The 144,179-nt window shown below is 41.0% G+C and overlaps 1 protein-coding gene across 4 annotated transcripts; it reads right to left on the reverse strand.

The window, feature by feature from the left end:
* Window positions 1-24,249: 24,249 nt before the first annotated feature.
* On the reverse strand, window positions 24,250-89,990 carry LOC120544707 (transmembrane gamma-carboxyglutamic acid protein 3). Of its 4 annotated transcripts, XM_039778652.1 has the most exons (6): window positions 89,930-89,962; window positions 70,328-70,376; window positions 69,712-69,813; window positions 63,831-63,933; window positions 62,849-63,009; window positions 24,250-25,103 (listed from the first exon to the last, which is right to left on the reverse strand). In XM_039778652.1, exons 4-6 carry the CDS (start codon window positions 63,916-63,918, stop codon window positions 24,570-24,572), a joined length of 783 nt encoding a protein of 260 aa, XP_039634586.1. In that variant the 5' UTR covers window positions 63,919-63,933; window positions 69,712-69,813; window positions 70,328-70,376; window positions 89,930-89,962; the 3' UTR covers window positions 24,250-24,569. The 4 variants fall into 4 exon arrangements, with proteins under 4 accessions (XP_039634586.1, XP_039634587.1, XP_039634588.1 ...); XM_039778653.1 differs by lacking the exon at window positions 69,712-69,813 and having other exon boundaries at window positions 89,930-89,990; XM_039778654.1 differs by lacking the exons at window positions 63,831-63,933; window positions 69,712-69,813 and having other exon boundaries at window positions 89,930-89,966.
* Between the last annotated feature and the right edge of the window lie 54,189 nt (window positions 89,991-144,179).

Below are 144,179 nucleotides of genomic sequence, written 5' to 3' on the forward strand. Positions count from 1 at the left end.
GCAAACATTAACTCAGCTGTGCAATAATCAAATAAAAAAACATATAGGATCAATAAACTAAAAATATATTTTAATGTGTGTGTTTTTTTTTGTTGTTCACTCCAGAGTCTTTGTTTTTCCAAAATTTGGAAAGGTAAGTGTTTTTTACCCACACAACTGGAAATACTGTTATTGCAGTATGTCATTTACGAATGTCAAACAATAAATATGACCACTAAAAACTTATTTTATTTTAGTCCAGAGCCATTTCCCTAACAGCCAAGGATATTGCTGTAGTCATTGAAAAGCTGCAGGCTGCATCTGAACTTAAAGGAATTAATGATGAAAGCACTTTCTGGGGTGAGGCCTGCCAGGATCTTGGAATTTCAAATAACACCCTTAATAGGAAAAGGCTAAAGCATGCCTATCATCGTCACAAAAAGGTTTGACTTTAACATTTCAATACATATTAATATTTGGTTAACTTCAAACGGAGAATACATCAATTACTATGTAAATATATTGTTTTTAATGTGATTTGCAAGTTACAACTCAGCCATTGAGCCCTGTGCATGTGCTGGATGAAGAAAATGACCCCACCCCCCAGATGCAAAGGCAGCCACACCTGCAGCCCCCTCAGCCAGATGCAGAAACCACAGCATCTGATGAACATTTTCCAGAATCACATTCAACACCACTGGATGAAAATCTGCCAGATTCCACAACACCTGAGGAAGATCTGCCACTTTCACATCCATCCACACCTGAGGAAGATCTTCCAGATTCAACAACATCTGAGGAACATCTTCCAGATTCACATCCATCCACACCTGAGGAACACCTTCCAGTTGCTGAAACAACAGCTGCTGATAAACAACTGCCTGATGTAGAAACAACAGCACCAGATGAACAGGCAGCCACACCTCCAGAGGAATCTCCACAGGTAAATATTGTGATGATATTAAATAAATAATATTCTATGTTAAAATAATGTTTATTGAAATAAGTCCAAAATACTTCTTAGTAAACACTAAGAGTTGGTAATGCTTAATACTCTGCTTTCCAATTGTGCAACTGGTTAAACATAGTCCTGGCCGTTTTCAATATGACCCTTCTATACCTAGAGCTGATGAGCGTTATCAGGTGTTCAGACAACCTCTTCTTTAAATATAACACCCTTTTTCTAAGCAGATGTTTTTACTTGAAAAAACAGGAAACTCTCATGTGTAAATCATAACATTGATGATGGCAATATTCCACTAGCTATGCCAGTAAACCACGTCATTGAGTGCATACTATGTGTATGCATTAATTGTACATTTCAGAAAAATAATGCCCTATTGCAGCTATGGTCAAAGTGAATATAGTTCAGTATGGTATTAGGCAAGTTCATGGACACTTTAAGACTTATTCTGATTAAATATTGTTGTGTTTTGCAGCTCAGTTATCCAACAACAAAAACATCATCATCATCATCATCATCCTCATCAGGTGAAGAGGAATATGAGGAACAATTCTTTACACATGAATTGCCCAAGCAACCCTGTTTTTTTTCATTCAAGAAAAGGAATGGAAAAAATTAAGAAGGACACAACTGAAACGGCGTTTTCAAACACTGAACTGGACAGTGGTTATGGCCAAAGGTATACGGAGTGTGCATCCTTATTGCAGTTTTGCATTTTGCATCACAATGTCCAGACAATTGGGTCCACAAGAAATGCCCCACTATTTGTATGTTCCGGCTATTGCCTTTTTGATGACTGCCCTGTCAAAGTTCAGGTAACCGTTAAAGACGAGTCACTTAAGGCAATAGTGTCCTTCAGTGGAGACAAAGTGTGGCACCACTGCGAGCAACTAAAAAGACGGCCTGTACGTGCCGATGAAAGGGATGCCATTGCTAAAGCCCTCACCACAACACTGCCTCGAAGTCTCCACCTCGAAAAATTAAATAAGCTGGAGGACAATGTTGTAGCATCTGGATGTCGGGATGAGGTGCCAACGACCGGTGTCATGAAAACACTGGCATATGATAGCAGGCAAAAAAAGAAGACACAAAAATGAAATGATTAGTCTTCAAATGATCCAAGAGGAAGAGCAGGGATCTGAGGATGCAGTTATCAACAAGATAATACTGCACCCCAAAGGCATAATGCTTTGGTCGGACAAAACTGTCAACATCTTCCATGAACGATGCAAGGATGACATTGTGTACATAGATGCAACAGGGAGTATCGTGCATAAAGACAAAGGAGAAACGGCACCCTTTTATGTGTACGAAATGGTTGTAAGACATCCATCCAAAGGATCCTCCCCTGTCCCTGTGGCCACATACTTGACATGTGACCATACCACAGCATCTGTGTCGTATTTCCTGGGGTCATTTGTTACACACGCAACTAAACTTCATGGAAAGAAAGTCAAGAAAAGGCCAGTTATGCTGATTTGTGATGGCTCCATCGTAATACTTCAGTCACTGTCCTATAACTTCTGCGGAATGAGCCTCCAGGAACTGCTCTGTAGATATTATAGGATTGTGACAGGACAAGGACAGGAGGATTGTATGGGGTACCAATTTTGCATCGCTGTTTAAGTCATGTGATGAAAAATGCCAAGGACCTCTGCTGCAAACAGTGAGTGATTGCTATCCATCAATATCTCATTATGTTATTATCATAACATGATAAATCGTTGTAATATTAATTTTAAGTGTTTTTTTGCAGTGCCTCAACACATTACCATCTGGCCATGCATGTGTTTGGTCGAATGACACAGGCCACAACACTTGAAGAGATGGATGAGCTGTTAATCAGTGCCACAATGGTTTTCTCCAGTTCCCACAGCGCTACTAATGTTGAGAAACATTTTTAAAATCTTCAAAAGAAGTTGACTGAAAAAGGGCAATGTTGCATTGATGACACAGCCATTTTGGAGCAAGACTTTGTGGTATGTAATCACTCTGCCAATTGAAAATGTTTGCCTTGCTCCAGATAAGGAGGTGTTGGCTTTGTCAGGACATTTATTGTAAAGGTTTACATGATTTTATAAGATCCATGACTAAAGAAATATTGCTTTTATTTTTTTGCTAGAATGAAGTTGGACCAACACCATTCCAACATCATTTTGAGGAGGTCATTAAGAGGGAAGAGCTTGAAAAAGAGGGGGATCCCAATGTGTACTTCAGCCCAACATTCATCCCTACCTTGCTCAAGTACTTTCTGCCTCAGGCTGCTCTGTGGTCTGGCATACTTCTGGGTGAGCACTCTTCTGTAGCATTTTATTTGAAATCTTTTTCTTTTAATAGCTATTAAGGTAATGAAAAATAATAATGTATGTCTTATGTTTTTTAAGGTGACCTTGGACGCCACGGGACGGGTCCACTGTATGACAAGCTGTCACAAAAGTTCAAAAGAGCTGCTTGTAAACCAACCCAGGTACAATAACCCAAAACATCAGTTAGTAAAATGGAATCATATTGTATTATGCCATCCTGGATATTATAGATTGAACGTATATGTTCATCTCCAGAATTACACTCTGGACAATAACACCCAAGGGATCATGGAGAAAAGTCAGTGGGACTTGAAAAAGATACGTTTCCAACGTCAACGACTGACCAGACTGGATGATTTTGTATCAACTTACAAGACCACCCTGGACACCCTTCTTAGGGAATACAGAGACTCTCTGAAGAAAAAGAAGGTCAGTCACACTTGATCCCAGCATTGTACATCTGTTGAGCAAGACTACTGTAATATTAGAATTAACTGACTCAGTAAATACTCTTTTGTTAATTGTAGACACATCGAGTGGATTTAGAGCGGTGGAAAGACAGAAAGCAAAAGAAGCGAGGAGTTTATGTCACACACATCACCAAGCCTTTTGTTTTCCAAAAGTCCAAAAAAAAGGTAATAAATATTAGAAATATTTTTTATCATTCCATATGTTTTGATAAAGCTTCAAATGTAATGGATTTGATGTGTGTCATAAAAATTTAATTTGTCTTTCTTAGAGTACAAAGAAGAAAATGTCACCTCAACCTACATCGACACAAAACATCACAGCTGTTCCTGACAAGGACATTACAGTGGTGACAACATGCTCCCCAGATCTTGCTCCATCACAGGTAATCCATTTTGTATTGTTTACATGAGAGAGGAAGCTAAACTAAAGAAAATTATTAATCTAAAACAACTTTTTTTAACAGGTTATTGTTTGTTATTTAATTTGTTGTATTGCCAGAAAATGCTATTAACAATAAATATTCTATCATGTTGGTGGTTTGAAAGCTTTTAATAAAGGTTACAATAATATTGCTATTTCTATATCCAGAAATCAAAAGACAAAGTCATACGTCAAAAGCAATCCACATCCTTGACAGACCATCATGAGGAAAATACACAGGAAAGCATCATTCAAAGTCCAGTTGATGCCCTATCACAGGTTCAGTAATGTTATGTACAAAATATGTTATCAATACAGTCAATGCAAGAAATGTATTTGTATTGTTAATTGTTCTAAAAAATTTTCAGTGCAAGTTATTTACACAGGATATGTTTTTCTCTAATTGACAAAACAATAACCATCTAAAAGTAAAAATAAGTGATACATTTAAATAAAGGAGGGAATAATTTAATAAAGAAAAGGAAGCAAATCAGTTTAAATGCATAAAGAAAGAATGATTTACATTATTAACTAAGATTTAAACCAGTGGTTCTCAACCTTTTTTGTGCCAGCGCCCCCCTATCCATTATCCAGGTCCCTAACGCCCCCCATCAAATATTATGTAGGCTAAATGCCCCAAATATTAATGATTATGCCCCAATATAGGCCTATTATTGTTGTTACTATTGTTATCAAAAATAATAAAAAAATCAAATCATTGAATGACAACACATGTATTAGTTTCCCAGGTATCAAAAAGCCATGTGAATAGAAATTATATATATTTACAGGTTTTAAAGAAAAATGCAACCATTTGACATTCAAATTAAATAACAGCAGCCAATCAGAACGACTAGATATGTAACATTCAAACTATAAATAGGTATTATCAAAAGGCTTGCTGCATGGTGTGAACCTCAGCACCTTTAGAAGATGACTATAATTTGAATGTCCTTTTTTGTTTGTGAAGTGACCTTGGGTGTCATGAAATGAGCTTTAAATAAAATGTATTATGCTTATTATTATTATTATTATTATTTACAAACACTAACAGTAGCCAATCAGAAACAGCTAGCAATTTAACAATCAAATCTATTTTTCATTCAAATCTAAAATCGAACTGTTCCAACGGGAAAACAAGCTGGCACTTATCAAGGGGTAAAAGCAGAAGGATCTCACACACACACACACGCACACACACGAGTATTTTGGTGATGACAAACGACTTGAAGAACGACACCTACTGCGAATGGAAATAAGTGTACACACCTTTGAAAGTTAGTGAGAGCCCTTTTTTAATACTTAGAAGAGTCTAGCTATGTTTCCTATCGCCTGTCTTGCGATTAAACGCAACCCCACATCGCGCTGTGTTTTATGGGGGTGTGAGAGTCCCGTATAGTAAACAGTGACATCACTGCCTCTATCTCTTTTCTTTTTCTCTTTCTCCGTGAAATTAAGCTGCTTTCAGGTACAGTAGGAAACGTTGTGTTTAATAAACCATCTGACGAAAAAGTGTTACGGTTAAATATAAAGTCTACTTGTGCTACATTGGGGGTTAGGGTTACAGAAAACAACAGGACGTCGGGCGATTGTTTTTTTTTTATCTGATCGCAGCTTCACGTAGTAGCTACGGAGCTCATTTAAGACGATGCTCTGACGTCCCGTTTCCATGAAGGCAGCACAGAGCTGCGCCAAACAAAGCTGACAGAAGCACAGAGAAGTTAGGATACCCGTCTGGTCCAGTCGCAGTGCTGTAAACTGGCAGCTTTTAATGTTGCAGACTACTTATTCTTTAGTAGTTTAAGTGTAAACATGTGTTGTTATTGTGAATCTTTGGTTTAAACTAGCTTTCAAACAAACGCCCCCCAAGGGCACCTCAACGCCCCCCTTTCCAAAATATTGCTTCCAACGCCCCCCATCATCTTCTGAACGCCCCCTGGGGGGCGGTACCGCCCCCGTTGAGAAACACTGATTTAAACTGTGCTTAAATAAGGAAAACATTGATTGAAACAAGGTAGTAATTGGTAAAAAGGACCAACACATAACACTATTTCATAATTGTCTATTTACATAACATACCCATGTTTACTGTTTTTAAAAAGGCTTTTCCTGCTTTCAAAATCCATAACAATATAAATTCCTTTACTTAAAAATGAGTGATAATCCTGATATTTTAACATATCAAATATAACACCTTATTGAAGCCCCCCCACAGATACGACTAGGGTTTAAGAGATTAACGTAGGAATGAGTGATAAAAGGGTAACAACATAAATTGGGCACTGGAATTGGCCATTACTCATCTCTAGTCTATCTTAGCTACTTCCACAAACAATAAAGCAGCGTGTTACTTCATGCAGGACACAAAAGTCATATGCACACTATTTGAATTATCATTCCCACGAGTCACAACCAATCACAGCCATTTTCACATCAGGTGGTCCATTTAAATGTCTCCATATTGGCTGATCCAGGGAGCATGGTTTAATCTATAACAATAGTTTTCCTGACTGAACAAACACTATATTTGTTTTCTGACTCTCAGCTCAAGGAATTCTGGAAAAGAAAAGACACAGAAGTGGTTGTGTCTGTGGTCCCCTCTCAAATAACAGGGAACAGCATCCTTATCCACCACAGTGAGCTACGGACACTTAGACCTCACTACTGGCTTACAGGCGAGGTATGTTGTCCTAATAGAACGGAACCAATTATCCTAAAAATAGATGAACAAACCAAATTAACTCTGCCACCACATGAAGACCACAGTGGTTGTTGTGTACTTGAAATTATTCACTATTTCAGAGTAGTTATTAAGTGCATCCACAATTAAATATCAACTTCAAAGGCTTTGCATGTAATTTGTACACTTGCGATCAAGTACACAAGTAAACTATTTTGACAATTACTGTATATCAGCTGCATGTGTGGTTGTAATTGTCATAAATGTAAATTCATTTCTTGTCGGTCTACATGTGAAATATCGCTCAAGATCATCGAGAGTCTCTTTCATCACACTGCCAACGACTTGAATTTGGGAAGTAGAATTTATATTCTCAATCACTATATAGCTGGTGTGATCCTCTTTGGGAAGAGAGAAGTGGTCAGAAGGAACAGTTTATACAGGGTAAGTAGTCTTTTTGTCGTGTCGATGTACAGATGTTTGATTGTTTCAATGTTAGCTGAAAAAACATGTTTGTGTGACTGTGCGTACAATATGAAAAATAAGATACAATTTAATAGTTTTTTTTTTTTTTAAATAAAAACATTTTAAAATGTTAATTTTTGGATGTGTTACAGACCAACTTTGACAACTATGAAGGAATAGTGTCTTTTGTGAACGTACACAATGTACACTGGAAGTTTCTGGTTAGTAGTGACTTTGTATTTATTATGAATTTCTTTCATGAGGTTGAGAATGACTTCTGAATAATACTATGTTTTTCCTGGTTTTTCAGTACATCAGTACAGCAACAAGCAGCTTGTATTTGGTTGATCCAGCACGCAGCTCCGCATAGCTGACAGACTCCAACCATGCTGCAAAAAGATTGAAGTATGCAATTACAGTTATTTTTTCTAGCTAGATTTAATCCATTCCCTCATTATGTCAGAATATTAGTCATCGTAGGAAAAGGAACATTAGTATAGAAATTATGGTCAGTAACAGACAAACAATAATTGGCTGCTGGTCATAAAACACAGTTAAGTAAGTTATTAAGAGTGTCATTATTTATTTTTGTGAGTATGACAATGATCAGACTGTATCATGTGCTATGGTCTTGACAGTGACTGGATGCCAACCTCAGGGAATATGTTGTTAACATGTCTTAACCGTTATGTGACACATAATGCTGTTGATTTTTCATACTTTATATACATTGTATGTGTGTGTCTAAGTGCATATAGAACATTATTAATCTCATAAATAATTATCACACAGTGAGTACTTCAAAATGAGGAGGACCTCCCCAAGACTGACTGGGTTGACATTAAATGGAAAGGAGGTGTTATGCAACACCCAGTGCAGCAGGATGGAAATAGCTGTGGGGTACTTGTCATCATGGTAAGATTAATATTGCAATATATTACCAGAATTTTGAATGATCTCCATTAATTCAGCATTTTGGATTCGATTCTGTTTTCCTGCATTTACAATCACAATTTTTTTATCAAAAGTATATCACATATTGTGTAATTGTTTAGATGGTAAAGGCAGTCATGGTGGCCTTTCCGAAAATTCCCAAAATTGAATTTGGTACATCAAAGAGAGAGATGGCACAGCAGCGTCAACATTTTGCTCTGGAAATACTTAAAGCCTCAGGTGGGTGAGACCTTTTCTTAGTTATTATGTGATATTGTAGTACAACAGATCTAAAATAATCTTTTGTATATTAGTGTTTGACACAGAGAGCAACTGTGCCATGTGCGCAACAACAAAACCACCCAGTCACGGACCTTCCATCACTGACTGGGTAAGTTATAGTATGAGTGTTATCATTTTTATTTTTTATTGTGCATTTCTTTTTGAAAATACAAAAGATAGATGACAACAGTCAAAGGTTAGAAAAATGGAGAATGACATGCAACAAAGGTCTATGGACACAATCATTTCAGGGATGTTGTAGTTCAACCATCACCCACCATGGCGTCCTCTGAAAGACAACATAATGGTATGTCTTTGTAAGTAAAAGTGTTTATATATTTAACTTTTACAGATTCAGTGTGACAGCTGTTGCCGGTGGTTCCATGCCCAGTGCCTACAGATGGACACAGCACAGCTTGATGCTGTGAAGACAGATGATTGGGATTGCTATCTGTGTCGGAAGTAATGCTACGTACAGTATGTGCTGTGTCATAAGCTAACAGTATTGTAAATACAGTGTGTGTCTGGATTATATAAATGAGTTAATGTAGTTTAAAAATTCTCAAAAATTGTACAGCAAAAATGATACATTTTCAATGTGTGTTGTCAGATTTGTCCTGTACTCAAATATGTCAGTCATTTCCAGGAACTATGGACCAAAGTCTTTTTATGGCACCTCCAATTTCATATTTTGACTCGTTTTACAGCACAAGTATGGGACTTTGCTTCCAAAAATCTCCAAAATTATACAGTAAAATTGTTTGATTTTCAGTGTGATAGTATTAAGTGATGCCCTGTACTCAAATATATCAGTCATTGCCTGGAACTGTGGACCGAAGTGTTTTTATGGCACCACAAATTTCATATTTTGACTCGTTATACAGCACAAGTATGTGACTTTGCTTCCAGATATCTCCAACATTATACAGTAGAAATGTTTCATTTTCAGTATGGGTGTAGTCAAAGATGTCCTCTACTCAAATATGTCAGTCATTACCTGGAACTATGGACCAAAGTCTTTTTATGGCACCTCCAATTTCATATGTTGACTCGTTTTACAACAGAAGTATGGGACTTTGCTGCCAAAAATCTCCAAAATTATACAATAAAATTTTTGATTTTCAGTATGATAGTATTAAGTGATGCCCTGTACTCAAATATATCAGTCATTGCCTGGACCTATGGATCAAAGTCTTTTTATGGCACCTCCAATTTCATATTTTGACTCGTTTTAAAACAGAAGTATGGGACATTTCTGCCAAAAATCTCCAGAATTATACAGTAGAATTGTTTGATTTTCAGTATGGGTGTAGTCAAAGATGTCCTCTACTCAAATATGTCAGTCATTACCAGGAACTATGGACCAAAGTCTTTTTATTGCACCTCCAATTTCATATGTTGACTCGTTTTACAACAGAAGTATGGGACTTTGCTTCCAAAAATCTCCAAAATTATACAGTAAAATTGTTTGATTTTCAGTATCATAGTATTAAGTGATGCCCTGTACTCAAATATATCAGTCATTGCCTGGAACTATGGACCAAAGTCTTTTTATGGCACCTCCAATTTCATATTTTGACTCGTTTTACAGCACAAGTATGGGACTTTGCTTCCAAAAATCTCCAAAATTATACAGTAAAATCTTTTGATTTTCAGTATGGGTGTAGTCAAAGATGTCCTCTACTCAAATATGTCAGTCATTTCAGGAACTATGGACCAAAGTCTTTTTATGGCACCTCCAATTTCATATTTTGACTCATTTTACAACAGAAGTATGGGACTTTGCTGCCAAAAATCTCCATATTTATACAGTAACATTGTATGATTTTCAGTATGATAGTATTAAGTGATGTCCCGTACTCAAATATACCAGTCATTGCCTGGAACTATGGACCAAAGTCTTTTTATGGCACCTCCAATTTCATATTTTGACTCGTTTTACAACAGAAGTATGGGACTTTGCTGCCAAAAATCTCCAAAATTATACAGTAAAAATGTTTCATTTTCAGTATGGGTGTAGTCAAAGATGTCCCCTACTCAAATATGTCAGTCATTACCAGGAACTATGGACCAAAGTCTTTTTATGGCACCTTAAGTTTCAGATTTGACGTCATTTTACCCTAGAAATATGGGACTTTTACTTCCTAAAATCTCCAAATTTATACCGTTTAATTGCTTGATTTTAAATATGGTTGCAGTCAGAGGTGTCCCCTAACAAAAATCATTGTCTGGAATTATTCCTTGTTAATGTTGTATTCTTGTAAAACTCAAAATATACATTCCTTTCACAATTTACTTATTTGTTTTGTATAAAGGGCAGGCACAGGTTACATATATTTTACTTAAGGTGAATATAATCCGTTAATCTAGTTTTTAAATGTACATTGTATTAACACCTTATTTTGAAAACCGGAAGTAGTGCCATGTGTATCATCTCCCTAACTTCGCTACTCGATCTGGGCCGTTTGAATGCATTTACCACGCGTACCGTTATAAGAGCGCATTACAAATTTAGTGTCGGCTGATTTGACCACGGAGATCCGAGTGTCGGCTGGCTTGACCGCAGTGCTACTAGTTAGATGGTGGATCGCCCAATACATACATGCTCAAATCACTTCTTTATTCTGAAATTATTAGACTAAAACATTACGAAATCAGCCAAATTAAGAGTTACAAGAATTAAAAGTAAGACTTACTCTGCTAAGAGCTCTTTTTCGGTGCATGGAATTTCTGCAAGTGCACTTGGTCCTCCAGTCCTGCCCACGCCAGATTCAGGTGAAAGCTTTGATGGTGGTGGACTTGATTCCATCGAGTGCACCGAGGGAACAGCTTCGGTCCTTACTCCAAAATCCCATCCGAGACTCCAACAAATCTCCAGGTCTATAACTCTCCGGAGTGAAATGAGCATCACAAATGACCGAGTGTGTGGTGACAGACGCGGCAGTGAAGTCTGCTCACTTCACCTGCAGAAAACGCACCCAAAAACGAAAAACCTTGCTTTTCCTACAAGGAAAATGATGTACACGATTTCCTGACAGACTGGACTTTGTGCAACCCGCACAAACACAATAAATTACGTATTAATTCAGTTATGAATTCAACCTGCACATTGCTATTTAAGCACCGCCCGACTCATTACCATAGATCAGTGTTTCTCAACGGGGGTTCAGAAGATGATGGGGGGCGTTGGAAGCAATATTTTGGAAAGGGGGGCATTGAGGTGCCCTTGGGGGGCGTTTGTTTGAAAGCTAGTTTAAACCAAAGATTCACAATAACAATACATGTTTACACTTAAACTACTAAAAAAATCAGTGGTCTACAACATTAAAAGCTGCCAGTTTACAGCACTGCGACTGGATGAGACGGTGGATCTGTGTATCATAACTCTTCTGTGCTTCTGTCAGCTTAGTTCATATAGCCCTGACTGCAGACCCGCAGACCTCAATGTGGGCGGAGTTAAACGTTGAACCCCGCCGTCACCGTGCCGCCGTCACCGCGTCACCGTAATGCTTCCTGTTTGGTGTATTCCTCCTGTCTCCTTCCACGCGTCGGACTGCCGCTTACATATCATAAATAATGGAAGTAAGTGTGACTTTTATAATATTGTTCATGTAATTTTAGGTGTATCGTTAAATGCACTACATATCATAAATAATGGAAGTAAGTGTGACTTTTATAATATTGTTCATGTAATTTTAGGTATATCGTTAAATGCACTGTAATTTAAACTAACGTAATACTAGCTAATATCAGAATGCATTCGGTGGTAAATTCACTGTAATTTAAACTAACGTAATACTAGCTAATATCAGAGTGCATTCGGCGGTAAATTCACTGTAATTTAAACTAACGTAATACTAGCTAGCTGATATCAGAGCATTTGGCGGTAAATTCACTGTAATTTAAACTAACGTAATACTAGCTAGCTAATATGAGAGGGCATTCGGCGGTAAATTCACTGTAGCTAAGTGCATTTGGCGGTATATGCACTGTAATGAGACTAATCAGAGTACTAGAAAAAAATTTAATGGATAGTCAGTATTTTGTGACTTTGTAATCATGTATTTTTTTATTTTTATGTATAGAGACACATTACAATCATACATGGGGATGACCTCCCCAAATCCAGCAGCGACCTGTCATGTCCGTTCTGCAGGTACAGGGCATCTTCCAAATATCAAGTGGACAACCACATTAAGGGTCATGCCTCAGTCAGGCACAAAGGTAATACTTTTGAAATGTAGTTATCGAATACACTGTAATTAATTAATTACTGACATTTTACCCTAAGTTATAGTGCAGTGTATTTCATTCAATTTTATAATTTTACTTTACTCTTATGCCTCTTTCAGAGTTCACAATCATCAAACGTGGATTGGGTTGTCGAAAGACAACTCACTTTCACTGCTTATATTGCCAAGCAACAATAATCAACAGGGCTCAATTGTTGAAGCCATGTTGCCATTGTTGGACCATGATCATGGACCTCAAGATTGTCCAGCGGCTCCTAATCAGCCCACCATAGCCCCTCCAGATCCTCCACAGGGCACTGGGGCCCCTCCTGATCCTCCACAGCAACCAGTAATCTCCACTGGCAAGCGGAGAACTGTAACTTGTCCACACTGTCAACTGAAATTAAACATGAAAATTTTAAAAAAGCATGTGTTACGGAAACATACAATTGGCTTTGAAACGGTTACTACGGACAGATTTTTGGCATGCGAGTGTGTGGATCCTGAAAATGGGGTGTTTGCTGTTGAGAAGTCATTTTGTGCGCCAGCAACACCAATCCATGTTGTAAAAAATACTTGGGGGCCCACACCAAAATTGATGTGCGAGGTGGAACAATGCTGTCGAATGCTGACTTTGCTGTGATGTCCAGGATGCTCCCTTTTGAATGTCAGCATATACAGTCCTTAATGTTCTGCCCACGCGCAGACAAACCAGCAGTGGATTTGACACAGGAGGCCTTTGGTTTAATGGTGGCAAATAAATGGTTTGGAGAGGATCGCAGAGCCAGTCTCCTTCAGCGTCAACAGGAGGCAGATGCTGCGGTGTGCCCCTGTCTGTTAAGCTTTCTGTTGGTGGCCCATCCACAAAATTTCACATTTCTGTTTACGAGCCTAAGGTGTCATACTATTCTAGGCTTGGAAGGGTTGTGGTAGCATACAACAGTAAGCAGAACAGCTGGCATTGCCCCTGTTCTGAAGCTAGGCATTCTTGTCTCCACAAATCAGTTGGAAAATGGCACCTTTTTGCCACACAAAGGGAGCTGTTTAAAAGGGTTAAATTCACAGAACAAGAAACCATTTCACCACAGCCCACCACAGACCAAACGGACACAAGTGAAATGAAGGAAGGGTCTTATCCACCTAATGACCAAGGGGTAGCAAAAATGCTAAATTATCTTGTTTCACATAAAATGTTACCTGCTGAACTCCCCAAGGCTGTCATCAAAAAGTCAAGAGATGGAAAGCAATTGGGTACCTTGCCGAAGCACCTGATACCAAAGGAGTCCAGATGCAAAGAGTGTGATGACATACTCACAGACCCTATACTCATCACTTCAAAAGGGAGGTTTCTAATGACCACAGACATAGTTGAAGGTGAGTGGTTTGATTGATTCTACATTTTTACATCTATATCATACAGTAAGGTCCCCCCCCCAATTTTCTTATTAGGCATTTCAACCTACAGCAAGTCATGCGTGAAGTGTGGCATGTTCTACAGATACCAGGAGTGGGATGAAGGTCTCCACAACTTTGACGACCACATAATCCTGTCTGTGCACTTATGCCTCACAATAAGGAATGCATTACAGGTGAGAACTTAAAAATGTGAAAATAGATTGTGCTTGATGAAATATTTGTCACACTACACGAGACACACACACACCAAACACACCCACACATTAACAAGCCTGTTCATATCCTTCTCAGACAAGATAGCGTAATTTTGACCAGCAAATAAATGTGAGAGAAAATGTGTGTATCGGATGAGATACTATGAAATATGCTTTGTCTGCACTTAATGCATAATTTCTGGAGTCCTTAAATGTAAAAATAGAGTTATTTTATATATATATATATATATATATATATATATATATATATATATATATATAGTTATTTCAGAATGTCAATCTATCAAAAGATGATGTATATTTAAATTAGTTTAATATTGCATTTCACCTGTCCCCTCATTTTTCCAGAGCCATACTGCTGTCAGCAGAGTTGTGGAAATAATTGAGGCAACTGAGGTAGTGTCCTTCCCAAACAAAGAAAGGGTTCTTCAAGGGTATCTCCATTTTGAGGCCCTTACTGAACATGACTACAAGTTTGCTTGTGTATCATGTGGATACAGTCCAGCTGTTGCTGTGATGGACCTACATAAGAAAGGTGTTTTCAATATGCCATGTAAGTTTGACAAGTTTTTGGTTCTTATAATTTATAGAATTAAATGCTTGTCTCATAACTCCTCTCTCTGAATTATTAAGCTGAACAGTCACGACTGTCAATATCCCTCGGACTGGGGCTCCATGCAAGATCTCACCTCGTGGGGTCTCAGTGATCCTAAGAAAGGGGAGAAATCAGCCCAGGACTACACGGGAGGAGCTGGTCAATGACCTGAAAAGAGCTGGGACCACCGTTTCCAAGGTTACTGTTGGTAATACACTAAGACGTCATGGTTTGAAATCATGCATGGCACGGAAGGTTCCCTTGCTTAAACCAGCACATGTCCAGGCCCGTCTTAAGTTTGCCAATGACCATTTGGATGATCCAGAGGAGTCATGGGAGAAAGTCATGTGGTCAGATGAGACCAAAATAGAACTTTTTTTTGGTCATAATTCCACTAACCGTGTTTGGAGGAAGAAGAATGATGAGTACCATCCCAAGAACACCATCCCTACTGTGAAGCATGGGGGTGGTAGCATCATGCTTTGGGGGTGTTTTTCTGCACATGGGACAGGGCGACTGCACTATATTAAGGAGAGGATGACCGGGGCCATGTATTGTGAGATTTTGGGGAACAACCTCCTTCCCTCAGTTAGAGCATTGAAGATGGGTCGAGGCTGGGTCTTCCAACATGACAATGACCCGAAGCACACAGCCAGGATAACCAAGGAGGGGCTCTGTAAGAAGCATATCAAGGTTCTGGCGTGGCCTAGCCAGTCTCCAGACCTAAACCCAATAGAGAATCTTTGGAGGGAGCTCAAACTCCGTGTGTCTCAGCGACAGCCCAGAAACCTGACTGATCTAGAGAAGATCTGTGTGGAGGAGTGGGCCAAAATCCGTCCTGCAGTGTGTGCAAACCTAGTGAAAAACTACAGAAAACGTTTGACCTCTGTAATTGCAAACAAAGGCTACTGTACCAAATATTAACATTGATTTTCTTAGGTGTTCAAATACTTATTTGCAGCTGTATCATACAAATAAATAGTTAAAAAATCATACATTGTGATTTTTTGGATTTTTTTTTTTAGCTTATGTCTCTCACAGTGGACATGCACCTACGATGACAATTTCAGACCCCTCCATGATTTCCAAGTGGGAAAACTTGCAAAATAACAGGGTGTTCAAATACTTATTTTCCTGTGTGTACCTCATGTAATTGATCACATTATTGTGCTTTCCAGCACATGGAAATGCACCCAAACACACACACACATGGACAACAAACATGCACATGTACACGTGTGTGCGTGCACAGCTCGTACACACACACACACACACACACACACACACACACACACACACACAGAGACACACACACACACAGTAGCTGAGACCTGCAAAATATTACACTATTGTGCTTTTCAGCACATGAACGCACGCACACAAACACAAACACACACACGCATACATACACACAAACACACACACACACACACATGCCCACACACACACACACACACACACACACACACACACTCACACACACCCGTTGCAGTGGATCACACTACTGTTCTTTTCAGCAGATGAACACGCACACACACAGACACACATGTACACATGCAGACGTGCACATGCACGCACGCACATGCGTGCCCACACACACACACACACACTCAGAAACAGCTGAGACCTGCAATATATCACACTATTGAGCTGTCCTAACATAAAAATGTACACAGACACACATGCACACACAGACATGTGCGCGTATGTACACACACACAAACACACACAAACACACGCACACACACACACGCACAAACACACACACACACACACAGACACACACACACACACACAAATACAAACATACAGACACAACTTCAAACTACAGTTTTGTAAACTTGTTGTTATAACACCTTTGATGTGTCTTTTCCTAAAAGGGGCCAAGTAAACTTTCCGTAAATTATCTTTTTCCTTTTTGGTAGCTTTCCTTTGTTTGTGAATACAATTGCATTCGTTAATTTTAACCTGGGAATATAATAATTGTCACATACCAGCCATTAATCCAAACACAACTTTCTCAATATCTCAGATCTCAACTGATTTACTCAGAAGGTAGGTATAATTTTATGTAAATGAGGTCTGTTGACCATAAATAGAACAGAATAAGCGTAAAACTAGTTGAGATGAATTGGAATGAAGGTGAATATATGTGCTAACACAGATTTGAGTGATTAATTATAATTGCCTATGCTTTATAAACACGCAAAGCAGATCAGGTCACTTTTTGCCCAGGAAGACACCAGGTGTGATTATTGGCTGCCATTCAAAATAATAAAATGGTTTCAAAACCATATCCTGACTAATCACTACCATATACCAGTCAGTGATTATCCACAAACATAGGTTCATCTGATCTTAACTATAATGAAAATAATTCATAAATTATGCTTATTTTACCCCTAAAATTAGGTATTATTTCATGTAAATGAAGTTTATTCACCATAAATTCCAAAAATAAGTGAACTTATAAGTTAAACTAGTGGTAATGAGTTGGAATTAAGTTGTTGAGAAGGTGTAAAATAGAATTGGGTGATAATTCATACTTTATGCTTTATTAATAGCCAAAACAGACCGGGTCAATTTTGACCCGGGAGGACAACAAGTGTGATTATTGGCTGCCATTAAAAAAATTGAAATAGTTTCAAAACAGTATTTTCACTAAACTTTGACTTATACCAGTCTGTGATAAACCATCAACATATGTTCCCATTGATCTCAACTGTTAGTCAAAATAATTCATAATTTCAGCTTTTTTTAACTCAGAAATTAGGTATAATTTGATATAAATGCGTTTTTTTAACCATATATAAAGAAAATAAGTGTAAAATTAGTGGTAATATGTTGGAAAGAAGTTGTTAAGAAGTTGTAACACAGAATTGGTTGATAATTTATACTTCATGCTTTATAAACTGGCAAAACAGACTGGGTCAATGACCCAGGAGGACAACTAGTGCACGGTCGACGGGAGGAAAACACAAGGGTTAAGATATTTATAAATCTGGTCATGCCAGATTTAATTATTCCACTCATTTTTTCAAGTGCATCTCGCTGCAGCCTGCAGGAAGACCAAGATCCAAGTCAGACATTTTTCTTTGCTTACGTCACTCCCCATACGCGCGAATAGACCAAAACAGCCTAGTATTTTTTACTATGAAGGAAATTTGGATAATGCATTGTTTTCATTTTGAATCTTTTAATTTTATTTGAAAATGTTATATCTATAAATGTAAATGATCTGAAAGAAAACCAAATATTCACCAATTTATAGATAACATGAAATTATATTTTGAATCTTTAAAAGGACTAACAAATAAGAAAGCCATCCGGACTCTGAACATTTACAATGCCTTACAACTTCTTTAATGTAAATTTCATGCGCAACTTTTTCATGTATGTATGTATGCATAATGTTTTCAATGTGTTTATGTATATGTACTTGAATAATAAAGTTTTTTGAAGACCAAAAAAAAACAGAGCCTGGTAGCGAAGCTGATATAGCCTCTTGATTCACATTAGATAGAAACTGATGATGTAGGCTAAACACAAACGACATTTCATGCAACAGTGAAGTTTTAATGTAGTTACTGTATTTGGTCCCGTGTACTTTTTCGTTCATTTGATTTCTGATTTTTGAAATGACGACATCCAAATTTGAAAAATGGGTCATTTTAAACCTTGTTAATATTGATGACAATGTGTTCAAATGGAAAACGAGCCATATTTCATTTAATTTAGCCCTTAAAAGTAGAATGGTGTGATGTTTCGTTATGGACTTTCATATTAACAGCAAGAATTCAGTCTCCATTACAACCAAATGTACAAAGGGGCAATTTTACTTTAACAATTAACAGGTGAACCAGAAGCATACAGGTGAAACTCGAAAAATTAGAATATCGTGCAAAAGTTAATTTACTTCAGTAATTCAACTTAAAAAAGGTAAAACTAATATATTATATAGACTTATTACATGCAAAGCGAGATATTTCAAGCCTGTATTTGTTATAATTTTGATGATTATGGCTTACAGTTTATGAAAACCATCAGAAAAATTAGAATATTGTGAAAAGGTTCAAAATTGTAGGCTTAAAGTGTCACACTCTAATCAGCTAATTAATCCAAAACACCTGCAAAGGGTTCCTGAGCCTTTAACTGGTCTCTCAGTCTGGTTCAGTAGAATTGACAATCATGCCAGATGCTCCTCGAATATTATCTGCACAGTAACACACCTAATCTAAGTATTTCAAAAGGTCGAACACACATACAGATGTCTATACAGTAAAAACTGCTACGTGATTACCGTTATATCCGAGGGTTGAAGTTGCATTTTAACGGGGCAGTGCAAGTTGCTGCTCTGGTTTAGCTAAAGCTAACGCAGCCTGAGCTTTCACATTACAATATAAAAGGTGTTGACTTAGCTAGCACGCAAACAGTTAATTTACATGTCTACGAGCATGTTAGCAAACTACACCAAGAGACAAATACCGAAGAATATTGATAGAAAGCAGGGGAAACTAGTACTTCCATACTTTTTAGCACTGGCTAATTAGCAACCTGCCTGCCATTAGATGTTAGCTTCCGAGCTAGTTAGCAGCTAGCCCCAGAAGCTCATGAAAACAAGGCTTTCACCGGAACAGTCTTATGTTATTTCCGAACCACTCTTTTCGTTTCAAAATCGGAAATCAAATGAACGAAAAAGTACACGGGCCCAATTACAGTTCACTGTTAAGCCTACATCAGTTTCTGTCAACTAATGTCAAATCAGAGGCTAGCTACCGTCTTGGTCCGTTCGAGCGTATGGGGAGTGACGTAGGCAAAAAAAACAACAAACTGACTTGGATGTGTGGTGCTTGATGTCAAGCCCCGCCTTCCCGCAGGCTGCAGCAAGATGCTCCTCCATTTTTTGAACAATGCAATTACCTGTTTCAGCCACCACGGGAACAGTGCTCCCCCTGCCCCACAGTGCTCCCTCTGCCCCACAGATGGGTCTGACCCCACTCATGGGTCAGACCCATCTGGTAGCGAAGGAAGGCCGAGACTGAGGGCTACATTGAAAAATATGCACCAAACAAGCTACTTTGAAATGTTGCTGTTTCTATGAATACAAAAGTTGGGTGACCCCCACCCCCCTCTGGACTAAAAAATGTTAGATGACCCTCCCCTCAACAAAGAATAAAAAGACATGACCTTCCCCTATTTTCCTCTGGTGGTCCATTCCATAAATACCGAACAGCCCCTTACTGAAGAACTTTGCACCTGCCATGTCATGTGTTATTTCATCTCTGGTAGGAATCTGGTAATGTTCTCTCTTCATGTTGCCATTGAAGTCTTTAGGATCCATGCACACACGTATGTCTCCAGATTGCTTTGTGACACACACCATCGAATTCACCAATTCTGTGGGCTCCTCCACCTTTTTTATGACTACCAGTGACTCCATTCGGTCGAGTTCTTGCTTCAGTTAGTCACGTAGCGGTGCTGGAACCCGACTGGAACCCGCCTGGGAGCATGGACAACTGGCTGTGCATTATCTTTTAGCTGTATCATGTAGGTGAAAGGTAAAACCAAACCCCTCAAATATATGTGGATATGTGTTGATGCAGTAGATCCTCTTGACCAAGCCCAGTTTTTCACATGCATCATCACCTAGTAGCGAGTCATGTCCACCTGGAGCAACTACAAACAGCCCGTCCTGAATTGCTCGTTTATCGAGGAACTCCACTGTACCGGGTTGTAGGTTATGTTTGAGTTTTAGTTTAGGGTGATGTGAGTATATTGAAAAAAGGAGAGCGTGACCGGGACCTGGAGGTTTTTTTATTTTATTAACAAATTCATAAGTGTCTTCGATGTAACTGGAGTGGAGTTTAGGAAGTGGATTAATGAAATGGTCTATGTATTCTGTAATTTGATAGGATTCTGAGCCACAGTCACTTACTATTGGGTGGCTGACTGGAACATCAAAAGGGACCGTCCATGTCACAGGAGGCTTGTGGATCTTCGGGAGGAGGAAGAAGAGGCGAGACCTGGGCTCATAGACCGTCCAGGTATTTTTTCTGTTTAGCGTTAATGTATTTATTTTGGTAAAGGTTATCTGTAATGTCCCTAATGAGTGTTTGTGTTTCTAATTATGAGTGTGTGAGTTGTCTATAATATGTGTGGTCATTTAACTGTCTGTTAGCTTCTAAATTGTAATTGTTTCTATCTTGGATGACTATTTGGCCCCCTTCGTCTGCAGGTTTTATGACTATGTGTTTGTTATTACCTAAAAATTTCATGATGTGTTTGTCTTCCTGACTAATGTTGGGTGTTCAGTGTGGAAAGGGTCGCCAATGTGTGAGTGTTTGGTTATTTTTATTAATGAATTGTGCTATTTGTGGTGAGATCGACTGGCCAATAACTTTTTAGATTTTGAAATGTTCTGCCTCCAGAATGTTTCTCGTCCCGGCTGAGCACAAATATCTCTGGTCAGTATCATCAAAAGGATAAATACAGCAGTGCACTTTACGGAGTTCGTCCTTCACCTAACTAGTTTGCACACGTTGTGCTCTCAGAGTCATGACATTATCGCACATATTGTTATTTGCTGCATCTAATATTGTGTAGTAAACAGTGGTAGACTCTCCAGAAGCATACTGCAAATATGTTGCATTAGCACATGTAGATTTCCAATTAAGTTCCTCTTAAGCTTATGGAGGATATAAACAGTTGGACTTTGCTGCTCGTACTGGAATCTGTACTAGATGAGGTGAAGCAGTGGCCACAGAGAGCACAAAGTCTGCAGTTTGTAAAGGTGGATGAAGTACAACATTTCTTCCACACAGCTTTGGCTGATAAAAATATCTATAAACATGCAAGTTTGATATTAATTTAAGTTTTAAAAAGGCAGAGTTGAAAGTTGTACAGCAGAGTGATACAATTGTATTTAAATATACAATACATCCATTTCAGTGGAAAGAATTTCTTTTTTACGTGACATACAGAATTAAATCCATCATTATTTTTCAAACAGTGGATTTTCTTTTGGAATGTGGTGAAACAAAGGCCCATGTGAAAGGGTTTCAGGCTGTAGGAAAGGCAGTGAATAACTTAGCGTACAATAGAATACAAAAATAAGCCACTGGCGGAAAGCTGTAAGTGCACCTTATCGGACGTGGTGAGGTAAAACTCCACTAATGCAACTAAAATATAAACATCACTCAAAAAATATATATAAAAAGAGGAGACACTCCTCATCACGGACTACATACAGCACAAACACAACTAATCTTGCTAAATAATATTTGTTTTTCAGTCACACACTTTACATTTTATATAAATCCTATTGTAAAGCTACACCAAAAGCATATTATATTTTACGTGTAAAAATAATTATCAAACCATACTCCTTTTAATATTTTAGGAATGAATCATGCATACTTTTCATCATATGTAACAACTTTGCAAACCATGTTGCTGTTTTAGATTTGTTGAAGTATTTTCTGTTGATTGAGAACAAACAGAAGTAGCCTACGTATACTGTGATGCTGTAGCGGCTGCATGGATGCCACAAATGGTTTTTGTATTCTGTAAACTGTACAGTTATTATACTGGAAAATAATACTCTGCAATTCTGATCCTCCTCTCTATATTTGAAAAGCCTTATTGATGCCTTATGTCCTTATTTGTACAATGGATAAAAAGTTCTTAAACAATCCTTAAATCTGGAAACAAAATAGTAAACATGGGTTTATTCTAAGTATCTGACAACATTATGGAAAGGAATTCTAAGGAGGTCGACCTTTCTGTTAAAGAGTAAGATCCTTTTTTTTAAAACATAAAAACATCGTGAAATTGCATTTTTACAGAGTAAATAAACAACAATTTTAGCATCGTAAAACACAATTCAGTCAAAGTCGACAGAAAAAAAAAATATATATAACTATGAAAAGCCTTTTTGGGTCGTCTTTCCACTTTTACAACCATCACAACTCTAGTTTTGGTTGAAATAAACACATAGTTTACCGATTTACATGTAAAAATATGTTGGCTCTATACACGCTAAAAGTATTGCTTTTTTAAATGGAGTCTGGTGGGCAAGCGACTTCAGAGCTGTTTCTGGTTAAACATGTCTCAAAGAGGTTTTAAAGGTCTATCTCTGTAGGGATCCTTTCCACAATGTTGTCAGACACTTAGAATATTAATCTGAGCCTGTCAGCGGTAAAACAAGCACTTTTGTGGAGGTAAATACAAGCTGGACAAAACTTACATTGTAGCTTGATTCGCAGATGTTGACTGCAGCGATCTCACTTAAAGTGATGGTTCGGAGTAATTTCACCCACGAGCCAAACACCCCCCCAGAATCTTTTTTCACCTGGGTCGAACATTGGGAGAGTTAGCGTAGAGTAGCGTTATCAGCTGAATAGCTTAGCTAATGGATCCACGTTTGTATCTCGTAAGTTACCCCACTAATAATGCCCGAAATGATACCAAACTTCTACACTAGTACAAATAGGTTATGTACTCATAAAACGATGGATTGGAAAGTTTGTAAGTACACCAGAAGTGTATGTAAATAACATTTGCCTGTTGGCTTCTCGTCTCTGCTGCTGCTGCTACCGCTTAGGGCCGTCTACAAATTACAGCACCGAAAAGAGATACAACAAAAATATTTATTAATTTAATGATTAAATAAGGTAATGTCTCCAAACTTATTTCAATTATAACTTGTCTCCTGCTAGTTATACTACAGCACTTACTTTAAAAAAAAAGTTAAATTAATAAATATTTTTGTTGTATCTCTTTTCGGTGTTGTAATTTGTAGACGGCCCTAAGCACTCTTACTGCCGGGTAGTATCAGCAGCAGCAGCAGAGACGAGAAGCCAACAGGCAAGTATTATTTACATACACTTCTGGTGTACTTACAAACTTTCCAATCCATCGTTTTATGAGTACATAACCTATTTGTACTAGTGTAGAAGTTTGGTATCATTTTTATTTACTACGTTGAGTTTAGGCAAAGTGCAGCAATTGTTACAAAATGGGGTTGTTATTACATAGTGAAGTGAAAATGTTTTACATTTATTTCTATTTTTATATAGATGTTTTTATATAGCGCTTTTCTAGTCTTAACGACTACTCAAAGCGCTTTACCATAGTACAGGAACCATTCACCATTCACACACATTGATACACTGTGGCCGAGGATGCCGTACAAGGTGCCACCTGGTCATCAGATAAACATTCACACACATTTATGTGTGATGTGTGATGGCGCAGCATCGGGGGCAACTCGGGGTTCAGTGTCTTGCCCAAGGACACCAACCACCAACCTTCCGATTGGCAGGCGACATCTCTACCACTTAGCCACAGCCGCCCCAATGCAGTGTTTTTACATAATGTGTTAAGCTAAACTGTATGTATTATCCTGGGTAGCACATGTAATCATGGGGGACTGGCTTTAGGTTGTACCCATGGGTGAATCAAAGGTATTGCTCAGTGCAGAAATATGGTAAATACAACATGAGTTTCAGTAACCAGCAGCACCAACTGAGGCAGTAACTGCTCTTATGCCAGCTTTGACCTCCTTCAGACACAGAAGCAGCAGCCATGGCAGAATTATTATTTCCTTTGTCTTATATCTTCTTTATGATCTCCTCATATTTGGGTGGAGGGTCGCTGTATGAAGGTGCTGAAGTCTCATCACCACTGCTTTCCAGGTGTCCTGTCACCTCTTCATAAGATGGAGGCGGTGTAGCACCGGACAGCTGTGAGGCCACAGACTGGGACGAGTCCTGGACATAGAGGGCACAAGTGTTCTGCTGGTGGAGGCCATGGGAGTCCGACTGGGAAACTCCTCTTCTCTCAGCACCACTCACTACCACAGTGGGCCGTAAGCTGGAGTCCTGCTGCAAGCTTTCAGTGTGCGCTTCCCGGTGAACCAGAATGCGTGGCATGCGGTTGTTGGCCAGGTAGCGGTTCTGGGTGTAGGCAGGGCGACGACGAGTAGCCTTCTGAAGCTGGCACCTCCAAAGGAGGAAGAGGCCAATGATTAGTAGCAGGGCAACGCCCAGCAGAGGAACCACCATGTAGACAGTGTCGGCACACTCAGAGCGCCCCTCGCTGTTGCTGCTCACTGTGTAAACGCTACGAGTTTTCCAAAACTCCATCTGGAAAGCACAAAGGAGATATTATACATTTTGACACGTAGGTTTAATTTCAAGCTATTTGTTTGAAACAAAGTCATACTAAAACTGAAAGTGACAATAAAGTCAGGGTAGTAGAGAAATGTGATTGCTGATGTATGCATGTATACACCGACTTTACAATAACCAGAGGTAGGTTTGGGCATCGTTTAGATTTTAACGATTCTGATTCCAATTCCGATTCTTCCTTTCGATTCCGGTTCTTATCGATTCTCGATTCCGGTTCTTAACGATTCTCGATTCCGGTTCTTTGAGTGGTGGAGTTGAAACGGGTCACATGCTTATTTCACAAATACGTTTTTATTTTGATTCAAAGGTGGGTTGCAGTTTGACGGGGCTTTTTCAATGTAAAATAAAGCCACACTAGAGCACTGCTTACTGTGCTCCGTGGCTGCAACACAACAAGCGCCTGGCCGCTACGGAAACCAAAACTTGCGCATGTTAAATTTGGAACCCATGATCAGATTTGAAACCAAATCCTCCAAACGATTCCAAACGATTGCAACAAATGGTTCTCGATGCTGTAAGAAATTAAAATAATCAGTCAAGCTGGCTGTGCTATATGAGGATACAAATTATAGTTGAATAGTATTGTGTGTTTAGTGTGTTTAGTGGAAGAGCACTGTGACAGCTTAGTCATGCAAAATGAGAAAAGGATACTGTGCAGAAAGCAGCACTGTATGACGGTGGTCAGAAAGCAACAAGAGTGCAGCAACGAAGTTAATATCAGTTTGATATCAGTTTGACCATGAAAGTAAGTTACTTCTCAATCTGGTGGCGCATTGTTCTTTCTGACCATCAGCATAGCTAAAGTCTGTCTAACAACTGATGAAGAGGGCGTGTGCCAAAAGACTGGGTCCAGTCTGTGCACCTACCAGGGGACGCCAAGTCTAAACCACGGTACTCCTCCAACTTTTAATAAACAAATCAAAATGCTCTTAGAGACTGATATAAGCCATGTATAAGCCAGAAAATTCAGTCTAATGAGAGAAGCCTGTGTGCGTGCTCAACTCGAACCCGTGTACATGTTTATGCTCTTATGATTTTACTTAAATACTTGTTAGGGCCCGAGTGCCGACAGCGGCGAAGGCCCTATTGAAACTGAAGGAATTATTTTCTGCAAAGTAATTGCCTTTTTGAGGGGCTTAACATACTCAAAAACTCACAAAATTTGGCGGTCGCATCAAGTCTGGTGAAATTTTTTTATTTTAAGGGTTTTGTGATTAGGCGCACAAAAATGGCTTGCTAGCGCCCCCTAGAAAGTTAGAAGAATTTAGCCCCTGCAGTGCGTTTAACGTTGACTCACGAAACTTGGTACACATATGTAACATGTCAGGACGTACAAAAAACATCATTAGAGTCATACCCTAAACCCAACAGGAAGTCCGCCATTTTGATTTCAAAGTTCGAAATTAGTAAGATTTTGGCCATTTCCACATGTCGTACTTTAACGAACTCCTCCTAGAGATTTCATCCGATCAACTTCAAACTCGGTCTGTGCCATCTTAAGATGTTAAAGATGAAAAGTTGTTAAAAGAAAAACTTTTCGTCATGGACGTGGCCATGGCGGGGCGGCCATTTTGTGCATTTCGCCGCCGAAACAGGAAGTGGGTGTAACTCGAGTGTACGTTGTCCAACTGGCTCGAAACTTTTCAGGATTCATAAGAGTCCAACCCTGAGGACAAATAAAGGCCGATATTTACTTAAAGTCATAGCGCCCTCTAGTGGCAACAGGAAGTAGGCCTAAAAGTCAAGGTGCTATACTTTAACGAACTCCTCCTAGAGATTTCATCCGATGGACTGCAAACTTGGTCTGTACCATCCCAACACCTTAACAATGAAAAGTTATTAAAAGAAAAACTTTTCGTCAGACGGTGTGGGCGTGGCATGTGATACTGAGCCGCCCCCTATAATATGACCACGCCCACTTACTCAGGCCACGCCCCCTTTCATAACATTTTAACCGTTTAAGGTAGAGTCTTGTGTGAGGTGTCATTGAACTCAGCAGAGACTTCGTTTTTAATTGGTCATGGTTTGACCCGCCCCCTATGTTGAAGCCACGCCCCCTTTATTAAAATTTGAACCGTTTAAGATAGACCCTTGTGTGAGGTATCAATGAACTCAGCAGAGACTTCCTTCTTCATTGGTGATGGTTTGGCCCGCCCCCTATGTTGAAGCCACGCCCCCTTTAATAAATGCTGACCCATCTAAGGTAGAGTCTTGTGTGAGGTATCATTGAGTTCAGCAGAGACTTCCTTCTTCATTGGTGATGGTTTGACCCGCCGGTAACCCCGACACGCGCCGAAGCGCGAGGGCCCGTCCATCGCTGCTCGCAGCTTTAATTAAACTTTTAAGTCCTCTCCTTTTAACACGCACAATGCCCAACCCTAACCAGAGGGGTGTTTAATAAAGCAGTACATGTCAAATCTACATTACACATTGACATTGGGATGCACTTACATTAATTACATAATTAAAATCTGAACTAGTATATTTTTCATTCTTAATATTTGCACAGTATTACAGTTAGCATGTGCGTTTAAATACACTGCAATATACAATACTACAAGTAGAATAAAGCTAATAAACAACCCTGAGCCATGGCTGTAGCTTCATAGTAAGAAAAATTTCACCATTCCTTCTCTCTTTAAATGTTAAAAAAAAATATTTATTAAAAATGCAGAAAGTGGCACAGTCAATCTGAAGTTATTTACACAAATACAAAAGTAACATCTAATGTGATACAAGTATATCCTAAACAACTTAAAATTGGCTCTTTCTCTACGTTCTCGGGGCACGTATTGAGTATGAGTATGAGTATGGTGACAAAGCCAGTCGCCTTTTGGCCCATCAGCTAAAACGTCAGGCAGCTGGCCGATCTATATCTCAAATTGAATGCCCATCTGGAACTCTTACAATTGACCCTATGGAGCTTAACTCTGTTTTTAAAACGTATTACTCCTCACTTTACACATCAGAGTCCCCAGATACTTCTGATGTGATGGTAGAATTTCTGGATAACTTGGTGATACCCACAATCGAATCCACACTGGCTGAGCAAATTGATGCCCCGGTAACATTAGATGAGATCATACGCTCTATTAAATCTTTACAGTCAGGGAAGGCCCCTGGCCCTGACGGCTTTCCCCCTGAATTTTACAAAAAGTTTCATGATAAACTGGCCCCACTACTATTGTCTGTGTTTGAGGTGTCCCTGAAGCATTGATTTTTATGATTTGATACTATAAATAAAATTTAATTGAATTGAATAACAGATGAGATAATACATTTATTACAGTGATTTTAGAAGACGCACTTCAAGATGCAAATCTCTCTCTCTCTCTCTGCATGCTTAATCTTGTGCTGCTGCATCCCTTATGTTAATCAGACAGCATTCAGTTCAGACTCGTGTTGTTTTGATTGTGATATAGAAATGTTTAGGTCCAACCTGTAAGATTGTTACACAGTTACATGAAGATGACTCGCGTTTATTCAGACCAGAGATCAACATGCTATATTACTAATCAGATTAACATAAAGGAGTACATGTCTGAAAGGAGCTTTTGATCCAGCACACAAATGACTTTGATGTATCAGTTAGGACCCCAGCCAATTATTCTCTCTGAAAAACAAAGTTACAGGTTTCAGTGGCTACAAGAACATGTGTTTACTTTGTCACTTTCAGCGTCTCCTTTTGTCATTTAAACATCCTGGGCAGCAAATAAAAGACTCTTAAGATTAACTGGAGGAAAAGTGCACAATAACTGAACATGGAGCGTAAAGGAGCATCATTCAAGCCAGCAGTGGTGGAAGAACTATTCAGATCCTTTACTTTAGTAAAAGTACTAATACCACACAGTAAAAATACTCTGTTACAAGTAAACGACCTGCATTGAAAAAATTTATCTTAAGTAATCATCAGAAAAATTTACTTAAAGTATTACAAGTAAATGTACTTAATACAGATAAATCCCCTATAATAACTTGGCTATAACTAATATTTTACACTAATAATGTATTAAATGACAATGTGTGATAGTAAAGTGATAAAAAGTTCTCGTCCTGATTACTTGACTTACTGTGTACTTCTACTTCAGAGGATAACATTGTACTACTACATTTACATGACAGAGAAATGTTAATGTTTACGGTGCAGATTTAGATTATAATTAAAATGTGGAGTAATTACAGTAACTTGCCTCATGGAAGTTTAGAAATTACTCTAAAATTATTAAAGTCAGAGGGGTGAAGGCTGGGTTTGGAGGTTGCACCACAGCATGCTTTTTAGCAGAAGGAAAAACACCATGGATTAAAGAGCTATTAACAATGGATAAAACACTGGGTCTGACTGTGTTAAAAACCTTTGTAAGTAACTTGGCGGGAATAAAATCAAGGCTGCACATGTTTGGTTTATGTCTGATCAAATTTCAGATATAAAGGACAGTGAAACAGGTTGAAAATGGCTAAGACAAGTACACATGTCTCTACTGGTGGATAAGATGCTATCTGGGGGGGGTGATCTGTTGCCTTATTTAATTGATCTTCTACGGTCTCTTTTAAGTTTGTGGGTAAAATCATTGCGCCAGGGCTGAGGATTTATATTTGTTTTATTTTTATTTAAAAGGGGCAACTAAATCCAGAACAGATTGGCATGTTTGGTTAAAATTGGAGACCAGCTCCTCTGTGTTAAAAGTTTAGTTAAGAGCAGTAAAAGAAGCAGAATTTAGAAAGCTTAATAGCAGACAAAGAGTTACAAACTTGGCGATGGACAGGTGTTTCCTGATCTGTGTGTAAAACAGATAAAACCACATTGAATAAAATTGCTTTGTGATCTGACACACATATCCTTATATTTGAAGTTCTTGGAGCTGAGACCACTGTTTAAAACAAAATCTAGAGTATGACCTTTAGAGTAGCTAAGTTTCCATCCACTTGTCAATCGAATTATCTGAAGTTTGGTAAAAAAACTCATGTGAATAAAGCTGGTGAAAGTGTGTTTCCATCAAACAGCTCTAAAGCGAATAAAAACCTGTGCGTAATGACGTCACATGCTGTTTTGCGATTAAATTGGTATATCGAATTGATTTGAGACATTTTATGGTGTTTCCATTCATTTTTGCACTGAATCGCACAACATTCAAGCGAACTTTTGCGAACAAAGTTTTGCTAGACAAAAGTAGTTGTTGTTGTTAATATTAGAAGCCAAGCTAAGCTACGATGGCCCTTTGGCTGAGGATCTGATCCAGCTCATCAAAAAGGTGGAACTTGCCTTTTATTTTCCCTCCGGCACCGCTGAGAGACAACTCTCTTTTTTGAGCCGTGTATCGCTGTTTGAGCGCCTTCCATTTACTCCGCAGGACATCCCACGGCTTGTCATAAGGGACATTCTAAAACGCTTAACGTGAAAAAGCTTAACGTGGTTTAATGTATCTAAACAACGATCAATCATCACCAGATGTATCATGGTCATATCTTGTCATTAACACTTAAGCCTGTCAAAAAAACATTTTAAACGATTATAGAAGTTACGTTAATGTTTTCGTCCATAATATTTGGACATTGGGTTAGATTTGACCGTTTTAAGTGGTTATGATGAGCAATATAGGAGAGGATTTTTTTGGTGATGATTGATCGTTGTTTAGATACATTAAACCACGTTAAGCTTTTTCACATTAGGACTTATAAAGCCAATGAGAACCATGGAGAGTCAACCCCCACCTGCTCCGCTGCCCTGCTGTGAAGCAGAAACACTTAATGTCAGATAATGTCCATAATAATTGGACTTTGGGTTCGAGTTTTTGACAGTGGTTATGAGGAGCAATATGAGAGAGAAATTAAGTAATCATTTATCATTGTTTAGGTAGGCTACATTAAACCAAAAAGCTTTTTCCTCGCAATGATGAAGAAAACATTAATGTGAGATAACTTCTATAATCGTTGGATTTCGTTTAGTTTTTTTGACAGGCTTAAGTGTTTATGACAAGATATGACCATGATAAATCTGGTGATGATTGATCGTTGTTTAGATACATTAAACCACATTAAGCTTTTTCACGTTAAGCGTTTTAGAATGTCCCTGTCGTAACCTTTGTTGGTCATTTCCTTTGCGAGCTCCTGATAAATGATGGCATTTCTTAGATTTTTGCTATCTAAAATAGCCGTTATATTTTTCTGGTAAATTAAATTAAAAAAGTATCTTGGCTCCTCGTCCGCTTATCTGTTTTTGTTGACAGCTGTCATGTGTGCAAACAGAGCGGAAATACTGGGCGGAAATTAACTGAAACTTCTTCTTCTTCGTTTTATTGCGGGTTGCAACCATAAAATGACCTAAAACTTAATCGCAATTCATTATTTATTCGGCAAATAACGTTTCCATCAGCGTTTATCGCATAAGCCGTATATCGATCAAGAGAAAATCCGATGAGACCGAACATATTTTCTTTGAGTCGATATTCATGAAATTCAGTCGGATTTTACTGTTTCCATATGGCATTTTTCATTCGATATCACTTAATTCGGATAAAAACGTGTGGATGGAAATATAGCTAGTGAGAAAAAGAAGAAGAAAAGGGAGGGGGAAAAAGAAAAAAAAAAAAAAAAAAAAAAAAAAAAAAAGAAAAGAAAAAAAAAAAAAAAAAAAATTTTTTTTTTTTTTTTTTATTGTAAGGGGGGGGGGGGGGGGGAAAAAAAAAAAAATAAGGGAAAAAAAAGGGAAAAAAAAATAAAAAAAAAAAGGGGCCCGGGGGCTTTGTTTTTTTTTTAAATCCCGTCCCCTGAATAGTTCTGCCCGGTTCCAGAACAAGTTAATTAGACCACAAAGCGATCCTCTCAGCTCTCTCTCTCTCTCTCTCTGATAGAAATAGACAGGATGAGTAGGAGAACATGTGGTAATTGTAGTCTATACTGTATGTGTGTGTCTCTCCCTGTCCGTCCGTCGGTCTCTCTCTCCGTGTGCCTGATCGCGCGTCTCGCTGTGAGAAGTCAAGACAGTCAAAATCACCATGAACCTGAGAGTTTTATTTTGAAATGTGTTTTATTTTTGTAAAGTATCTGGCAGCACTATGGTCTTCCTGTATGTGATTACCTGCCTGGCCTGACACATTCACTCGCGTCTCACGCAAGAAATAGTTGAATCCAGCCAACTTAATGCAAACGAGGAGCGGCCGGCTCGGCTGTTTTCTTTGCTTGTCAGTGGTCAGTGAAGAGAAACTGGTGGCAAGCTCACTAGCGTGCAATGCTGGGAAGCAGGGCGATCCCATCCGTGAAAACAACATGTATATGGACATGTACCATAACATGGGAGCCAAAATAAAAAAAGCTGCGCTATGTGCCCGGTGTGTTTTCGCTGTTAGCCTGAAAACTAACCTAACTGAAACCAGGCAAGTCTGGAGGGAAAAGTTTCCATGGTAACCTAGGTCAGACTTATTTAAACCTCCTTTATACAACAGAATTTACTGAATGTAAGCCTGATTTACTGACTTACTCACTGGATCGGTTCGCAACCGAGTGTGAAGCGGCTGGGATGAGGATCAGCACCTCTAAATCTGAGGCCATGGTTCTCAGCAGGAAACCAATGGAGTGCCTACTCCAGGTAGGGAATGAGTCTTTACCCCAAGTGAAGGAGTTCAAGTACCTTGGTGTTTTGTTTGCGAGTGAGGGGACAATGGAGCGGGAGATTGGTCGGAGAATCAGCGCAGCGGGTGCGGTATTACATTCAATTTATCACACCGTTGTGACGAAAAGAGAGCTGAGCCAGAAGGCAAAGCTCTCGATCTACCGGTCAGTTTTCGTTCCTACCTAGGGAGGTGTTCCAGGCACGTCCAGCTGGGAGGAGACCTCGGGGAAGACCCAGGACTAGGTGGAGGGATTATATCTCCAACCTGGCCTGGGAACGCCTCGGGATCCCCCAGTCGGAGCTGGTTGATGTGGCTCGGGAAAGGGAAGTTTGGGGTCCCCTGCTGGAGCTACTCCCCCCGCGACCCGACACCGGATAAGCGGATGAAGATGGATGGATGGATGGATAAGCCTGATTTACTGAAATAAGCCTTGTATAACTGGTAATGTGGTTTTATTTTCTTGTGTACATTAGGGCTGCGCAATTCTGGTCAAAATGAGATTCATGCTTCTCCCACAATTCATGGGGACAAAATTTTTTTTTATTTGAAAATGTATTTATTGCAATCCATATTGTCTTAAAGGACAATTCCGGCGCAAAATGAATTTAGGGGTTAATAACATATGTGTACCGAGTTGACCGTTCACTGGGACATGTTTCATGCTAATCGAATGTGTCTCTAGCTTGAAACAAGCTAGTGCAAACAGGTGATTAGCTGCTAACGCTACCTTTTGGGACATGTAAACCGAAACATTGAGAACTTTGTAAGTGTACAGACAGTTTATTAAAAAGATAGATTATAACCACGGAGCCCGGCCAGGCATAGCCCGAAGAAGCAACGTGGCACCTCCCTCTCCATCCCATAGGCCCACCACCTGTGGGACGAACCGCTGGGGGTGCGCTGCCTGGGTGGCAGTGAAGCTCAGGGGCCTCGACAGACCAGACCCGTGCGGCAGAGGCTAGCTCTGGGGACGTGGAACATCACCTCTCTGTGGGGGAAGGAGCCGGAACTTGTGCGGGAGGTGGAGCGCTACCAATTAGATCTGGTGAGGCTTACCTCTACGTCTCGGTTCTGGAACCATACTCCTGGATAGGGGTTGGACTATTTTTTTCTCTGGAGTTGCCCAGGGTGTAGGGATACTCACAAGCCCCCGGCTGAGCGCCGCTACGTTGGAGTACCCCGGTAAGGGTTCGTACACCTTTTCCAAGGTCAAATTCAAGCACTTTTCAAGCACTATCAAGGTCCATTTTAAAGCTTTTTCCAGCAACATATGTAGCAGGTATGGAAAAGTGTTTGTATTCCACCAAATATCCCTCATTTTACTGTGCATTCATTTTTGTTTATTTGCTGCTTATTCAATGAAGGGATTGTGTATGTATTTTGCATGGGTAAAGCGCCCCCTGCTGGTCGTTTTGTGAACGTACTGTTTGTTTTCCCGGCTCTCGTCAGACAATGTTGGATCTGGCCGAGAGTGGTAGGTACTTTGTGTAGCGCGAGATGGATATATAAAATACGATGTTTAATGTGTATTTAAGTGATTAGACTGATTGTGGTTAGTATAGGTTTTTAGCAGTTAGACTGCTTCATTCAGTTCCGTCTATTTTTGTTTATTATTCAGTTCTGAGTGTTTTAGTGAGCTAGCTTACATGCTATGTTTTCACATGTATCTGCGTTGGCATTCTCCATTTTGTGTCCTGCACTGCACTCATATAAGTATATGTATGTTCTCTTTATGTTGTTAGGCGTGTGTTGAGGGCATATTACCAATGCTGTGTTTCTCCTCTCTAAAACACTCAACAGGTATGTTATTACAGATATGCACAGGACTTATGGTGATTTAAAATGTATATTTTGTAATAATGTGAGGTTGCAGTTAAAGTGTGAGTGTGAGACATCTGAGAGCAATTTTATATAGGCTATATATTACAAAAGTATTTTTCTATTCTTATGTTGTATTTTTGCATTTATTGTTTCATATATTGAGATTTTATTTTATTGAGAAATTAAATTATTTCTCAGACGATGTTGGATCTGGCCGAGAGCGGCGTGTGTTGAGGGCATATTACCAACGCTGTGTTTCTCCTCTCTAAAACACTCAACAGCAATAAATGTCCTGTGCCAAAGCCTGAGTCTCCAGTCGTCTGCTTCACACGTTAGACACAACGCAGGTAACCAGTACTGAGGCCAGGCCGGTTACACATACACCACCGTAAAATATATGCCAATACATAGTCAAAATTATTATTTAGTGTTTTTGTCACATTAAAAGACATAATACTACAAAACAGCCAAAATTGTGTTTCATAATAGCAGAAGGATCAGATATCAGATAAGTTTTATTTTTCAAAATGTATCACTGTCTAAGTAGACTGTGCTTGCGATCTAACCTGCCTGAGTCAATGTAAAAACAATTACACCAAACAAAATCACTGACAGGGGGACTTCCGGTAATGGCGGCAGAGTGATCACACGTCTGGCGTTTGCTCCCTGACAATTTATAACTTTAACATATCTACACTCTGACTTTTTGAATTATATTCTCCTCAGCGTAACACTTTTGGAGCTGAAATGAGTAAATCCCACGGGTCCCGCGGCAAAGGCCAACCTCAGCTGACTCAACACTTCAGCCCGCACGACAAAGACGCTAGCAAGATAGATGCTAACACTGTAGCAACAGGAGGAGCCCAACCGCTAACACTGGACATGCTCATCGGTGAACTCGAGAAACTCCGCAGAGATGTAACAGGTGAACTCACCACCTCCCTGAATACTGCAATGGCTCCTATCCAAGCATCCCTCCAAAAGATCACGGATATTGTAGCCTCGCACACAGCTACCATCTCTGCAATGGAAACAGCCCTTACTTCCCACTCGGATGACCTGACGACTCTGCAGCGGGAAGTGGCCACACTAAAGTCCAAGGTGGAGTCCACCACCCACATGAATGAAAAGCTGCAGCTGGCTGTCGAGGACTTGGTTTCACGATCCAAACGGCAGAATCTCCGTGTGATCGGCATCCCCGAGGGAGCGGAGGGGGTCGACACTCGGCTCTTCATGACTGCGCTATTCAGGGAGGTGACCGGAGATGCTTTACTGGATACTAGCTTCGAACTGGACCGAGCTCACCGCAGTCTGGGGCCGAAGCCGGCGCAGGGTTCCCGGCCCATTCTTGTACGCTTTCACAGGTATATCCAGAAAGAGCGGGTGCTGCTATGGGCGAAGAAAACACGGAGCATCTCATACCAGGGTTATCCCATAAGGATCTTTGAGGATTTCAGCGCCTCACTCGCCAAGAAGCGGGCATCATTTAACAAAGTGAAGTCTCTCCTTTATAAGGACGGGATACGCTTTGGGCTGATCTACCCGGCGCGTTTACGGATCACTGTTAACGGACAGTCTCGCATATTTGACTCCGCGGATGAAGCTGAGCGTTTCTACCGCGATCCCAGCAGTAAGTGAAAACAAGTCCTCTCTTAATACATCTTCTTTAACCTTTTTGGTGCTCTACAAAAACTGGACTGGTGTTATGGGCAGACAACAGGTCCGCTTAGTGGGCCTTTGATGTCTCACTGTAACTTACCCTTGATGAGAACGCAGCTGATTTTTTGTTAAAGGGATATCTGTGTGAAGTTAAATGAATATTAAGAGGTACACAGGCGGAGCTGGGTGTTTATTTTTTTTAATCTTTTTTTTTTTTTTTTCTCTCTGCTAGGACTACCTACAAACTTACAACTATGCTCCATATGTAAGATTCAATTATTGTTATTACAGATTGGATTGTGCTGTTAAACTCTTGTTGAAAGATTTCCTATGTAGAGCACCCCCTTTTTTTTATTTATTATTATTTTATTTTATTATATAGGAAACCTGGCACACGTCAGGTTTTACGCTGTCATATGGTTTATATCAGAGGTGTGAACATTCTCTCAGTTGAAAGGGTAGCAAACTCCTATCATTCAACCGGTTGTGTAAAGTAGTAGTTCCTGCATGCTCATCGGAGTTAAAGATGAGGTTAGGACAAATATGTAAGTATCTTTTGAACTTGAAGGTGTCACTATGGACATCTGCTGTTGTTGTGTTTGGGACATTTTCTGTTTTTTTTATATTTGGTAGAGGAGAGTTCTTTTTTTCCTTAGACCCTCAAGTTGGCACTGTATATGTTGTTGCCACTTCGCTTTCTGTTACTAAGCTGATCCGGCTAAGGCACCATATCATCGGCGCACTTAAAGGTTTGATATTAAGACACTGATTCTATGACTGACATGAGCCAGAAGGATATGCTACGAACCGTCAGGCTCACAAGCTGGAACGTCAGGGGTCTTGGTGGTCCTATTAAAAGGACAAAAGTACTTTCACACCTTAAGAATGTGAATACAGACATTGCGTTTCTACAAGAAACCCATCTTCGTCTATGCGACCACACCAGACTACGAAAACCCTGGGTTGGAAAGGTTTTCCACTCTGACTTCAATAGTCGCTCAAGAGGCACAGCTATTTTACTGCACAAGCGAGTACAGTTCTCATCAGAACAGGTCATATCTGATCCCAATCGCTGTTATATCATTGTCGTTGGTGTGCTGTTCCAAACTCCTGTTATTATGGTCGGTGTCTATGCCCCCAACTGGGACTGCCCTAATTTTATGTCTTCCCTATTGTCATCCATTCCGTGCCTAGATTCACATCACCTCATCTTTGGAGGGGATCTTACTTGTCTGTCAATCCCATACTTGACAGATTGTGTTCAAAAAAAGTAACTCAATCCAAAGCAGCTAAATGTTTGTCTGTATTTATGGATCAAATTGGCAGTGTGGACGTGTGGCGTTTTTACCACCCAACAGCAAAAGAGTTTTCATTTTACTCCCAGGTTCATCAAACATACTCTCGAATAGACTACTTTTTTCTTGATAAGGCTTTATTACCCTCCGTGAAACAATGTGAATACTCATCGATAGTCATTTCAGACCATGCCCCCCTAGTATTAGATTTGGGACTAGTCCCTAAAACCAAAAGCCACTCGACCTGGAGATTAAACACTGGACTATAATCGTCTGACAAATTTTGTGAATTTATCTCTGACAGGATCTCACGTTTTCTCGAAAATAAAAAATCTGACTCTACATCACCTTCTCTCCTGTGGGAAACCTTCAAAGCAGTAATACGTGGAGAGATTATCGCATATAGCGCCAGGATACGAAAGGGTGAAAAACAAAGACAACTTGAGCTAATGGCGATTCTTCGAATTGACAGACAACACTCCACTCCAGCCAATTCCATTCTCCAGATGGAGCGACTTAAATTACAGACTGAATTTGACCTCATTTCCACAAACAAAGCAGAGTTTCTTTTAAAGGCATTACTAAGGGCACGTTATGATTATGAATATGGAAACAAGGCTAGCCGGTTACTAGCAAGGCAACTAAAACATCAATCTTCTTCCCAATTCATCGCACAAATTCGTAGGAACCCCCAAACTTTAGTTACAGACCCAACCGAGATAAATAATATTTTTGCTTCATTTTATTCTGACTTATATAAATCAGAAGCCCCTTCAGACACTACCTCAATGAACACATTTTTAGATAACTTAGCCTTCCCTTCAGTTGATATTAATTCCAAAAATACTTTAGATGATCCTTTCAGCCTGGAAGAGGTGAAAGCCAGCCTTAAATTAATGCAAACGGTAAAGCACCAGACCCAGAAGGCTTCCCCTCTGAATTTTACCAGAAATTTTCTGATCAACTCGCTCCCCTGTTATTGGATATGTTCAGTGACTCCTTTGAACTCGGCACCCTTCCCCTGTCCTTAACTCAAGCATCAATATCGCTCATCCCCAAGAAAAATAAAGACCTTGAAGATTGCAGCAGCTGGCGACCTGTCAGTTTGCTCAACAGCGATATTAAGCTGTTGGCTAAGATCCTCGCCGGTCGCCTCGACCCCTGTTTACTAAACATCATCTCAAAAGACCAGACTGGTTTTATTAGGGGCAGGCAGCTATCCTCAAATATACGTCTGCTCAACATCATACTGTCCAAACCAGAATCACAAGCCCCTGAATTGGTAATTACTATGGATGCAGAAAAGGCATTTGATAGAGTGGAGTGGAATTATTTATTTTCAGTTTTAAATAGGTTCGGTTTTGGTCAAAATTTTTATCTCGTGGATTAAATTGCTATACAACGCAACAAATTGCTAGTGTAAGGACTAACTCAACACAGTCCAATTTTTTTCCTTTAACACGTGGTTGCGCGCCAAGGATGTCCGCTATCCCCACTGCTGTTGCGGTGCGATTGAGCCGCTCTCCATTGCCCTTAGGGAGTTCTTCACTTTTTACCGGTGTCTATAGGAATGGGACAGAGCATAGAGTATCACTTTATGCCGATGACCTCTTACTCTATGTCTCTAACCCCACTGTCTGTATCGACATGATTCTGGATATCCTACGCACATTTGGTTCCTTTTCTGGTTATAAATTGAACATTAATAAAAGTGAATGCTTCCCTCTTAATGATGCAGCAAAACAGATCCCGGCCCAAACACTACCGTTCCGCTCAGCTTCTTCTAGTTTCCGATATTTAGGCATTAATATCTTTAATAGTCTCCCTTTACTGTATAAACATAACATGGTGGAACTGGTCAGAAAGGTCAAATCAGATCTTCTACGCTGGAATACCCTCCCATTGTCGCTTATAGGTAGAATCAATTCTATCAAAATGAATGTCTTACCAAAATTCTTATTTCTTTTCCAGTGTCTACCTATTTACCTGCCTAAAACTTTTTTCAAAGAATTGGATAAGATTATTTCGCATTTCATTTGGGCGGGAAAGACGCCAAGGGCTATGTACTCAATTTTGCAAAGATCCAAGGATGAGGGTAGTCTTGCTCTGCCAGATTTCAGGGCATACTATTGGGCAGCCAATATTCATCAAATCCATACCTGGTACAACTCCCCCAGCATAGACTGGTGTCAGATGGAAGCCTACTCGTGCAACTTCATCTCTTTATCAGCGTTAATATGTGCCCCTCTAAATGCACCCCTTACCAAAGTCACCTCCAACCCGATTGTTTTGACTACTCTAAAGATCCTGAAACAGTTTAAACAGCATTTCAAAATCACCTCTCCTTCCCTTCTAATGCCCTTCTGTGAAAACCTTTTATTTCCACCTGCGGCACTTGACTCAACTTACACTCTGTGGAAAGAGAAGGGGCTGGTGAATTTTGATCAACTCTTTGATAAGGACATTTTTATCTCTTCTTTAACTTCCGGACTAAATTTGCCCTTCCACAAGCTCATTTATTTAGATATTTTCAAGCCAGAGACTTTGTTCGTTGCAATTTCCCCAACTTCCCCCAAAAACCTTTTCGTACTCTCTTCGATGTAATTCTTTCTCTTCCTGCGGTCCGTGGATTCATTTCAATTGTGGTGAAGTTAATTATGTCATCATTATCATCCCCACTGGCAACTAAGAATTCATGGGAAAAGGAGTTAGGTTGTACCTTGTCAGATGAATGGTGGCAAAGAGCCCTTGGCAGGGTTAGCTCCACCTCATCCTGTGCCAGTCTGACTTTAATCCAGTTCAAGGTCCTGCACAGGGTACATCTTTCCAAAGCTAAACTTAATAAACTTTTTAATACTAGTGATACATGTGACAGATGTTCTCTGTCACCAGCCAGTCATACACATATGTTTTTTTCCTGCCCGAGATTAAAGTAATTCTGGTCCTCTTTCTATAATACTTTTTCAAAAGCCCTAAACAAACCAGTGCTTTGTAGTCCTTTAACCTCCATCTTTGGTGTGCCTGAGGAATTCACACACTTCACCAACAGGGAAATCAATTCTATCGTTTTCGCATCTCTGGTGGCCCGCAGACGTATTTTACTTCATTGGAAGGATAAGAATCCTCCCTCCCTTAACTCGTGGCTTAAGGATCTAATGTCATTTCTACACTTAGAAAAAATCAAGTACAATATTAGGGGGTGTTCCGACAAATTTTACAAAACTTGGAATCCCATTCTGTCCTTCATCAATTCCATTGCCTCCATAGATGATTGAGATAGATGGTTTTAATTAAGATAATCTGAATTATGGATTATATGGATTATGAAAGGGGTAAGAGCCAGTACTTGGTACTCTGGTGCGACGATATGGTGGCCGAACTTCAGGAACAACATGTAAATTCTTTACTTTTTTTTTCTAAGCACTCTGAATACCTCCTCTATATCGGTCCCTTTTTTTTTTTTTTTTTGGTGTAGTTATTCTTCACCCCTCCTGTTTTTGTTCTGGGGGTGGGGGTTGTTGGTGTTGTTAAAGGGGGAAAATGGGTGAAATGTATCATTACTGGTTGATCTTGTATTGTGTCTTCATAATCCAATAAAGATATGCATGGAAAAAAAAAAAATCACTGACAGGTTCACTTCACTAACCCTGAATTATCACCTTTAAAATGTTTAACCTCTTCATGGTTCATAACCTAACATACAGTAAGACAGCTATGGAGAGGAGCAATGAGTGGGAGGATCTGAGCCAAATGACATGCAGCTGGGTCATTCTGGGTCAAAATCCAGGAAAAAAGGTGGTGCACCCTCTTAGATTTTGCTCAAAGTTTATGCTACCCTTACTGTCCTTTCACACTTTTTTCCAAATCTAGGGCACGCGGTACAAACTTGTAATGGTTCAGTCATATTGACATGTTTGTCTTCCAACATACAAAGTTTGGGCTGCCTATGAATTAATGTCCAAATATTACTTCCCAGATAATGTGATTTTCAGGCTGTAAAACTGAAGTCATTTCAAGGGCTAAAAATATGAAGACATTGGATTTGAACAGAAATATTGTACAGGCCCTGGTTTTGGGACACATTCTTGATATAGACAAGGTTTGAACAAAATCTGAGACAGTGCAACAACAACAACCTGTAATTCCATTTTAACCCAGAAGACTCTGACAGTGCACAGGCACATGCCTGATAAATAGCCTATATTAATTGAAAAAAAATGTTTTACTTCATTGCCAAGACATAATTTATCTACTGGAATAGAGCAGTGCAAATAGTGCATAAGGCCATCCTCAACCTTACAGTAAGCTACTTGTATGACACTCCATCTGACACGATTTCTGTTGAGCAACCAACGATTGTTGTTAAGCACTGGGCTAATGTTTCAGGTTTTAATTGTGGGTAGTAACGTTACAGTTACCTAGTCTAGTAGATAACTTTATTGTCCCCGTGGGGCAGTTGGGTTTGCGGCACAATCGCAAGGCCCTTTATAACAAGACATCAGACATATGACACCAACTCCTTGCATCAGACACCGACAGACAAGACATGACAAATATACATCACACACTACAATACACTATACTATACACCCTTGTGTATGATCAGGCCAGCTGGACAACTAGCTTATTCTGACTGATTTAAAGCTTTTATGGCTTGTGGTACGAAAGAGAATTTGGATCTGTTCTTGGTCAGAAGGGGTAGGCAGAAACGACGCATAGATGGCAGTAGTTTAAAATGTGATGCCAAGGGGCGTGTGTGGTCACATACAATGTTATTGGCCTTTCTCACCAGTCTGTCTTTGTAAATGTGTTCAATGCTCGGATCAGTTTTTCTGATTGTCTTTTTCTGAGACTCAGTGGCATTTCCGAACCAGCAGATAATACAGCAAGTTAAAACACTTTCAATAAAAGCAGTATAAAACATTTGTAGCATTTTGTTATTGACATTAAAAACAAGCAGTTTCTTTAAAAAGTACATTCTTTGCTGTGTCTTAGTTTGCAAACGATCAGTCCAAGAGTCCCATTTAAGCTTGTTGTCCAGTACAATGCCAAGGTATTTGTAGTTTGTAACAACCTGAATGGCCCCACCATTGATAAAAGTGTCGGCGGATTGCTGTGACTTTCTAAAATCTATGGACATTTCTTTGGTCTTATTGGTATTTAAAATTAAGTGTGACTTATTGCACCATTCTAAAAAGGAGTCTAAAACTGGCCCATGATCTACCTTCCCATCCTGTAGCAGACTCACTAGAGCTGTATCATCAGCATATTTAATAAAGTGCCTGTTTTGTAAAGTGCTAGTGCATGAATTTGTGTATAGAATAAATAGTAAAGGAGATAGAACACATCCTTGTGGGGAGCCTGTGGATGTTATCATCGAATCAGACAGAGATGAGCCCACTCTGACCCGCTGGACTCTACTGGTAAGAAAGTCCATGATCCAATTAATAATACCTGTATCAATATAGAATTCACTTGCTAAAATGTCTGCAAGAATCTTAGGTTGCATAGTGTTAAAAGCAGATGAAAAGTCCACAAATAAAATCTTGGCATGAGTTTTTGGTTTCTCAAGATGAGTGTGCAAAAGGTGCATTAATATCAGAATTGCGTCATCCACCCCCCTGGAGGCTTGATAAGCGAATTGCAGGGGGTCCATAAGATGGTGGGTTTGGGATACAATGTATCTCTTTACCAGACGCTCCAGGCACTTCATGACCAATGATGTCAGCGCTATTGGTCGGAAGTCATTGGACTCTGTGGGTCTTGGCAGCTTTGGCACAGGTACAATTGTAGATGATTTCCACAGGTTAGGGACTTTACAGAGGTTAAGAGAGGAGTTAAAAATGTCAGTGAACACAGGGGCTAACTGTTCTGCACAGTGCTTAAGGGTATTACCACAAATTTTGTCAGGACCGCAGCTTTTCCGTGGATTGCAGTGACCAAAAAGGTGAAAGACATCTGATTGACTGATGTTTAGGACAGACGCAGAGGGTGGAGGGGGCAGCACGATGCCAGCCTCAGCATCGCTGTCGCTCTCAAAGCGACAAAAAAAGCTGTTTAGTTGGTTTGCCCTTACCAATCCCTCACCTCCAGGCAGGTACAGGGAGGGTTTCCCTCTGCCCTTGTGTGGGACATTGGTCATGGTCTTGATCCCCTGCCATGCCTCGCGGGAGTTGCCTGACACCAGGGTTGCCTCAATCTTCTGTCTGTAACTGTACTTATCCAGCTGTATTTGTCTTTTTATCTGTCTCTGTATGTCCCTTTTGGCTGTGTCATCTTGATTCCAGTATGCTTTTTTCTTTTCAATTATAAGATGCTTTAATTTATTGGAGATCCAGGGCTTGTCGTTTGGAAAGGTTTTAATGGTTTTTATGGGTATGACTGTGTCTACACAAAAAGTTATGTAGTCAGATATTGTTTCTACCTGTTCATTTATCTCAAAGCATTTGAAGATGTCCCAGTCTGTGCAATCGAAACAACCCTGCAGGGCCATAATGCTGTCATTGTTCCATATTTTAACTGAGCGTTCTTGGGGCTTCTCCCTCTGCAGGAGTTTCTGATATATAGGCCGGAGGTAAACCACATTGTGGTCAGATGCCCCTAATGGTGGAAGCAGTAATGAGGAGTAGGCGTCTTTGACAGTTCCGTAACATAGGTCTAAAAATTTATTTTTCCTGGAGGGACAGTCCACATACTGATAATATGTGCGTAAGCACTTTTTTTTCACTGGACAATTATTAAAATCTCCCAAAATAAACTTAGGGGCATCAGGACACAACAAATCAAGCTTGTGGGAGAGATTGAAAATAATGTTCAGTGCCCTGTCAAAGTTTGCCTTTGGGTGAATGTATACAACAGTAAAAAATATCTGTGGAAACTCTCTGGGCAGATAGGCAGGCCGAAGGGAGACGCACAGCAGTTCAATATCAGGGGTACACAAGCTCTCTCTCACCACCACTGTGCGACACCATTCGTCCCGGATGAGTAGACAGACCCCGCCCCCACGGGTCTTCCTGGTGATTGTAGGGTCCCGGTCAGTACTGAACACAGAGAAACCGAGGGGTTCCACCTCGCTGGACATGATGTTGTTGTCCAACCATGTCTCTGTAATAGCCATGACACAGGCATTCCGGTACTCGTGCAGGTGGCGGATATTTGCAGTCAGCTCATCGGTTTTCGCTTTTAGGGACTGGGAGTTGATGAGCAGCGTGACGGGCAGAGGAAGTTTGTTTTTTAGTCTCCTCAGTTGTCGGCGAATACCCCCTTTTGATCCTCGTTTGCGTTTTGTCCGGATAGTCCATTTCTTTGGGTAAGTCCTTAGATAGTCAGGTATGGAGTTTACTACGGCTGCATGATCCGTAGATAAACGATCGCGTATCAGAAGGAGAAATTCTCTGCTATATTGGATTTCACCCGCCACGCCAGTGACATGGTCATGATGGAGTCCATGGGCGAGACAGTCTTTTAAAATCACTATAAGCAGTCCGATTATACACCAATAAGCCAAGTCCATGGTTGCTTTTAGTGCAGTGCGGTGTTAGACGCATCCATACATATGAACAATATAACACTCACGGTAACGGACAAATAAACAAACAAGTACCAAACACAAGACACGAGAGCGAGAGGCAGCAGGGCAGCCACAGTGCAGCGCCCAGATAGATAGATAGACAGTTACTGTGATGTATCTTTGGCTATGTTCACTGCATATTCCACAAAGGAACGTGCCATAACGGACATGCAATACTAACATTAGCTACATTGTCACACCAAGTACTCTCAGTCACTTAGCCTGCGAATTCCTAGCTAGAAGTTACTAGCGTAAACAAATAGGCGCTAACTGGTGCTAACGTGTACTATTTCAGTTGGCTTACTTGAAACTTACTTCATGTGACTCAAGAGCACAGACTCGCCCATTGTGAAAAGCTGCACGTCTTTTTTGCAGACTTTACAAGAGGCAACTCGTAGGGTTTGTCCCCGTTTAATCCACAATTTGTATTTTTCATCTTCCAGCCAACGTTCATTGAAATGACAACCTGTCGGCAGCGTTATTACGAATCCCACTATGGCCACGCCAAGACCCGCCCTTCAATACCATTTATTGGCCAGGTGTCCATGATGCTTACGCAAGGTAGCGTAACCGTGACCAATCGGCTATCCTAACCTTAACCACTCGAGGTGAAATGCCTTACCCCAACCAATTAAGCTGCTTCGTAGGGCGGGTCTTGGCGTGGCGGCAGATCGCAGTCACACATGCACAAGCGAGCAGGTTTAATTTTAGGCTCTCCAACATTTTATTTCTCCATTTAATAAACAAACTATTCAGTAATTTAGTTTGTTGTCAAAGAAATACAGTTACAATTTCAAGCATTTTATCCAAAATTCAAGCATTTTCAAGGATTTTAAGCACCTGTACAAACCCTGCCCGGTGGACGAGAGGGTCGCCTCCCTACGCCTGCAGGTTGTGGGGGTAAAACTCTGACTGTTGTCATATGCACGAAACAAAAGCTCAGAGTATTCTGCCTTCTTGGAGACCTTGAATGGAGTCTCTAGTGGCTCTAGTGGGGGACTCCATAGTTCTGCTCGGGGACTTCAACGCGCACGTGGGCAATGATGATCATCTACTGTTTTGTGCTTCACAGAGACGTGGCTTTGTGGATTAATACCAGGCTCTGCGCTGCAGCTGGCAGGCTTACAGCTCTTCAGAGCGGACAGAAACACGGATCTCTCCGGCAAAACTAAAGGTGGAGGAATCTGTTTCTATATCAACAGCGGCTGGTGCCACGACGTGACAGTGACCCAGCAGCACTGTTCTCCTGACCTGGAATATTTCATCATAAACTGTAAGCCTTGTTATTCACCCCATGAGTTTGCTTCATTCATTCTGGTCGGTGTTTGTGTGTGGAGCGGACCAACCCGGACTCCTTAGTTATAGTCCTTGGTGACTTTAATAAAGGAAACCTCACTCATGAACTCCCTAAATACAGCATATTAAATGCCTGACCAGAGAGGAGAACATTCTGGATCATTGTTACACCACAGTCAGGGATGCTTATCACGCTGTCCCCCGTGCTGCACTGGGACACTCTGACCATGTCATGGTCCACCTGATCCCAGAAACTAAAGCTCTGCAAACCTGTAGTGAGGACATCAAAGAAGTGGACCAGTAAGGCTGTGGAGGATCTCCAGACGTGTTTGGACTCTACTGACTGGGATGTGTTCAGGACTGTTACCAACAGTCTGGATGAGTACACAGAGGCTGCGACATCATACATCAGCTTCTGTGAGGACTGTTGTGTGGGCTGAAAATTGCCTGAATGCTATTTTATGGGCCCATAACTACCCTGTGAATGTGGCCCTATTTGTAACAAGAGCTTTTCTTCCAAATATGGTATGAACATGAATATTTAGATGAGCACTGATTGGTTTGAGTGAACAACATAGAAACACATTGGAGACGAGAAAGCAGGTCTCATATTTCAGACACTGCAGCGTTTCGTTACTAAATTCACTTCTGAGACTTTTTTATGCGAGAAATCAACTATATCAACTATATAAAGCTCAAATATGCGCAGCTTTACGAAAATGTATGGTTAATTGCATATTTGGTAAGACGTGTCGGATTTCAGGAGTTCCACACAGTCTGACGAGAAGCAGCAGCCCCGCTGCGCTCCATACCCAGGAGAAAGTCACTGTTTCTGGGTTAGCTACTGGACAACCGGGGCTCGGGGCTCCGCGGAGCTGTCCGGTTGCCAGCATAACTATAATATATTTACAGTTTGAATTTCGTCACACCACTTATATAACAGCTACCCTAAGGTCATATAAAGCTAACGCTTGTGTCAGATTTAAATTTAATGCATTTTTGTGAATTTGAGGAGTTTCGTTAGCTGCTACTGTCCATTCAATCCTATGGGTAGCTAAAGATAGAGGCTAGCTAGCTAGCTAGCTACACTTTCGGCATAACTATAATATATTTACAGTTTGAATTTCGTCAAGCCACTTATATAACATCTACCCTAAGGTCTTACAAAGCTAACTTGTGTCCGATTTCAATTTAATGCATTTTTGTGAATTTTAGGGGTTTCGTTAGCTGCTGGTGTCCCTTCAGTCCTATGGGTAAAGATAGGCCCTGGAGCTCCGTCAGGGCCTCTGCATTTAGTAGTCCAGTAACCCAGAAACGGTGACTTTGCGCGGGTATGGAGCGCCGCGGGCTTCTGGTCGTGACGGAGATCCATTTAGCTCACAGCAAGCCGGGGTGGTGAGTTGGGTCAGACTTCTTGTTTAAACAAGAAGTCTTCTAGAGCATCTACATTCATGCTAAATAACAGACATGACCTAATCAATTCTTTAGAAGCTTGAAAAGGTGTGAGCCAGACTCTGGACAGACCTGGTAAGCCCAAACGGGTAGTGCTGGTATGTCTGGAGGAGGCCCCTGTCTGTAATTCAGGACTATTTCACAAAATACTGAAGGCTGTAACTGTGGCTGAAGTGCTCTCCTCAGAGTGGGTGTGTCGTTATGGAGCCCCATAGACGCTGCACTGAGTACGTCCAGCAGCTCCGAGAACATTCTGGTACTTGGGCGGAGTGATTTGCTTGCAGCACCTGAGAAGCCCCGTGGTGAGGAGCAGAGAGTAACAACGGTGCTTTTCAGGCATTTATTTCTGAGAATATAGTTCCCAGTATGTATACGGTTAGAAGATGGCTGTGTCTCATGTGACCTTGTTATTTGTACACGCTGTGACTATACAAATCACAACACAAATGTTGGCGTTATTTTGTCACTTATTGGGAGCAGTAGGCTAGATGGAGCCGGTTACCTCCAGGATCTGTGCTAAACTAGGCTAGCGGTGGGTGCGTCAGAGTTAAGACACACACAGAGATGAGAAGGGTATGTATGGACTTATCTAATTCTGGGGGATACGGTGAATAAACTAAAGTCCCAATAAGTCGGCGTGTTCCTTTAAGGGACAAGGTTGAAAAAAAAGAAGTCACTCACTGCCTTGCAATGTTTGTATTTTGCTAGTAGAGCATTTCAAAGAAGAAACAAGTAAGGTTTGATACAAAGCCAACTGTTACAGGCTGTTCCAGCTAATTGTTTATGTCTCTGCATGTTTATATATACAAAAATAATGGAAACAAATCTTGAGAGGTAGTAGTGGTATCCACTGTTGCTTAAACTACATTTGGTGTACTTTTCTGTCAAAATTTGGAGTATTCATAGAGAACTTCATAGCCTGAGTAATGCATATTGTAAATGCTGTTGTATACACATGGCCTGCCAAATTATTGCATTTTCACTGGAACGCTACACTTTGCTAAAATCACACTTAAAGTTAACACCTGCTAGTTATACTCAGGGACGAACTGACAATCTGTGCGTTCTGGAAAAGTCCAGACCGTCCAACCGACGGCCGTCGGCACAAAAAAAAGTCTATTAAAGCGATATTAACAGCCAACAGCAGGGGGCACAAATACAATCACTTATATTCTACGTGTAAAAATAAAACTGAAGAAGAAGAGTTGGCCTACATCATTAGACGTGAGTTAATTTCACATCAGCAATACTGGTAAGTGCCAGGAGCAGGAAACGTATACTTAATATTATTATATGCTGCCTTTATCCCTATCTTAGCGAATTGCATAGTCAGCTCAACATGAGTGTTGTTAAGAAAATCTAAAAGACGTGTTCGTTTGATTTCTGAGGAGGAAGGAGAGGCTTGGTCGAATTGAAAGATTAAGCAAAAGGTTTAATGAACAACACGATGAAACAAAACAAAAACAATCAAACATAAAACATGAGACACTGCCAGCAGTGGACTGAAATGACATGCCTCCTCTTCAGGAATTACATCAATCAGTCCTGAATCATTCTCAGGTTCGGAATTAACTTGAGATACGCATTTCCTTTGTTCTAATCAAGTCTGGCCCCGCAGGGAGTGGCTCCCCAAAAGTTGTTTAAACAAGAAGTCTTCTAGAGCATCTACATTCATGCTAAATAACAGACATGACCTAATCAATTCTTTAGAAGCTTGAGAAGGTGTGAGCCAGACAAATGCTAATTAAGTGTGGTGTGATGCAATCGGTTGATTCAGTGTTTTTTCTAGCTACAGTGTTCATTTAACTAAAAGTATATTGTTTAATCAGACATCACCAATGGTTTAACTTTTTACAACCTAACAGTGTGCATCATGATTATGAAAATGATCGTGCCATTTAGTGCTGTCAAACTTAACGTATTTAATAATTTCTGTTAGGTTAATTTGAAACATTAAACGCGTTAGAAATTAATTGCTCACTTGGTTGTATATGAGAGGTTGTAGTGAGCTCAGTTTTGCTGCTAGATGAAGACTATGGTATTAAATTAAACGGGAAAACATCAGGAATGCATTGGTACCACTCTAAACGTGCTAACAAACAGGGAAGGGGACTAAATAATTCACCAAATTTAACCAAAAGTTTAACCAAAAAATCCTAGCTTGCTCTTTCTGTCTGTTTTCCATCAGAGTGCAGTTTTTCCTTGTCTTTCATATATGTGTTTACTATTGTGGAACTGACAAAGACCTGGTGGTTGTCTGTGAAAGCTTCACAGACAACATTGATAGGGCCTAGTCATTTTCATAATTTATTTTATTTTTATTTTATTTTTTTATAGTATCAAATCATAACAGAGTTATCTCGAGACACTTTACAGATAGAGTAGGTCTAAACCACACTCTATAAATTCCAAAACCCCAACAATTACAGTAATTCCCTCAAGAGCAAGCATTAGCAGTGGCTATTGCGACAGTGGCGAGGAAAAACTCCCTTTTAGGAAGAAACCTCGGCAGACCCAGACTCTTGGTAGGCGGTGTCTGACGGGGCCGGTTGGGGGTGTGATGAACAGTGGCAAATAATAGTCACATTAAAGATGATGGAACAGTGACTTCGAAGGTCATCATTTCACAGCCTTAATATGAATCAAAAGTGTAATATGTCATTGAGAAAATATTAAATAGGTTATTCAATGCTAATTCTTTAACACAAAGCAACACATGTTATATACATTTATATTTGAATAGTTATAGTATATAGTAACTAACACTGTGTAGTTTGGGTATAGGCCTACAGAATATCTCTGTTCAGGTACAGCAAGTATCTCAGAAAGTGTTGTCAGTAATACTCTGTACTGTTTTATAATTACAAGTTTGTGTAATTTGGGGTTTCTGTAGCCAGTGACATTTCTTTATTTGTATTTTATTTTCAATGCAGATGTAATGGCATTGTACATTTTTAGTTTTATTTGAAGGCTGAGGCTTCATTAATAAACACAACCCCAATTCTCATCATTGGTTTTGAGATGTTACTTGCTGTGAATACCTTGTCTGATAGGCTATAGTATTGTGGCATAGTATCAGGACATCCTGGCTAGTGTCTGTCGCGCACAGCTATGGGCGAATAGCCGGATGATGGGCCTATTTGGGAGAAAGTCCAGGGCTGTTTTTTAGCCCCATGTTAATGTTAATGACATGTTAATGTATACTATTGTGCTGGAGTGAAATAATGTTTAATTGTCATCCAGAGTGGGGGTAGTGTTACGAGAGTAGCATAAGTTAGGGCGAGAATGCCAGGTGCGTTATATGAGTGAGTGGTTGAGCGAGAGAAACTACAGCGAGTGTGTTAAGTGAGCCTACAGTTAACAATAAACAACAAGCTTCTCAAGACACGGAGGCTTCATCTGCTCTTTATTCTGCCGTTAAAGTGAAGGGTGTTACCCCCGAAAGCATCCACCCTAGAGGGAACTTCTCCCCTGTGCTTCGCGACTACGGTCTGGGAGCCCGAAAAAGGAAAGGCATAACAATAGAAAACATTACACTTCATAACTTTTTGTATTTATAACACGTGTTGTAAATGTATCACTGTGCACCAAGAGTAATAGCAGTTACCTTATTAGCTGACTGAGCTGAGTGAATTCTCCAAAGGTCTGTCTGGATTTAGTGGGACACTGGTTGTACAATTACTATAAATGAAACTTGAAACTTGTACAGTTTAAATAATTAATTATTACATAAATATTAAATAAATACAGTTTGAAGCAGAAATAATCAAAAACCTTAGGCTACTAGTTTGTTTCAAATAAGTGAAATCCCTTTGCTTGTAAATGTCTCCTCGTATTCCTTTTGTGAAAGAAAAACACATTATTTTCATTGTGCACCTAGCGCATGTGCTCTTTGGGAAACAAGTTAGCATTGAGCCCTGTAAGGCACTTCAAATGAGGCGTGTGTTATTGTTTTCAGTGCATTTGGGCCTTAACATCAATGTCCTTCCCCCATCTTTCTGTGAAGAGACAAAACTGAATCGGTGGAAGCACCTACTCATGCCTTGTGGAAGACCCAACTCCCTCTGTTTGGCTGCTACGCTGCTAATGTTAGCCTAGCTATAAAGCAAACCGAGAGCGACTCAACGCAGCAGCTAACGTTTTTATTGATGAATCAGTGAATAATTGTAGGTCATATTTATGTAAAACTTAAAACAAAAAGTAAGAAAATTTGTGTTTGGTAGATTATTTCTCTGTGTTAACAATGCTTTTTGGCAATAAATGTTATACCGTTGGAAAGCCTGTTTAGTTCCCTTTCAAATGGTGCCCCATTTGTAAGGAACATGCATTTGTGGGATGAGCAGCAGTGCATAGTATGTGGTTTGCGCTCATGAAAAATTTGCCAAATCTTCTCTTCCAATGCCAAACAGCTTATTCTGCCATTGACTCGTTTGGTGTTTGGTGGATTGGATGATTGAAGTTTGAAGAAACAAGACATATTGGCAATTTAACAATTTATTAATTTCACAAACAGGAGCCTCAGTAGCGTGCGGAAGAACCATACACAGCCACAACAGCCTGGCACCTCCTCCTCATGCTGGTCACCAGCCTGGTCACACACTGCTGTGGGATGCAGGGCTGGACTGGGACAAAAAATTGGCCCTGGCATTTTTTGGCCCACCGTGATTGGTCAGATACATTCCCTGCAGACAGTCCTCTTAAAATTTGCGTGCATTCTATGATATGAGTTGCCTAGTGTTCAGCGTTCATGTGATCGTTTTGGATCCTTCAAGAGGGTTCTCAAGACTTATCTGTTGCTCTTACACTTAAATAATTAATTCATTCTTAGAGTTATGATTTGTATATTTATGGTGTATTTATTATTTTTTATTATTGATATTTGATATTGTATTGCTATTATTGTTATTATTACTAGTATGCTTAATATTGGCTTAGCAACTTTAAAAACAGTTTACTGTTAATTTTAACTATTGTAAGCTTTGGACACAAGTGTCTGCTAAATACTATAACCATAACTATAACCCTTCCCAAAAGCTACAATAAAGCTGAGAGTAGTATATGCCCTGGAAAAGAGCACCAATACAAGAGAAGCTAATTAAGCCATTCAAGGAACACTGATGCTTGTATCATCACTGATTATATAGATCACACAGACTTTTCAGCTACCCAACAGGCCAACTGCTAGCATTTTCAATGTAAGCTTAAGCAGTTAGGTTACTTGACAACCACTAACTTTGATGTTACAGCCAAACTATTTGTTATCGTTATGACATGACACACACACACACACACACACACACAGCCTCCCTCCCTTCCTGAGAGTCCCTGTTAATTTGCTCCTTACCACATCGTCAACTACTCTCTCCTTCCATCTTTTCCTCAGTCACTCCCATGGCCCTGTCATGGTCACTCGGCTTCTTCTCTGACATGATGTTGTTTCTGCTTCTCTGTATAGCCAGCCACCTCTCCTCCTCCTCGGCTTCAGGTAATGCTGATGTTGAAGCAACTACTACAGCCCCAAACATGTCAGAAATTTTGTCAAAAAAAGAGGCCTATTTATATCGGCGATTCGGCCCAAAAGTGCGTCGGCCCACCGGGAAAATGCCCGGTATGCCAGATGGCCAGTCCAGCCCTGGTGGGATGGCATCCTATTCTTCAACCAGACAAATGGTTCCACATATTTTTATTCAGTTAGTTAAAAGCAAAAATATTAAGGTCATTTAATTTAACTAACTTATGTTACAGTAACACAATGATTGTAAATTCAGCTAATTAAAATCTTTTACTTCTGATCAACAAGAGATATTTAAGCTCAACCAAATTAAGTCAGTTATGTTATATTAACCTAAATAATATATGTACAGGCTACATATTTTACATTTGTCAATTCAGCATATATCTTATTTGTAGTCATTAAATAATACATTTAAGTTCAGTTAATGAAAACATTAGGTTTTCATCTACTATAAGTTTTACTATTTACTTTGACATAATTCTAGTTTGTCAACCGGTTCCACACAAATGAATTTGGTACACCCAACATAGTTTTCTTATTTCCTTTATTCACCAAAACAGCAGTGATTCAGTAACATTTTGGTGCAATTCTATACACTACAGTAACATTGTATACAATAAAGTAACACATGGAATAACAGCTGCAAATATTAGTTGATTGATTGATAGCAAATTAAATAAGTCACACTTTTTAATAAATAACTCTACTTTCTATACTTTTTACGGTTTAATAAATAATACTTTTTAAAACTTTTTATTTGTTCACAACAAAATAATAGTCTCTCCATCTAACAGCCTTGCCAATGGAAACTTTATTTTAGATGTTAACACTTTAACAAACATATACTCTATTAAAGTAGTATTTCTTTAACGGGTATATGCAGGCCAGCTGACAGTCTTGCCTGGGCCCGGGACAAGATAAGCTTAGATGGGCCCCCCGCGCCCAGATCTCTCCTTTTTCCTTGCTCTTCCTCTCCCCTGCTCTTCCTCTCCTGTTCCTCTCCACTCCTGTTCATCTCCTGTACCTCTCCTCTGCTCTTCCTCTCCTGGTCCTCTCCTCTCCTCTTCCTCTCCTGCTCCTCTCCTATGCTCTTCCTCTCCTATGCTCTTCCTCTCCTCTGATCTTCCTCTAATCTGATCTTCCTCTAATCTGATCTTCCTCTCCTCTCCTCACATCTCTCACTGAAATTAATGTGATCAGTCTCTGATCCATCCTGCTCAGACTCTCCAACAGGGCAGTGGGCCCCTCCCGCATCTCTCTCTCTCTCTCTCTCTCTCTCTCTCTCTCTCTCTCTCTCTCACCGGTAGCCTGACTCTGTCCCTCCGTTGCGAGGCAGTGGGCCCCTCCCGCATCACTCTCTCTGTCACCTGACAGCAGCTGGATCTCTCTCCTCTCTGTCTCATCCTCTCTGACGGAGCTACCAAACTCAACTCTTTCTGTCAGAGAGAACGTGTTGTCTCAGGCTTTTATACAAGCTAATGGACGTTAACATGAGAGCTGGCCTGTTAGCTTACGTTACATGGCTCGTAAACGTTGGCTGCGCTGTTTCTTACCTTGCTCTACGTTGACAGTTCCAGCTTCACGCCCACCACCTTTTTTAAAAATATTTGTTTAGAAAATCTCTAAGGCCTCTATTTTCTTCTTCTCTTTTCTTTCCTTTTCTGAGCACCGGACTTGTGCTGACCGGACATTTTGAGCATACTGAACTTCAAATCTACTGAAAACAACATCAACTTTTGATAAGTGGCCAAACCATTTTTGTGTTGGGGGTGGGGGGGTTCTTGACCACTATTTCAAGGACAATTAGGAAGAAAACAAATAAAAAGCAAAAAAAAAAATGTAACTCAAATATTACATATTTCTTTCCACAAATAGGCCTATTTAAAAAAATGTTTTTCAATTATTCCATAATTTAATGAGGGCCCAGTTCTGGGCCCCCCCCTACTGTGGGCCCGGGACAACAGACCCGTTTGTCCCCCCCTATCGGCGGGCATGGGTATATGAAAGATGGTCTGATGATTGAACTTCCTTGCAGTTGTTTTTGATGCAGCTTAGTGTTAAAACATCCACAAAATATCCATAGTTATATATCAACCGTTTTTGCGCAGCATGGTCTCTCAATTCTGCATCACTTCTCTAGTAGTGCCACTCAACTACCACTTTTCATGTATGGTAAAAGTTTTTCAAAAGTTTGCAAAAAAATGGTTGTTTTCCTCAAGTGTAGTTTCTCTGCTCTATTTTCTAACAGGTAATAATTTTATTCAGTTTCGGCCCAAAATATTTCTCCTGTTCTACGGAACATTCAGCATCCAAATCAGTGATTGTCTCATTCGTACAGTTAGGAAGAGCTTTTGAAGTACTTCAAAGAAGGCTTTCAGTCTGTTAGGATAACTGAGGGCACATGCAGAGGCAAAGTCTCCCAAGTCGTGCAGAACACTTTCATGAGCTGCTCAGTGCATTGGTCAAGTTGTGTAAGGAACTTTGAGAGAAGGGGAGTAGTAGTAGTAAGACAAATTCTGCCTCCATCTGAAAACATGTCCACGAACACAAATTATATTAATGGTACCTACTAAAACAGTCAACATTCATTATTTTAGTAATACCTCATAAAAAGGTTTTTCTATGTTCTGCCATAACGTACCACATGTAAGCTCCGCAGTCCAGCTATAACACATCAATAAGGAGGGAGCTGACAAAGGCTATCCCAGCCAGGATCTGAAATTCAACAGATTAACACAAGCCATCAACTACTGAAATGCATTACTTGCATTTAAGAGAGCTCTATACCTTAAAATTAAAAAAATCTATTCAGAACAAGATAATAAAGCTGTCATCTAATAAATGTTCCTAAAAATATGCAAAACTCGATTTTGCAGTAATTAGGTAGCTAGTTATGATCTTACCTTTTATGACTAGGTCTTATCCAGACAGGAGCACAACTCATCAACGAAGCAATTGTTCAGGATCGGAAATTTTGCAACATAATGATTACTAAAAGAGACAAATAAATGTATAAAGATGTTAAAGATCAATTATTGGGGCACATTTTACATGATTCTTAAAGCAACTCTATGCAACTTTTAGCTGCAGCTGTAGTTCCAATGAGACAACCTGTAGGGGGACCAAAGCTGCTGTTAGCTGCAGCTGTAGATCCAATGAGACAACCTGTAGGGGGACCGAAGCGACGGGTAGCGCAAGCTGTAGTTACATAGTGTTGCTGAGCTACAATATGACAAAAATGTCTGTAAAGCCTGCTTTTACATCATTCCTTAACATGACTTTCACACACTCAACCCGATTAAAAAATAATGAAAAAATAACTAATGATTTGGCTGGGGGGGCTATATATTTTATACTCTAAATAAATGTGTAAAGTAAACTTTCAAATTCAACACAAATAAGTGGATGGGTCAGGTCCACAAATGGGCACCTTTTCTATTGTTTATCTGTATTAGCTAAATGCAGAAAGTTTTGCGCGCACCAAGCATGACACAGCCACAACATTCACTTCAGGCTCAGAGGCTAACGTTAGTAGCAGCATGCTGCTTGTGGTGTTGTGGCCTGCCGGAATATTTGTTCTAATAAACCGCGAGTGGCCACACCACTGTGGAAGCGACCCTAACGTCATTTGTCTGGTTGTTCACCCTCTCCCTCTGCTTCACTCGAGCTGACCGGAGCTAACCGCTAAACTCAGCTAATTACATTGGGCCACCAGCACTAAATTCAAGTTTAGAAACACTACACACGTTAGCTATAGCTAAGCGGCGCCCTGCTGGATAAACAGCAAACCGACATGGGTCATACAGCTAACGTTAGCTAGCTAAGTTTGCTAGCAAACATGTCGAAGACCCACCTGCTTTTACAGCAGTTTGCATCACAAACACAAAGTACAATCATGCTCAACATGAAAATATTACAAAACAGGTTCAAGTGAACGAAAATGTCCTCCTACCTTTGCCAAATCAGACACCAAACACCAACTGAAACTTTTCCGACAGAATTACCGAAATTAACCGGAGGGTCAGGCGGTGTCAGGTCAGGAGTTCAAAGCTATACCAAAGAATTTCTAATAAGGGAAGAAGTTTCACTCTCTCGTTACTTCCGGCTTCTGAACTGGTTGCAGTTCCATATAGGGGCGGTCACATGCCAGTGCAGAATGAATGGGACTCTATGGAGCGATACCCCTCAAAATCCACTTTTCTCAGGATATAATTTTTTTTCTAGTAATTTGAATGTTGCATTCGAAAGGGGAGGCTAATAAAATACACACTGCTGGGTGTTAGATTTTTTTAAAGTGACTTTTTTGTTCTAAAAAGCCTTTTAAAAACTTAATGACGTCATACACATATACGGCCAGAGATACTGCTTTAGCTCTGAGTTGCTTCCTTTGTTCTCTCGAGGCATCTACAACACAGCTGACAGGTTAGGCTCTCCCTGTTAATACATGTGCTAGAAAGAGGTTTGCTAATGTTTTAAAGACCACGCCAAAATATTCACTCTGACATTCTGGCTCTGCTTTGGATGCCGTCAAGCAGGATCTCCGATCGTAATCAGTCCTTCACTGACCAATCAGCATTCATTAACAGAATGCTAGCGTGTTATGGGCAACAACGACTCACGACTCAATTAGCCTGTGCCCATGTTATCTCCTTATATATACCTACGCTCTCTGTCTCTGCAAGATTCGGAATGATTGAGATGTCTCTTGGCACAGCTACCAGAAGAATTCACACTTTCAGACAGGTTGCTCACGTCACATTTACGTCATCTCTCTCATTTGGAGGCTGCGCAGTAACGCTCAGCGATCACCGGAAAAGTGCTTCTAATAACTTCACTGGTCTCCGTCCAGAGACACGGCATCTGGTGGTCCATTATATACTGTCTATGAGTCTGACGCATCTCAGTCTTCTTCTCCTTTTTTGGTTTAAATGGCAGCTGGTGTTTTATACTGCTGTCTTCAGGATGTAACAAGTATTGCAATGCTAATTCACTTAAATGTTTTGGGATTTATCAACACATTCATATTTCTTACAGGTAACAATATACACAATTACGTGGACTTTACTTGAAAATAACATTTTATCCTAACAAAGACATGTATTTTAAGTAAACTGAACATTAAACAACTATTTAAAGTGCACAACCCCCATGATTAAGTTTTTTGAGTCTGGTTGAAGAATTAGATGCCATCCCACAGCAGTGTGTGACCAGGCTGGTGACCAGCATGAGGAGGAGGTGCCAGCCTGTTGTGGCTGTATATGGTTCTTCCGCACGCTACTGACACTCTGAAATGAATAAATTGTTAAATTGCCAATATGTCTTGTTTCTTCAAACTTCAATCATCCAATCCACCAAACACCAAACGAGTCAATTGCAGAATAAGCTGTTTGGCACTGGCAGAGAAGATTTTTTGTAAATTTTTCATGGGCGCAACCCACATACTCAGCGCTGCTGCTCATTGCACAGATACATTTTCCTTACAAATGGGGCACCATTTCAAAGGGAACCTAACAGGCTTTCCAACGGTATAACATTTATTGCCAAAAAGCATTGTTGCCACAGAGAAATAATCCACCAAACCCAAATTTCCTTACTTTTTGTTTTAAGTTTAGTACAAAAGCCTTGTTTCTGTACAGCATGGAGATATCAGAGTAAAGTATCAGAGGCAGAGTAGGGTAAGGTCTTCCCACAACCCATACTGGGTAGGCACAACCACTGAGTCGGTTTAGTTGCTCTCTTTCCTGTGTTTGTCATGTGGAGTAAAGCACACTTGTCATTTGTTACTGCAGATACAAACCTAGCAGAATCATTGTCACACAAAAATTAGATCACATAGAGACCTCAATCTAGATTATGATTGTATTAAATCATGCAGCCCTAGTGTACACGTAAAGGTACTGGCTGTGGTGGTGGTAGGGCCTTTATTACCACAGTTAGTCCCTACTCCACAATCACTATACTAATATCATGCTATTATAATTGATAACTAGAACTGCAAGCAGTTATGATGTGGTCCAAGCCTCCTGGAGCAAGTCACCCCCGACGCCCCACGGAGTGCGCGAAAGCGGGACCCAAAGCGTAACGTAGGGAGGCAAACATTGGGAAATGTCAAGAGGTGTGAGCCGCAAGGTCTGTGGTACGTTGCAGTTGCAAATATCCCGTTAACATTGACTGAGTAAAAGGGTCGAAACTTGTCTACGTTGATTATAGTGCCCCCTAATGGCCGATATTTGTCAGATTTGGTACAGAGCCTCAGAGTGGCATGCCGAACGAGCATCACGAGTTTCGTGTCGATAGTAATTACTATGGCAGAGAAATTGCAATCAATCTCAAATGTCCAATTTAAATGCATTATGAGTTATTTGCCAAAACGTATCTACTTCATTATAGCGCCCCCTAACGGCCGATCCTCAGGAAATTTGGTACAGTGCCTCGGAGTGGGATGTCGAACAATATTACCAAATTTTGCTCTGATACTTATTAATTTTGCCGAGATATGCTAAAGTCCGTGTTTTTGGGCTAGCTAGGAAAATTAGTTTGGTCATAAAATGTGTTTAACGTAGCAAAATTCTTTTGAAAACTTTTGGTTTTGCGCATTGTGCAATATTGCGAAAACACTTTTACGTTTACATCATTATAGCGCCACCTAGTGGTGTGTAATTCTTGGTATGCGAGGTCCGTGAACCATTATTGTACATCTACACTGTAAATTTGAAGTTGCTCACATTAGTGTAAGTGGTGAATCCAAATCTGGGTCGCATAGGCCATGCCCACTTTGACGAATCAGTACCCCACTGTAGACATGGCCTTAGGAGTAGCCCTAGATCAGGGGTTTTCAAATTGGGTGAATGTGAGCCTCCCCTTAGAGTAGGTAAAGACAGCCGAGCCCCTCCTTCCCCAAAATCCTGTCCGCCTGCCCTAACCCACACACGCCTCTGCAGTAAATGCTATCTTTTGTGTGTTTGATGAGTTTCCATAACAACTGATAAAATGTAAAAATGATACAATTTTTAAAAGTGCATTCATAAACGATTCGCAACAGCAAATAATTTCCAACTTCATGCAGGCCTAATTGAGGCTACTTTTAAAATCACTGAACATCAGTGGGCCTATCCATAAGTCAACAAAACATGCTTAAAGATGCAGTAGGTAAGTCTTATAAAACTAACTTTCTGTCACATTTGCTGAAACTGGTCATATGTTCCAGTAGAACTACATGAATTATGTAATATAAAAAAAATCCAGCTCCTCTGGCACCACCTACAGCCTGTACTGCGATTGGCAAAATTCCACCGCTCCCGGTTGATTTTCTCCAAATCTGCCTGTCAATCACTGCTCAGGCACGTACACGCATATATAGCGTTCTCCCCTCCCCCTTCCCCCGCGCACGAGCTGCAGAAAAGTTTCCCAAAACTCCGGTGGTGAAGTGGCTTTTCAGAGGTGGCGTGAGCTCCAGGATTTTAAAGATCTGAAGAACGATGCAGATGTAGCCACATTTCTTCTCGACAGGTAACATAATTAACATGAATGATTTATCTTTCGCTTGGTTATTAGTAGTCAAAAGTCCACAGAGCTACGTTGGTGAGGATGATAGTAACGTTTGCACAGTGGTCGGTCTGATATGATGCTGAAATGGCTAACGCTAGCTTGCTAGTTAGCATCGTTTTACTGTTGGTGAGTAAAGTTAACATTGTGTTAGTGTTTAGTTATTGAAAATGTCTGTCTGACATGCCGGCATTTCTGTCAAACTCCCTTGTGTGGGAGGGGCTTAGGAGATGGTTTGGGCTGCAGCAGAAAGGGGGGAGGGACTGAGAAGTTGTCGATGTTCAAATTTGTTAGCAAAGTCCTGGCTCTTCACAATCTTACCTACAGCAGCTTTAACATGTGTAATCGGCAAGTTAGATGGCACCAACATTTGGCCTAATCATAACCGATCCGATATTAGGATTGGATATCGGCCCCGATATTGAAAAAATAGCTGGATCGAGGATCAGAAAAAATAACAGATCCACGGGCCGATGCAGTTTTATTTATTCTGTTCCCTCTGTCGCAGCACCGGGACCCCTGTTGACTGCATACCCTTCTCACGCATGGTAGTAACTTTATAACACAACAATTAATAACCCACAACTAACTCTCTTTAAAAGGATAAAACACTATAGCATATAACAATTTGTGACTTAAACAGTTTCTAACACTAATAATTTTACATTTACAAATGTAGCTACACCGCCGAACGGCATGCTGGGTAACATTACGCTGCTAGCCTAGCTAGCCAGGTAGCATAACAGTCTGTTAAGCTGAGAGAGGCTCCGGTCGCTACTGCACATTCAAGAACCGAGAAGAAAGTTAGCTAGAGGATGAAGAAAAAACGGAGATACACCAGAACGTGTGCTCGCTCTAATGTTACTCGGCCGTGCTAACGTTAAAGACAGCAGAGCACATCCATAAACCTGAAGCTGCGCAGCTTTTTACAGCAAGACACTAAGAGATGTCCAGTTTCATATTTGTCATAAACTTTAAAATACATTCAGGGCTACACTCAAAAAATTCGGGAAATCAGCTGAAGCCGCGTCTGTCAATGGGAACAATGAGGCTGCACTTTTGATGCACTGCAGAGAGAAATAAACGCAAGTCGTCCTCCACCTGCAGCCTTGATCTGTATTTGTTTTTAATCAGTGTCAGTGTGGAAAACCCACACTCACACAAGCAGGTTGAGGTGAAGGGGATTAGGACTTTCATAGCCTTAGTGGCGATCTGGGGGAACTCGCTCTCCACAGACAACCCTAAACGCGTGATCGGCATTTTTCCCAGTCTCTGTCACACTGCGGCAGAGGTGCAGCCTTGGACCCCAACCAGGTGAAACCTAACTTTAACTCAGGATCATATTTCCTACGTTTTTTGCTGGGTCCTGTCTCCTCCCTTAATGCTTACTTCTGTTGACTTGGGACAACGATGCATTTAAAGCTAATACACGCATGCACAATTACCGATATCAATAGAGTACATACAATACAGTTATTTTTTCTTTGCGTGTCGCACCTCCCCTGTGGCTCTTTGGCACCCCCCAGGTGAGGCACGCCTCACCTATTGAAAACCGCCAGCTGAAATGGCCGTGGCCTATATCAAGAGATTCAGCTGAATTCAGGGAACGCGAGGATATGTGTATTTTTTAATGTGCTACATATGGTTTGGGAGTTATAAGGCCAAACACGTTTTTTACTGCTATAGTGCCACCTAGTGGTGGAAGTGACTGAATTTTTCTGTCCGACGTTCTTGCAGGGATCTGGATCAGTCCTGAAAATGCCATGTACAGTTTAGGCTGTAGCATCAGTTTTATCAACGGAAAAATAATAATCCTTAGGAAAGCAATAGGGTTCCACAGCCCTGCTGTGTGAACGGCGTAGCTTTGCTACCGCCGGTTCTTCCAGACTTGGGCTTGGACCACTAAATATAATATATTTGAAGAAGTTGCATTGGCTCACCGTTCTCTCTTTGTTCTCAAACACTTCATTTGCCTCTTCGAAGCTGCAGCTCTCCTCACCACATTCCCTCTCAATGTTGCCCTGTCTCAACTCCTCCAGGAAGCCATTGGCTCGCGGGAAACGCTTGAGGACGGAGTGAGCATCCTTACCATCCAGGAATGCTGCAGAACAAAAATAGGAGAATTAAATAGGGACTTTTAAATATCAGATCTTTGTCATCTAAATCTGTACTAGTAAACGCACCAAAGGCTGGCTGTGTCATGAAGAATATGTTAGCCTAAATTAATCCACTCCTCCCAGTAATATTAATACTCATAATCGTCGGGACTCTGGTTAAGCAGAGAAATGTTGCAGTCATCTTCGACTCAAGCCTATTATTAATCTTAAACCTAAACTTAATTATAACTCGTTTAGAGGCCTTGTTCTTAGTCTTTCACACCCAACCTGGAAAACATTACAGCCAATTTGTTGTTGTGTACCACGCTCCAGGTCTGTAATCTGAATATTATATCTCAATTCTCTTAGTTTTTATCAAGTTTAATCCCTTAATCTGACAAAGTAATTCTTGTAGGTGATTTTAATATTCATGTGGACATTAATAACGACAGCCTCAGCATTGCGTTCATCTCACTACTAGATTCAATTAGTTTCAGTCAGAGTGTACATAAACCCACTCACTGTTTTAACCACACCGTTGACCTTGTTCTGGCATATGGCATCAAAATGTAAGACTTACCATTATTACCATAGAATCCTTATTATCAGGCCATTCTTTAATAACTTTCGAATTTGCGCATTATGTCCATGAGAGGGCACCCAATACAACGGGATACATAACTACTTGTATACGTAACAGGTGTGATCTTGAGTTGTGTTAAGTTGCACCAACTTGGCTCTACCGTCAATGACAATGACAATTGTCAGTGACAGTTTGGGTGAGTCAACATCAATGTCCTTAATCCCCATCGCAGCACTTCGCTACCTGCTCCACTTTGTCCATTGCGCTCTGGCCCACTGTTGATGGTCAAGCTGTCGGCACTGGTATTGTCGCCCTCTGAGTTACCATCCATCTCCGGCACCTGCTGCTGTAAAGTGGGAGGGGACATCAATACCCCCAGTTCATCCCTGTCAAAATCTTCCAATGCCATACATGGGAATGCATCAGCCACTTTGGTATTTCTTCTTAATGTCACCAGTCGGGGCAGCGGATTGACGATCTTTACTGGGAGCCATCAGTCATTCTTTGCTACAGTACACGCGTTATTAACAGCGTTAACGCAAACCCATTTTAATGGCATCAATTTAGGTGTGGTGTTGTAACGTTAGAAAAACTACAACACCACACCGGATCTAGCTAGACCGGAAATAAAACAACAGGCACACCGCACACACTTGTTTGGGCTTGCAAGCCGGCCAAAGAGTAGTAGGCTAACGTTACATTTTGAGTGGATGGCAAGTGCGAGACGCTGAAATGGTAAGAAAAAGATAATGAATAGAAAAAATATTAAAAAAAGGGGGAAGGGGGGTTTGTTGACAAGACCAAAGTGATCTGTGTGTTTTGTCGTTGTGAATTGAGCTATCATCGCAGCATGTCCAGTCTGAAATACCACTTGATGGCCAAACACACAGCTGATGCGAATTCTCCGCCCCCTCGTCAATGCCAGGCGACAAAAGCACAAAGCAAGCCAATCCACTTTTCCATGGTGATAAGAGCATTAAAATGAGAAAAAATAATGGGACAAAAAGAAATCAAGGGACATTTAGAATAGTTAAAAATGTGCGATTAATGCGATTAATCGTGATTAAATATCTTAATCGTTTGACAGCACTAATATATATATATATATATATATATAGCTCTTGAGCAAGCACTTGCGGTTTCAATGTCAACAGCACCATCAGCTGAAATGATGAGTGTTCTTCAGCTGTGCTCAGAAGTGCTCCTGCATCAACTCCAAAGTAACAGCCTCTTTCAGCCTCAGCGTACCCACTCGATCCGGCACATCACTTCCCTGCCACCTCTCTACATTGGCCAGAAGAGAGAAAAGTCAACTGTGTCTTCAGGAAGTCACTTGACTTCATTACACGTAGGTGTTTAATAAGGTTGCTGCCAGTTCATTAGTTTGGTCATCCACAACCAAGACGGGGACAGAGGCTTTATGGCAAATCGTTCTAAGCACCAACTCACAAATTCCCTCAGGCCTGGTCTTCAAACTCCCACATTCAACTAGCACTACATCAAGCAGGTTGAGGGAGCCGCGCGATAACGCTCCAGCTTCTTGTAGGCGTGGCACCACCGCTGAGCTCAGTGTGCAGGCCATAGATCCGCTATCAACCATTGTTTTCACGTAATTTATAGCAACACATGTATATAACAGATTATCGTTTAAAGCCATTCTCTGTATATTCTTGTAGATGACTTTCACATCCAGCCATGCAAAATCACACAAACTTGAATACACAGATTCCACATCCTCATCGCCTTATAGGGGAACTGGTCTACTATACTGTGGTTGGCATCACCACACACTGAGCAAGGCAGGAATGGGTTCACTCTTCTCCTGAACTGAATATAGGGTACATGTGTATGTCAAATCAAACTATGAGTGCGGTAATCAGAGAAAAAGAATAGAACTTTTTTTTTCTAATTTAGCTAGCAACATAGCCTACATGCCATTGTTAGAACAAAAATTACTATGTTAATCGACAACTGCACTTGATCTTTCTCCATAGTTAACCTCCTCTAGGTGCATACAATATACATAATATATATATTATATATATTCATATACATAATGAACAAAAATGAACAATATTTTAAAATAATCTGCACAGTGTTATAAACATGACTTGGAAGAAACTTGAAACTAGGAAGAACATAACGTTAAAACAACCGAACACATGTTTTAAAAGGGGCACGACACTAAACCAAAGCACACAAATATACACTTCTGGCAAATGCCAAGTGCATTAACATTGTTTTGTTATGAAAGCTTGAAAAAAAAATAAAAATAAAACTGCTCATTTTCACAGGGAGAAGAACGACGACATGCTTACAGACGCTGAATATCTACAGGAAGAAACTAACATATAAGTATATTTATTTCAACATAAACATCTATTTATGAAGATATACATACTTACACATAAACTAATGAAATAATGTCCTATAACGTAAAACGTAATTCAAACATCTTAGACCTCTCTCCCTCTCTCTGGAGCGTGCAGGAGACAGGACATGTCATGGAGCCGTTCATAATTTGGTGATAAACACCTGAGTCTCTGGCCGTTCTCTGAATTTGTTCAACGATATTGGCGTCGGCTCTTACCAACAGAAGTTCCTGAATCTCCTTGTCTTTCCAGTTATATTTTCGTTGGGGTCTTTGTACCATCATCAGCACGCCCACTCACTCGCTGTGAACTCTCTTCCCGACCAGCTGGGCTCAATCAGACAGGAAGCTGAACATTTAGGGAGAGAAGGCGCGAGGCACACAGCCGCGATAGTGCTGCTTTTTGTTTTAGTCTTCACAATATTCAAGTACACTGTACATTTTTGTATTTTATTGTCTGTTTTTTTACAATTAGAATATATATTTGAACTTATAATATTTGTTGACACCCCTTTTTTCAGTCAATAGATATGTTTATTACACAGCCTTGTTAAATACTTGATTAGGATTGGTCAACCACGGCATTCTACGTAGGCTTGGGCCTGTGTTAACTTTTTCAAACCACTTTGATAACAAGCCAAACACCAGACCGGTATAGCGAGTTTACCACTAGGTGTCGCACTTGTCTCAGCCGCTCCAGCGCTGTATATTAGAGAGAGTTTTTGCCAACTAGGGAATGAAATGTTCTGAGCTATCCCGTTATGCGATTGGTTCCAATGGTGGTGACGTGTTTCGTGGACTCCATGTTGGATACCAACATTCATCTGATTCCCATTGACATAGTGCAGGGAATAGTGGAAAAATTGAATAAATGATTTAAAAAATGGCATAAATCACGGAAAAAATGCCCAACTGCTGCACGTTTGGCTGCACTGAAAGACAGGGAAGCGGCAAAAGATTTCACAAGTTCCCCCGTGAACCAAAAAGGCAAAAAGCATGGGAGCTGAAGGTGAACAGAGCAACTGGAGGCTAGCTAAGTGACTACTCATTATTGTGTGAGGTAAATATCAATTTCTCTCTTCGATATGATAACAAATTACATAGGACAAATATAGTAATACCATCGTTAATGTGTACCATGCTGTCAAAAAAGTTCTAACACTGCTTTAGAAATAAATTAAGTTTGAAGTTAGCCTTATGCTAGTGTTAGCTTTTCGCTAGCACTCCTTGTACCTAAATGCTTGTGTTTGGTGTTTAAAACTTTCTTGTGGCAGCGATAGCTTGGTCTCAACCGAGTCCAGGTGTCTTTATTATGTTCATTATGATACTGGAGGGAAAGTGAAACACAGCGGGATGTTGTTCGACTTTTCACAAGTTTAGACAGCTAGCTAATGCTACGCTGACATTTGCTAACGTTAGCGCAACAGCGTTAGCCTAGCCTGCTAGGTAAATATTACGACTGCCTTCGGAGTTTCCTATATCTGCGTCCACGTTGTTAACATAAGACCAGAGGTGGGTAGTAACGAGTTACATTTACTCTGTTACATTTACTTAAGTTTAAAAGAATAATTATACTTCTAGGAGTAGTTTTAAATCACTATACTTTTTACATTTACTTGAGTAGATTTGTGAAGAAGAAACTGTATTCTTACTCCGCTACATTAGGCTATAATGAGCTTGTTACTTTTCTTTTTACCTCTTTGGTATTCTACGCGTCATTGTTTTTATCCCCCGCGCGTCCGCCTCATTTTAATGTTTTATTTTGACAGAGAGAGAGAGACCTCCGCTAAAGGCTCTACCACGTGACTGTGTTTCACCAATCAAACGTAGGTGTGCAGTCTCGTCACGTGACCGTACTCAATCTCAGCGGCGGAACGGGTTAGCTTTACAGTCATAGCAAAACAAAAATGTCAGAATCAACCGTCGGCAGACACAGACGAGGAGGAACAGCCCTGGCATCATATTGAAAGCATGTTTACCTTAGTAAAAGTGTGAAACAGCAGCTATATTACCTTGTTCTTGTTCTGCCTGCAGAGCCTGGTAAAAAAGTATAAAGGTTTGGAAATTTGTGTTACTTGTGCTTATTTATTTTTTATTTATTATTACTTTATTGATTTTATTTTTTAAGTACTTGAATTTACCTGGATTATTTTAATTTAAGCTATTTTGAAATTAATTAATTAGAATTTATTTTATTGATTGGATGAACTATAATTTGCCTAAAGATGATTATTTTGTATTTTTGTCTGTCTGATTGAATGCTTGTGTTAAAAATAAATCAGACATTACTCAACAGTTACTCAGTACTTGAGTAGTTTTTTCACCAAGCACTTTTTTACTCTTACTCAAGTAATTATTTGGATGACTATTTTATACTTTTACTTGAGTCATATTATTCTGATGTAACAGTACATTTACTTGAGTACAATTTTTGGCTACTCTACCCACCTCTGCATAAGACCTGTGGAGTTAGTGCTCCTTTTGTACCATCATTTTATTGAATGAAAAATTGAGCTTCGCTCCTCTGAGATGGGTGGTTTTTTGTTACGTTACACACAAAGCTAGCTATAGTTAGCCTGTATGCTACATTAGAAAGGTAAACACTGCTCAGAGACTTATTAGGCGACGTGGTCATTCACTACAATGGGCATTTTTTAGAGGCCCATTTACGATATAGAAGGTACATATACACTGGAATAGGGCCTTTTACATATTGACAAATGTTGATAATAACATGTACATGCCTGTTTATGGTGAAAATAAGCGATTTATTTCAAGATAGCTTATTCGCCCCATAGGGTTACACTATAGAGTCATCTGACATTGGTATCCAATATGACGCTCATGATTTGAGTTGGCCACACTCTCTATACAAAGGGTGCTGAGCCTCTCTGAAGTGAGACTGATGAGAGTGTAGCCTCTCGACCACATGGTTGCAGTTGCACCTCTAAGCCACGAGTTTTTTTTCCTGCAGTGAGCTTATAATAACCTCGTTGGTTTAGGTGTTACCACTTGGATCTCTTAGGACGTTTGATGTTATAGAGGAGACTTTTATGAGTAATAAACATTTGCCAGATTTTCTGTTGCAATTTGTGGGAGATTTACCCCTTTTTTCTCACAAAATACTCACAATGTACTAGGAGGGAACGTCACCACGGTCTGGGAGCCCGCAACAGGAAAAGTGTTACAACGTGAAGACTGCAGTGCACACAGACTAGAGTGTCACATACACAGCACACCTTTTTGTTTGATTAAATTGCACAATTTTTGCAGTTATTTAATCACACAGAGTAACAACACAATTGCGATTAGAATAATCGTGCAGCCCTAAACCTTACCAGTTCTATTTTGGACCGCAGCAGAAGCTTGAGCTTCAATAAGCTATATACTTGTGTGGACGCTACCACACTACTTGATCAATAAAAGAGCTAAGCTACTGAAAAGTTATTTTAATCAGAAAACAGCATTACTATTAAAACGTAGTAGTAGTAGCCCAACGCTGCATTACTAGTTGGATTTAGTGCCGTGACGCCATCGGCACAGGTTGCTAACGTAGGCTACTTTTTAATTTGCCAGAAAGTTCAACCGGTTACCAAAATATAAAACTAGTTTAGCCTGTATAACAAACAAAAAGTTGCTAGGTATAACAGACCTTTGCTATGTGTGGAGTTTTGATCACAGACTCTGATGGAAAATTTTTAAATCAATAAAACTGTTTTTTAATCAATATTTGTGCTCAGCTCATACCGCTACCTGAATCCAGGGTTGAAGGATAGAGGATGTTGTATGCTGTTGTAGGAATTGCTGGAATAACAAGGCCAGTAGCTTCTCTTTGGCTGCATACCTCCCCCTACACTGTACAGATTGTAAAACCAAATTTGTGATTTGTGATATTAAGCTTAATAAATAAAATGGATTCAACAGAAATAAAAAACTGCACAATCACCTCCAACATACACATGCCCTCAGCTGTAGTTTTATGTGAACACTGCACTGTACTCCGTTTACAAAAATAGCCTTTTAAATGCTACATTGCTTGTGAGGAAATAAAAGCAGATGAACCAGCTTTAAAAGAGACTTTCTTTTTTAAAACATTGCTGTGCAGTGATTCCATTTCATGCCCATGTGAAGAGTAGTTCATGAGGATTTCGAAAAGTAACAGAAAAATATGAAAAGAAACTTAAAAGTGTTAAATTGACAACAGATTTTAGTGTGTTGGTGGGTTAACTGGGCTCCTTTTAACCAAAAGGATGGACTATTCTTCTTTATTATGGTGTCTCCTGTTTGAAATAGCAAGCCAAGTAACAAATCAAATATACAAATGTAATTGATCTGAGCTGATGGATGTGTGTGTTTGTTTTGTGCTCACCAGCAGCCATGCTTCTGCCCTGTTACTCACACTCTGACAGACTGCAGACCTGCAGGGAGAACACAGCACAACATTAGACACTGTGACAGAATCATTTAAAACAGAAACTGGAACAATTTCCAGCAGGGTGATTAGCTTCAAGTGACATTTTCACCATCTCTACTTACAACAATACACTATACACAGGGCTCCAGACTGCCGTACGGGGGGAACGAAAAAAACGCAGCACCCTCTGGCGAAAAGTCTAGACAGAGTCAACTTTTTGAGAAACACAACCCTGTGTCACGCTGTGGTGGCCAAACATGTAAGCGTGGGATTAGACTAGTCGGTGTGTTTTGAGGGAGCGTCCCGTACAGGAAACAGGAAACATCACTACCTCTATCGCTGCCACAAGAAAGTTTTAAAACACCAAACACAAGCACTGAACCGTGAGGATTTTGTGGAACAGTTGACTGTTTCCTCTGTCCCTCTGTCTCTTTTCTTTCTCTCTTTCTCTGGGAAATAAAGCTCAGGGTTTTTCCTGGCCTTTGGGCCTTTGGGGGGGACACATATTAAGTGGGGAGTCTGGGCGTCCTCCCCCATGAAATTTTGACCGTCAAAGACTTAATTTTCTGCATTCTAATACATTTTCAGGCACAAATTTATGGTGAAAACATCTTAATTTATGTCAAGGAAAATACAAAATTCTGTTGGCAGGTAACAATTAAAAAATTTAAATATAATGGAATATAACGCAGTAAGGTAAGGGGGCTTTCGCATCCGACTACAAGTAACCACAAAGTCCAGTTCATTTCATTAGTGAACAGGGCATAACCGTATATTTTTTCCCAAGGAGCATATTCTGCTTCTTGGTTGAAAAATGTAGGAGTGACATAAAAATGCTATTATTGTCAGTGATGTTGAATAGCCTGACGGCCTACAATAGTGTAATGGACCGGCGCTACAGTTCAGCAGGCATGTGAAACGCGTATTAATTGCAAATGTGTGAAATACAGTTTAACTGCTGCGGTTACGTGGACGGGGCTCAGCAGAGAGACGGAGCGGGACGACGTCTCTGCAGCTTATTCAGGGCTATGCTGCTAAAGCACACGATGATGTTCATGCGTACTAACGTACGGCTCACATCAGGTGTTAAAACAAACTGTACCAAAACACGGGGGAATGAATGCACTACTATGAGACATTTTTATAGGTTATGAAACTCAATTTAATACTGCTAGATGGCAGCACAGCCCGCCGCGCAGACAGATAGCAGGCGGAGCTCCGGCGGATGAAGAGCTCTGCGTCCGTCAGCAGCGGTTTCTCGCTGCTCCACCGGTCCCCAAAGCAGCATGGTCACTGGGAGAGTCCGGTACAGTCTGACTCTAAAAAATGGAGATACCGTCAGCGCTATGTAGTGGAGCGTTCAGATCCAGTCAAATCAGCGTCAGCCAGACATGGGGGACTCGAGTCACATGACTTGACTCGAGTTAGACTCGAGTCGCAAATTTTAGGACTTGAGACTTGCTTGATTAACATTCATAAAAGACTCGACTTGACTTTGTCTTGATATTCATGACTTGAGACTTGAGAAGCTGATCGCGGTTACGTGCCAGTTAAACTTCTCATCTCCAATCCTATCTGTATTTGTGAGAAGTGGCGCTGTCCTGAGTTGAAAGATAGCCTATAGGCTAGGCCTACTTTACGGCTTTATTATGGCGTGTGTGTTCGTGTCGGCCGCTGTCCATTTCCTAAGGTTCTGAAATGCAAACACTTTTTTTTAAAGGTGTGTGAGCACCCACGGAGGAAAACATAAATCAGCGCCTATGTCCCTCTGCACAGAAAATAATAAAGTTTGGTTATAAGGATTACACATCTGACCATGCAAAGAAAAAAAATGAACGGCAGTTTGCAAGGTCTGCAGTACAAAAATTTCCGACGTCGAATTTCATCAAACACTTCAAATCGGGAGAGATTTGGGTTCCAGTCCCCATATTCAGCTGAACCACAATTTGGATGTTTGTGATGGACAGAACTCCCTTCAGTTTTTGGCCATGAATAAGCACACCCTCCCCTCTTTGTTTAAGGTGGTGGTAAGAGCAAATAAAACTAGGCACACATACACACACAACACAAACTGCTCTCTTCTCTCTCTCTCTCTCTCTCTCTCTCTCTCTCTCTCTCTCTCTCTCTCATAAACACACACACATGCAGATGTACAGTACAGGCCAAAAGTTTGGACACACCTTTATTTTCATGACTATTTACATTGTAGATTCTCACTGAAGGCATCAAAACTATGAATGAACACATTTGGAATTATGTACTTAACAAAAAAGTGTGAAATACCTGAAAATATGTCTTATATTTTATATTCTTCAAAGTAGCCACCCATTGCTTTTTTATTAGTAAGGGAAACATTTCCACTAATTAACCCTGACAAAGCACACCTGTGAAGGTAAAACCATTTCAGGTGACTACCTCATGAAGCTCATTGAGAGAACACCAAGGGTTTGCAGCGCTATCAAAAAAAGCAAGTCACTATGGCTGTGACTTACAAGTCTGATACGCTATGGGGCTACAGCAAGACTTACCTAGTCCCAGTTGAAATTTGATAACAATATCTCATAAAATGACAATTTTACACCTGTTTTAATACCTGTCATGTTTAGGCACCCTAACCCTGTAACTATGATCACATACAGACAGTTGTTTACAGCATTTTTATTTTTTTCTAATTTCTCCTTTGTACATGTTTTGTACTTACTTGTACATAGAGAGAAAAATCAATGGCACATCTCTTGTAATGTATTTACCGCTGAACTCTCTTCAAAATGTATGTTGTCCTTTTTGCAATAAATAAAGTAAAGAAAAAAAAGTCCTGCACGTTTTCACATAGGAAGGCAGCATATGCCTGTGTTCACAATTTCATTGGCTATACAAACTGTCAGACATCAGCACAACCGGTTGCAATGGCTGGGTCTGTAAACAAAAGAAGAGGGGCGTGCACCTTCTTTCACCACAGGCACTCATTGGCTATTGTAGGCTGTGGATGAGACAAGGAAGCTCCTATTAATTCAAGTGATGTGTCAATCAAAAGGTCTGACTGCAGCAGTGGATTTTGAGATGTTATGAGTACATTAGGTGAAGAACTCCATTACCCAGCATGCCACAGTAGTTAGGAGCATGCGCAGAAGCCCCGTGCAGGAGTTGTTGTATGTAGCCATGCGGGTAGCACTGAACTGTTGTTATGTGCAAGTTGTCGAGTAAATATGAAAACTCAGCTATCACGCCTCGTCTGCTTATTATCAGTTAAAGCAAAACAACACATGGTGTCAGAAGTGGCCGTGAGCAGCTATGGAAGGAAGATTGCCACGGGAGATTCTCCGGTCGCGTGAGTGTAACGTGCTAACAACACAACATGCTAAAAGAGTTTGCTACGGCGTGTGATGGCTACAAGTGGCAGTGGAAGTGAAGCGGGGGACGAGGGACAGATTGAACAAGTAGAAGAGGATTTTGTGCCCAAAACGGAGGACAACCAGCAACAGGAGAGGGCTGGGGAAGTCCTGGTACCCCGACATACAGTAATGACGAGGCTAAGTCCACCCACTTCCATGCAATGGACTGGTAATCTTGCTGATAATTGGAAGCGTTTTAAGCAAAGATTTAATATACTGTATAGTTAGCAGCAAGCGGAGCAGGGGGTGATGATGAAAAACTGAAAGCTCACATCCTTCTGCATGTTATGGGAGAAGATGCTTTGGAAGCTAATCTGACTTTAGCAGAGCTAATGACAAAGTTTGAAGAGTACTTTGTGCCTACTCAGAACGTGACCTTTGAGAGGTACAAGTTTTTCACCCATGACCAAAAGCAAGGAATACCTTTCGATCAGTACTTAGTAGAGCTTCACAAACTGAGCAAAATGTGAATTTGGCACCATGAGAGATTCACTAGCGAGAGACAGGATCGTTTGTGGCACAGTGGACAATGCACTCAGAGAAAGACTGCTCAGAGAGACTGGACTTACACTAGACAAGTGTGTCACTATGTGCAGAGCAGTAGAAACCACTCGAGCACAAGCAAAAGAGCTTCGGAGAGGTGAAACAACAGTGCATGCAATACATAAAGAACAGAGGAAAAAGAAAACATTTACAAAACAAAAAGACCAGAAAGAGAAATCTTGTGGTAAATGTGGAAGCAGCCACAAGCCAAAATCATGTCCTGCATTTGGAAAATCCTGTAACAACTGTGGAAGGAGCAATCACTATGCAAGATGTTGTAAATCAGCTTCTAAACAGAAAGTTCACGCAGTTGATGAGGAAGAAGAGGATGATGGGGAGTTCATTGTGGATGTGGTGCAGGCTCGTACAACTGAAAAAGAGGAGAGACAACAATATCATTCAAGTTAGATACAGGTGCCCACGTAAACCTGTTATCTTTTGAAGACTACAAAACATTGACTGTGAAAAGCAAAATTCATCCTACAAAAACAAAAGTGACAGGATACACTGGAGAACGTGTTCCTGTTAAAGGCAGATGCATTGCAACCTTCAAACACAGAGGCCAGCAGATAAGAGTATTACTACTGATCGTGGATACGAGTGCACAACCAATCCTGGGACTCAAGGCATGTACAAAGCTCAATCTGGTCAAACGAGTTTTTGTAGTGACATCATCAGATACTGCAAATGATCATGACTCACTCATGGAGGAGTATAAAGACTGTTTCGAAGGACTTGGATGTCTACATGGAGAACACAAAATACGTGTGGATAAAAGTGTCTCCTGTTGTGCATCCTTGTAGGAAAATCCCTTTCGCATTGCGTGGAAAACTGAAAGAGGAACTAGCGCACATGGGAAAATTAGATGTCATCAAGAAAATAGATGAGCCAACTGAATGGGTCAGCTCGTAGGTTGTTCTGCAAAAGAAATCAGGTACTCTGAGAACGTGCTTAGACCCAAGGGACTTAAACAAAGCAATCAAAAGAGAACACTTTAAGTTACCAACCAGAGAACAAATCATGGCACAGTTTGCTGGAGCTAAATGGTTCAGTAAACTAGACGCTTCGTCAGGTTTCTGGCAGCTGAGGCTGGACGAGGAGAGTTCGAAGCTGTGCACATTTAACACACCTGAGGGCAGGTACAGGTTTCTTCGTCTGCCGTATGGTATCTTATCAGCGCCTGAAGGCTACCGTAAGACTATTCATATGATCTTCGAGCACATACCAGGAGTAGAGACAATGATGGATGACATCATAGTCTGGGGGTCGAATCGAGAAGAATACGATGAAAGACTGAGACAAGTGCTAGACAAGACAAGGGAAGTGAACCTGAAGCTTAACAAAGACAAATGTGAGTTTGGAGTGAAAACACTGACCTTTGTGGGAGATGTTGTCAGTGAAGAGGGGGTGAAGCCTGACCCAAGAAAAACGTCAGCAATCAACAACATGGAAAGACCAAACAACAAAGATGAGGTCAGACGTTTTCTGTGAATGGTCACCTATCTTGCCAAGTTTGTCCCACAGCTGTCAGCGCAGTCAGCACCTCTCAGGAGTCTTCTTGAACAAAAGAATGAATGGATCTGGTCCCAAGAGCAGGAACAATGTTTTGTGAAACTGAAAGAGACTCTGACACAGGAGCCCGTGTTGAAGTTTTATGACCCAGAGAGAAGAACAAGGGTCTCAGCAGATGCGTCACAGTACGGCCTGGGAGCTGTGCTGCTGCATTAACACGAAGAGCAGTGGCTACCTGTAGCCTATGCATCCAGAGCCTTGACAAGCGCCGAGTCCAGGTATGCTCAAATTGAGAAGGAGCTGCTAGTGAGCATGTATGCATGTGAACGTTTTCACCAATACGTCTATGGTCAAGCTTTTGAAGTAGAAACTGACCATAAACCTCTGGTTTCCATCATGTCCAAACCTCTGAATGACTGTCCCTTACGCATACAGCGCATGCTAATCAGGTTGCAAAAATATGACGTGCACATGATATACACAAACCTTGTCTAGAGCAGTGGATAAGGGGGAACGTGCGGACAGCGAGAACACTGCAGAAATACAGGCATATGTGGACATGATTGTGACGTCTCTGCCAGTAACAGCTGACAGAACAGAACAAATACGGAGAGAGACAAATGCAGACGAAATGATGAAAGAACTCAAGCGCACAGTACAGACAGAATGGCCTGAAAACAAAAAGGACTGCCCCATGAAAATACAAGACTACTGGAACTGCAGAGCAGAGCTCACCGTGATGGATGACATGGTGTTGAAGGGGAGCAAGTTTGTTATTCCATCATCATTACGTAAACAAATGCTCAAGATACACAAAGGTCACCTCGGAGTGAATCAGGTGTAAACGACGGGCGAGAGAAGTAATGTACTGGCCGAGAATCAACCAAGATATCAGCCAGACAACAGCGTCACGTGAACTTTGTCGCACTCACAGGCCAAAACAACAAGATGAGCCGCTGATGACTCATCCGGTGCCCCACAGATCTTACTACAAGGTGGGAACTGACCTATTTGACTGTGATGGAAAGAGTTACATAGTGGTCACCGACTACTTTTCAAACTATCCAGAAGTTGGAGCCTTATCAAACAAGGCAGTCATCAGCTACCTCAAGACTGTCTTCGCCAGACATGGTGTCCCATGTGAGCTGTTTTCGGACAATGGGCCCCAGTTTTCCAGTTGCGAGTTTACTGCCTTTGCCAAAGAATGGGGGTTTCAACACTCTACGTCGAGTCCAACTGATCCAAAGTCCAACGGCTTGGCAGAAAGCTCTGTGAAAACAGTAAAAAACATGATGAAAAAAGCGCAGGACAGAGATGACTTTCAGAAAAGCTTACTGATCTATAGGAGTGCACCTCTACAGATCATGGGTAGACGCATTCGCTATAACCTATCTAAATGAGGACTTGCTTACCCCCAAAAGCGCACACAAAGTCCGAAAAGTAAAGGAGGAAAAAAAAGCTAAACAAAAACAGCTGTATGATCGAACGGCAAAACACCTGCCAATGCTGAAGCCGGGAGACATGGTGCGTCTCAGGGACATCTCTACAGGCGCATGGAGACAGAAGGGACTGGTGGAGGAGGAAGTTGCTCCACGCTCCTACAGGATCCAGACGGAGAATGGATTGTCTCTGAGGAGGAACCGCGCAGATCTTCAACTACAGCCGACTGAAAAGGACATTACAGCTAAAGAGACAGTTCAGCAGGACACGGCTGAATCTACGGAGCTAACTGACAGTGGTCTGACAGCAGTGTCTGCGTCACCAGCTGCTGCGACACCTTCCAAACTGTCGAAATCGCCAGCTGCGGAAAGACAGGCTAGACCTAAGAGACACCTCAGAGGTTGATTGAGAGTTGCTAAAGTCTCTTTAGTTTGTTTTGCTGAACAAAGGAGCAACATGGACCTTGAAGTTTGTCTGTCTTTTAAAAAAAAAAGTAAAAAAGTGTTTTGATGCTTAGACAGGTTGCACTTTATTGTTGTCTATTTAAAGAAAGTGTTTAAATTGAGAAGTTGTTTACAAGTAAAGTTAATATGCTAAAAAAGTATATATAAGAGCACTTTAAGATGGCTATGTTATACAGGGGTAAATATTACTTCTTTATAGGGGGAAAGATGTGATGTTATGAGTACATTAGGTGAAGAACTCCATTACCCAGCATGCCACAGTAGTTAGGAGCATGCGCAGAAGCCCCGTGCAGCAGTTGTTGTATGTAACCATGCGGGTAGCACTGAACTGTTGTTATGTGCAAGTTGTCGAGTAAATATGAAAACTCAGCTATCACGCCTCGTCTGCTTATTATCAGTTAAAGCAAAACAACACAGATTTGATACCGGAAAACAACAGATGATTACATGTGAACAGAATTTACTCCAGGGAATACAGGGCAATATTGAATATCTGCTGCAATATTTGAAATTTAAAAAACAGGGGTCCGTAGATATATTTTAACGTCATAATGTGTTTGGACTAAATAGTTTAGTGGATTTGATTGTCTGGATCTTTATCAATGTAACAAGACCGTTTTTGTCAGAATATTGTCGATTGGTGGATTAAAATGAGGCTTCAGAGGTGAGTTGCCTTGATTTGTTTTTGGTTGGTACTCTGCAAATGCGGGGATTGTACATGCTGTTGTGGTTGTATCTTGAAATGTTTTGCATCAGTTGAATCACAAGAGTTGTAGCTTTTCAAAAATGTGTGCCATGAGCAGAGGTGTATAAATACTTGAGTAAAAGTACAAGTGCTCTATCAAAAAAGTGACTTGAGTAGAAGTAGAAAGGCTCTTTAATTATAGTTAATAATTATTTAGTTATTATTTAAGTACTAAAGTATTCAACATTTTTGTACTTAAGTATTGCAAGTAGTTTATTTTAAAATGTACTACTCAAGTACTAAAAGTAAAAAGTACTGTGTTATGTAGTTATTAAAGGTCCCATGGCATGAACATTTATGAGGTTTTTTAACATTAATATGCATTCCCCCAGCATGCCTATGGTCCCCCAGTGGCTAGAAATGGTGATAGGTGTAAACTGAGCCCTGGGTATCCTGCTCTGCCTTTGAGAAAATGAAAGCTCAGATGGGCCAATCAGGAATCTTCTTCTTATGAGGTCATAAGGAGCAAGGTTACCTCCCCTTTCTCTGCTTTGCCCGCCCAGAGAATTTGGCCCACCCATGAGAGCAAACGAGCAAAGTGGCAGTTGGTCACACCCCCACCCTCCACCTTTCGCACCCCCCCATCTCCTCCTCAATAGCTTCAGACACAGAAATGGCACATCCTAAGGAAAGCTCATTGTGGGACTGGCTCTAGTGGCTGTAATTCTGCACCAAGGCTGAATTCCGGGAAAGAGACTTCAGATACAGTATTAGGGGACCACTAAGGTCTATATAAAAGAGACTTCAGATACAGTATTAGGGGACCACTAAGGTCTATATAAAAGAGACTTCAAAAAAAGATACAGTATTAGGGGACCACTAAGGTCTATATAAAAGAGACTTCAGATACAGTATTAGTGGACCACTAAGGTCTATATAAAAGAGACTTCAGATACAGTATTAGGGGACCACTAAGGTCTATATAAAAGAGACTTCAGATACAGTATTAGGGGACCCCTAAGGTCTATATAAAAGAGACTTCAGATACAGTATTAGGGGACCACTAAGGTCTATATAAAAGAGACTTCAGATACAGTATTAGGGGACCACTGAGGTCTATATAAAAGAGACTTCAGATACAGTATTAGGGGACCACTAAGGTCTATATAAAAGAGACTTCAGATACAGTATTAGGGTAGGCCTGCGGAAGGCTGACGGGTTAAAGAGACAGTTCACCCACATCCTCCAGCTCAGACAGAAAAAATGGAATCGTATATTGACAACTGAAGGAATGATCGTTTTTTTCCTGCGCATATATTAAAGCAATTTTAACTAAGTAACTATCAGAACTATAATATTTAGAATCTGCGCCCTACTGTTTATATTCTGGTGGAGCAGTTAGTCCGCCTGCTGAGCCACGTAAAACGAGTGAATTTTAAAACCTTAACGTTAATTACAAACTGTCTTTTTTCCATGATCTGACACCTGATGGGCTGTACTTCTTTCGGACCGTCAGCCAGCCTTGCTGGCTTCCCGGCTGCTGCCAGGGGACAGGCGCTACATTAGGTCAGCACCCATTAACTTTACTTGCAGCTAACATTAACAGTTGAGTTTCCCTGGTGCGGCACTTTAACGCCTCCAACACGACAAATAAACTTCAGCTAATACATGTTCATTTTATCACATTGAGCTGGTGTAGCCAGTTTCATTGATGAAAGTGAAAGCCGCTCCGCATATCCATTATATGTTATGTCCAATTACGTGCTGTAGCCTGTCAGACTGGCAATCGGCAGTTTAAGCAGTATTGAGCGAGATCGCAGTGACAAGGCGGCGCAAACAGAGCTGCAATGTAACCTAATGGGGCAATTGTGCAGCCTTTTTGTCCACTAAAAGTAGGAGTCTGTTTCGGAGTAGGCTACAGAAATGTTAGGCTCCTGTTATCTAAAAGACTGTCAGTGCCATGGCTCAATATTTAAATGATTTCCACAATGTGGATTAGGGCTGAACGATTAATTGCATTTGCAATAATATCACGATATGTTAAAACGTGACTTCCTAATCACAAAGGCTGCGATTTGGTCACATGACTCGCAAGAGGAAATCAGTCTGCACTCCACTGATTTCTGTCATTCTAACAACTCTGAGTTGTAGTTTAAAACTTTTACAGCCATTTTAATAAAATGAAGGATTTTATTCGGGCTTGAGTCCATAAATGCAGTTAACGGATACAGGCACGCAGAACTGAAGGCTCGGTTGGCAACGATTAGCTCTGATTAGCGGTTAGCTCCGGTTAGCTCCGTTATAAAGATTTGGAGTGAAGGAGCTGCCACTGAGAGGGGTAACAACCAGACTCTGATAAATGACGTTCAGGGAGCTTTCACAGCAGCGTGGCCGCGGTTTTTCAACAGTTTTATTATGTTATTTATTATGTTATTATTATTATTATGTTACCGTTATGCACACGGCATGCAACTTCACGAGGGGGAGGGGCTGGAGGCAGCTCCTCTCTGTGTGCTGTAAAAAAATACAACGTTGTGTGTGTGTGTGTGTATATATATATATATATATATATATATATATATATATATATACACACACACACACACTATATTTTTACTTATTTAACTGTATAGTCTCAACCTGTATAGTGATAATAGTGTTTAAAAAGTGCAATCCACATGTTTACATATGTTTATTATAGTAAATAATAATTCAATAATCTAAATACTACTAAGTGTGGTAAAGCCATTTATATTATTATTTTATTATATTATATTTTGGGGTGGCAGTAGCTCAGTCTGTAGGGAGTTGGGTTGGGAACCGGAGGGTTGCTGGTTCAAGTCCCCATATAGACCAAAGTATGGTGGTGGACTGGTAGCTCGAGAGGTGCTAGTTCACCTCCTGGGCACTGCCAAGGTGCCCTTGTGGCAGCGGCCAGCGGCCGCAGCGGCCAGCGGGCAGAGGAGGGTCTGCTTCAGCCTCCTCTGCCCGCTGCCTCTCGCTCTCAAGCAGCGGCTGAAGGGCCGCGAGGCTCAGGGTATTGGTAGTGCTCCCGTGGGTGCTGTGGCTCAGGGTATTGGTAGTGCTCCCGTGGGTGCTGTGCTGTGGCTTATCACGGTCAACTGTGCCGGTCATCATCAGACAAACATGCAACTCCACCTCCTCGTCTTTCCAGACAAGCTTTTGTTGTTCGCTTCAACATGTTTTGGTTTCGCGCTACTAAGGAGAGAATGTGTCTTTGTGTAATGTGTGTAATAACAACAGAGTGAAAAGAGTGGATTAATAAAGTATACATACATTATTATTATTATTTCTGCAATCTGCACTTTAGGCTGGTGTGATTGTTTCAGACTTTCATATGAATGTTTACACCAAGCTCGTGCTCAATGGGCAGTGCTCAATATACTACTGTGACTGAAGTAGTTAAATAAAAGATGTCATTCATATAAATTCATACATCACCTAATTTCATCATCACATACACGAACAGAACAGTTTGTTTAATCTATGTAATCTTGTGTTGTTCATACTATACAATGATTTGTTGTTTGTCTTTCTTGAATAATACAAAGACAAAGAGCTTAAAAAATAATCTCATATTAAATCGCAATTGCAATATTTTGGGAAAAGAAATCGCAATTAGATTATTTTCAGAAATCGTTCAGCCCTAATGTGGATGTAGGTCTGTAACAATTAAAAATTTTGCTGGACAATTAATTGTCTCAGAAATAATTGTGCTTAACAATATAATCGTCTCTTTTAGTGAAATAATATTTTTTTTTATTTATTTATTACTTTTTCAAACAAATTAAAATCCCAGGATACATCTTTTGTTATATATCACTGATATGTGACCCAGATACGCATTCACACAGCCTACAAAGTAAACCACACCTCTTTATTATCATAAAACATTTTTTTCTTAAATGAACAAAAAAATTTAAATAGAACATTTATTCCTGTCAATAAAAAAACAAAGCATTAATCATAAACAAAAACCAGAGTGTTTTGGCTTTAGACGGCTAGTGCCGTCAGTTTGGAGATGCTATGGCAACAAGTGACAGCTAACGCTAGCATAGCTTGGCTAAACCATATCTGCCAACTCTCACACATTGGCCGTGAGACACACGCATTTGATTGGTTTCACACACTCACACGCCACACCCCTGATTTCTCACGCAGAAGTGTCAACCTGGTCTGTCAAATACATGACAGATTAGTTTATCTATAGATCTACCTGTTGAGCCACTCGTGATCGTCTAGTTATGCTTTCAGAGACGGTGGGGGGTTCAAGAGCGCTCCCTGTCTGTGGAAGTTTCAAAATGTTCATTCAACATTAAATACAGACCCGCCTGTCGCTTTGTGTCCACTCACTCTGTAAAAAAAGAGGTGAGCAGCGTGGCTGGTAAGTGTAGCAACTTCAGTTAACTTTAGTGGACTCACTCTGTTGTGGGCAGTGACGCGTTGCATCCGTGCTCTACCTCCGATGAAGAGCAGCGTACAGCCACCTCTAAACTTAAACAAATGAGCCTCTGTGTCAGTCAGACGGTCTGAATGAGATACTACCATATCAGTGGAGCAATAACATGCACAGCAGACTATATTACAACTAGGGCTGCAACAACGAATGAATAAAATCTATAAAATTCGATAATTAAAAAAGTTGTCAACGAATTTCATTATCGATTCGTTGTGTCGTGCAACTATTATGCTCAGTCGCAGAGATCAAAAAAAAATTGAGTCGAGCGCAGAGCAGCGCAGCACGAAAGAAAAGAAAAAAGAGCGGGGGTAGAGGAAATACGGGGAGAGACCGGAGAGACCTGTAACGTTGTTCTGAAACACATGGTGGAGGCAGAGAAATCAGTACGACCTAAATCATCCAAGGTGCGGGAGCATTTCACACTAAATAAATCGAAAACGTGTTAATTGCAAGATAAGCAAAAGCGACGCGGCATGGCACGGGCGCACCACGCGGTGAGTCAACACCTAAAACATAAACATGTTGGAGTCCTTGATGAGGAGGAAGGGAGTTCAACAGCAGGGTAAAGTCACTACACTATCCTACTTCTGTTCCGTTTTGAAGTGAGGAACGTAACGTCCCTCCAGTAGCTCTTCCGGTGCTGGTGTGGTGTTTACTCGTTAGCCAGCTGACTAGCATGACAAGCTAGCGTTAGCTCGTTAATAACATTGACATATATATATAATGGACCAATAGACCCCGTGTCTCTGAATGGAGACCAGTGAAGGATATTAGAAGCACTTTTCCGGTGATGGCCAGCTTTACTGCGCAGCCTCCAACTGAGAGAGACAACGTAAATGTGACGTGTCTGAAAGTGTGAAGTCTTCTGGTAGCTGTGCCGAGAGAAATCTCAATCATTCCCAATCTTACAGAGACGGAGAGAGTAGGTATATGTAAGGAGATAACATAGGCACAGGCGAATTACTGCTAACTAACATGCTAGTTAACATTAGTAATTAAACCTAAACAGCTAACGTAAGTCGAAACTGCCTGCAAGCTTCTCCTGTACTATACGGTAATTCCTCTACTGTGTGACAGTAAGTCTCGTGGTTATGACCCAATCGTTAGCCTATTTTTATAAAAGCGTCTGCTACGGAGCCATAACGTGAGGTACAAGGTAATGGAGCCTTTTATACATTGTCGTGTTTCTTTAGAATTAAACAATGGACAAAGAGTCTTTAAATGCTTCAGATGTAAAGTTATTTGCAGTCAAGTGACGTAAAAAAAAAATGGCGGTCAGCGGAATGCTAACGGGAGGTGATGGTCAGGTAGCAACAAAATGGCGCAATAGATGGCTCGAGTTCTGAAACGAAGCTTACCCCCTTGGTTAATAACCGTAGTAAAGCAGGGGTGGTATAGTTTGCAAGACTAAAAGACACGGTTTTATTCACTCGCCTTTTGTGGCCCATTAATTTTTCAATCTGTTATCATGTATATATTCTGTGCTTTGTCCCGTATCAGTTATTGTTGACAAATATGTGTGTGTTGTACTTTTTAATTTCATTTTAAAGTTCTTTTATAGCACTTGGTCATCTTAAGCTGTGTTTAAATGTGGTGTATAAATGAACTTAACTTGCACTTACTACAATGATGGTAATAATTTAATGAATAAGCTTTTTGTGTGTATGTGTGTGTGTGTCTGTGTGTGTGTGTATATCTGCTCTTTGGGTTACTTACCTTTACACAACTATTAACTAAAACAACAAGTATGTACGTAATATGTATTGAGTTGATTTTTTTTATCCGATTCATCGATTAATCGAAAAAATAATCGACAGATTAATCAATTATTAAAATAATCGTTAGTGGCAGCCCTAATTACAAATCTCCAAATCTCGGAGAAGACAGATGGGAGGAGTTACATTTTGAATGTGCACAAAGTTGTAAATCTTGTTGAAACACATCTGAGCTATTGAAGTCCAGGTGTTTATAAATGAATTAAAATTATGTATGATTCACATGATTAAGTGCCACATGCACATTTAAAGAGGTTACTTCCCCAACAAAAGACGCAAAAGAGGAGGTAAGAGTAAATTACGCCTACATGTGTGTTGACTCAGCAGAGATAACATTAAATTAGAAAAATATGATCTACTAGAGTTCAAAGTAATACAGAATGCCTGAGGGCCTTATTTTTCTATATGTTGATTCCAGCATAAATTGATGTAGAAAAGGGTGGAAATAGGTGCATATAAATTCAGTGTTTAATGCTCAAAATGATATGTCTCCTCACAAAATCTGGAAACAAAACCTATGCTATTGGGTTGCCAGGCCATGCAGCTGTGACTGGTCCAAATGTTTGTGCCAGCTCACCATGGGGGCAGATACTGGGAAACTTTGGGCCACTATTGTGGTTCTCTAACCTCTGTGCATCTCTAAATGCTTGCAGACGTTATTTAACACCTAAATGTAATAGTCTTTCTTTTCCCAAAAAATGACATCCAGTAAGTGTTTGGCCCTCATCCTCACAGAGGATGAGGGCCAAACATTACTGGTCCTTGGCACAAAAAGGCTGTGATATAACACATGCACAAAATGAGCCATGCTGTGTCTTTTGTCTTGCTGTTGGTATTTTTCAGTCTATTTTCTGGACCTCGTGGTGGGGAAAGACCTTGATTAAAGAATTAATTTCCCTTACTGCCTAATCTAATGAGGTTTGGTCTTTGGCCACCAGTCCCCCTGGTGCCCAAAAATGGTTATTTCTATTTATTTAGTTTTGAAGGATTAGAATTTATGTAAATCAGTGGTTCTCATTCTTTAAAATGTCAGTGGTCGTAGTAGATCCCTTTGGTTGACCAATGTTAATTTAACTTTGGGACCCTGGTCCCTACACTGAGAAGCACTGGTGTGTGTGTGTCTGTGTGTGTGTATATTATTATTATATATTTTTTTGCTGTACGGTAATGATGCTGAATTAGCCAAAAAAAATTGCTTTGTACTAGGGCTGAACGATTTTTAAAAATAATCTAATTGCGTTTTTTTTTATTAATATTGCGATTCGATTATTTTTTTAAGCTCTTTTTCTTCTGTATTATTCAACAAAGAAAAACAATAAATCACTTTATAGTATGAACAACACATGATTACACACTAGACAGTTAAATAAGTAAAAATATAGTATATATACAGTACAGGCCAAACGTTTGGACACACCTTCTCATTCAATGTGTTTCCTTTATTTTCATGACTATTTACATTGTAGATTCTCTCATCAAAACTATGAATGAACACATGTTGAATTATGTACTTATCAAAAAAGTGTGAAATAACTGAAAACATGTCTTATATTTTAAATTCCTCAAAGTAGCCACCCTTTGCTTTTTTGATAGCGCTGCAAACCCTTGGTGTTCTCTCAATGAGCTTCATGAGGTAGTCACCTGAAATGGTTTTACCTTCACAGGTGTGCCTTGTCAGGGTTAATTAGTGGAATTGTTTCCCTTATTAATGGGGTTGGGACCATCAGTTGTGTTGTGCAGAACTCAGGTTGATACACAGCCGACAGCCCTATTGGACAACTGTTAGAATTCATATTATGGCAAGAACCAATCAGCTAAGTAAAGAGAAACGAGTGGCCATCATTACTTTAACAAATGAAGGTCAGTCAGTCCGGAAAATTGCAAAAACTTTGAATGTGTCCCCAAGTGCAGTCGCAAAATACAAGCGCTACAACGAAACTGGCTCACATGAGGACCGCCCCAGGAAAGGAAGACCAAGAGTCACCTCTGCTGCTGAGGATAAGTTCATCCGAGTCACCAGCCTCAGAAATCCCAAGTTAACAGCAGCTCAGATTAGAGACCAGATGAATGCCAAACAGAGTTCTAGCAGCAGACACATCTCTAGAACAACTGTTAAGAGGAGACTGCGCAAATCAGGCCTTCATGGTCAAGTAGCTGCTAGGAAACCACTGCTAAGGAGAGCCAACAAGCAGAAGAGATTTGGTTGGGCCAAGAAACACAAGGAATGGACATTAGACCAGTGGAAATCTGTGCTTTGGTCTGATGAGTCCAAATTTGAGATCTTTGGTTCCAACCGCCGTGTCTTTGTGCGACGCAGAAAAGGTGAACGGATGGATTCTACATGCCTGGTTCCCACCGTGAAGCATGGAGGAGGAGGTGTGATGGTGTGGGGGGGCTTTGCTGGTGACACTGTTGGGGATTTATTCAAAATTGAAGCATCCTGCAGGGACATGCCATCCCATCCGGTTTGCATTTAGTTGGACCATCATTTCTTTTTCAACAGGACAATGACCCCAAACACACCTCCAGGCTGTGTAAGAGTTATTTGACCAAGAAAGAGAGTGATGTAGTGCTGCGCCAGATGACCTGGCCTCCACAGTCACCGGACCTGAACCCAATCGAGATGGTTTGGGGTGATCTGGACCGCAGATTGAAGGCAAAAGGGCCAACAAATGCTAAGCATCTCTGGGAACTCCTTCAAGAGGGTTGGAAAACCATTTCAGGTGACTACCTCTTGAAGCTCATCAAGAGAATGCCAAGAGTGTGCAAAGCAGTAATCAGAGCAAACACCGCGGCCAAGCTGCTGTGAAAGCTCCCCGAATGTCATTTATCAGTCTGGTTGTTACCCCTCTCAGTGGCAGCTCCTCCACTCCATATCTTTATATCGAAGCTAACTGCTAACCAGAGCTGTATCCGTGGCTGTATCCATTAACTGCATGTATGGACTCGAGCCCGAACAAAACCCTTCATTTTATTAAAATGGCTGTAAAAGTTTGAAACTTCAACTCAGAGTTGTTTGAATGATAGAAATCAGCTCAAGGTACGGCATAGCGTTAGCATGCTAAGTTGATGCTTTCTCTGCGGAGTGCAGACTGATTTGCTCTCGCGAGTCATGTGACGAAATCGCAGCCTTTGCGATTAGGAAATTGCGTTTTAACATATCGCGATATTATCGCAAATGCAATTAATCAGCCCTACTTTGTGCACGGCAAAATTTTGGTTGGCCCCACCAAATCTCACTTCAAGGTTTTTTGAAAAGTTGGCAGCTCTGCTAAACAGTCCGACCAATAATCACTTATATAATTACAATTTGGCACATCAGCTATTTGGGACTATTTCAGCTACAAAAAGGAGGATGTTGACCAAAAACAGGTACTTTGTCTGGAGTGTTATAAAGTTGATGCCACAAAACAAGGAAACACCACCAATTTGTCTGATCACTTAAATCGGCAGCACAAAGCTCTTTACAATGAATACAAAGTCAAATCTTGATGTCAACCAAAACAAAAAACTATTTGCGGTGCCTTTGCCAGTGTGACACCTTACCAGAAAGGCTCTCAACAACAGAAAGAAATAACAGACGCAATAACGTTTCATATCACTAAAGATATGTTGCCATTACACACCGTGGCCAAAGAGGGATTTAAGAAAATGATCAGACCGCTAGACAAGCGGTATGTTATACCATCCCGCACATATTTTTCCCAAGCTGCAATAAAAGAGCTGTATGAAAAATACAAATCCAAGATTGAGTCAGAGCTGTCACAAGTGGAATACTATGCAGCTACAATAGACATGTGGTCCAGCAGGACAACAGAGCCCTACATAAGTCTGACAGTCCATTTCCACACAGAGGACTTTGAAATAAAAAGTCGCTGTTTGCAGACAGCATTTTTCCCGGAGAGTCATTCAGCCGAGAATATCGCAGAGGCCCTGAGAGAAGCGGTGACCACTTGGGGCTTAGATGGGCCACTTCAAGTCTGTATAACAACAGATAATGCAGTGAACATGGTGAAAGCTGCTGCTCTGAACAAGTGGACCAGACTGCAGTGCTTTATTGTCACCTGTAAGGAAGCCTGTTTATTAGTGAAATTATTAATATAATGAAATGGTAATTATTGACTTTAGCCTGGATTGATGGCTCGCAATATCACAATATATACCGTTGTAAAAAAAATATCGCAATGTAATCTTTCCCAATATCGTGCAGCCCTAGTCTAGACCTACTCTGTCTATAAAGTGTCTTGAGATAACTCTTGTTATGATTTGACACTATAAATAAAATTGAATTGAGTTGTGTCTTTCACAAATCCACTTCAGACTGACCAGACAGATGGCTTACAAATCTTCCTGTAATGCAGTTGTAAGGTTCCATGGTATTCTTTTCTCAGATAAGACATGCTTGTGTCATATTTTCTTTTCTCACATTTTTGCATCTACATCATTTTTTTCTTGTTTGTTATCATCATTTCAGTTTAGGCTATTATTTGGGGTAACTGACTGACCCCAAATGTGGTCTGTCTGACATGTATCACCTGGGAAACAGCCCGAGTTTTAGTTAGGCTAATGCATGTCACACTTCTCTCACTTTTTTCATTTCACCCTACCTCTGGCAAGTATAGGCTCTATAAATATATGTAGAGAGGGATGGGGTGGGGGGTTTCCATAGTAACCAAGATGGGGGAGGCTCTGAATCCAGACCAACTTATTGAGTAATAAGGATACAGGGAGACCCCTGTTTTAAACGAGATATCTAAAATATTAAAGAAACGTTGGCTCTGTCCTGGAATAATAGGGACATTTGACAAACACAAGCACACAGGTAAGGCAAACACACACACACACAGACGCGCACTTACAGAGAAGATGATATAGGCTTATAGCATATAGGCAATAATCATCCTGTTTTTACATCAGCAAGCCAAAATATAGATAGATAGATAGATAGATAGATAGATAGATAGATAGATAGATATAGTTAGGCTAAATGACCCAATACACAAACATGTGTTTTTAATAGATGGATAGCAACAGTCGTTAACGTCTCAGCGCCTTCTCGTTTGTCTGTAACGTTAACTGTATAAAAAAAATAATCATCAAGTCTTAGGCTATGTTTCTTGTCTTTTTTTCCCTCCAACAACATGTCGACACATTATGTCTCTATCGTATAAACTACCCAAAGCTTGAGAATAATTAATTAATTCGGGCACATAGCAGTTTAATACCGTCTCTACTCTAAAGGAGGGACATAGAAAATCGTTCTTACCTTCATTCCGCTTGATAAACGCCTCCCCCCCCCCCATCTCCAACTCCAGGGAACTCCCACACGAGTCACGAAAGTGACCGTGATTGACGTATATGCGAGCTAATAGGAGAAGAGGAATCCCTGCGACTGGCCAATAAACAGCCCTGATGAGCATCGACTGACAAAGGGGGAAGGGGCGGGGAAATCTTCTGAAAAGAAAGAGAAAAAAAGAGAAGCAGTGGCTTGGAGGTGTAGGTTGGTTGCACGGGCACTGGGGTTTTCTAGATCGGGGTTTTGATTCGCCAGCGGGCGACAGAGTAAAATCTAAATGGAAATGTGTCCCAGATTTTTTGCTCTGTAGACAAACTGTGTCCTGCGTGGCATGTGTGTAGTCTACCATACAGAGATAGATACAACTCCACAAAGCCACACCTTGCACTGAAATACTCAGCTTCCCAACATTCTCAGTGCAGGTCTGACAGGCGCTCCAATGTAGATTTATTTCACAAAATCTGATTGGTGGGGACCTAAATTTGACGACTGATGAATGGCAGTATAGATGCCCTTCTAGATATACTTATAGGCCTATCAGTATATCAGTAGCTATAATAGCATTTTATTTGACTTTATTAACTTCAATACTTTAATAGATATCTCGAGAGACAGAAATCCAGATGTTAGTCAGTTTTCATGGATTAAACCGAATGGCAGTTGTAAATCTAGAATAGATTTATGGCTGGGAACACCTGAAATTGTAAAGCATGTATCTGATGTATCAATTTCTAGTACTCCTTTAACAAATCATTGTTTAATTTATCTTGTAATGGACCCAGGAAATAGGACTAAATATAAACAGATTACTGGAAGTTGAATGCAGATCTCTAAGAGATGATGGGTATGTTAAAGCTATGAAAGATTTAATACAGGAAATTAGTAATGATAAGAATATCAGCAGTAGATGGGCATATTTTAAATTTAAGGTGAGGGAGTTTTCAATAAATTTTATTAAATCGAAATGTAGATAACAGAGAGAGTATGTCAGATTGGAACAGTATATAAATGATTGCTTTAGTAAGACGTTAATATCTGCTCTTAATAAAAGCAACTTTATTAGTCTACAGGCTAGATAATATATATCGCAAGAAAGCACAAGGTGCTTACATTAGGTCTCGAGCTAAATGGATTGAGAAAGGGGAAAAAAATACATCTTATTTCAGTGGAATAGAAAAAACACGACAGGAGAAAAAGGCAATTAACTCATTACTGATCAATGATGTTGAATTTACAGATCATAGAGTACTATCTGAAGAGATATATAGATTGTAATCTAAACTTTATTCATCAGAATATTCTGTTAATTATTCGAACACCTTTGTAGAAAGTGTAAAATCAGATATCTCCAAGATAGATTTGGCATTTAAAGATTATTGTGAGTCAGAGATTCAAATAGCAGAATTTGAGAATGCGGTTAAGAGAATAGATGTGGGAAAGGCTCCAGGACAAGATGGACTGACTTGGGGAGGATAAAAAGGATTTTTATTTGATGCTATAAATGACATCATAAGGAAAAGGACACTAACACCTACAATAAAACAGGGATTAATAACTCTTATACCTAAACATGGTAAAGATAATATTGACAATCTATGCCCTACTGAATACTGACTATAAACTGTTTACACATGTGATTGCTGACAGGTTAAAGGATGGCATGGCACAGATTATAAGTGATACTCAGTCTTGTTTTCTTAGGGATAGATCTATACAACAATTTAAGATTGGTAATAGATTAGATTATAGGCATTTAATTGAAGATGATGGGGTTATTTTGTTTGACATAGTTGAACATACATTCATTTAAAAAACATTGGAACATTTTGGATTTGGGGAAAAGTTTGTAAGGTTAATTGAAATGCTATATGAAAATATTAATAGTTTGGTTTTTCTGCCATTTGGAACGTCAAAGCGTTTTGATGTTAAACGAGGTATTCGTCAAGGTTGCCCAAGCTCACCTTTATTATTCATTATTGTGCCTGAATTATTAGTGATCCTTATGAAAAACAGTCAAAACCTTCAACCACTAAATGTTATGGGAAGTAAATTTGTCATTAGTCAGCTAGCTGACGACACTACCTTACACAGCACAGATTCCGGCTGTACTGAATGAGATCTCTCTATTCTCTAAAGCTTCTGGTTTACGTTTAAATATGAAAAAAATGTAAGATATTGGCTATTCATGATGACCCTCTGATTAATGTATATAATATCCCAGTAAAGAATGAAGTTAAATATTTAGAGACAAAGGATAAGAATATCAGTAAAAAAAAATAGGACATACATAGAAGCTCAAAATCCCATTGACACTCCTTTACTATGAAAATCTCATATTTTGAAACTGCCGCTGAAAACGGGCAAATCTCAACAAAGCTAGTTGCTTGCGTAAGCATCTCAAAATCCAGAACCTTTGTCACGGCCATGGGTGTATTAAGAGAACGTTCACGCCCCAACATTTACATAGGCTACACAACTGACCTGAGATCAGGTAGTCTTCTGAATCTAGGTCACGCAGATCTCTGCTATTCCATTACAAAATTCACTTCTGAAACTTTTTTATGCGAGAAATCAACTATGTAAAGCTCAAATATGGGCCGTTTTACGAAAATGGATGGCTAATTGCAAATTTTGTCCGACTGTGGGTCGGAATTAAGCGGCCGGTGCTGCCTCTGTTGTTGCCTCGCCGCCGGGCCTGCCTTCCTTCACAGACCCCGGCCTGCTGTGAGCTCGATTGAGCTCCGTTAGGCTGGCAGCCCACAGCACTTCATACCCGCGCAGAGTCACCGGTAACACCGCTAATGGACTACTAAACGCCGCTGCTCTGACAGAGCTTCAGGGCCTGCAGCTCCCCTCTTCCTGCTAGCTAAATGTGTGTATGTGAGTGAGAGCGCGGTCAGCGAGCTTGTTACATCAGCAATCTGTTACCACAGGTTCCAGTTAATCTTTTAATGTGTGTAATTATAATGTGTTGAGTTATTTAAACAAACGATTGGGGAAATAAACGCCGCTTGTCCGTAGTGTTAATTTTGTCACCTATTTTTAATTTAGTCTTAGTCTTATGCCAAACATTTTTGTTAGTCAAGTTTTAGTCGACTAAAAGTCTCGTCATTTTAGGCTAGTTTTAGTCAAAAGAGAACTCAAGGTATCTTAGTCAAGTTTTAGTCAAAACATTTTAGTCTTTTTTTTAAATAAATTATTTCTGATAACCATTTCAGTCAAATAGTTATAAAAATAAATAAATGCTATAAAGTTATATAAATATTGAGCCTCTTCCTTATTTCACCAGTAAACGACAAAAACAACCACTGCATGAGGAAAGGATATTTTACAATAAAATAAATGCAGCACGAAACTGGCGAGGCGTATTTCAAGTGAACGCAACATGTGTTGTTTTTCAGACAACGGCAGCTACAGACTGTAGTACATCTCGTGTTGGAAATAGAGACAAACCTTTACACCGTTTAGCTGTCAGCATTTTAACTGTGTTAAATCCAACTGCTAGCTAATGGTAGGCTAACGTTACCTGCTGCCAAGTGTAGTGTTAACTAACGCCCCGTGCAGCGATGTTTCGGTTGACTCTAACGTCCGTTTAGGAGCATCAGAGAGAAGCGCAGGCTATTCGGTCCGGTAGATAACGGTCGTTAGGGCACCTGTCGGTGCAGTAGCACCGGGTCTCAGTAACAGCTGAATCCAAACCTGGGTCCCATAGGCCACGCCCACTTTGACGAATCAGTACCCCACTGCAGGCGTGGCCTCAGGAGTGGGCCGAGATGGTACACTCAAAATTTCGTAAAAATCGGATGAGCCGTTCATGAGATATAAACTTTTTGTACTTGTAGCGCCCCCTAGTGGCCAATTTTTGTGAAACTGGTTGGGGAGCCTTAGAAGGTCATGCCAAACAAGATTCTAAAGATTCGCGATGATACCATTTATTTTGGCCGAGATATGGCAATGTTTGTGTCTTCGTAGCTAGCTACACAAATTTGGTTGTGCGTAATTCACGAAATTTTCATCCGACAAAATTTCTTTTGATAACTTTTTGTCAGGTCGGTCTGGAGAGGCTACCAAGTTTCATGCAGATCGGTCGCACGGTCTAGGAGGAGTATGAAAAAGCAGGTTTACGATAAATCGCGATTTTTCAGGCATAAAAGTCTAGGCCGAAATGGGCGTGGCCTATACCACGTGATTCAGCTGGATCCAATGAACGCGTAGATGTATGGTTTTTGAATGTTGGGTGTACGGTGTGGGAGTTATAAGGCCAAACGCGTTTTTTATGCTATAGCGCCACCTAGTTGCTGAATTTTTTTGTCCGAGGTCCTTGCAGTGATCTGGACCAGTCCTGAAAACGGAACCCCCCCACCATGTACGGTTTAGGCTGTAGAATGTGTTTTATCAGCGGAAGAATAATAAGAAACCTTAGGAAAGCAATAGGGTTCCACCGCCCTGCTGTGCGAACGCCGTAGCTTCGCTACTGCCAATTCTTCCAGCCTCGGGCTTGGACCCCTAAATATACTCGAATTACGCCGAAAAGGAAGCTAACTATCCGTGATTTGTAGCTAGGATTGAAGGGACAGTCGCAGCTAACGAAACACCTAGCTAGTCTTCACAAATATTAACTTGAAATCGGACACCGTTGTTAGGTTTATAAGACATATAGTTAGATGTTGTGTAAGAGGCGTGACGAAATTCAAACTGTAAATATACTCGAATTAAGGCGAAAAGGAAGCTAACTATCCGTGGTTTGTAGCTACACATAGCTAGGATTGAAGGGACAGTCACAGCTAACGAAACACTTTGTCTTCACAAATATTCATTAACTTGAAATCGGACACTGTTGTTAGCTTTATAAGACCTTTAGTTAGATTTTGTATAAGTGGCGTGACATGTGTGTAACATGTGGTAAGAGATTGCTGGTGTAACAAGCTCGCTGACGGTGCTCTCACTCTCACACAACGGGCCATTTAGCTAGCAGGAAGAGGGGAGTTGAAGGCCCTGGAGCTCTGTCAGGGCAGCGGTGTTGGTAGTCCCTGCTGTGGGCTGCCAGCCGTGACGGAGCTCCAAGTACCTCATAGAAGGCCGGGGTCTGTGAAGGAAGGCAGGCCGGGTGGCGAGGCAGCACCGGCGGGCGGCGAGGCAGCACCGGCGGCTGAACTCCGACACACAGTCTTACCAAATTTGCAATTAGCCATCAATTTTCGTAAAACGGCCCATATTTGAGCTTTATAAAGTCGATTTCTCGCTTAAAAAAGTCTCAGAAGTGAATTTAATAACGAAATAGCCCGACAAACAATGTATAACTTTGCAGTGTCTGAAATATGAGGCCTGCTGTTGAGTCTCCCATATGTTTCTATGTAGTTTGCACAAACCAATCAGCGTGTAGCTCATTCTGAATATTCATTAGCATACCATATTTGGAAGAAAAGCGCTTGTTCCAAATAGAGCCATATTCACAGGGTAGTTAAGGGCCTAATAAAATAGCATTCGGGCAATTTTCAGCCCAACCAATATTACATACCCCATTAGGAGACCTTAAGGAACAGTGTAAAATACCCTATATAATCATTCTATCACCCCTTTAACATATAATGCTTTCACTGAAAAATACAATCATGCTTGTACTATTCGGCAATTTAACACAGTAATAAAGGCAATGATTCTTTTAATGATGACTTATTCTGTGGTTATTCCACAAATGCTTCATTAGTCATAGCTGGATGTAGTTTTTTAGACAAAAAACATTTTTTAAGGACTAATCTTACCTCAATTTGTTTCCCATCAACCTTGAAGAGAAAACGCATGTTCCAAGACTTTACTAATACCTCTGTAGTTAAGATAAGAACTAGTAACCTCTCTTTTCCAGTTCCACCTAAGGCTAAAGAAGTTTACTTTAAAATGTTGGAGATTTACCTGTGTAATGACTTATTGCGTCAAAGGTTTAACTTGGATTTGAATGTTTGTACTTTCTGTAACTCAGACATTGAAACCATGGAACATCTTATTTTCTCAATCTACAAGATAAAATATGTAAATAAAGATTTATAAAGGTTGCGGTAATCTATTATTCATTCAAAAAGGCAAACCGGACCCAAAACTTGCTATGACACCTAAAACTAAACAGCATTTGCCCTTATCAGCAGCGGCAGTATCGAGCCTACGGTCCCTCTGCTTCACTCCCCACCTTAGACAGTGGACACCGGGAGATGGCTAACCAGACTATCCATCTACCGGGCTATCATCCGTTCTCTAAGTTTCCCTGCTTGGGATGGGTAGCGGAGGGACCGAGCTAGTTAGCTTATGTTAGCTTGCTAAATCCACCCTTCATGCAACACTGGTTACAGAAAACGAGCCGAACAAAGTTGTTACTCATTTGGCAATTGCAATATGCTTTCTTACGATGTGTGTGTGAATAAAACATTAATTCATAGTTTTTACATTTTCCTAATTAAGAGGCCGTTCGACTGGTTAGTTAGCGAGCTTTGCTTGCTAGGGGGCTCAGTTCTCAGTCTAGCACCAACCACAGTGCAGAAAGAGAGGGGTGCAGTCTTTATATTATAGTTTTAAGGTATAGGACATTATTTTATTAGTTTATTTTGTAATGTGTAAATATGTAATGCTTTCAAAATACATGTTTATGTTAAAATAAATATACCTACACAAGTCGTTATATTTATACTCATTGTACATTTGCCATCTTATGGACATGATGTGCAAAAATAGATATTACAATAGTTTTTTTTAGGAGGAACATTCGAACATCATTTTTGTTCAGTGTTGACAGCTCTGTGTGTTGGATCGATCAGATGAGACGAAGATGAAAAATGAGAAGAGCCTTCTCTGTGTGCTCTCACAGTTGTTTCTTTGCTTTCCTCACTATAATGTTTGTTCTTGTGGCTTAATTCACTTAAGGTGAATAGGCAATCAGATGGATTCCTCACTGCGATGCAGATCGAAAAAAAGGCAGACTAGGACCGTATTGGCGACGGTGCATGACACTGCAAAAACTGGGGTGATGGATGCTCACCGTTGCCGACAGTCTCCATAGTGTGTCAGGGGCCTTTATCCACACAGCAGCCCATTACTTGTATCAAGTAGATTGCAACAACCCAAAACTTAATTTACTGTAAATATGAGAAGTTATGATGGCACACATCACATAACCTTTTTGACAGGGGCCCCTCAGAAAGAGAAGGATCTGTTGGCTCCCTTTCAAAGAAACAGCATCCGCCCTCTCTAGTACGTGCCATCTTGAAATTATATTTTAATAAACACGTATGAAGGTTTTCCCTGGGCAATTTTGAGTGTTAAATCTTTTCCCCAAACACAATACATGCCCATCTTCTAAAGGCAGAGAATACCACAGCCACAGTAGATGTCCCTGCTGGCTTTACATATCTGTGGATACCAGAAGGGGGCGGGGGCTAGTAAACACTTCCTTGTTTATACTAGCCTGGGAAGGCCCAAGGGGGTAAGCTTCGCTTCAGAACTCGAGCCATCTATGGCGCCATTTTGTTGCTACCTGGCCATCACCTCCTGTTAGCATTCCGCTGACCGCCATTTTTTTTTTACGTCACTTGACTGCGAATAACTTTACATCTGAAGCGTTTGAAGACTCTACTTGTCCGTTGTTTATTTCTAAAGAAACACGACAATGTATAAAAGGCTCCATTACCTTGTACCTCACGTTATGGCTCCGTAGCAGACGTTTTTGTAAAAATAGGCTAACGATTGTGTCACATAGTAGAGGAATTACCGTATAGTACAGGATAAGCTTGCAGGCAGTTTGGCTTACATGAGCTGTTTAGGATGAATTACTAATGTTAACTAGCATTTTCGTTAGCAATAATTAGCCTGTGCCCATGTTATCTCCTTACATATACGTACACTCTCCGTCTCTGTAAGATTGGGAATGATTGAGATTTCTCTTGGCGCAGCTACCAGAAGACTTCACACTTTCAGACACGTTGCTCACGTCACATTCTCTCAGTTGGAGGCTGCGCAGTAAAGCTGGCCATCACCGGAAAAGTGCTTCTAATAGCCTTCACTGGTCTCCGTCCAGAGCAACGGGGTCTGTTGGTCCATTATATACTGTTTATGGGAAGGCCAACAGCTGTGTGCTAAACCAACTAACAGCCTTTCTGTCAACGTAATTCTCCCCAAAGCTCTTAATGGAAGAGGAAAACACTGTACACCATCAACCAACTAACCCAACACACTTTGTGCCAGCCCAGGTCATATTTATCAGAGAAAATTGAGTCCTGCTTCCATATAAATTGTCTTTTCAGGAAACCGTGACCTGTAGTAATTAGCAGTCAGTGATTGGGAAGTAGCCTACTACAGCAATCAGAATTAGAGAATGAGATTTTTATTTCATATTTTCCAGAAATAATAAGTACTATATGTACAGTATTGGGAAGTAATGGAATCATCACGAAAACGAATTATTAGTGAATTTTTTTTCAAGAAAAAGCCAATGTTTTGCATCCCTACTGTCATTGCCAATCTACCAAAACGGTAATTTTTCGACGGTCCCTTTCACAGAACCTAGCGACAGAACAGATGATGAAGTGCTATGAAGCTTTATGTCGGATACAAATCTCTAGCAATAATAATTGTAGTTGTTTTCTCTTGATACTCTGTAATAATGTAAACTTTCTTTGACCCTGATCACGTCATTGACCTGAATTGCGTTGTCGATCTCGAACGAAGGGGAAGTTAAAATCGAATATCAACTGAATATCAAACGTCCAGCCAACTTCATTGCGCTTAAAACGAGACAGATAAGAAAAGGCATTGCAACAATGTTTACAAATATACATTGTAACGCTGGCTGCACAGATTATGCAGACACAGACCGCTTTATTAAGGCCCTGACACATCAACCCAATAATCGGCCGTCGGACAGTCTGGAGAAGTCAGTGACTCGAGTCTGTTCGGTGTGTTCCATGCCGTCGTCCGTCGGAGGGGCCGTCAGCCTTCATTTTGGCCGACCTGACTTGATGGGTCGGAGGGCAGGCAGTTGGACTCAAGGACCAATCTGATTGGTGGAGTGCTAACCTGGAAATGACGAGAGGGATGAGTGACGGACGTCTATCAAAATCTGACACAAATCTTTTAAACTGAAATGAAGACAGATTCAGCAACTGTATGGCCTATTTCTCGCTTAAAATGTTTTCAGAAACACGTTTCAGTGAGCTATTTTTTAAAATATGAGATTGTACAGTACAGGCCAAAAGTTGGGACACACCTCATTCAATGCGTTTCCTTTATTTTCATGACTATTTACATTGTAGATTCTCACTGAAGGCATCATAACTATGAATGAACACGTGGAATTATGTACTTAACAAAAAAAGTGTGAAATAACTGAAAACATTTCTTATATTCTAGTTTCTTCAAAGTAGCCACCCTTTGCTCTGATTACTGCTTTGCACACTCTTGGCATTCTCTTGATGAGCTTCAAGAGGTAGTCACCTGAAATGGTTTTCCAACAGTTTTGAAGGAGTTCCCACAGATGCTTAGCACTTGTTGGCCCTTTTGCCTTCACTCTGCGGTCCAGCTCACCCCAAACCATCTCAATTGGGTTCAGGTCCGGTGACTGTGGAGGCCAGGTCATCTGGCGCAGCACTCCATCACTCTCCTTCTTGGTCAAATAGCCCTTACACAGCCTGGAGGTGTGTTTGGGGTCATTGGGCCTCATTCACCAATATCTTCCTAAGTTTTCTCTTAAATATGTTCTTAAGAAGGTTTCTAAGAAAGGTCTACGTTGGATTCATGACGTGTTCTTAAAAAGCACGCGCTTTCAGTTACGAAGACGTGGGATTGTTCCTAATTAGCATAAGAAAACGCCCCAAAAATTCCCATATAAGGACATGACACTTCCTGTGTACCTCCTGGGAGACTGCGTTAGAGATGGTCGGAGCCGCGGTGGAGGAAGTACTGAATCTCAGTACTTAAATAAAAGTACAAATAACCAAAGACATATTTACTTTAGTAAAAGTAGAAGATGTCCACTACCACAAACACAAAGGCCTGGCTTTTATAAGAAGTTCCTATCCTAACTAGCATAAAACGGAAATGTGTTGTTAGAATCGGAATGCGGTTGGTTTTATTCATGGATGTATTTTATTTTCTTTAACCACGCTAGTAAGCAAATAAAGTGTGTCAAGCAGCGCAAATGGGGAGATGTGAAGAGGTCCAGCCAAATAAATAAGATATGAACGCGTCTTAAGCAGCCTGGCGGAGAAGTAAACGAGGCTGTAGAGACGCAACTATGATTTAAAAACGGGAATAATAAAAAACAAACATTTTCATTTTTACTTTTACCGGAGGCTGTATTACCGAGGGTCAGCGGCGCTGCGCCAGGGCTCGTGCAGCACCAGAGCCGGCTTGGATCGGCGGTGGCCCATATATATCTACGGCAAAAAAACTTCACTGGTGAGACAAATGTGTGACGGTCAGGAAGACGTTTTGGCAGGGGGGAAACTGATCAGAAAATGTAACGGAACATTGTAGAAATGTAGTGGAGTAGAAAGTATAGATAATTGCTGCAAAATGTAACAAAGTAAAAGTCAAAAGTTGACTATGCACTATTGAGTCTACTTAAGTAAAGTACAGATACGTGACAAATGTACAGTTACAAAGAATTTGTACTTTGTTACATTCTACCACTGCATTTTGGCCATATAAATAGCGATCAATCACCAAATAACGCAGGATTTAATCAGTTTAATTGCTGATGTAAATTGCAGTGTTAGTGTTTTTTTTGCATAATATGATTTTTTTTTTCAACAAATGATCAGAAATACATTTCAGTACAATACTATCATTGTAAACGACTGTAGAATTAAATAAAATGCAGTAACCAATCATTTGGAGCAAATTGTCATCACTCAAATGTCAAAGGAAGGAAGTCCCCCGGCAGTCTACAGGTCATAAGGAGAGGTAGCCTGTTCGGGCTTGGAACTCTCCCCTGCCGGATCGGGCTGTGCTGGCCTGCCTCCTTCTACTTTTGTTATATATTATTAATCTAACAATTATGAAGAGAAGCAGGTGGGCCAGTTAGGTGGACACTGCAATTCATCAGTCCCTAACTATAAGCTTTATCAAATAGGAGAGTTTTTAGTTCATTCTTGAATGTGGTGACAGTTTCTGCCCCCCAAACCCAGATTGGGAGCTGGTTCCATAGGAGAGGAGCCTGATAACTAAAGGCTCTGGCTCCCATTCTACTTTTAGAGACTCTAGGTACCACAAGTAACTCTGCATTCTGGGAGCGCAGTGCTCTAGTGGGACAATAAGGTATTAGGAGCTCTTCTAGATATGATGGTGCTTGACCATTTAGAGCTTTGTAGATCAGGAGAAGGATTTTAAATTCACTCCTGGATTTTACAGGAAGCCAATGCAGAGAAGCTAATACAGGATAAAAAGATCTCTTTTCGTAGTTCTTGTGAGAACACGCGCTGCAGCATTCTGGATCAACTGGACTTAAGGGACTTATTTCAGCAACCTGACAGTAGGGAATTACAGTAGTCCAGCCTGGAAATAAACGAATGCATGGACTAGTTTTTCAGCATCGTTTTGAGACAGGATATTCCTAATTTTGGCAATGTTACAAAGATGAAAGAAGGCTGTTCTTTAGGTTTGTTTTTTGTTTGAGCGTTAAAGGATATATCCTGATCAAAAATAACTCCTACGTTTCTGACAGTAGTGCTGGAGGCCAGGGCAATACCATCCAGAGTAGCTATTTCTTTAGATAATGAGGTTCAGAGGTGTTTAGGGCCCAGCACAATAACTTCAGTTTTGTTAGAGTTTAACATCAGAAAATTATAGGTCATCCAGGATTTTATATCTTTAATGCACGCTTGAAGTTTAGCTAGCTGACTGGTTTCGTCTGGTTTGATTGACAAGTATAAATGGGTGTCATCCGCATAGCAGTGAAAGTTAATTGAGTGTTTCCTAATAATATTACCAAGAGGAAGCATATATAAAGAGAATAGAATAGGTCCAAGCACTGAGGCTTGTGGAACGCCATGGCTAACTTTAGTGTACTTGGAGGATTTATCATTAACATTAACAAATTGAGATCGATCAGAGAAATAGGACTTAAACCATCTTAAAGCGATTCCTTTAATGCCAACTAAGTGTTCCAATCTCTGTAACAGGATTGTATGGTCAATAGTGTCAAATGCAGCACTAAGATCTAGTAGAACAAGAATGGAGACAAGTCCTTTGTCTGCAGCAGTTAGAAGGTCGTTAGTAATTTTCACCAGTGCCGTCTCTGTGCTATGATGCTTTCTAAATCCTGATTGAAAGTCATCAAATAAGCTATTGCTATGTAGAAAATCACATAACTGATTAGCAGCTACCTTCTCAAGGATCTTGGATAAAAAGGGAAGGTTAGATATAGGTCTATAGTTTGCTAAGACCTCAGGATCGAGGGTGGGTTTTTTCAGAAGAGGTTTTATCACTGCTACTTTAAATGACTGCGGTACATAACCTGTTAATAAGGACATATTGATCATATCTAGTAATGAAGTGTTAACCATGGGTAATGCTTCCTTGAGTAGCCTCGTTGGGATAGGGTCTAAGAGACAGGTAGATGGCTTAGCTGAAGATACCTTTAACATTAATTGTTGAAGGTCTATAGGACAAAAGCAATCTAAAAATATGTCGGGACTAGCCGTTCTTTCTAGCAGTCCTGTGTTTAAAGGTGAACCGTTAGAAGTTGAGGGCAAAAGGTGATGGATTTAATTGTTATAATTTTATCATTAAAGAAGCTGGAAGTCATCATGAAGTCATCACTACTCAGAGCTAGAGGAATAGATGGCTCAGTAGAGCTGTGACTCTCTGTCAGCCTGACTACAGTGCTGAAAAGAAACCTTGGGTTGTTCTTATTTTCTTCTATTAATGATGAGTAATAGTCTGATCTGGCCTTTCTTAGGGCCTTCCTATAGGTTTAGAGACTTTCTTGCCAATCCAAACGAGATTCTTCCACTTTGGTGGAACGCCATTTACTTTCGAGGTTTCGCGAGATTTGTTTTAATTTGTGAGTTTGTGAGTTCTACCAAGGTGCTAATTTCCTTTGCATCATCATCTTCTTTTTGAGGGGAGCAACAGAGTCTAAAGTCGTCCGTAGGCAGGTTGTAGTACCGTCTACAAATGTATCAATTTGGGAGGGACTGAGGTTAACATAAAGGTCCTCTGTTATGTTAAGGCATGACATAGAGTCAAATGCTGTTGGAATATCTTCCTTAAATTTAACTATAGCACTGTCAGATAGGCATCTAGTGTAGAAGTTTTTATCTAATTTAGTATAGTCAGGTAGTAAGAATTCAAAAGTAATTAAAGAATGATCTGATAATACCGAATTCTGCGGAAATATTATTAAATCCTCAATTTCAATACCATATGCCAGCACAAGGTCGAGGGTGTGGTTAAAACAGTGCGTCGCCTTGTGCACACTGACTGAAACCGATTGAATCTAATAATGAGTTGAAAGCAGTACTAAGGCTATCATTGTCAACGTCCACATGGATATTAAAATCACCTACAATAAGTACTTTGTCAGATTTAAGGACTAAACATGATAAAAACTCTGAGAATTCAGATAAAAATTCAGAATACGGACCTGGAGCCCTGTAAATAACAACGAATATAATTGGCTGTAATGTTTTCCATTTTGGATGTTGAAGATTAAGAAGAAGACTTTCAAATGAGTTATAATTTAGTTTAGGTTTAGGATTAATTAACAGGCTTGAATCAAAGATGGCTGCAACTCCCCCTCCTCGGCCTGAGCCTCTAGGAATTTGAGTATTAATATGACTGGGAGGAGTGGCTTCATTTAGACTAACATATTCTTCATGGCCCAAACAGGTTTCAGTAAGACAAAATAAATCAATTTTATTATCTGATATCAAGTCGTTTACCAATACTGCTTTAGAACACAGAGATCTAATATTTAATGGTCCACATCTAATTTTCCTATTTTGTTCTATCGTTGCAGTCGTTTTAATTCAAATTAGGTTGTTGAGTATAGCGCATCTTTTGTTTACCTTTGATTTAACTGATCTGAGTCGGGGGACAGACACCGTGCTTATTAGGGGTGGTACGGTTCATGAAAAAACACCCGAACCGCTCGGTTCGCTAGTCTCGGTTCGGAGCATGTGTGTACCGCACGGTTCGTCAGTACACTGTTAATGTGCACTAACCTCTTACTGCCGTAGTGCCCACTTTCGACACCTATGTTAAAACACTTACTGGAAATGCCGAGCGGGATGGGCGTGACAAACGCAACCCATGGCAGCTGATTGGACGATGCGTCACATGGGTCTGGCTGGTCCCTAATTTCAAAACAGACTGTCATGGCGGCTCGTTCAGAATACGATCTCATATTGTACTAAAATAGTTCACTGAAACGTGTTTCTGAAAACATTTTAAGCGAGAAATAGGACGTGCAGTTGCTGAATCTGTCTTCATTTCAGATCGACAAAGGTCAGTTTAAAAGATTTTCGTCAGATTTTGAGAGACACCGAGCCGACCGCACCTCAAGTGGAGTGGGGTGCCGCTGCAGGTCACGTCACCTGCAGAAATGTCAAGTGGGAGAGAGGCTGCCCAGAGCTGGAGGATGCGCCAGCATCGTTTATAGTCTGGTGTGTGGGAACATTTGGGATTTCATGGTACCTATGATGAAATAAAACAATATAGAACTGCCACTGTGTGCATGTTTTGTGCAACATGCATCCAATATGCTAATTTTAGCTATATGCTAAAGTATATTCTGGAGTGTTAAAGATTAAAAGAAAAAATAACAGAACCGTACAGAACCGAAAACCGTGACCCTAAAACCGTGATACGAACCGAACCGTGGGTTTTGTGAACCGTACCACCCCTAGTGCTTATTAGTCTATAAGTGGGCGACTGCTCCAACGGAAGCACAGGGGGGCGCGTAGCACTGCACCTCTGATTACTAATATCAAACTTGGGTTGTCATGGTTTATGACCGATAATAGACTCGGTCAGATTTTTTGATATGAGAGCGGCTCCATCCCAGGTGGGATGAATGCCGTCTCTCTCAATCACACCAGGCTTTCCCCAGAACGCCCCCCAGTTATTCACATAGCCCACATCATTAGCTGGGCACCACCCCGACAACCAGCGGTGGAAGGATGACGTACGGCTGTACATTTCATCGCTGGTCAGATTTGGCAGGGGTCCAGAGAACACTACCGAGTCCGACATTGTCACCGGAAGTGACACAACACGCTTACCGTACACGTCAGAACGTCCAAACCAAACCTGTTAACAGTTGTTCTAGAGATGTGTCTGCTGCTAGAACTCTGTGTGGCATTCATCTGGTCTCTAATCTGAGCTGCTGTTAACTTGCGATTTCTGAGGCTGGTGACTCGGATGAACTTATCCTCAGCAGCAGAGGTGACTCTTGGTCTTCCTTTCCTGGGGCGGTCCTCATGTGAGCCAGTTTCATTGTAGCGCTTGATGGTTTTTGCGACTGCACTTGGGGACACATTCAAAGTTTTCGCAATTTTCCGGACTGACTGACCTTCATTTGTTAAAGTAATGATGGCCACTCGTTTCTCTTTACTTAGCTGATTGGTTCTTGCCATAATATGAATTCTAACAGTTGTCCATTAGGGCTGTCGGCTGTGTATCAACCTGACTTCTGCACAACACAACTGCAGGTCCCAACCCCATTAATAAGGGAAACAATTCCACAAATTAACCCTGACAAGGCACACCTGTGAAGTGAAAACCATTTCAGGTGACTACCTCATGAAGCTCATTGAGAGAACACCAAGGGTTTGCAGCGCTATCAAAAAAGCAAAGGGTGGCTACTTTGAGGAATCTAAAATATAAGACAATTTTCAGTTATTTCACACTTTTTTGTTAAGTACATAATTCCATTTGTGTTCATTCATAGTTGTGATGCCTTCAGTGAGAATCTACAATGTAAATAGTCATGAAAATAAAGAAAACGCATTGAATGAGAAGGTGTGTCCAAACTTTTGGCCTGTACTGTATTTCGAACAAGCCGCCATTATGTTCAGCTGGAGAAGTCAGACCCACATGACGCGTTCATCATTTCCGGTTTTCATTTTTTGGGCGACAATACAGATTAGTGCCGCCTGCTGTTATGGAGACGTATTACGTCTCGCGCAGAACGTATGCTCAAGTCGCTTCAGTGTGTTCTGAGGCACGTTTTGGACCTCGGGGAGCCTACTGATCAGTCCAACTGCCTTTTCTGCCGACGGTCGGCCGTCGGGTTGGTGTGTCAGGGCCTTTAGTCTTTCTACATGGGTTTAGTTAATGATCGGCCTATAATAAGACCACGTCGGCATGTAATCGCTGACAACCGGGACAATTTCATAGTGGTTGGTGTAAACCGGGACATTTTAGCATCCTGACAGGCTTTTGTCGGGACTCGGGACACGCAACTCAAAATCGGGACTGTCCCGGTCAAATCAGGTCATGACACTGGTCATCCAATTTTTGTTGTTGTTACCGGTCACTCATAGCTCAAATGTAAGCAGTGTGATGGATAGCTTCGCGCTCACACAACTCGTTGCCTGTTTTCTTGAACAGTGATGGGAGCTATGCAACAGAGGTCCGTTCCAGAAAGCAGGTTTAGTGAAAACTCTGAGTTTGTTAACCCTGAGATGAGGGAAACTCAGGGTTTTCCGTTTCAGAAAGAGAGGTAACTTAACCTCAGAGTCAGTTACTATGGTAACTGAGCCTGTGAACCTGACCTGGTCGGGAGCAGGTTTTCTTCAAGAAACCTCGAGTTTCTCCCTCTGAGAGGGAGGAGACAGAGAAACTGAGAAAAAAAACCTTGAGTTTCTCTCAGAAACTCATTTCCTCATTCATTCAGTCTGTATCAGGCGCATTTTAATGCACTTTGTTATCTGCATGAATACAAAAAAACATATTGGTTTATGTTAGGCAGACTATAAAACGTTTTTTTCTCAAATATGTCATGTCCTTTTGTCGACGATCCCGTTGATGAAAAAGCTGTATTAATTCACAGAGAGTTTACGTCGGTATTGAGTCCCGACTATAGATGTATTTTCATTTCCCATATAGGCTTTGAGAGGTATTTTTTATCACAGTCCATTAGATATGTAGATACCTTATCTATCCTCATATCACTAATATTAACCATCGTGGACAGGCTTTAACATCCCAGCAGATTCTTTGTGTTGCATTAGGTTTTTTGCAAACAGCAGTTTTCTTTATAACAGTGTAGCGGATCATACTGTAATAGTAAAGCCACTGTATGCTGAGCCGTCAGAAAAGTGTGACTCGCTCTGAAACGTTTTTTAAACGTTTTTGTAGTGTTCCCGGGACACAAACCAGTGAGAGCCATTAAAAAGAAATAAATGATTATACATTATAGTTCTGTTAATGATCATGGTGCTGCAGCCTCAGAATGGGATTAGTAGCCTATATAATTTACTTTTTCGCCCGCAGGATTGCACCTAAAATTATAGGTGTAATACAATTCCAGTTTTCACCAGTAATATTATAAGTTAACTGTGATTAAATATGAAATTAATACACTGTTAATGCGTACGCATTGACTCGAGCAGCAATTTTCTCCCACACCAATTCTCTCTATCTCTATCTATTGATACCAAGATCAGTATTGGTATCGGATCGATACTGTCGTGATGTGATCGATACTTTTGTTGCAGTTTCTCTCCGAGTTCATGCGAACACAGCATCTCTCCAAGTCTGTGCGCAGTGTGCAAACAGCGCATCTCTCTCTCTCTCTCTCTCTCTCTCTCTCTCTCTCTCTCTCTCTCGCCAGAGGCTGAGATTCAGAACACTTATATTCATATTTATACATAGTGGTTATTTTGCACAAATTACTTTATTTTTCATAGGAAGGTATTTTTGGTTGTGTTGTTGACTTTGTTATATTTATATTTTGTTATATTATTTTATTATTTTTATAATAAAAAGTTACATTGTTTTATATTGTTCTAGTGAGTAAATAAAAACAGTAAGATTTGCCTAAAATCTTTGTCCTGTGTTTTATCATAATCATAATCAACTAACTAAAGGCAAAATCATAAAATTATTCAATGATCGTGACCTTACAAGTAAAAAGTATTGGTATCGGTGATACTAGCCCTGTATTTACTTGGTATCGGATCGATACCAAAATTCCCAGTATCGCTCACCCCTACTGCCCACAGACAGCCAGCAAACACCCTAAAGGTTCTCTGAAGGTAATACCTTTAGGGAACGTAAAGGTTCTCTTAAGGTTAAATTTTTTTACCTTCAGCTAACCTTCTCTGAACGTTCCCTAAAGGTTCTGTAATGGTTGGTTTTGTAGAACTGTGAAATAACCTCCAGGGAACGTTCCCTAAAAGTTCTCTTAAGGTTGCATTTTTTTACCTTCAACTAACCTTTACAAAATGTTCCCTTAACACTTTTCTGACTGCAAATCGCAGTAACAAGTATAATCTTTAAAGGAATATTTCACCGCTGGAAAGCTGAATATATCTTTAAATTGGGTCACTTATGTAGTAGAAATGTGAAAAAAAAAATTGAAATTGGTGCCTTCTAGGCTGAGAAAAGCCAGAAAATGTGTTTTGGGCTTATATGGATGAAAAACACCAAATCCCAGAATGCACCTGCTTCGTTGCTTTGAGTCCACTCCCAAGCCATGCCTACCGCTTGACAGACAGACAGAGGCATTCAACTCAACTCAAGCGTGTTTTATTGTCATTTCAACCATATACACGAAACAACGTTTCATCGTGACTCAAGTGGTGTTACACGTTTAACATATAAAAATGACATTATATACAAACGACATACGAAACAGGCTACATTTAGTACACACACTTTATAGGCTCCGTAAAGTTCAGCTAACACATACTAGCATTAGCGCTTGGTGGGCTGTAAACACCGAGTATAAACACAGCTGTGAATTAGCTAGCGTGGAATGTTGAATGGTCGGCATTTAACAGTCACAAGCTCCACCAGCAGTTAGCAGTAGCTAGTTGGATTTTATTTCTACACCAGTCCGTTTAACACAGCCCACCTCCACGGGCCGGCGAGAGCAGCCTGGTAGCTGGATAGTCCCGGTGCCGGTACACTGTTGTTCAGGCATGTTTCCACAAAAACAAAAACACGGCAGTCTCTGAACTCACGTTGGGAGTTTCGTTGAAGGAAGATGTAGTCCAGCTTGTTGTTTAATGAGCAGACACTTGCAAGCAGGATGGCTGGGACAGGTGGACAGCTAGCGTTAGCTTTCCACCTAGCCGATGAGGATGTCCCCTAGCCGGCTAGCGGCATTGAGCGACACCGCTGGTCTCCGTGCAGGCGAAGCTCACGTAGTGTGCCGAGTATTGCGTCTGTAATAACGTTTCCTCCATATTCTCCGAACTGTACCGATGTATCCCGGTGGTACACACGTCCGGTAGTTTGAATGCAGATAATTGTTGTAAATGTTTTCTGCTGAAAACCGAGAGCCTGTTTAGCGAAGCTTCAAGATGGCTGACAGTCGTTTTCATTCGGAATACCTCGGCCAGACTCGGCAGTCCAACCCCCTGTGGGCGTGTTGAAAACATGCGGAAGTAGCTCCTACTACTGGCTGTAGTCCTTTGCCTCTGGCCCAAAAATCTTCCAATGACGCAAAAATTGTCATTTTACGTCACCGGAAGATTTTTTCCAGACCCCCAAATGCAGAGATCTCTCGTCTCAGGGGGACATGAGGGAGGGAAGCACGGTCATTCAGAAATACTATCGGGTTTCTACTGATACAAAGCTGAATGCTAAATCGGTGAAGTATCCCTTTAAAGAGTATAATGTTTTCACTCCTTGATTCGATATCTGACCCAAAAATACATAGATGTAATGGTCATGTAACAAAAATAAGATTTTTTAAACATCTAAGCATGATGCATAGCTAAATATGGGATGTCTTTAAGCAAAATCAATTGTGTGCTGTAATACAGACTAGCTGATGGTGACTGCTTCTCTGTGTGCTTCAATCTACTATGAAAACAATAATAAAAGACACTGACACATGCTAGGTTTACAAAAGGATTTCTTTTAATTTTATTTTTATTTATAAATATTGAAACAATTTCATTAGATAACGAAGAACAACTTCAGGTAAATAACAAACCAATCCAATTTTATTTATAGAGCGCATTTCACAGATAAGAAACCAACAAAGCGCTTTACAAGGTACATACAAACATACATGGGGTAAAGAAAATACAGCATGACATGAGGAGAGACGAGGAGAAAAAGGCAACTCCCAGACTATGCCCCCACTAGGAGCACAGTGTGGGAACAGGAAAAAAACACCTCAGCAACAACATAAGCACATAATCAATACAAGGGCACACAAGACACGCAATGGGGAGGGGAGTGTTGGGGGCATGGGGGAGGGGGGTGTTGGGGTGCAGGTAGTCCAGCACAGGCAAGCAGACATCTGGTCCTGCAGCCAAACAAAGGCACAGGTCACAGACCCGCCTGCCTGACTGGGGGTAGAAGCGGAGAAGGCGCTGGATGGGGGTGGGGGGTGATTGCATATCTGTATATATGTAAGAGTTCGTGTGTGTGTAGGCCTGAGTAGTCAAGCTACGTCTGGCCCCCGTAATCTGGTTTTCTCAGTCCGCACAATTGTCATAGCGGTACATAGCCGGTTGCCATGGAGTCAGCCTTGAAACAGGACCCAGGCCGAGCCAACAATCAGCAGGTGTCTGTGGGAATCGGGTAAGGAACGCGAGAGTGTGCCTCGCTGCAGTGCTCCAGGGGGAGGTGATTATTCAACACCGGCCTCGGCCAAGGCCAGCGCTGGTTCAGGGAGCCGAAAAAGATTAGATTGTAATTTGTTTTGTCTTAGGGCCAGGAGCCGCAGTTAGTCACTCTCGACTGCTCTGAAATGTCCCCTCTGGTCTCCGTATCGATCAAATTTCCTTGCCAAAACTGTGAGTTTCCCCAAGATGTTGTCCAGCCTATCCAGAGCTGACAGTCTCTCCAAGATGGTATCCAATTTGTGGCCCATGGTGTTCATAGTATCCAATTTGTGGCTCATGGTGGTCATAGTCACAATTTGAGTTCCGACAGCTCTGCCCACACCTTCAACCATGACGGGCAGCCTGGTATTTTGCTCGGTTCCCGTCTTCTTCTTAATTTCTCGATAAACCAGGGCAATGCCTGAGCCAATCAGCAAAAGACCTGTTATCATGGTTCAAACATAAACAAACATTTACAAACGTAGTAACAATTGGATCTACAAGAATGACAAGACAAGGGGCGGCTGTGGCTAAGTGGTAGAGAGTCGCCTGCCAATCGGAAGGTTGGTGGTTCGATCCCTGGCCCTGCAGTTCCATGCCGAAGTGTATATGAATGCTGCACCATCGGAGTGTAAATGTGTGTGAATGTTTATCTGATGAGCAGGTGGCACCTTGTACGGCAGCCTCGGCCACAGTGTATGAATGTGTGTGAATGGTGAATGGTTCCTGTACTATGTTAAAGCGCTTTGAGTAGTCGTTAAGACTAGAAAAGCGCTATATAAAAACAGTATATTTACTGTCCATTTACAAGTATAACAAAGTAGGCCTACAACAAATTCTTAACAAAATTCATAACATTCACACATATATAAAATATATAATATATATATTGTGCTGTCTTCAGTATTGCTCTATACACTGACAGCCAACTCTCTCCTACACTGTAAAAAAAAATTAAAAAAGTGATTTCACTGGAATTCACTATATAATTTTATGGATTTTTTCTGCATTAAGTGTTAATTAGTGATGTTACCCGTGAACCCCCTGCTTCGAGGCATGTATCGAAAACATGAACCAATTTGGAATGAAGCTTTGTATCGGACCTTGATTCGTTTTGGGATAATCACGTGACCAGTGACGTCCGAAGCTTCTTTTCACACACACCCACCTGACTGCTTCGAAGTTGAATTCAAAAGCTGCGTGAGCAGCGCGACACGGGGTTGGGGTTGTTGCAGTAGGAGAGTCAACAGAGTCAGGAGAGTTAGTGAATAGAGAGATTATTATAGCCTGTAAGAAAGTGTATAGCCAGTAGAAAGTTCATAGCGAGTAGCCTAGTTTATAGTGAGTAGAGAGTTTATAAAAGAGAGTTTAGAGCGCCTTCTGCACTGCCTATCTCACCTATTTGGCTGAGGAGACAATGTTGCTCTAGGCTACGTAGGCCTAATCACAGAAATGTGTGTGCAATGTGCAATGTGATCTTCATTCATTTCCCTCCCAAATTGATATATTTGTTTTCAAACACAAGACAGTTCACAACCAAAATCCTAACTTTATAGTTCTGTTTTTTTTGGCGGAGAAGGCAATTACATTTTTATTTATGCAAGGTCCCACATAGGCTTAGTTATTAATGTCATTATTTATTTATCAATGAATTCATACTCAAAATGTATTCATCTTCAACTCTAAGTACGCCTAGAGTTTAGATTCTCTGCCCGAGCCCGCCCGACTTTCGGGCCGGGCCGTTATTTTCCGCTACTATCCTGGGCAGAGCCGGATCAAGCTTTTGTGTTTTTTACTATAGCCTAATTGAGTGGGGAGAAAGCTATGTTATAATCACAAATAGGAGAATTACCTTTGAGCAAGTTTGGAGGAAAGTCGGAGGTATGAAACCATTTTAAACAAGTTGTGGGCAGTGACAATACATATGTGTCTGCTTTGTTGAGTGCATTAAGCGCGGCACGCTGTCGCCTATAACAGCAAATAAAACGGGGACTTGGATGATGAACAGACACATGAAGCAGGCTCGCCGTGGCAGAAAAGATGACAGTCAGCCTTCAACGTCCTCTTTTGTTAGTTCTCCAAGCATAGGCTCCCCCTGAGGGCGAGGCAAGCCCTCCCAGAGAAATACGTTGTTTTTTTTTTACGTTTCTTCATTCAGATCCATTTGCGATCCGTTCCATTCTGAATAAACAAACAGCGCAGTTTACATGCTTCACTCTTGTTGCATTATTCATTAAGATCATTTTAACAGATTTCTGCAGTTCAAACAACTCTGAATTGTATGAGAACATCAGTTATAACGGCCCACGGATTAAAAAAGTGTCGGGTTGAAATCGGGCTCATAATTCCAGTTAATGTGTCGGGCCGGGCTTGGACACAACGCGCACGGGCTCGGGTCGGGCTTAAGGCCATTTTACAGTTGTGCGTCAAATCGACGGCGCAGGGTCCGGGCGTAGACGCAGACCCCTCTGCGTCTACGCCGGACCCTGCGCCGTAGCCTGACGTGCACCTCTCGAAAAATGTAACTACACGTCGCAGCGACGCACGTAGCTTGGTAGCGTTGCATTTCTCCCGACTCATTTCCTGGTTCTTATTCTCCATAAACAACATGAAATCAAGGAGAGGGTTAACTTCTCCTGCTACATATTTCCCACCGTGGTCAGAAAGAACAGAGGAGACACTTTGTTTCTCTCACTATGACTCTAGAGTCGCTACTCGCTCCGAGCTCCGAAGGTAATCGCCGGCACTCTCTCACTTCTCTCTACCATACACTCCCCACACACACACACACGCAGCTCGACGCACACACCAGCGCACAAGTATAAACATCAGGCCACTTTTTAAGGCTACGGCGAGAGCTCTGCGTGGAGCCGACGCACAACTATAAAAAGGCCTTTACTCTAAAGACATTCATGGCTAATAACTGTGAAACAGTTTGTGACACAATGCTATCCCTAACTTCACCACCAGATGTCCTCATAGAGTTCTGAAGCTTCGAGTAGTGAACCTTTTTTCGATACAATTGGCTTGAAAGCTTCACTGCTTCAGAAAGCTTCAGTTCGCCATCACTAGTGTTCATGCCATAAAAATACAGAAAAATGTTTTTATTTAAAAAAAAAAAATACATTAAATTGTCACACACGGAAGGAGCAGGAGTCAGACCGGAGTAAGTGCAGTGAGCTTTATTCACAACGAACCAAACAGAGAGTAGTGTGAACAGGCAGGATACCAGCAGGAGACGAGGTAAGGCTCAGAGCAGAAGCAGACAACAGGATACAAACTACAGGGGAGTAAGAACTTGGAATAAACTAGAAACATGAGAGCAAGTCAGAGTGTCGTGTACAAAACAAGACTAGACCAAGAGTAAGTGTGTCTGTGCTGCTTATGAAGGTGGTCACTGATGAGATGCAGGTGGTGAACTGATGATCTGGTGTAATGCAGTGCAGGTGCGTGTAATCAGTACTGAACCGCTGAGAGGAGTGAGTGTGGGTGACGGTGAATGGGAAAACACACAAAAAGTCCATGTAAACCTGACATAAATAAAGGTTGTAGTCTGTAAATTGATATGAGATAATATAGTTGTTTAACAGGATAATTCCATTGCTTAATGGTCTTGAAAGTTAAATGACATTGAATTTTATGTAAAAAGAAAAAAAATTACCATAATTTTACTGTGAGTAAAATTGAGGCATCTTTCTATCTTTTTTTTTTTTTTACAGTTAAACCTTAAATTTAATGTAAAGAAATGTTAAAAAACAATCGTGAAAAAACAGTAAAAAGTCTGGCAGCAAAAGTTGCCAAACACTTACTGTGAAATGACAGTCAAAAACCTTACGTTATTCTACAAAGAATTTCTTTTTAAAAATGTATATACAGATATCTTCTGTACATTTTCTGTATTTTCACAGTCCAACTACTGTAGAATTAAAAAGAATTCTAATCATAAAACATATGTAGAATGTTAAACAAATGTATAAATCTGTAAAAATAAAAAACACTGAAAAAACACTGAAAAATATTGCAAAACACCTTAAAGTTACATCATTTAAATGAAAACTGCGGTTTTCATATGGTTTTCATTTTAAATTCACAAGATTGTTTTAAATTCACAAGATTATCCAATCCATCCACAATAACTCCCTGTTAAAGTACAGATTTCTGGATGTAAAACACACAGAAATCATGTCAAATTAACGTAAAAATTACCCTCTTTGATATTCTTTTTTTTTTAAAGATTATTTTTTAGGCCTTTAATCGACAGGACAGCTGAAGATGTGAAAGGGGGAGAGAGAGGGGGGGATGACATGCAGCAAAGGGCCACAGGTCGGAGTCGAGCCCACGACCGCTGCGTCGAGGAGTAATCCTCTATACATGGGCGCCCGCTCTACCAACTGAGCTATCTGGGCACCCCTCTTTGATATTCTATTAATAGTATCTTAAAAGCTTTAGGCATTTATTGTAGTGATATCAGGTAAAATGGGCCATTTAAGGTTTGGGGGACCCAGCCCCTCTGGAATTTAGAGCCAATGACTGCAAAGGATTTCAAACTGTTGTCATAACTGTGCTTGACAAGTAACAGGTGATTTGATTGGTTTATGGTTGCTATGGTGGTTCGGGGCAATAATTCAAATCAAGACTGCACCAGAAAGCTGCATGGTAAGTAGCCTGGCATACCAAATCTAACTAAACTATTATAAGGATGATAAATCTATAAAAAAAAAAAAACATGCACATAAAAAAACTATGCATAATATCTGTCTTGATGGCATCAATCAGAAATAATGTTGTTAGTTTGCTATATGAACATATTATTTGAAAAAGTTTTTCTTGGCGGCCCAATTTACCTTAACCCACTGAGGTAAAATGGGCAACATGGTTTCAGCTAAAATGGGCCATCATCTGTGTAAAGGCCAACAGGGTAGTTAAGCACTATTTTGACTATAGCTACGCTACAATGTTTTATTATTACGGTATCAAGCTTTCATTTTGGTAACCACAGAACCACCGGAAGCATGGTAACGGAAATCAGCTTGACAAAAAACGGCGAAGAAGACGAAAGAAAAGTCTGAAAAGGTTCATGGTCATAAACAGTAAAAGGCCACGGAAAAACAGTTAAAACGACAAGGTTTAGCTTTGGTCAATTGGGGAACAAGGTTTGTAGAGTTAATGAGAAATATATTTGAGCTACTTCAAATGTTTATCGTGAAATGTATAATTTGATAATGCTAACGTATTGAAACTGCGTAATGCGTGGTTTATTTGTTTTACCCAGCTCTTACGTTGGTTGATGACACGGACGGCCTATAAAAGTCATTTAACCATCAGTTCTGGCCTTCTCAATATTGACTGGATGCTACAATCTGTGTCCCTCACAAACACACATACACGTGTTTGAGTGTGTGTGTGTGTGAGTGAGTGTGTGCACACACGCACACACACACACTCACCATGACCCCCCCCAACAGTAATAATGGTAGTAGATATTTTATTTACAGTGAGTATGGCAAACGAGAAGGAAGCAAGAGGAGAGGAGAGAGGGAGAAGGAAAGAGAGAGGAAGTGAGAGGAGGAGGAAGGATGAGAGAGGAGACAAGCAGAGGAGACAGGAAGTGAGAGAACAGGTGAGGAGAAAGGAATGCAGAGGAAATGAGAGGAGACAGAAAGAGAGAAAAGAGAGGAGGAGCAAGGACCAGAGAGGAAAGGATACAAAGATAAAACAGGGAGGGAAAGGAAGGCCAAACAACTACAATCTGTGGGAAGAGGAAAGGATGAAGGGGGCCTTAGATGAATATAGGGAGGGAGTGAAGAAAGGAATTACAGTGAGTGTGCACCTCTTATCACGAGCATGGGGTGTGCCGCGATCCACACTGCAAAGACGCATCAGTGGAAAGGTGACTGGCAGTGAACATGTGTCAGGGCGGAAGCCCTACCTTCCAGAGGAGGCGGAAAGGGAGCTTGCTGCCACCCTCAAGACATTGGCGCAGAGGGGGTTTCCCTTCACAAAACGTGATGTCCAGCAAGTGGCCTTTGATTTTGCAGCCAAGTACAACATAGCTGGCCGGATATTCCTGGTTTCACTTTCTAAAGCGCAACCCAGAGCTTGGGATGCGCAAGCCAGAGGTCCTGTCTGCAGCACGGGCTGCTGGACTCAACAAAGAGGTGGTTAGCCAGTGGTTTAACCAGTATGAGAGCCTTTTGGTGAGCTGGGTATTGAGGGCACACCGTCACATATATGGAACTGTGACGAGTCTGGGCTTCAGGACCAGTTCAGTTCGACAAAGGTTGTTGGACAGGTTGGCCAGCCATGTGTGGAGGTGTGTGCCGGAGAGAAGGGGGAGACAACCACTTGTCTGGCAGCGTTCAATGCAGACGGCACATACAGTCGAATGATAATTATTTTTAAGGGGAAGCGTGTTTCGTTCTGAGTGGCTACAGGGATGCCCAGAGAACACCAGCGTAAGGTGTTCAGACAATGGCTGGATTACCTCTGAACTCTTTCTGGAGTGGGGTCAAATGTTCATTCAGTCCTTCCCCAGGGATGACTCCAGGCCCCACTTTCTCCTCCTTGAGGGCCACAGTAGCCACGTCTATAACCTGGAGTTTATTAAGCTACTGAAGAGCAAGAATGGGCACATCATGTGCTACCCTGCCCACACAACCCATGCACTGCAACCGGCGGACAAGGCCCTCTTCAAGAGTCTAAAAGACCACTGGGACCAGGAAGGGAGGAAGTGGACAAGGATGATGGCTGGGCAGAAGCTGTCAAGGATGGAGTTCTTTTCGGTGTTCAGCAGGGCTTGGGCAAAGGCTGCCACTATTAACCCTTGTGTTGTCTTTGACCCGTTTTCAAAGTTTCTTTATCAGAAATATGGGTTTCTTTCAACCAAATTAACCAAAAATAGCATGAGTGGATCCCAAATATGTTCTTCGCAAGTAAAATTAATGATCACTGCTTTCATAGAATTTTGGGTGTTTTATTTAATTTTATTGCATTTGTGTTCTTCCCGGGTCAATTTTGACCCAGTGGTGCAATGGGGCACTTTTGCGCTCAACAGCAGATGAACACACACACACATACATGAATGCACATGCGGAGACACACAAACACCCCCACACACATGCACCCCCACAAACGCACACATTCATACAAACAGCAGCTGAGAACTACCTCATGTAATTGATCACATTATTGTGCTTTTATTTCCAGCACATGGAAATGCACCCAAACACACACACACACACACACACACACATGGACAACAAACATGCACATGTACACGTGTGTGCGCGCACATGCATTCACACACACACACTCACAAACACAACATACTGAAATTGGGCAATGGCTCATTATGATTTTCAGGAGATGAACACACACACACACGCGTGCACATGCTTGCGTGCACACACACACACACACACACACACACACACACACACACACACACACACAGTAGCTGAGAACTGCAAAAGATTACACTATTGTGCTTTTCAGCACATGAACGCACGCACACAAACACACACACGCATGCATACACACACACACACACACACACATGCCCACACACATACACACACACACACTCACTCACACACACCCGTTGCAGTGGATCACACTACTGTTCTTTTCAGCAGATGAACACGCACACACACAGACACACATGTACACATGCAGACATGCACATGCACGCACGCACATGCGTGCCCACACACACATGCACACAGACACACACACACACACACAAAGACACACACACACACAATCAGAAACAGCTGAGACCTGCAATATATCACACTATTGAGCTGTCCTGACATAAAAATGTACACAGACACACATGCACACACAGACATGTGCGCGTATGTACAAACACACACACACACAAACACACACACACACACACCCCCACACACACACACACACAAATACAAACATACATACACAACTTCAAACTACAGTTTTGTAAACTTGTTGTTATAACACCTTTGATGTGTCTTTTCCTAAAAGGGGCCAAGTAAACTTTCCGTAAATTATTTTTTTCCTTTTTGGTAGCTTTCCTTTGTTTGTGAATACAATTGCATTCGTTAATTTTAACCTGGAAATATAATAATTGTCACATACCAGCCATTATTCCAAACACAACTTTCTCAATATCTCAGATCTCAAATGATTTTACTCAGAAAAGTTGTAACACAGATTTGAGTGATTAATTATAATTGCCTATGCTTTATAAACACGCAAAGCAGATCAGGTCACTTTTTGCCCAGGAAGACACCAGGTGTGATTATTGGCTGCCATTCAAAATAATAAAATGGTTTCAAAACCATATCCTGACTAATCACTACCATATACCAGTCAGTGATTATCCACAAACATAGGTTCATCTGATCTTAACTATAATGAAAATAATTCATAATTTATGCTTATTTTACCCCTAAAATGAGGTATTATTTCATGTAAATGAAGTTTATTCACCATAAATTCCAAAAATAAGTGTAAAACTAGTGGTAATGAGTTGGAAAGTTGTTAAGAAGGTGTAAAATAGAATTGGGTGATAATTCATACTTTATGCTTTATTAATAGCCAAAACAGACCGGGTCAATTTTGACCCGGGAGGACAACAAGTGTGATTATTGGCTGCCATTAAAAAAATTGAAATAGTTTCAAAACAGTATTTTCACTAAACTTTGACTTATACCAGTCTGTGATAACCCATCAACATATGTTCCCATTTATCTCAACTGTTAGTCAAAATAATTCATAATTTCAGCTTTTTTTTAACTCAGAAATTAGGTATAATTTGATATAAATGCGTTTTTTTGACCATATATAAAATAAATAATTGTAAAATTAGTGGTAATATGTTGGAAAGAAGTTGTTAAGAAGATGTAACACAGAATTGGTTGATAATTTATACTTCATGCTTTATAAACTGGCAAAACAGACTGGGTCAATGACCCGGGAGGACAACTAGTGCACGGTCGACGGGAGGAAAACACAAGGGTTAAAAATGCCCAGGCAGGGTTCCGGGGGACAGGGATGTTCCCTCTCAATAAAGATATTCTCCCTGAGACTGATTTTGCCCCCAGCAAGACCACCGAAAGAGTGCTACCATCCACTCTACCATCCCCGCCCACAAGGCCACAGTCTCTCCCAACCCCGCCCACAAGACCGCAGTCTCTCCCACCCCCGCCCACTGGACCGTGGTCGCCCCTGCTGATCTTGACCCACTCTGCCCGCCAGCCATCAGCCCTGCTCTCTGGACATCAGCCCTCCCACCCGCCAGCCAGACCTCAGTCACCTGCCGATCCGCCAGCCAGACCTCAGTCCTCTGCTTTCCTGACACCCCTGCTACCTGTGGAACCACTGTACTTTTTCCCAGAAGATGAGAAGGTGGTGCTTGAAGAGGTTGTGTTGGAGGATGTACCGGAAGAAGATAATGACCTCTTCAATCAGTTCACACCACAGGAAGAAACCCACTCCCAGGATGAGGGACCTTCCACCTCCACAGTAAGTGATATTTTATACTACTTTTCAAACTTAGGCTACATGACATGTTACACATGCATGCTCACGCAAACATACGCATGTACATTCATGCATGCACGCACACACACACACACACACACACACACACACACACACACACACACACATACACACAATTTAGTCCCTAATCATATAAAATGTACACCAAATAATTATTCTATTTCTTGCAATAACATAGGCTCTTTTTGTTATTTTCTTTCTGTTCAGTCTGTGAGATCGGTCACATTCACTGACTTGATCTCAATGCCGCAAAGGGATAGCCTCGTGAGACCATCCTGATCTCGCGAGCTCCAGTTTTCCACTCGCAGATCAGTCTGGCATCTTGAGATAGAGAAAATTTGGAGCAGTTCGCCAAACGAACGGGCCAATCAGCGTTGGTTTTGAGGCGGGTTAGGTGGTGATAGACAGATGGTTTATCCAATCAGCTAACCAGGATTTTCAGACAGCGGTAGCCCTAATTCTGTTAGCCGCTAACCCTAATGCTTTTTTCTCTTGGATCCTTCTTTTGGAATATGGAAAGGGAACCTGAAATGGGGCCTTTTATTCCTAAATTCTCGTTACACAAACGGCAAATATCCTTTACCGACATGTTGCTTGCTTGCTGAGCTAACGAGCTATGCTTTGCCTGCAGCAGCAGGGGCGGGCTTGTGGTTGTATTTTCATATGCTTCGTGGATCTGATTGGTTGATTTGGCCCGTCTATCACCAACATAGGTGATAGACAGATGGTTTATCCAATCAGCTAACCAGTATTTTCGCCCCTTCCCAAAAGTTCTCCAACGGAAAGATCCCAGATGGATATGCCGAGCAAATGCGAAGCAATCCATCTGGCGGAGTCAGGTTAGCAAAGGGAGAGGGCCATCAGAAAGAGAGTGAAGCCACCATCATATAACCTCACAAGTGACCCAAATGACCTTAAGGCTACTGAGGAATTGGTAAAATGTGATCCATGTTCTGCCTGGTTTCATGAGAGCTGTGGTGAAGAGAATGGTATCTGTGATGACGATGGTTTCATTTGCAAAGACTGTTTGAAAAATGTTTTCATCACACACAAACATATAAGTTATCAATTTTGAATGTGAATTTTTGTAATTTGCACATTTCGTTCTAAATGTGTTGTTCACACACACACACACACACACACACACACACACACACACACACACACACACACACACACACACACACACACACACACACACACCACTAATATCAGTTCACTGATCTATGCTGTTCCAAAATGGACTTTTTTTAATTGCACATTATGTGGGTTTGCACCCAAAATGGGTTTTTTTAATGGCACATATGAATGTTTGTTTAATGCAGTTTAAATGTTAAGTGGCTGTATTTGCAACTGCGTTTTAAAATTAAAATTGATGATAAATTAATTCAATTCAATTCAATTCAATTTTATTTATAGTATCAAATCATAACAGAGTTATCTCGAGACACTTTACAGATAGAGTACACTCCCAAAAAAAAAAATTCCCAAACCCCAACAATTACAGTAATTCCCTCAAGAGCAAGCATTAGCAGTGGCTATTGCGACAGTGGCGAGGAGAAACTCCCTTTTAGGAAGAAACCTCGGCAGACCCAGACTCTTGGTAGGCGGTGTCTGACGGGCCGGTTGGGGGTGTGATGAACAGTGGCGATAATAGTCACATTTAAAGATAATGACTGGCCCATTGTACCTGAAACAGCTGGCCCATTTTACCTGAAACTGCTCATGCAAAAAACGTTGGCACAGCTGATGTTTCAAGAACTGTAGGGCCTAAATAATTATATTTTATTACATAATTTCAACAACAAATTGTCAAAAACAGTCATTATTAATCATAGAAAAGGCATATAATAGAAGTACATTGACAATAATACAATACTATATATAGTATTGTATTATTGTCAATGTACTTCTATTATAAATTACAATTTATTTTGCAAGCATATTCATGGTAATACAAACAGTAAAACAACTTGGCAAATTAGTTGACAAAGGAATCGTGCAGCCAGATCACATAGGCCCACAACACTATAGGCCTACAGTATGACGATACAGTACACAGAGAGCCAGGCAGCCTGCAGCCTGGGTAAGCCTACATATTCACCATCCTAATATTTTAGGGGGCATCTGATGTTCTTGCCTCATTTCACATGAGGCATGGGCCTATTTCAGATTCATGGCACAACATCTTTTTCCATTGACTGCTTACTTTGCTGATGTCTGCAGTGATGTCTTATAGACCCTTTGCAAACACGTGACCACAACCACGTGACGACGCCATGACGGACGGCAGAATCACCGGAAGCACAAGCTAAATAGTGTAGTAGACGAGCGGAAAGTTTCATTAGTTTCAAATAAATAACACTAAATAAACTGTAATAATAATAAACTACTACTACTACTACCTTCTTCTTCATGGCTTCTTCAGACATTGTTTAAATTCACCTACCCTGGTCCCTGTCTCGATCCTGCCGGTAGCTAGCTTGCCCCGCTAGCCGTTAGCTGCCGTCCGGTGAGTGTATTCAGCCAGGCTTCTGTGATAATCATCCCAATAACAATCCATGGAGCGGCGGTGGTGTGGCTAGCTATGTCTTCCAGTTACTGAAGGCTAGCGTTAGCTTGCGCTTGGAGCAGCAAGTTCATCTGCCTGTTGCCCCTCTGTCTGTCTCGTTCTTTCCAACTCTTGTGAGGCTAGTATTCGTCTGTATACTCGGATTCGAATAAATAAGGACGACCATATAACTCAAAAGGCTCGTCCGTGTGTTGTACATCTGCTATATTCTCCATAGTTACGTTACTCCAAGCATCTTCCCTTGTAAACAAATCTGCCCTTCACTCTTCACACACTACGCTCCGATCGGCACACTACTGTTTACCTTTTCCTGCTACAACTAGCAGCTAGCAGCTACTACCACACTACTGTTTTTTTTAGGGGGAATACACTTTAAGACGTGACATGACCTGTCCTCTGGAGGACATAGCCACACCACCGTGGATTATTATTGGGATGATTATCACAGAAGCCTGTCTGAATAAACTCACAGGATGGCAGCTAGCAGCTAACGGCTATCAGCTAGCAGGGCAAGCTAGCTACAGGCACGTACCGTTGTTCACTGGCTGAGCCGATGCATCTTTCTAATGGATGCCTGAACGCATCCCAGCTCTGGGAAATAATTCATCACACGTTAATCCATGCAGTAAATCACGGAGTGTCTATGATCAGTATTAACCACACATAATGTAACATCTAGCCATCGTCTTATCTGTGATTATATTCGCTGCTGACCGGTGGATATTTCGACGCGATGGGCAGCAGCTAGCGAGCAGTCCAAAGCTAACAGAGTGATATGGCTCTGGCTGCAGCTAGCTGGTCGGCTAACCGGGGTAGGAGCTCCGCAGACCCGCATTTAATTCAGTTGTTTGGCCTTTTTTAAGATAGTTTCCGTGCTATGTCATCTTTAATTTAACCAATATTTTTTGTATGCGTGTTAAGTTAAATGATCAAGGGAACGGCTTACTTTTTGGGATATGTAGGTCACTGAATAACCGATGATAGTTATGTGGGACCTGTTAGCAGGAACAGCTGGTTGGCACGGCAGCTAGCTGGGTGAGGAAGTTTTATTATTATTGTTTATCAGTCATTTAAAACAGAAAGGCAATACATATACATGCTTGTGTTGGTGAGGATTACTCTGCAGATTGTGTATGTGAGAACAAGAACAGCGAACACACTCGTTTGACTCATTGGTTTGACTTGCCGTCCGTCTACAGAATAGCTCTTCCGCCGTCCGTCATGGCGTTCATAATTCGCGGGAGTAGAGTGTGACGTCACGTGCAAAGGGTCTATACTGTATCCACTCTGGCTTCTGATGTTTATTCCTGTCTATGTCATGCAAACAGCTCAGAGCATGAGCTTCCCTCTCATGTGGGGTAGAGACAATATTCATGCATGTCCGGTACCTTAAGTGCCTCACCATCAATGGATTGCTTGTGCCACAGCTATGCTACACTTTTAAGGGGGGTGGAAAATCAATATTCATACACACCAGTACCTCAAATACGTACCTGCTTGCCTAACTTGCACACCACCTAACCTAACTTGTTCCTAACTTGTAAAAGGTTGTTAATCCACTTTAAAAACGTTGGAGTCTTCCAATACAAGCTCCAAACTGTTTTGGGCGAGGCTCAGTGGATTTTATGAAAATTAGCAATTCAGAAATTTGGGAAAGTTTTTACTGTTTTTCCCAATTCCCCACAGTCAGAAACTAATAAATGCATGCGGGACAGACCTCTTTTTTATGTATTTGGTGTACTTCAAATAGAATATGTAGCATCCATGTTCTTTTCCTTGATGAAGGTGCATGATACATTTGTTAAAACAATTTTCTCTTAATATTAAGACCCAAAGTCAGTCACAATGTTCAACAAAATGCAAGGTCATTGTGCAGTCTACTGCTCCCTCAAATCATTTTGCCTCTCCCCAATTTCTACAGGTCAAAGGGAACAAAGAGTTTTTCATGGGCTGAGGTAATATAAGGTTAATAAAGACAGGAAGGACAACAGTATGAATGAAGCTTTACATTGGTGTGCTATATATTTTTTTAATTTAGCAATAAATGCAATGTATAAAAGACTGGGAAGTGATGGGGCTCAACAGTTCAACCAAGGCTTCATCAGCATCAACGAGAATAATGGTAATCTGGTGTTGAAGCGATGTAAGACCTTAAAATGGTTGAAAAAACAGAAATGTAAACAGAAATGGTCTCTTAAGTCTCTGGAAACGATCTGAAGAGAAAACGCAAAAGTGGCGTTGCGTTGTCAATTTTTATTCCGCGTTTAGACGAGAGTTTTGGGGGGGGAAATCTGCGTGCATATGGTGACGCAAAAGTGTGTGAAATTCGATGTAGTATGCACGCCAGGCGACTACGTGGCACTGCCACACAACACCACCAAGTCTGCGCGCCTGCGTAGAACCTTCCTTCTACTTCTCTCCTTAGTAGCGCGAAACCAAAACATGTCGAAGCGAACAACAAAAGCTCGTCTGGAAAGACGAGGAGGTGGAGTTTGTCTGATGATGACCGGCACAGTCGACCGTGATAAGCCACAGCACAGCACCCATGGGAATTATCGTACGTAACTAACGTAGCCGTAACTACACACACTGTAACCTACACGGTCTCCATAGAGTGAGGCATTCACAACAGTAATGAGTAACGATGCAGCACATAAAACATTTATCGGAGTAAAAGTATTAAAGGGGTGATAGAATGATTATATAGGGTATTTCACACTGTTCCTTATGGTCTCCTAATGGGGTATGTAACATAAGTTGTGCTGAAAATGGCCCGGTTGATATTTTATTGGCCCTTATGCATCCCTGTGTTTTGGCCCTATTTGTAACAAGAGCTTTTCTTCCAAATATGGTATGGACATGAATATTTAGATGAGCTGCGCGCTGCTTGGTTGAGCCTTTAGCCCCGTACACACACATATAGACACGGCTGATTGGTTGAGCGGCGCTGTAGAAAGAGTCGTGTGCTGATTGGGTGCGAATCCCCAATACACAGAAAGTAGAAACACGACAGAATCTCATATTCCAGACACTGCAATGTTTCCTTACCAAATTCACTTTTGAGACTTTTTTATGCGAGAAATCAACTATATAAAGCTCAAATATGGGCCGTTTTACGAAAATGGATGGCTAATTGCAAATTTGGTTAAAACTGTGTGTCGGAGTTAAGCTGCCTGTGTTGCTGGCTCGCCGCCTGGCCTGCCTTCCTCCACAGACCCGGCTTGCTGTTAGCTCGATTGAGCTCCGCCGCACCGCTGCAGCCCACAGCACCTCATACCCGCGCAAAAGTCACCGTTTGGGCTGGTGGACTACTACCAAACGCCGCTGCCCTGACAAAGCTCCAGGGCCTGCATCTCCTCTCTTCCTGCTAGCTAAATGGCCCGTGTGTGAGCGCGGTCAGCGAAGCTTGTTACACCAGCAATCTCTTACCACATGTTACACACATGTCACGCCACTTAGCTATACAACATCTAACTATATGTTTTATAAAGCTAACAGCGGGTGTCGATTTCAAGTTAATGAATATTTGTGAGCTGTAAGGGTTTCGTTAGCTGCGACTGTCCCTGCAATCCTATGTGTACAGATTGCGGCTAGTTAGCTTCATTTTTGGTCGTAATTCGAGTATATTTACAGTTTGAATTTCGTCACGCCACTTATACAACATCTAACTATATGTTTTATAAAGCTAACAACGGTGTCCGATTTCAAGTTAATGAATATTTGTGAGCTGTACGGGTTTCGTTAGCTGCGACTGTCCCTGCAATCCTATGTGTACAGATTGCGGCTAGTTAGCTTCATTTTTGGTCGTAATTTGAGTATTTACAGTTTGAATTTCGTCACACCACTTATACAACATCTAACTATATGTTTTATAAAGCTAACAACGGTGTCCGATTTCAAGTTAATGAATATTTGTGAGCTCTAAGGGTTTCGTTAGCTGCGACTGTCCCTGCAATCCTATGTGTACAGATTGCGTCTAGTTAGCTTCATTTTTGGTCGTAATTCGAGTATATTTACAGTTTGAATTTCGTCACGCCACTTATACAACATCTAACTATATGTTTTATAAAGCTAACAACGGTGTCCGATTTCAAGTTAATGAATATTTGTGAGCTGTAAGGGTTTTAGCTGCGGACTGTCCCTGCAATCCTATGTGTACAGATTGCGGCTAGTTAGCTTCTTTTTTGGTCGTAATTTGAGTATATTTACAGTTTGAATTTCGTCACGCCACTTATACAACATCTAACTATATGTTTTATAAAGCTAACAACGGTGTCCGATTTCAAGTTAATGAATATTTGTGAGCTGTACGGGTTTCGTTAGCTGCGACTGTCCCTGCAATCCTATGTGTACAGATTGCGGCTAGTTAGCTTCATTTTTGGTCGTAATTTGAGTATATTTACAGTTTGAAATTCATTAAATGAAAGCATATTCTTTAAATCTTACCCTTGCTCCGGTTCATAGCGCCTGCTATAGTTTGTCTCCGAGTTGTGAAGACGGCGGACTGCTTTCTGAAAATTACGAGATAAAAAAAATATACTTTTATAAAACAACATCACCAGCTTAGCTCTGTAATGAATGGCGCTGAAAGCAGCCACAGCTCTGTTCTGCTCGCATTTAAACTTGGTGGGGTTTAAAACATTACTGCCAAGTCTAAGTAGCCTGTTTAACATCCAAAGACAGTCACTGTACGATCAAGAGTTAATAAAAAGTACAGACTAGCTCGCCGTTTCATTAATAATCATATACTTACGTTGTCTTCTTTTCTGTGAGCGCATCTTTGGAGCCCCGGAGGTGATATGGAAGAGAGAAAAAACCGCTCCAAACGTCTCGAACAACTCCTGTGTGTTTCCAAGTGAAGTTTGAGTGTACAGACAACTCTTTTACCAGTTGGCCTGAAATATTCCCATATTTCGGAAGTTTTTGCTCTAACTCTTGGACTCATCTCCCGAGTCCCGCCGATTTTTTTCAAATGGAAGCAGTGAAGGCGGGGGTAGGGGGTGGGGCTGTCACTACCCAAAGTGAGTAGAGTGCAGCTTTGAGTTGCGCATGCTCAGATTTAAACGGTTTACGGCATAACGTGTCATACCCGATGTTAGCCAAGTCAGACCGGCTTTGGTCGAGTGCAAATGTGAGTTGCGCATGGTCAGATTTAAACTGTTTACGGCATAACGTGTCTTACTGAAATTTGTGAAATCTGTAAAATAATAAACTTTTCTCTTTACATACAATAACAGAAGATGGAAATCATTTCTAAAACGTTTTAGCTATCTATGATTGTTTGGTTGCTAACGTTAGCTCAAAACGCCATTAAAGTGACAGTCTTTGTGTCTGATTGCTAACTTGTAGCTAGCAGTCATTTCAAAAACGTTTTAGCTCTCTATGATTGTTAGATTGCTAACGTTAGCTCAAAACGCCATTCAAGTGACAGCCGATGTTGTGTTTGATTGCAAACTTGTAGCTAGCAGTCATTTCAAAAACGTTTTAGCTATTTATGATTGTTTGACTGCGGTTAACGTTGCTAAAAACGCCATTAGCATCTAGTAGGCTAGCTACTTGATTGCGTTAACGTGCTAAAAGGCCGTTAGCATCTAGCTAGTAGGCTACTTGATTGCTAACGTTAGCTCAAACCGCCGTTAGCATCTTGTAGTCTACTTGTCGCAAAGTGACGCATGCGCAACTCACATCTGCACTCGTCGCAAAGTGACGCATGCGCAACTCAAAGCTGCACTCTACTCATTTTGGGTAGTGACAGGGGCAGTATGATAGAGAGAGAACGTGGAGCAGATTAACCAGCAGGGCGCGAACAGCGCACCCACTGGTGTGGAGGTGAATTACAGTGAGTTATAATGGATTACTGGGAAAGCTTAATAATAGGACAATTGAAGTCTGGATTATGAGGCCATTTCAGCAGAGCCAACAGCTTCATATGCCATGGACATGTGAATATGGTGCTGAATTTGCCAGTATTTTAAGAAGACAAATGGTTGGGACCTTGTCATGCAATGACAAACCTGATATGCTTTATGTGAAGTCTAGTATTTTGGTGTCAGCAGAAAGACTTCTCTTAGAAAACTGTACAGTGGAGCCTCTGTCTCCATTCCACCAGACAATGTTGGATGAGCAAGACCAAAGAAAGGCCACTGTAGTCATGTCACTATGCACAGTGGTTGAGCTCTAGGAGAGTGTGAAGTAATCATGGAATGCACATTTTACCTTTGTGGCAAAGCCTGTAAAACTAATTGTTGAAATAAATTATTTTGTGTATCTTTTTTACATAACATTGGTCATTGCTAATGACATACAAAGTAATTAATCTAGCACACTTTCAATACTTTCATATATCAATTCAAGCTAAAATTGAAGAGTCTACAATTAGGCTATACTGAGTCTGATCTATTTTAAGAGATTTTCTTAAAATTAAGTTAATACCTTTTTAGAAAAATGTCACCTGGGGTAAAACTCCCCCTGCTGCTACCATGATTTGCATTTGTATAGCTCACAGCATTTTCATTTACATGTGAAAGCCTCACCTAGAATTAGAGGGAGGGGGGGTCATGGGGGGACAACTGCCAAGCAAGGCCCACGTCAATTTCCGACAATTTACGGCAGTTTTCAGTGTTGCCTGTAAATTGCCGTGTGCAGTCGTAAACCTGAAGTTCCACAACAATCTACAGTGCCGCATACTGACGAAAATCCCACTTTTCATGCAGTGACAGATACAGCCTTTTAGTACTTACGGGCAGTAGTGAAGTAGTTCTACTTTGTTACTATACAGCTCTGGTAACGTGACGGTGGAGCGTTTTTAAGATTTCCACTCTGGAGGGTGGTTTCACTTTTTTGCGTTTTTAAGCCCCAAAAACGCCGTCGCTGTATAAACGAAAGGCACAAACAATAAAATATTTTTTCGTTTTCACCCGTGAGCATCATCGTGTAAACAGGGCCTCAGATATCAATTAAAGCTGCGAGCAGCGATGGACGGGCCCTCGCACCTCTGTGCGCGTCGGGGTTACCGGCGGACGCCGCTACTTGCGACCGTGCATTCGCGCAGCACTTGGACGCCGCAAATCGTCACCAATGAAAAGGGAACTCCCTGCCGAGTTCAACGATACCTCACACAAGACTCTACGTCATACAGTTCATCAGCTGTGAAAGGGGGCGTGGCTAAAGCATAGGGGGCGGGCCAAACCATTACCAATTAAAAAGGAAGTCTCTGCTGAGTTCAATGACACAAGGGTATACCTTAAACAGTTCAAATGTTATGAAAGGGGGCGTGGCCTGAGTAAGTGGGCGTGGTCATATTATAAGGGGCGGCTCAGTATCACATGTAGACCACACATTCTGAGTTTCATGCAAATTGGATGATGTTTGTCATATAAGGCGCATTTCATGTTGCCAGCAGGGGGCGCTATGACCAAAAGTAAATTTAGTCCTGTAGGTGTCCTCAGGCCTGGACCCTTGTCAATCGTGAGAAATTTCGGGCAGATACGACAACGTACACTCAAGTTACAACAACTTTTTTGTTCATCGCTAAACACTCAAAATGGCCGCCACGCCACGCCCACACCGTCTGACCAAAAGTTTTTCTTTTAATAACTTTTCATCGTTAAGGTGTTGGGATGGTACAGACCAAGTTTGAAGTTGATCGGATGAAATCTGTAGGAGGAGGAGTTAAAGTATAGCACCTTGACTTTTAGGCCTACTTCCTGTTGCCACTAGGGGGTACTATGACTTTAAAGTGATGGTTCGGAGTAATTTACCCTAGGGCAGGGGTCTCAAACTCGCGGCCCGCGGGCCAATTGCGGCCCGCGGGACGATAGTTTGTGGCCCCCGCCTTAATATGAAAGTTTAATGTTAGTGCGGCCCGCGAGTTTGATATGTATGGTACTTTACAGTGTTGTGTGCGGAGCTGAACGAACCCACCAATCACGGTGGGGTATATGGCTCTCGGGCGGGACATCGGCCGGGCTTGATGCAAGCAGAGAAACATTCCTCAATGAGTGAAAGTTACAGCGGCGTTGCCCATGGAGTGTTTTCTTCCGTGCCTGGCTGGCTGCCTCGTTTCTATTGGGCACATGCGGACATTCGTCCCCAGCGCGCTCGCGCACAACACTTCACTTATTTTAAGTTGCTGCCCAGGACATTTATCGTAGCCTATATATATGTATATAAATGTATATACATTTATATAGCTCTCGTTATATATATAACGAGGGGTTAAATTGGGCCGGGGCTCTCCGGGGTTCAGCCCCGGCACATAAGTCTGCTAGTTTGTCCAGATGTGCCTGCTTGCAGTCTAAATATGTCACAAAAAATTTTATGAAAGTGATGCTTTTGAAAACATGATATTTGAATGATGATGACACATGAATAAATGACATATTTTTTGAAATGGTGAGGTGTATTGTCATCCTATTTTATCTGATCAGTCTATAATTTGTATTTAGGCCATATCTGAACTATATGTAGCTAGAAGTGATGAACTTTACTCTACTTTTGGGGGATACTTCTATAGGAAAAGGGGCCACAGGAACTGGCCACAGAATACATCTGGAAAAAGCATTATCAATGGGCCCCCAGGATGTTGAGATAAGACCAGTTGGCTTGTAGCCATTGGTCAGATTATCATCCCACCCTAAAGTTATGAAGAATAGATATACTATGTTCAAACAAAGAAAAGGCAGAGTGACTTTTGAGAATCTGGGTAGCTGTCGCTCGCCGAGCTCTTCAGGGCTTGTAAATTGATGCTGATTTCTTTGATGTAAATAAACCTTTATAATCAAGAAACAGTGTCGACGGATTTCCACACAGCAATGCAGCATCGCTACAAAATACACCACAATGGCATGTCTATTTTGTCTCGGCGGAGCTGAGATGAGAACAATCAGAACACAGCAACAACCCGCCCAGAACTGCAGACATTTCACCACCGCGGGTCAACTACATAACGCCAAAGTGTCTCCGTCGGTAGGATTAACAGATAGAATGCCTTCTCATAAAGCTAAAAACCCCGTTCGCAACCTCCACCGGCCGCTATGAGTTCATGTCGCTGACCAAGCCGTGGAACCAGTCCTCACTGTCGCATCTCCGCCAGCGGTAGGGCTCGGAGCCGGCCACGGCTCGCCTCCGAGCATCAGAGAGCCCCACTCGGTGCCGTGTGTGTGTGTGTGTGTGTGTGTGTGTGTGTGTGTGTGTGTGTGTGTGTGTGTGTGTGTGTGAGTAAAGAGAGAGAATGGGAGAAGAAGTTTGTGTGAGGTGGACCTGGTCACCACAGACCCAAATCTTCTCAGCTGTTGCTACTGTCATGCTGCACTGTCTCTTCATGTGGCACATTATGTGTACGTTGTAGTATGGGTCACTTCTTATATCATAACAAGGTAATACAATGTGTAATCAAGTGATGACTAATTAACAGTAATGCAAATGCTAAATGCCCTAATACCTGTTGATACTACAACAATGCAGAGTATAGGCTCTTTACCTTGCAGTTTTGCACATATCATGTAAGACTCAATTTCTACAAAACTCTCCAGAAAGTGCCATTTAACGGTTTATTTTTCAATTTTTTTCCCCCGGACCCCCCTAGAATATATATATATATTTATATACATACACGTCAATGGCACTTAGAGAGTTAATATGAGGTCTCTCTCTCTGACAAAGTAAATCAAAGTGATGCGTACGCGGCGGGATAAAAGAATATAAATAATAAAGAGATTTGAGAAGATTGGAATTTTTTTAACAAAGCTTTTCTTGTGGAAAACCTGATGTGGCCCAGCCTCACCCAGACTCTGCCTCCAGCGGCCCCCAGGTAAATTGAGTTTGAGACCCCTGCCCTAGGGTCCTTTGCACCACAACCTCGAGCCAAACACCCCCCCAGAAGCTTTTTTCACCTGGGTCTAACATTGGGCGAGTTAGCTAGAGTAGCGTTAGCCGCTGAATAGCTTTGCGTGGGGCTAATGGACCCACGTTTGTATCTCTTAAATGACCCCACTAATAATGCCCAAAATGATACCAAAGGTCTACACTAGTACATATAGGTTATAGAAGTCAATTTTGGCCTGTAGGTGTCCAATTGCCTTTTTGAGGGGCTTATCATATTCAAAAACTCACCAAATTTGGCGGTCGCATCAAGTCTGGTGAAAATTTACGTATTTTAATGGTTTCCGGAATAGGCGCACAAAAATGGCTCGCTAGCGCCCCCTACAAAGTAAAAAAAAATGGAGCCCCTGCAGTGCGTTTAACGTAGACTCACGAAACTTGGTACCCATATGTAACATGTCAACATGTACAAACAACGTCATTAGAGCCATACCCTAAACCCAACAGGAAGTCCGCCATTTTGATTTCAAAGTACGATTTTGGCCATTTCCGCATGTCGTACTTTAACGAAGTCCTCCTAGAGATTTCATCCGATCAACTTCAAACTCGGTCTGTGCCATCTTAAGACGTTAAAGATGAAAAGTTGTTAAAAGAAAAACTTTTCGTCATAGGGCGTGGCCGTGGCGGGGCAGCCATTTTGTGCATTTCGCCACAGAAACAGGAAGTGGGTGTAACTCGAGTGTACATTGTCCAACTGGCTCGAAACTTTTCAGGATTCATAAGAGTCCAACCCTGTGGACAAATAAAGGCCGATATTTACTTAAAGTCATAGCGCCCCCTAGTGGCAACAGCAAGTAGGCCTAAAAGTCAAGGTGCTATACTTTAACGAACCCCCCGCTGGCCATAGCAAATGCGCCTTATATGACAAACATCATCCGATTTACATGAAACTTATAATGTGTGGTCTACATGTGATACTGAGCCGCCCCCTATAATATGGCCACGCCCACTTACTCAGGCCACGCCCCCTTTCATAACATTTGAACCCTTTAAGGTATACCCTTGTGTGAGGTATCATTGAACTCAGCAGATACTTCCTTATTCATTGGTCATGGTTTGACCCGCCCCCTATGCTTTAGCCCACGCCCCTTTTTATAAATAATGACCCTTTTGATGTAGACCCTTGTGTGAGGTATCATTGAACTCAGCAGAGGTTTCCTTATTCACTGCTGATAGTTTGGCCCGCCCCCTTATACTTAAGCCACGCCCCTTTCATAACTGGTGACCCGATTAATGTAGAGTCTTATGTGAGGTATCAACGAACTCAGCACACACTTCATTTTTAATTGGTGATGGTTTGACCCGCCCGCTATGCTTTAGCCACACCCCTTTTCACAGCTAATGAACCGTATGACGTAGAGTCTTGTGTGAGCTATCGTTGAATTCGGCAGGGAGTTCCTTTTTCATTGTTGATGATTTGCGGCGTCTGAGTGTCGCGCGAATGCACGGTTGCAAGGAGCGGCGTCTGCAGGTAACTCCGACGCGCGCAGAGGCGCGAGGGCCCGTCCATCGCTGCTCGCAGCTTTAATTAATTTACACATTTGAATTGCATTGGTTTACTTTGTACATCATCAAGCCTGCAATACAATGTGATGTAAGAGCCAGTCCCCTGAGTTTATACAAGATGTTTCCACATTAAAACGCAAAATAGTAAATTATTATGAGTCTATTTTTAATCAACTCTAATATCTGATCGTTTGTCTCCTTCCTAAGAGTGTTTATATACATATTAAAGTTAGTTTTGTTTGTGATTTAAAAGTGTAGCTTTATCATCATGTGCAGTAACAAACAAAACAAAGAGACTAATTAATGTGTTAATACAAAGAATATTTATTATAATCAGTTCATAGATCTGAGTCCAAACAGAATTCACCCTTCAAAGTGAGGTTCAAACAGACTGAAATGTCCAGGCTCACCCCTCCACTATTTATTCATTAATTTCTGCATGTAGTTATTTATTTAACGAGACTTAAAGTCATGTTTCGTCGTCCACAGTCCGAGTCCCGCCAGACTCCCTTTAGGAAACCTGTGATTTAAACTTCAGCAGGCTGTGCCAGTCCGCTCCGCTGAGTCCTGGTTCTAGTTCTCCCGGGCTTCCCTTCCCTCCAGCCGTCCCAGCAGTGTGGTATAGGCAGTGAGCTCCAGATCCTGCAGCAGCAGACGGACTCTGCTGCCGCTTTAGCTTCTCTCTGTCCGCCGGCAAACGCAGTGGAACTTCCAGCCGAAATCTACATACAGGTCGTCCTGGACTACGTGGAAGATCCTGCCGATCACCACTCTGTCTTTGGCCGGTCCCATATGGATCAGCGGGGACCGGCGCAGCAGCGAGGCGAAGCGGTGTCTCCAACTCCCGCTGCCGCCGGAGCTCAGATTGCAGGTCCAAGGCGGCATATATATCATAAAACACATTCTCTTACCTGTGAACTGTTATCCCTTGCGGTTTGTTTTTTTTCGTTTCTTTCGTTCCAACATCCATAAACAGCACAACAGTCTGGCATCTTTAGTGCTGATGATCCTGCGCCACTGAACTCTACCTATCGATCTGCGCTCGATTGCTCTTCCTTCATCCTCCAACTACCCGGATGTCTGTCTCAGTAACTTGAAATTGAATTTGGTCATCTGAATCTGAATTGTGAGAACTGAATGTGAAGATATATAGAGAGTTGAATTTTCAGTGAGGATCAAATTTTATTGGACTTCAGTTACAAATGAATAAATTCAATTTCAAATTATACTATTCAGATTCAGTTTTTCAATGCAATAATTCAAGTTTAGCAATTCAAATTCAAATATAAATGATTCAAATTCAGTTTCTGGTGGCACATATGTCAGCCCATAAACCTGACTTGTAAGGGAAAGTGACGACTGCATACTTCAGCGGCTGGCAGCTGACTGGACACCAAATTACGGACTGTTCCGTCGAAGCTCAATTCAGGTTTGGTACTGTTATGGTTAGCCGGTGTTCAATTTGAGTTAACTTAAAATGTTTATCTAATGTTTAAGCTCAGTTTATATCGAGCCCCGAAGCTTTTGTCAGATGTCTAGGAGACATTACAAGCGGTCACGTGCTATTCTATTGGAGAAATCGCGGCTCAAGAGCCAAAGTGTTTTTTGTTTTGTTTTAGTTTTTCTCTCTCTCTTGGGGCTCTTTTTGGGGTAGTTTAGTGATTCAATATCTGCAAGAGCCTTTTATTGTTCTGTTTTTAAGTGGGGGCTCTCATGGTAAGCTAATTGGGAGTAGTGGTAACTGGAAGAGTTTGCGTTTTCATACGCAAAGAATACGTTTTCTATTTTTTGTTATTGTGTGTTATTCATGCATGTGTTTGTGTGTTTAGGACCCCCCCCCTCCCCTTTTTTTCTCTCTCTCTTTATCATAAAGGGGTCCTCTGCTGGCAGTTTTGAGAAATTTATCCGATGGCCTTTAGTAGCATAGGTGGTGCGGAAACGAGGCTGGTCAGTTGGAATGTACATGGACTAAACCATCCAGTGAAACGAAACCAGGTATTCAGCCACCTTAATAGATTTAAATCAGATATAGTATATTTGCAGGAGACTCATTTGCTGAACAAGGACCATCCCAAACTTCATAGAGGAGGCTTTACGCAAATATACCACTCTAATTGTAACAGTAAGAGTAGAGGAGTTGCTGTTCTTATACATAGGAACGTACAATTTGTCGAGGAGGCCATTGTGAAGGATAAAAATGGTCAATATGTAATAATTCAGGGCAGACTTTATAACATGCCTGTGGTTCTGGCCAATGTATATGCACCTAACTGGGATAATGTACAATTTTTCAGTGATTTCTTTTCATTTTAGTCTTGACACGTATAATTTAATTTTAGGAGGAGATCTGAATTGTGTTTTACATCCAATTCTGGACCGCTCTAGTTCTACTGCTATTCCAGCTAGTAAATCAGCGCAATGTATCAAGGCCTTTCTCCAAACATATGGTGTAATGGACCCCTGGAGATTCAAGTACCCATCATCCAAACAGTTTTCATTCTATTCACCGGTACATCAAACATATTCCAGAATTGATTATTTTCTGCTGGATAAGAAACTACTCCCTCTGTCACAAGTGGAGTATGACAGTATAGTTATTTCAGATCATAGTCCAGTATTATTAAAGCTTCGTTTCCCAGGTAATTCAATCCCTCAGCGTATGTGGCGTTTAAACTCAAGGCTTTTGGCAGATGAAGACTTTGTTAAATTCATAGAGACTCAAATTGATTTCTTTCTTGAGACAAATGAATCCCCAGAGATAAGTTATAGTATTATGGGACACTCTGAAAGCGTTTGTGAGGGGTCAAATTATTTCATATCAAGCTAGTGCTAATAAAAAGAAATCGAGGCGGATTACAGAAATAATGAATGAAATAAAGACAATCGATCAGTCATGCTCTACTTTGTCCACTGAGGTGTTGCATAAGGAGAGACTCCTGTTACAAGCTGAATTTGATTCTCTGATTAACGAGCGCATAAGATCTTTATTTGAAATTACGTCAAATTCATTATGAACATGGCGAGCGTGCGGGCAGGTTTTTGTGTTATCAATTGAAACAATCTGCAGCAGCGGGTCTTATAGCGGCAATTGAAGACAGTGAGGGCAATATTATTACAGATCAACAGGGTATCAATAATCAGTTTAAATCTTTTTACGAGACCTTATATACTTCGGAGGTGAGTGACACTGATAGGATAGAAGAGTTTTTCAGCAACATAGAGTTGCCATTATTTAATGATTCAGACAAATCCGCTCTAGAAGGCAGCATAACAGTTCTTGAGATTGACAATGCAATTAATAAATTAAAATCTGGGAAGCGCCAGGCCCCGACGGCTACCCGGCTGAGTTTTATAAGAAGTTTTCCGCCAAGTTAACACCTCTGTTGAGTACGGTGTTTGAAGAGGCCCTCGTTTCAAAATCTCTCCCCCCAACCATGACACAAGCCACCATATCAGTCCTTCTTAAAGTGATGGTTCGGAGTAATTCACTCTAGGCTGCTTTGCAGCTTGACCGCGAGCCAAACAACCCCCAATCAGCTGTCTCCCCCTTCTTATTACATTGGTCGAGTTAGCGTTATCAGGTGGTTAGCTTACAGCAGGCGCTAATGGACCCACGTTTATATGTCGTAAATAAACCCATTAATAATGCCTGGATTGATACCAAACGGCTACACTAGTACAAATATGTTATGAAATTATAAAACGAGGCATTACAAAGTTTGTAACTACACCAGAAGTATATTTATATAACACTTGCCTGATAGATACTCCTCACGGCTGCTATAGCGCGAGATCCCGCGACATCACGCGAGATCACAACATATATTGCCGGAAGAGACTACCAAGCAGGAAGCGAGAGAACAGCAGAATAGATCAAGAAAATGGCAGAGTCAGAGGTGAGCATCGAACGCGACAATGAGTGGCTCAATTTCGAAGGTCGACCGTACCTATTTGAGCTTGAATACACAGACGAGGAGCTACAAATAATGGAGGAGAATCGGAGAGCTGCAGAAGAGAGTGCGGAGATCGCGGAGATCGCGGAGGTCCCAGACACACCAAACAGATGTGCAGGCGACTGGTGGTGTAGCTGTGGACAATGTCAGCCCATGGCTACAGAGGAAGAGTGTTTGTGTTGTCGGGAGTCGGACGTGTTTCGCCAATGCCTCGAAAACTCAGAGGCATGCTGTGTCACAGCAATGGATGACTTTCCGGCACTAATAAACCCAGCTGTTGTACGGACATTTTTTAACGTACCCAAAATCAACTGGAAGAGAAGACCTGTTCCAGAGGGACCCGACGGACAATTATCTGCAAAGTAAGTACACAAATACTTATCTTCGTCAGTGCTCTAATCAATTTTTGTGAATCTCAAATTACATTATATGACTGCCTCTTTATTGCTCTTGCTTTCTTATTTCCACTCCTAGACAGTGTAGATTGGTGGCATATCGGATCGTCTTGGAGTGGGGATTACAAGGTGAGCGTCTGGGGCGCAAGGAGAGGAGAGTCATGCCTAGTTGTGTGGTGACCACAATTAGGACCAAGTACCCGTCCCCCACCGGCGATTACAGAGGTTTTCAGGAAGCAGAGGAATTATTGAGAATTATCTGATTTTGCAAATAATGTTATGTAAATAATGTAAATTTTTACCCTAGAAGGATGTCAATGTCAATTTGGTATACATTTTATAAATAAAAGTAGTTGGTAAGATGTATAAAGACTTGTTTATTGACAGAATTATATACAGAACTACAAAAAACATGGGAATAATAAATCAAAACAATGGATTGAGAGACTGTCGTACACAACAAATAACAAAATTTCACTGTGACTTGAACCGAGATGTGGATTGTTTCAACAGCTCTGACTTGTCAGGCCTAGGCACAGGGGCAATGTTCTTTAGAAGCCTTTTCCGGCGAGGCGGAGGACGGGGCCAATCTTCAAGATTAATCTCATCCCTCATCTTCAGAGTGTGGTCCATGAGGTCTTGGCGGAATAGTTGCGCACCTCTCTCATACACGGGCCTAGCAATCCACTGATGACTGGCCTTTGAGTAGGCAAATGCAAATTGGGGTTGTCCTATAAAACAAAATGTAATAACAAATTAGGTAATAACAGTGTAGGTGTACATATGGTCAAGTATTTGCACAAAGCACAACAGATTTATCTATTTTTGTTCTGTAGCTGACATTCCAAAATTCACTCAATTTCACTTTCAGGTCTTATTCAGATCATTTTAGGATAGCAGTGATTTTAGTAGAAGATGTAGGCATTTACCTTCTTTTGTTTTGGCCTGCTCCTTGCCAACATTGGCGTTGTGGTCCATGACCGCAAGTTGTGTTCTGGCCAGCATTGCGTCGTATGAAAAGTGAAGCCTTTTCTGAGTATACTTCAGCATAGACGAATGAAAAACTTCCAGGGACCCTGTGTAGGTGCAATGCAACCCCATACAAATATTAGCCATAAACATGATAACGTACTTTTAAAATGATATTTACAGGAGCCTCTTTACATTGTGTACCTGAATGTCTTAGAGTGAAAGTGCAGCAATGCTTGTGTTGCAAAATAACTTTTGTCATAGATCTAAAATAAAATAGGGGGAAACAAATTTTGTAGACATACCTGTGTGTTTGAACAGTGCCATCTGCCGCAAGTCTCGCAGTATGTTGTTTTCCAGGACTATACTTTTTAAAGCCCGGTACGCTGGGGAATCCACGGTCATCCACCTTTTCCTCTGTTGTTCGTTGGCTGTCAGAGGGGCATGATGGCACGTTTGTTGTATGCCGTTTTCCTCCCATCTGTGTATGCCAACAATGTGTTGGAGCAGGGATTTCCACCGACGCACACACTCCTGGAGGGGATATAAGAGATAATCGTTGACAATTTTTTCTGAATGTTTTTGTGTAATATTTGGTCCTATAGCACCACTGCCAAATGATAACAGAGTTGTTCTTACCTCACCATCTCCGTGACTGGAGCTACAAGACCAGTATAAGTGATTACTTATAGACTTCAGCCAGGTCATTAGGTCTTTATTTTCCCTCTTGTTTGCTGCATTGACTAGCTTCTTCTTGACACCTAAATGAAAAAACAAGATGGATTTATTACGATCAGCATTTTACCAAATGCACACAACTTAGAAAACATGGTGTGATATTGTTAGTTCTTCTGGTAGGCATAACACTTACTCTTGTTGACGTGCCATGAATCAAACTCGTGCCGAATGCCACTGTAAGTCTCCCTCATAATTTTACGTATCGATGGTGCTCTATCAGTAGTAATGACACCGACATCCACACCCATGGTCAGGATGTGATCGAGGCCTCTTTTGAATCCCATCGCCTCCATGGCTACTGAACTGGAAGCCTCTGTAACCTATGGAATAAAATTTTCATAGTTGACCGACCATAAAACCTGTGAAGCAATTAAATACCCACACCTTTTTGTGGATTATTTTGGAAATGATTGATGCATGCTGGTTTACCTGAACTAATTCAAAGTGGACAATCTCCTTTGTGGCATCATCCATGAAGGAGTAAGTCGAACACTTTGCACTGAAACCTATAACAAAAAAGTATTGACATTAATACAGATGAATGCAAATTAATATAAATGTTTTTCTAAAGTTTACTCACATTACTCTAAATGCTTACCAGGGCTGTCACACCGCGCATCTCCAGCCAAGGCAATTTTTTCTTCTGTGTCAGCGAGTTGTTTCAGGCGTTCAGTTACCTGGTCCTGCTGATTTTTGTACGCATGGTTGATGACTGGGATGAGATACTTTGACTGTACAGAGTAGAACTGAGTTTTGCCAGGGATTTGGAGGTTTAGCAGAAATGCCCAGTCTCTTATATCTGTATACGTGGCTCCGGTGAATAATATGGCGGCAGAGGTGAGTAAATTATTTCTGCCCATCTTCCTCTGGTCTGGGCATGATTGCCATAAACCATTGTGTCCTTGTAGGCAGGTCCAGCGTATTTTTAATTGGCTATCGTGTTTGGTCCATTTGCTCTCTGCCATGGAGATTCCACAAAGGCAGCATGTTTGAAACATTTGCATTATGCTCGATTAATCCACTATCCACTTTCTCTCTGACCATCCATTTATTGATGTAGAGGCTGAGCCTGAGTCTGATGGGGAGGGGTCACTTGGTGGCTTGTAGCTGTCATCCTTAGGGTTGTCTAATCGACATTCTCCAAAACTAGTACTCATTTCTTGAAGAGAATCCTCTTTTTCTTCCTATGGAACGACAGGGATAAAGATTGTTGAGTTATGACAAAAAAGTAAGGTTCCACTTCAGACTTAGAACAACGTAAACAAAGTTTATATTTAGGCAGGAGAGAAGCACATTGTGAGCACACTTGTGTGATGCACATTGATTACAGGACCAGCATAAGGGGGAGGGCATGATGCTGATGTAGCCCCCAATTCCTTGCGATGAAAAACAAATTCAGCATACAGTAAATTCAGTGATCAATTACAGTGACAAAACCTGCAATGCAAAGCTGGTGTAGTGTATTACTTTGATAGCCTGTATTACCTCAGAAAGATTCCATGTTGGAGGGCGGGCCATGTATGTTCCGGACAGAGAACGCTGGGTACGTGGTCTAACTACAGCTGGTTCCGGACTCAACAGGGATAATGGTAGGCCAAAGGACAGGCTCTTAGATGTGGACTGTCTCACACTGGTGTCCTGGCTCTTTGTGGGGGTAGACTGAGGCAGTCCAATCATGTCTGATTCATCAATTATCCCGGGGGGGGCAAGGTGGTTTTTCAGCCCAAAAAGAGGAAAAAAATAAAAAACAAAAAAATATAAAAAAAAAAAAAAAAAAAAAAAAATTGACATGGTATGACAGGACACAGTTATTGTGCTATGCCAACATAATATATCTTTATGTCCAACACACACGTTCACCCCCACCCCCCAACCATCTGAGCTTACACAATAGATCAGGGTTGTTCTACTTTCCTGAACAACAAAATAAGCTTGCTCGATTGTTCCAATGACTCAAAAAAAGAGACAAATCTACAGTTGTGAGGACATTTTGAAAATGGTAATGCAAAAACGTTCGACATTTTATGTTACTTGTGACTGCATACAAACACCAGGTATTTCATTATGCCCCCTCCCCCAATCTACCTCTACACAAACACGTTATCAGCAAAATACTAACTTACCTCATCGATGTCCGCTGCTGATGGTCCCACTCGTGGAATAGCGTTCCTTTTCAGAAGTACTCTAGTTGACTTTTTGGACTCCTTGACTTTACTAGGATGATAAAAGTCGTCATCATCGAAATGTCTGCTACACACACGGTAGCGCTTCTTTTTTAGCGTCTCGAGTGGCGTTGTGATGTCCATTTTGAGAACGACAAGCCACTGTTGTAGAAGCTCCGGGTCTTTGTATCGAAACGGCAGATCATGGAACGTCTCTGGATTGAACTTTTTAGCTTTTAAACCGCAGCCAGGATATATACAACTGCGTGGCATCTTGTCCTATGGCCTCACGCTGCAGTAGCTGCTTCTGCTGTTCAGTCGCTTCTTGATTCTTCTTTACCATTCGTCTCTTCCGGCAATATATGTGCTCTGTGCGTGATCTCGCGTGATGTCGCGGGATCTCGCGCTAAAGCAGCCGTGAGGAGTATCTATCAGGCAAGTGTTATATAAATATACTTCTGGTGTAGTTACAAACTTTGTAATGCCTCGTTTTATAATTTCATAACATATTTGTACTAGTGTAGCCGTTTGGTATCAATCCAGGCATTATTAATGGGTTTATTTATGACATATAAACGTGGGTCCATTAGCGCCTGCTGTAAGCTAACCACCTGATAACGCTAACTCGACCAACGTAATAAGAAGGGGGAGACAGCTGATTGGGGGTTGTTTGGCTCGCGGTCAAGCTGCAAAGCAGCCTAGAGTGAATTACTCCGAACCATCACTTTAAAAAGGGTAAAGACCCACTTAAATGTGAATCCTACTGCCCGATCAGTTTACTTTGCTGCGATTATAAGATCCTGGCCAAGGTGCTGGCAGCTAGAGCCAGTTATGAGCAAAATAATTCATCCAGATCAGACTGGTTTTATTTCTGGCAGGCAGTTATCTAGCAATCTCCGGCGCTTATTTAACGTGATTTATTCACCCAAGGTTAACACTAATCCAGAGGTTCTAATATCCCTAGATGCTCATAAGGCATTTGATAGAATTGAATATGCATACTTATTAACAACACTTAGAAGGTTTGGCTTTGGCCCTGTGTTCTGTTCATGGATTACAATTCTATATACCAGCTGGATTTAAATATAACCTTAAATATGGACTCCTCGCTTAGGGGTATGGTTTCTATCATATATGAGAACATCCAAAGATTCACTTCCCCATCTCTTGATCGTATAAAGAGGCAGTGGATGGAGGAACTGGGTACAGAAATATCTGATGTAGCTTGGCAACGGGCAATAAATTTGGTGCATTCATCTTCGGTATGCATTAGACACGAGCTTTTGCAATTTAAGGTACTTCACAGGCTCCATCTTTCTAGGAGCAAGCTGGCTAAAATGTATCCAGGGTCAGACACAACATGCCCCAGATGTAGTCTGGAACCAGCAGACCTGAGCCACATGTTCTGGGAATGCCCCAGATTAACAAAATTCTGGGCAGACATTTTCAGAATGTTTTCATTTATATGTAACAAAGATATTGATCCCAATCCTCTGACTTCCATCTTTGGGGTAGTGCCAGAAGAAGTGCAGCTAACAGCCAATCAGACAGAGCTCATAGCTTTCTCCACATTATTGGCTAGACGCCTGATTCTTCTCAGTTGGAAAAAGGCATTGCCACCATCTTACAAACGCTGGGTTACAGAGGTGATGTCGTGTCTTAAACTTGAGCATCTTAAGTACACTATCCGAGGTTCCTCTGCAAAGTTTTATGGGGTCTGGCA

The sequence above is a fragment of the Perca fluviatilis genome, chromosome 16, assembly GCF_010015445.1.
Source record: "Perca fluviatilis chromosome 16, GENO_Pfluv_1.0, whole genome shotgun sequence".
Lineage (NCBI taxonomy): Eukaryota > Metazoa > Chordata > Actinopteri > Perciformes > Percidae > Perca > Perca fluviatilis.

Bases quoted from the DNA above. Each gene is read 5' to 3' on its own strand.
- LOC120544707 (XM_039778651.1), bottom strand. From the start codon at position 66,243: ATGATGGTACAAAGACCCCAACGAAAATATAACTGGAAAGACAAGGAG. The intron at 63,010-63,830 runs GTAGCGAAGTGC...TTTGTTCTGCAG, and splicing joins CAATGGACAAAGTGGAGCAG to CATTCCTGGATGGTAAGGAT. The intron at 25,104-62,848 runs GTGAGCCAATGC...TGTGCTTTCCAG, and splicing joins TTGAGAACAAAGAGAGAACG to ATGGAGTTTTGGAAAACTCG.